The 112763-nt window shown below is 38.9% G+C and overlaps 6 protein-coding genes across 10 annotated transcripts; 4 read left to right on the top strand and 2 right to left on the bottom strand.

Moving 5' to 3' along the window:
* Positions 1-6920: 6920 nt before the first annotated feature.
* On the top strand, positions 6921-22061 carry znf318 (zinc finger protein 318). Of its 3 annotated transcripts, XR_010012450.1 has the most exons (13): positions 6921-7352; positions 8369-8487; positions 8643-9177; positions 10070-11348; positions 11438-11535; positions 12682-12781; positions 12870-13162; positions 17790-17951; positions 18048-18138; positions 18304-18422; positions 19367-21631; positions 21720-21746; positions 21842-22061. XR_010012450.1 is itself a non-coding variant. In XM_062995930.1 (12 exons), exons 1-12 carry the CDS (start codon positions 7110-7112, stop codon positions 21544-21546), a joined length of 5088 nt encoding a protein of 1695 aa, XP_062852000.1. In that variant the 5' UTR covers positions 6921-7109; the 3' UTR covers positions 21547-22061. The 3 variants fall into 3 exon arrangements, 2 of the variants coding, with proteins under 2 accessions (XP_062852000.1, XP_062851999.1); XM_062995930.1 differs by having other exon boundaries at positions 19367-21411; positions 21543-22061; XM_062995929.1 differs by having other exon boundaries at positions 19367-22061.
* A 12147-nt stretch (positions 22062-34208) lies between these two features.
* On the top strand, positions 34209-63269 carry ppp2r5d (protein phosphatase 2, regulatory subunit B', delta). Its single transcript, XM_062995926.1, has 17 exons — positions 34209-34290; positions 36529-36612; positions 40861-41035; positions 45535-45734; positions 47127-47237; positions 52223-52315; positions 53114-53244; positions 53771-53830; positions 53958-54066; positions 55805-55858; positions 56030-56200; positions 56648-56775; positions 56911-57012; positions 57683-57755; positions 58502-58549; positions 58710-58823; positions 60010-63269. The coding sequence occupies exons 1-17, from the start codon at positions 34264-34266 to the stop codon at positions 60145-60147; spliced, it is 1818 nt and encodes a 605-aa protein (XP_062851996.1). The 5' UTR covers positions 34209-34263; the 3' UTR covers positions 60148-63269.
* Positions 63270-64150: 881 nt separating this feature from the next.
* mea1 (male-enhanced antigen 1) lies at positions 64151-67778 on the bottom strand. The gene is made up of 3 exons (XM_062995021.1): positions 67232-67778; positions 65856-65964; positions 64151-65765 (listed from the first exon to the last, which is right to left on the bottom strand). Exons 1-3 carry the CDS (start codon positions 67517-67519, stop codon positions 65602-65604), a joined length of 561 nt encoding a protein of 186 aa, XP_062851091.1. The 5' UTR covers positions 67520-67778; the 3' UTR covers positions 64151-65601.
* A 5611-nt stretch (positions 67779-73389) lies between these two features.
* On the top strand, positions 73390-84017 carry LOC134314424 (5-hydroxymethyl-dUMP N-hydrolase-like). 3 transcript variants are annotated; one of them, XM_062995019.1, is made up of 4 exons: positions 73390-73640; positions 78983-79048; positions 80273-80344; positions 82858-84017. In XM_062995019.1, exons 1-4 carry the CDS (start codon positions 73514-73516, stop codon positions 82971-82973), a joined length of 381 nt encoding a protein of 126 aa, XP_062851089.1. In that variant the 5' UTR covers positions 73390-73513; the 3' UTR covers positions 82974-84017. The 3 variants fall into 3 exon arrangements, with proteins under 3 accessions (XP_062851089.1, XP_062851088.1, XP_062851090.1); XM_062995018.1 differs by having other exon boundaries at positions 80234-80344; XM_062995020.1 differs by lacking the exon at positions 78983-79048 and having other exon boundaries at positions 80234-80344.
* A 1235-nt stretch (positions 84018-85252) lies between these two features.
* dnph1 (2'-deoxynucleoside 5'-phosphate N-hydrolase 1) lies at positions 85253-89533 on the top strand. The gene is made up of 4 exons (XM_062995017.1): positions 85253-85591; positions 86105-86176; positions 87654-87764; positions 87980-89533. The coding sequence occupies exons 1-4, from the start codon at positions 85456-85458 to the stop codon at positions 88105-88107; spliced, it is 447 nt and encodes a 148-aa protein (XP_062851087.1). The 5' UTR covers positions 85253-85455; the 3' UTR covers positions 88108-89533.
* A 6605-nt stretch (positions 89534-96138) lies between these two features.
* dlk2 (delta-like 2 homolog (Drosophila)) lies at positions 96139-112388 on the bottom strand. The gene is made up of 5 exons (XM_062995015.1): positions 112316-112388; positions 103126-103204; positions 101343-101473; positions 100332-100476; positions 96139-96973 (listed from the first exon to the last, which is right to left on the bottom strand). Exons 1-5 carry the CDS (start codon positions 112386-112388, stop codon positions 96139-96141), a joined length of 1263 nt encoding a protein of 420 aa, XP_062851085.1.
* Positions 112389-112763: the final 375 nt, after the last annotated feature.

The raw sequence follows: 112763 nt of genomic DNA, 5'->3' as shown, positions 1-112763 counted from the left end.
TAGTTAAAAGTGAACATTTCTCAATGCAAGATTACATTCCGAAAAGATTCAGGGAATCTGAAGAAATCTTAGTTTGTGTAGGGCAGGAGCAAATCAATTCAAGAGAATTAACAGATCTGCGTCTGGGGGAAGGTCAGCTAGAGTTTTTCCCCCTCATTGCCAACTTTTCTGAAAAAGTGACTGGATTAAAACAAATAAATATTGACCATGCCTAAAAGTAGAAAAGAGGCACCCAGGTGGCGCAGCGGGATATTCTGCTAGCACACCAGCGCGGAGATTCTGAACTCCTCGGTTCGAAACTCGGTGTTCCCACCGGTCGGCTGGGCGGCATCTAGTGGGCATAATTGGCAGTGCCTGCAGCAGACGCGTTTCTGCTAGGGCGGAATGACCGGACTATGTGAGTGAGGTCTTCAAATGCTGTGTAAGTGTGCATGCGGGTCGGAGGAGGCGTGAGCAGCAATATACCCACCTCGACTGCAATCAGGGTTTTCCTGGTTTACTGGCAAAAGAATGCATGGAGCATCAGATTGCTTCCGTCCTTAAAAATTTCAAAAACAGCAGTTTATAAGAACAAGGTCAAGCGGCAGATTTTGGGGACAACAAAGCTAAAGAGTTTGAAAACAACTCCCATAGCGACTTGCAACTCAATATATTACTCAACTATAGGATGGCATCAAGTGACGGAAAAAAATGGGAAACAGCAGCAGGGGTAAAGTGCACAACATGGGCAGTTTAAAACAAGCTCCAAGAGCACAACTGAATTCATCCAAAGCTAGATGAATGATCAAGGCTAAACCAAGCCACATACAGGGTTATCTTGGAAAGAAAATTTGATTTCTTCAGGGTGTGGATAAAGGACCACTAGATCAAAACCCTGTCATGGCCTGCCCAATCTTCAGATCTGAACCACAATAAAATTTATGGATTGTGATCAAAAGGAAGATGGATGGGCACAAACAAAGCCCATAAAGTTTTGTGCCAGGAAGGGCATAACCCCAATATTCCACCAAGACTGTTTAAAACCAGGGTTATTCCACCAAAGGTCTAAAGACACTGCATCCTTTTGTATTTATTGAGCAGTTGTCATTTTCTGCCAAATGAATGACAATATTTTTATTTGGGTGAAATACTGTCAACTACATATATGTTTTTATTTTACTTTTACTATACATAGTAAAACTTGTGTTACAGCGAAAAGGTTCCAGGTTTGATTCCCAGGTTGAGTGTTCCAGGTTTTTTGTGTGGAGTTTGCATGTTCCCCCTACTGTATGTCTGTGTGAGTTTTCATTTGCTCTGGTTTCCTCCCACAGATGAAAGACATGTTAGTTAGGTGATTTGGAGATACAAAATTTCCCTTGATATTTTAAGGTAAATACTGTCTGAAATTGTGCTATTTTGGAGGGGCATGGTGGTGCAGTGGGTATCGCTGTCCCCTCACAGCAAGAAGATTCTGGGTTTGAGAACCAGGTGGAGTGTTCTATCTGTGTGGAGTTTTCATGTTTTCTTTGTGTGCTTAGGTTTCCTTTCACAGTCATTGCTCTCTCGCTCTCTCTCTATCTCTCTCTCTCTCTCTCTCTCTCTTCACTGTGATCGACTGGCAACTTGTCTGAAGTGTTTCCTACGTTACTCCTAGTGAATTGGATTTAATTTTATTGCTTTTGGTTTAACTTTAACATGTTTGTCCATACAGGGGTCGCCCTTACCTTTCGCAGGTGGAAACGTGACGTCATAACTTGCCAGATGTGTGTAATAGACTTGAAGGTGTGGAACAACTCATAAAGGTCTGGAACAACTGGTTGACTACACTGTGTGTAGGTAAATTGTATGAGTAGGACACTCATTTTACTTGATATTTTGTTATATAAGGAATCAAGTATTATTTAGTTTTAATGTTTATTTTTTTAATCTGGGGTATGACCACAGTTTAATTATTTCTACTGAAAAGTGATTGTAGTTGGTTAGCTAAAAAAAAAAGTTACCTTTTTTTTACTGCAGAATATTAAGCTGTGCTGGGATTTGGGGGAATAAAGTATTGGTAAAATGTCTATCAGTGTGTGTCGTATTTGTTTTGCATATTTAATGATCAATTTCCAAATCCAATTTTCAAAAAAAAGGGACATTGTGTAAAATGCAGTAAAAAAAAAAATGTATCTGTGGTTTATTAATTCTCATGAATCTTTAACTGACAGGGCGGCAAGGTGGCTCAGTGGGTAGCACTGGCGCCTCACAGCAAAAAGGTCTATCAAGCTATCAAGCATGCCCTATTGATTTGCTATCAATAGCTGTTTACATTTACATTTTCGGCATTTAGCAGACGCTTTTATCCAAAGCGACTTACAGCTGCAACCGTATACAATCTAAGCAATTGAGGGTTAAAGGCCGTGCTCAAGGACCCAACAGTGGCAACCTGGCAGTAGTGAGGCTTGAACCAGCAACCTTCTGATTACTGGTCCAGTACCTTAACCACTAGGCTACAGCTGGCCATGTTTACAACAGTGGGTGACCAGTTGCTGATATTGCCAACGGTCATGTAGGAACCCAACACCAATGTTGCTTGTGGGCTGAAACTGACCAGGAAATGCTAGTGGGCAAAATATACACAGTCTACTGCATATAATCCCTTTAAAAATATATAAAAGAAAAAAAGAAACAAGACAGTATAGTTAAAAAATAAAGTGCACCAGACACCATTAAACAGAGGAAGAAGCTAAAGCCTTAAGGGATTGACCTACTAAAGTTAGTTTTGGGTGATTCTTCAAAGCTTCAAGCTTAAATCCAAATGATTCACCACTTACTAAACACAATGTAGCATGCACTGTTTCATTAAGTTAAAAAAAGTTAAGTTGGCAGATATAAAAAGACTGTTTACTTTGGGAGAATATATACAGTGGTGAAAATAAGTATTTGATCCCCTGCTGATTTTGTAAGTTTACCCCTTTATAAAGACTTGAACAGTCTATAATTTTTATGGAAGGTTTATTTTAACAGAGAGACAGAATATCAACAAAAAATCCAGAAAAAAAAACATTAAATAAAGGTTATAAATTAATTTGTATTTAATTAAGGGAAATAAGTATTTGATCCCCTACCAACCAGCAAGAATTCTGACCCCCACAGACCGGTTATGTGCCCATGAGGCACACAAATTAGTCCTGTCCCTGTATAAAAGACTCCTGTCACAGAATCAGTTTCTTCCGTTCAAATCTCTCGACCACCATGGGCAAGACCAAAGAGCTATCAAAGGACGTCAGGGACAAGATTGTAGACCTGCACAAGGCTGGAATGGGCTACAAGACCATCAGCAAGAAGCTTGGTGAGAAAGAGACCACTGTTGGTGCGATCATTCGAAAATGTAAGAAATACAAGATCACAGTCAATCACCCTCACTCTGGAGCTCCATGCAAGATCTCACCTGGTGGGGTAAGAATGATTCTGAGAAAGGTGAGGTCAGTCCAGAATTACACGGGAGGAGCTTGTCAATGATCTCAAGGGAGCTGGGAGCACAGTCACCAAGAAAACCATTAGTAACACACTTCACCGTAATGGCTTGAGATCCTGCAGTGCCCGCAAAGTCCCTCTGCTAAAGTTTGCCAATGAACACCTGAATGATTCAGAGAAAGCTTGGGAGAATGTGATATGGTCAGATGAGACCAAAATTAAACTCTTTGGCATCAACTCCACTCGCCGTGTTTGGAGGCAGAGAAATGCCCGGTGGGGATGGTGTTCTTGGGGTCATATCCAGCATTTCTCTGCTCCCAGCTCCCTTGAGATCATTGACAAGCTCCTCCCGTGTAATTCTGGGCTGACCTCACCTTTCTCAGAATCATTCTTACCCCACCAGGTGAGATCTTGCATGGAGCTCCAGAGTGAGGGTGATTGACTGTGATCTTGTATTTCTTACATTTTCGAATGATCGTGCCAACAGTGGTCTCTTTCTCACCAAGCTTCTTGCTGATGGTCTTGTAGCCCATTCCAGCCTTGTGCAGGTCTACAATCTTGTCCCTGATGTCCTTTGATAGCTCTTTGGTCTTGCCCATGGTGGTTGAGAGATTTGATTGGAAGAAACTGATTCTGTGACAGGAGTCTTTTATACAGGGACAGGACTAATTTGTGTGCCTCATGGGCGCATAACCGGTCTGTGGGGGTCAGAATTCTTGCTGGTTGGTAGGGGATCAAATACTTATTTCCCTTAATTAAATACAAATTAATTTATAACCTTTATTTAATGTTTTTTTTTCTGGATTTTTTGTTGATATACTGTCTCTCTCTGTTAAAATAAACCTTCCATAAAAATTATAGACTGTTCAAGTCTTTGTAAGGGGGTAAACTTACAAAATCAGCAGGGGATCAAATACTTATTTTCCCCACTGTATATATTCAAAGATTCAAGTTAAAAAATACAATGTAAATTGTGTAATTTGAGGCCTGGATTCAAAATTGCACAGAAAAATTTATTAAAATCACAGGATGATCCAATTTGTGTGACCTTCGTCACAGCAACTTATAATGTGACTCACTAGTGTGTGTGGCCCCCAAGTGCCTGTATGCACTCCCAACAAAGTCTGAGCATGCGCCTGATGAAACAGCATATGGTGTCTTCCCCCAGACCTAAATCAGGGCATCAATGAGCTCCTGGACAGTCTGTGATGCTACTTGGCAGTGTTGGATACACTGATACATAACATCCCAGAGGTTCTTAGTTGAATTTAAGTCTGTGAGGGCCAGTCAATAACATCAATACCCACTGCACCAGCAACAATGGCTCTGAGTATTTCAACCTGGTACCTACCATTCCTAATTAAGAAAAGTTGAGACAGTATGGAAAATGCAAATAAAAAAAACATTTCTTACATTTACTTTGAATTTTATTTCATTGCAGACAGGAACCTGAGATATTTCATGTTTTGTCTGGTCAACTTCATTTCATTCAATACATCCATTTCTGCATTTCAGGCCTGCAACACATTCCAAAAAAGGTAGAGACAGTAAAGCATTTACCACTTTGTAATGTTGCAATTTCTTCTTACAACACTTAAAATGATGTTGACCAGACAAAACATGAAATACATTGGGTCCATAACTGTAAGAAATACTTTTTGTTCAATTTGCGTTTTCCATACTGTCCCAACTTTTTTTTTCTGATTTGGGGTTGTAACAGGAGTCTTGGTACCATTGGTTATCACATGAAGGGCATTGAGTACAGGTTCCACTAGAGGACGTCAAGCCCTTATGCCATCCTCATGAAGTCTGTTTCTAGTTTGGTTAGAAATGTGCATACCAGCAGCCTGCTGAGGGTCATTTTGTAAGGCTTTGACCTGTTCCTCACACTAAGGAGCAGATAGCGGTCCTGCTGCTGGGTTAATGTTCTTATACAGCTCTGTCCAGCTCTCTTCGTGTAACGTTTGTGTCTTGGTATAGCTTCCATGCTCTTGAAACTGTCCTGGGAGACACAGCATATCTTCTTGCAGCAGCACATATGGATGTGCCATCTTAGAAGTTGTTGGTCCTCCTGTGCAACGTGAATGGACTGCAGGTACTGCTTTATGCTACCAGTAGTGACAAGGACACTAGTACAACCAAAGAATAATCAGTCAGGAAGGATAAGGAGTGAGTAATTGTGGCCACTACCTGCAAAACATTTCCCTTTTTAGGAGTTTTCTTGCTGTTTCCTCACAAAGGCACCTGTTGTCACTTTATTTGCATCAAAGCAGGTAAAACTGATTCACAATCACATATGCTTCCTAACTGGACAAACTAATATCCCTAAAGTTTAATTGGCTTGGTTTAATACTCTTACGATGTAGTGTTTTCCTCATTTTTAAGCAGAGTATATAAAAAGGAAAAAGGGGAAATAAAAAAGGTAAACTGTGTTCACGCCACTCCACGAGCTCTACGATCTTCTAACCAGCTGCTCTTAGCCATTCCACGTTCTCAAATGAGGTTCAAGGGCGGCACGGTGGCTAAGTGGGTAGCACTGTCGCCTCACAGCAAGAAGGTCCTGGGTTCGATCCCCAGGTGGGGCGGTCCGGGTCCTTTCTGTGTGGAGTTTGCATGTTCTCCCCGTGTCTGCGTGGGTTTCCCCCGGGTGCTCCGGTTTCCTCCCACAGTCCAAAGACATGTGAAGTGAATTGGAGATACAAAATTGTCCATGACTGTGTTCGATATAACCTTGAGAAGTGATGAACCTTGTGTAACGAGTAACTACCATGTGTCTGTCATGAATGTAACCAAAGTGTAAAACATGACGTTAAAATCCAAATAAACAAACAAGGGTGACAGGGCCTTTTTTGTAGCTGCCCCAAGACTCTGGAATAGTCTTCCACTTTTCATAAAGGAGTCAATACAATAGATGCCTTTAAGTCAAATTTAAAGAGTCATTTGTTTTCTTTGGCATTTGAGTCCTCTTAATGAATGAGTTTTTAATATTTGTTGGATCATAGCCATCTTTGTTTTAGTGGTTTTATTTGATTTATATGTTGGTGTGTATGTATGTTATTTTGTATGTATGGTAATGATTTGTTAAATGTTGCATAGTTGAGTGGTATTTATACTTGATTTTAATGTACAGCACTTTGGTTGACACACGTCATCTTTTAAATGTGCTTTAGAAATGAAGGTGACTTGACTTGTGTGGTAAGCATCACGAGCTTTTTGACTCCTTTAGGAATCGATTCTTTTATTTTAGATATTAAACACGTAGAGTCGACTCTAACGAGCTGATTCATAAGATTTATGTGGCTAAAATGTGCATCCTTGCCTTTCAAAACACGGGTGCAAAGACGAACAAATGTTAAACGCGATTTTGAAATATTTAGATGTTTTTTTATATATATATATGAAAATCAAAAGCGAGTTACTAGAGACTCTTTTACTTTTTTTGATGGTGTTGGTTGATGGTACATCACTTCCTGTTTGTATGTAAATGGCAGTGCAGGATGAAACCAAAATGCGCGTTGATTAAACGTATTGCATTCTGTGTATGTTGTATTGTAGTGTTTTAATGTGCATGTTAAATGCGTCGTGTGTGAATATAATAAGCAGACTGGAGCTAGGTAACCCCAGACGCTTAGACCTGGAACGGGTTTGTAACAAAGCGGGCGACAGGCGCCATGTACCGAGGAAACAGTAGGCCGCAAAGAGGAGGCTATCCTCTTGCAGCGCCTCACGGCTTTTACCCCCGCGGTGCTCCTCCACCTTTCCCCCGAGCCCCGTACCGGCCCAGCAGCAGCAGCAGTAGTAACGGTTATCCTCCCAACTACCGCGCCAGTCCCGAGCCGCGCCGCCGCGCATCCCCAGTAAAAGGACCCGGCGAGGAGTACAGAGACTGGCCATCCCACAGAGACTACGCTCATGTATGTACCATCCTGCACTGAACACGCTGCGTTATAATGCACGATTTTTAATTCATAAACTGTATTTAAAGTGCGCATTACTTTAGTGAATAATCATGTTATACAGAATTATCACCAAGCAACACTTTCATTTATAACATAGCGGGAATCAGAATCAGATTTATTGGCCAAGTACTGTATGTGGATACACACAAGGAATTTGGTTCCAGCTGATGATATCTCTCTAGTATAAATACAGTATAAATACAGTATACAAGCAATGTACAAATGTACAGAAAAATGAAACACAAAATATACAAACTATAAGATTATATACAGGCAAATAGCAGCGTCTGGAATAATAGTAAAGTGCACAGCATGTAGGATGAGTACTACAATATTTAGTAACCTGCAGCAGGTGAATATTGTCACACAAGTCTGTGTTGTCAGTCATTTATTTATTAAGGATGGAGATGGCCTCCTAAATAAATAATAATAATGTGGAGTTTGCATGTTCTCCCCGTGTCTGCGTGGGTTTCCACCGGGAGCTCCGGTTTCCTCCCACAGTCCATGAGACATGCAAGACATGCAAGTGAGGTGAATTGGAGACACTAAATTGTCCATGAGTGTATACGATTTAACCTTGTGAACTGATGAATCTTGTGTAACTACCGCTCCTGTCATGAATGTAACAAAGTGTAAAACATGATGTTAAAATCCTAATAAAACAAACCAAAAAACAGTTGTTGCATTGTGTTCTACTGATATTTATTATATGAAGAAAAAGGTTTTGAGCAGTTGCCAAAGGTTACCAAACCAAACTGTGATGGAGCTAATAAAAATGCTTTTAGTGGTTCACCCCTACACATTTTGTAGAATTCTGGCTGGCATGCTGGTCACAAGCTGTATCAGAGAAAATTTAAATGATGTAGATTAAGTAGAAGTAGCTATTTAAGCTAAATGATACACTGTCACATGTATAGAACTAGATACAAATTGGTCTTTAGTTGTTTACGTGCTTTCTTCTCTTCCTACAGAAATATTCCCCTTCACCCTCTTATGGTGGGTTACCCTCTGACCATAGTCTTGTTATAACCGTGGGCAATGAGCTGACAAATCTCTCCCAGAGAGCAGGACCAGACATTTCTTCTGCCAGGTAAAGAATGCCTTTTATTTACCAGTCCCATGTTGCCTGTGTCATTGTATGCCATACCTAATAGTGTATCTTGGTTTAAAAAAAAAAAAAAAAAGATGCATTGTGTCTTTTAGTCATTAAAACGATCAGTTTCATTGTGTTGCCTTTACTTCTAGGGATTACTCACCACACCGGTCGAGCCACAAAGGCTATGATGATTGCAGCTTAAAATTAAGCAGTCGGAGCCACGGAAGGAGCAGGAGCCGCAGTCCAGACCGAATTCGCAGCAAAAGCCGACCTCGCAGCAGGAGCAAGAGCCGACCTCGCAGCAGGAGCAAGAGCCGTACTCGTGCTGTAAGTCGCAGCAGGGCTCTAAGTCGCGGGCGCAGCAGACCACGCAGCAGTAGCAGGAGTAGAAGTCGGAGCAGAAGCAGGGCAAGAAGTAGAGCAAGGAGCAAGGCAAGGAGCCGAAGTAGGAGCCTCAGTCGGGGAAGGTGCCGCAGCAGAAGAAGGAGCCCTAGTCGCAGTCGAAGCAGTAGCTCTAGCAGCAGCAGGGGCCGCAGAGCCGGCAGCAAACGTAAGGACGACTTTGAAGAGCTCAAAAGGGCTCGGCGACGTAAAGAACTGGAGAACATGCTGAGTATGCCCACTAAATCGATTCTTAAAAAGAGAGTTGATTCATCTGAAACTAATTCTCCCATGATAAACCAGGTAGGCACAAGCTGCTCTTAATAAAATCAATCTACTTATTTTGCAACATAAACATTGTGCTCCACTTCATGGACGTTGCAGCGACAACAGCCTATACTTTTTTGGCTAGACCTTACATAAGATTTTGTAGTGTGTGTTTGGGAATTTGAAGAGTTGTGACTTTTGACACTAGTATTAGATGATCCCAAAACTGTTAAGATCTGGACTCTAAGTCCACTAAGGTTCACACCAAACTCTTTAAGCAATATCTTTATGGACTTTTTTTGCACAAGGGCACTATCCTTCTTAAATAGGAAAGGGTGTTTCTCACTGTTTATGCCTAAAACTGATCTGCTTTAATTTCTGAGAGAAAGGAGCAGCATTTAAGCCATTAAAACAGGTGGTGTCTAAGAGTTTGTGAATAAAGTAGATAATTTATTTATTAGGATTAACGTCATGTTTTACACACCTTGGTTACATTCATGACAGAACAGGTAGTTACTGGTTACACAAGATTCATCAGTTCACAGGTTTAATGTCAAACAGTCATGTACAATTTTGTATCTCCAATTAACCTCATTTGCATGTCTTTGGACTGTGGGAGGAAACCGGAGCTCCCGGAGAAGACCCACACAGACACGGGAAGAACATGCAAACTCCACACAGAAGGACCCGGACTAATCACTACTTTAAGTGCATTGACTTGCTCAATAACAATATTTGGGCTGCAGCTCTGGGCTGCATGTGTTTAAAAGGGAAAAAGCACATATAAACACTACCCCCCTATCAGATTTGTTGTTGCTGTGTTAGACACAAGATAGGTGAAACATGGCCATTTCTAAAGTGGGTAGAAAAAAAAACAGGACACTATGGAAAAGCTTGTAACTAAACTGTTATCGTCAAACTATTTCAGGAAACCGATTCCCCACGAAGTCCTGGCCATGGTCTTTCAAAGGATGCTGAAGAGCTACTAAGTGTTGTGAGCAAAGACATAAACCCAGCTCTGTTGGCATCAGTCCTTTCTCAAAATCCCAATTCCAGTGCTCTTGAAGACCTAATAAGAAGACTCCAGCCTGCCAACGAAAGTGGACATGATTTTTCTTTCCCTTGTGGGAGAAGCAGCCAGGAGAATGCAGACCTTACTCAGCTTCTCAGTGTGATGGCAGAGACAGTAGCCCAACAACAAGACAAAAAGAAAAACTTTGTAGATATTGATGATGAAGAGAAGTTCCTTTATGGGGATGAAGAGGAGGAGGACAACATTCCAGCTAACGATGTGCCGAAATCAGGACAAAGTAGCTTGTTGAGTGTCTTGGAGAATACTGGAGCTGATGTTCTGCTTCGTGAAACAAAAGCAGATGTGACACAGACTCACAGTGCACAGCATGACGAATATGGAGTGTCTGAAAGTCGTTCAAAAAAACAGGGCAGGCGTTGTGAGACCTCGGTTGAAGAACCGCATGATTATCCACCAGGAACCGAACTTCAGGATGCTAAAGTTACCAATGAAGTGGAGGAATACGAAAAGATACAGGACCTCCTCAAGACCATTGGCCTTGACCTGGGTGTGGCTGAGATCAGCAAAATGGCTGCCAGGACACAGGAACGCCTCCATGGTAAGAATCCTGCTAAAAAGCCCCCTAAGAGGCATTGTCCTGACACAAGACATAGAAGTCGCAGCAGAAGTTGCAGCAGCAGCCGTAGCAGCAGAAGCAGCAGCAGTGGGAGCCATAATAGAAGTAGCAGTTGCAGTAGGAGCAGGAGTGGCAGTCGCAGCAGCTACAAACACACCTCAAGACGTGGCAGAAAGAAATCAGTTCCAAAAGAAAGACGGTCTTCACAGTCAATCGGTCAGAGCCAGAGAGAGGCTCTGCCTGGGACTAAAGACGAAGAAACTGCATGGACTAATGCAGCTCCTCCACCTCCTGAAGCTGTGCCTCCTGTAACCAGTCCTTTTTCTGTTCACCCTGTCCATCAAATGCCTCCCTATCCACAGGCACACACGCATGGAGTTTTGCCTCCTAGCTATCCTCCTCCTGGGTATGACGCATATGGGAACTACGTGTCATATATGCCCCAAGGTTGGCCCATGTATCCACCTCCTGGTATACCACCGCCACCACTGAGTCCCATTGAGCGACCCTACCTTAAAGTAATCAATACAGAGGCTAATGAAGCGGAAAAAGATAAAGGTGAACAACACTGTAATTTTTTTTTTACTAATTTAATGATTCTTTTGTTTTGCTTCTAAGTCAATTCATTTTTTATCATCTCCCCACAGGACCAAAGGTGGACCCAATACATAGCATGACTATTGCATGCAGTGGAAATCAGAGGAGGGTGACTGAAGAAAAGAATAATGCCAAACAAAAACAAAAGGTAGCTACAGGGGCAACAAAATTAATATGACTTTATAATAAAAAAAAACTTTGGTGACTGTTATTACTCTTAGTTTAGGCAAAGTTCATTTTAAATCTTATAAAGATAATCATTTCCAGTGACTTGACATGTACAATGCTTCATTCATTCAAAATTAATTCATTCATTACTAACTCAGCTAACTCTACCACCAACAGATTGAGTAAAAAAAAATTTATGAATTTAATTAAAACAGCTTATCTCTATGTGATGTTTATCTATATGGTAAAGACTGTCCACAAACGGAATTAAAGTGGTAAAAAAACAGTCACACAGAGCGGTGGTTCTTAATTGGGGGGCACCAGGGAGGCTCAGTAAGCCTAGAGAGGGTTCCTATTTGCATGTAATCGAAAGGCGTAAAAAAAAAAAATATCACATGGCAGGACCTGAAAATCAATAAGCTATTGGTCTAAGGTGCTCATGTGGCGCAGCGGTAAACACGCTAGCACACCAGAGCTGACATTTCGAACTAGTCGGTTCGAAACTCGGCTCTGCCATCTAGCTGGGCTGGGCACCTACATGAACAACGATTGGCTGTTGTTTATACAGGGTGGGAGCCGGATAGGGACTCCTCATAACTGATGCAATTATGGCCTCTGCTGGCTGATTGATGGCGATTGCACAGAGACGAGGGATAATGAGTTGATCAGGGTGTGGCTCTTCGTACACAAAGCTAATCCGCACATGAACTCGCTTCGTGCAGATGAAAAGAAGCTGTCAGCTGCTGCACACGTGTCGGCGGGGGCGTGTCAGTCTCTCTGTTTTCAATCAGGGCGGGGATTGGCATCAGTAGAGAGGAAGCATAATGCAATTGGGTAATTGGATATCCTAAACAGTCGGGAGAAAAAGGGGAAAAGTAGGTATAGTAGGTATACTGTGTGAGTATTTAAACCCATCAAACATATGTAGTGAAGCCTTGAAATTCCCGTAAACCACTGCTTTCCAACCAACCTGGCAAAACTAGAAGCACTTTTTGCTCATTTGTCTTTATAATGTTTGTAAATGAATGTAAGGGAAGTAAATACTGATTATTATGGTTATGATGTTACAAAAGACAGAGATAGTCGTTCTTTGTGTTGGGCCTAAAAACAGTTTTATTGTTGGTAGGTCACTGAGGAACTAATAAAGTTAAAGGAGGACAAAGAAGCCCGAATGAGAAAAAAAGAATCTCTAATAAAGGAGCTGGAGACACTGCGAAAACATCAAGGTTATTTCCCTAAACATTCTATTGCTTTTTTACCCAAATGGAATAGTTGCTTTAATGATGTAACTTTTTCTATACTTTCTTTTTTTAGGTGAGCTTCTAAGAAAAAAGAGAAGGGAGAAAGATGGACACAAGGACCCCATTCTTGTGGAACTTGGTCGACTTCAGGAGAACGTAATGGCCCAGATTTCAAATCTACGGGCTGAACATGATGAAGCAGAAAGGAAGTATGATGAGCTGGTCAAGGTGGCAAAAATCCTGGGGCTGGACCACAAAAATCTGAAGAGCCGTGAGGACCATGAGCATTCACCTCCTCATAGCAAGTCTAAAGAGCCTCGAAGCCCAGAGAAATCTAAAGCTTCCTCCAGCACATCCACCACTCAGGTAGAATTCATGCTCATGCTGATAGACTGTAGGTCCAGAGCGAAATGGCACTGTATATCATATTTCCACTTTAATTAGATTTTATTCAAAACCTTTGATAAGTTACTTTATTTTGCCACAAACAGTCTTACACTGATCAGCCATAACATTAAAACCACCTCCTTGTTTCTACTCACTGTGAATTTTATCAGCTCCACTTACCATATAGGAGCGGGCGGCACGGTGGTTAAGTGGGTAGCACTGTCACCTCACAGCAAGAAGGTCCTGGGTTTGATCCCCAGGTGGGGCGGTCCGGGTCCTTTCTGTTTGGAGTTTGCATGTTCTCCCCGTGTCTGCGTGGGTTTCCTCCGGGTGCTCCGGTTTCCTCCCACAGTCCAAAGACATGCAAGTGAGGTGAATTGGAGACACTAAAATTGTCCATGCCTGTGTTTGATATAACCTTGTGAACTGATGAACCTTGTGTAATGAGTAACTACTGTTCCTGTCATGAATGTAACGTAGTGTAAAAAAGTGTAACGAAAGTGTAAAACATGACGTTACAATCCTAATAAACAAACAAACCATACAGGAGCACTTTGTAGTTCTACAATTACTGACTGTAGTTAATCTGTTTCTCTACATACTTTGTTAGCCCCCTTTCATGCTGTTCTTCAATGGTCAGGACCCCCACAGGACCACCACAGAGCAGGTATTATTTAGGTGGTGGATCATTCTCAGCACTGCAGTGACAATGACATGGTGGTGGTGTGTTAGTGTGTGTTGTGCTGGTATGAGTGGATCAGACACAGCAGCGCTGCTGGAGTTTTTAAATAAAATGTCCACTCACTGTCCACTCTATTAGACACACCAACACCTAGTTGGTCCACCTTGTAGATGTAGTCAGAGACGATTGCTCATCTATTGCTGCTGTTTGAGTTGGTCATCTTTGAGATCTTCATGAGTGGTCACAGGACGCTGCCCATGGGGTGCTGTTGTCTGGATATTTTTGGTTGGTGGACTATTCTCAGTCCAGCAGTGACAGTGAGGTGTTTAAAAACTCCATCAGCATTGCTGTGTCTGATCCACTCATACCAGCACAACACACACTAACATACCACCACCATGTCAATGTCACTGCAGTGCTGAGAATGACCCACCACCCAAATAATACCTGCTCTGTAGTGGTCCTGGGAGAGTCCTGAACATTGAAGAACAGCATGAAAGGGGGCTAACAAAGCATGCAGAGTAACAGATGGACTACAGTCAGTAATTGTAGAACTACAAAGTGCTTCTATATGGTAAGTGGAGCTGATAAAATGGACAGTGAGTTTAGAAACAAGCAGGTGGTTTTAATGTTATAGCTGATCAGTGTATAAGCTTAAGTAGGTTTCATGTGTTGTGACTGGACATACATTCTGTACAAATATTTTATACAAATGATTACACACATGCAATTCCCAGAGGACACAAAATTAAAAAGCTATTTTTGAGGGACTGACTTAACTGTACTTCAAACATTGTTCCTATTTTAACAAATATATAAATGCCTCAAGTGAAACATTTAAGCCAGACTATAAAAGTGTCATCCAGATTTCTATCAATCCTAAAATGCTGTGGTCTGAGCAATTTATTTTTTAAGTTATTAAGCTTTTAGGAAAATATTAAGTAATGATAACAAATGACTTTGGGTTGTAAAAATAGGCTTTACAAGGTAAGTCGTGACCTAAAGGTTTTAAATATAATATACACCAAGCTGCTTGTCTTAGACCTATACTGTCTATGTAGTGTGTAGTTCCAATTTGCAGACATAAACCATTTGTCAGCCCCTTCTACCCCATGCATTAATAGAAACGAATCACAATATGTTCACCACTACAGTGACATTGGCATTGTTGTGGCATACCATGGTTGCTTATCTGTAATTAATAAGAATAGTAAGACTGCTAAATTGTACAAGGCAACATGTGGGCTTTATTTTACATAAAAGCTTATGGCAAGCATCTGCAGATTTTTGATAAAGCACTGAGTGAAGTCAAGCACTTGTCACATGACTAGAATGTAGAAGAAATGGCTAAAAAATAGTGCAGGTCATGGTAGTGAGTTTAAGAATTAAGCAGACTGAGTGATTATTCTGAAAAAATATATATTTGTGTGCTGTTTTTAAATTAATATATTATGTTTTTCAATTAAGTTGTTTCTAATTTACACCTGCCCACAAATTTCCCCAGTCACAACATAGCTACTAATCTAGTAGGTTAATTTTCACAAGGTGCTCTTCCAATATGAACCTAGCACGTATTTAACATTTCTTCTCATACAAAATGATCTTATGCTATAACTGTTTTATTAATGCTAACTGCCTTATTTTATATACAGTGGTGCACAAAAAGTCAAGGAATTTGAATACTCTGTGTTGTGGATTTGAATGAATGAATTGCCATTTTTACTCATCAGTCCATGCTAAGTTCCCCTGATGAGGTGAAAACATTTTTTTTTTTATTTAAATGAAAAACTAAAATCTCCTACCATTATTCAATACTTTATAACAAAGTACATCTCTGGATGCTGTTCCAGCTAAAATGTTTTTTTTAGCTTTGCACATCTGAATTTGGGCAGCTTATCCCATTTTTCTTGGCAGATACTCTAAAGCTTTATTGGATTGGATGGTGAATTGCTGTTTTCAGGTCTCTCCACAGATATTTGATGATGATTAACTCTGGGCTTTGGCTGGGCCATTCAAGAACATTAAGTGACTTGATGAACTTTGCCCCAGTATTGTGTGCAATACAAAAGTCAGAAAGTCCGTTGAGCTGTAGACAAATCTCATAGATAATTAAAGCAAACAGGATGCACATGAAATGCTCACAACAAAATGTCTGTAACAGATATCATCTTTTGATTTGTAATTATTTTTAGCTGGCTTTCTTTATGTTCCTTCAAAGCAGAATTTTACTGCAAAATGTGCAACAAGACATTTATTGTCAGCTGTTAAATTAGTAGGATTTTATTAATGTTAGTTGTTAATAACGTTATATAAACGTTACATAACGTGTATAAATAGTTGCATTGTATTACCAAAACTGTACCAAAATATTTTTAGGCCATGTTTTAGAAAACAAATGCTGCCGCTTAGGTGGCGCAGCAGTAAAAAAACACACTGGAACCAGAGCTGGGATTCGAATACATCGTATGGAATCTCAGCTCTGCCTCCTGGCTAGGCTAAGCGGCCACATGAACAACGATTGGCCTGTTGTTCAGAGCTGGATAAGGTCTCTCTCTCATAACTAATGCAATTACTACCTCTGCTGGCTGATTGATGGCACCTGCACAGAGATGAGAAAAGAGTGCTCTCAGGGTGTGTCTCTCCGTACACAGTGCTGATCCGCACTGCATTCATCAAAGTGTAGGTGATAAAATGCATACGGCTGCTGCCCACGTGTCAGAGGGGGCGTGGGTTAGCTTCATTCTCCTTAATCAGAGCAGGGATCGGCATTTGTGGAGAGGAAGCATGATGCAATGGGGCAATTGGACACACTAAAAGGGAGAAAAGGGGGAGAAAATGCATAAATAAAAGAAAATAAAAAAGAAAACAAATGCCAATGTGTTTGTTTTCAACATTAATGCATCTGTCTTTGCAAAACATCTTTTACTTCTGCACATTTCTGCAAGATTACAGTAACACCGAATTTTACCAATCAAGAATGTTTCAAGATTTGTCGTTCAAACCAAAAAAAGATATTTCAAAAAATTATATATGATTTTATGCAAGAGAAGTTTATCCCCCCCCCCCCCCCCCCAAAAAAAAAAAACCCGTGTTGCCACAATATACTGTTATGTGCATCTTTCTATGATGTATCTCAACAGCCACTTTCATTACATTTTATTTTTTCATTACATTACTAGTTCATAAAATAATGAAACCAGCCATGATAAGAAGAAAAACATGCTACCCTCACAACCAACAAAATCAGACCATTTATGAAGATAAACTTTATTTGTCATATATACATATAGATGTACATTACAATGAAATTCTTTCTTCGCATATCCCAGCTTGTTTGGTAGCTGGGGTCAGAGCGCAGGGTCCAGCCATCTTACGGCGCCCCTGGAGCAGACAGGGTTAAGGGTCTTGCTCAAGGACCCAACAGTGGCTGCATAGCAGAGCCTGGATTTGAACCTGGATTTTTGTGGTATTGGCCACTTGATTCTAATAGAGGTTTACTGACAGGAGATGGAACACAAACCTGTCAATCATGTAATCCTCCCTTAACAATAAAGCACATGGTAATTGACTGTCCCACTCTTAAACTTACAACACAAAAATATGAGCTAGAAGGAAACTTGAAGGGCTTATTTGAAAAGACTACACCTAAGAAAGCAAACTTAAACCTAAAGCATCTACTATAATAAATGCATCAAATATAATAAATAAATGGGTTATTTAGGCCTGGGTAACTCCATCATCAACTGGAACAGAGGCCCTAAATTACAAAGGTAAGACTTCTTTGTAAAATTTTAATAAGAAGGAATTAAGGTGTTTTTGTTTGCTAGTTTTTGTCTTTTTATTGGTTTTTGAGTTGTTGTTTTTTTAAGCTGGTCTTGACTTTATTTTATTAATTCATAATTTGTCCTTCCTTAAATAAACCAGGCTGGCAAGTCATCAACCCCAGGAAGCAGTGCAAAAAAGCCAGAGTCATCAGAGTTATTTGACTACTATGATGCAGGAAACCACTGGTGCAAAAACTGTAACACTACTAGTGGCTCTATGTTTGACTTTTTTACACATTTGCACAGCAAAACCCACAGGAAGGTAATATACCTTAAATAATTTACTGTCTGTTTTTATTAGCTTTTAATAGTATTTACTTGTTTTATGAATTACTCTGTTATGTTGTTTTTCCTGTAGACTTTAGATCTTTATGACAGGCCCTGGGCTTCAAATTCTGAAAGTGAGAAGAAGCGTCCTACTGGTCAACTTATTTCTAAGCCAGCAAAAGGTAGATCCAACTCAAATAAAATACATATGTAGTTTTGTTGTTATGTGTAGTTTAGGTATTTCAAGTAATCTAGTGATTTCAGTACATTGTCTGTGTTCACTGCAACATGACAAGGCTAAGGCAGTTTGTGTGACTGGATTCATTCTAGATTCTTTTTTCTTACAGGCTCTGAGTTTTTGATTCCTGTGAGGGGATTTTTTTGCCAGTTGTGTAGAGAATTCTTTGGTGATCCTGTTTGTGCAGAGGCCCATGTCACATGTCAAGTACACAATGAGAAATACAAGGTATTTAATAGTACATATATATTCACAGACATGCACGTAGTGGATATAAAAAGTCTACAAACACCTCTGTTTTTGTGATGTAAAAAAATCTGAGTAAGATATAATTTTTGGTTCATTTCCACCATTACTGTGACCTGTAATCTGTGCGATTCATTTGACAAATGAACTGTTTAGAGGTGAAAATAACAATGAAAAAGAATAACATGGTTGCATAAGTGTGCCCATCCTCTTATAATAGGGAATGTAATTTGTTAATCCTCTTAAACCTTTATTTAACTGGCGTAATTATAAAGAAAAGATTTCTAATATTTTCTTCAGCTTAGGTATATTTTGTACATTTAAACAGATTTTGAATGTGATGCCTGCAAAACATTCAAATGATAAGAGAGCCATTTTACAATATTATGTACACCAGGGGGTGAAAGACCTAGATTATCTTGTATTGAGAAATGTTCTTTTTGAGCTAAATAACCATTTTCTCAAGGAGTTTGGTATAAAGTGGTGAGCTACAACCAATCTTCATTTGTAGAGCCTTTGGTGGTTCCTTATCCTAATCATGATAGTATCAGCTGTTATCAATTCACCTGCTTATTGTGGAATGTGGGATAACTTAAATATTCTGTAAACTTTTTGCTTTTATTTTACCCCCAATCACAAAAAACAATTCTGTAGGTCAGCTAAAAGTCATTTCTTTGTACTTCTGTCACTTAAATAAAGCTTTACAATAAAGGATAAAGAGAATTAAAAATCTTCAGATTCTTCTTAAAGTGCTTACTGATTATCTGAATCTTATATGCAAGTCTTTGCCATATTTTTTTTTTATTTATACACTGACATGAAAACGTCCTTACTAGCTTGGACTTCATTGTTTAGCTATCCAAAAGTATCGTTTTCTTTAGATTCTGTTAGCGTACTGACCTGTATCTGTCTTATTTCCTCAATAGAAACACATATATGAGACCCCGCTTTATGAGGAGCGTAGGAAGTTGGATCGCCAGGCCGGCATGGAGAGCCAAAAAAAGCAAACTGAGCAGAAACGAAAGCATGAAGATGACGACTCCCAGAACGAGAAGAAAGAGTCTAGCAAAGAAGTGAAAAGGGCTAAAAACAAGGATAAAGAAGAGTATAGACCTACAAACAGCAAGGAACATGAACAAAAATCTAAAAATATTAAAGAGGAACTGTATGATCCTAAATTTGAGAAGGAGGAGAGGACCAGGTATGCAAAGGAAGAAATGGAGAGGAACAAGTACAGAAAGGATGAAGAGCGGTACAGGCAAAGAAAGATAGATGAAGAGAAATACAAATATGAGGAACAGAGATCTAGATACAAGGAAGAAAATCGGTACAAGCATAATGAAGACAATGATGTCTATAGATACAGGAAGGAAGATGAAAGGTCCAAGTACAGAAGAGATGATGAAAAGAAATATAAGTATGGTCGTGAGACTGAGGAAGGCAGGAAACCAAAATACAGTGAGGAAGAGGGGTCAAAGTGGCCAAAATCTAAACGGCAGGATGATGCTGAAGAGGTAGAGGAAAGGGTTAAGAGTGATATAAAGCAACACCAAAAAGACAAGCCTGCCGGTGGCAAAGACGAGAGAGAAAAGACCTCTGCCAAAGATGTCAAGGAGTCTGCAAAACCTACTGAGCCTCCAAAGGTTATGTGTGGGCCAAGTCCAGCTATGCTGGCAAAACTTCGCAAAAAGAATGAGGACGTCAGTTCACGTCCTGTCTTTGGCAAATTCACTTGGAAAAAGCCTGAAAAGACAGCTCTGGAGAAGGAAGCCGAAAGAATGGCAGCACAGTTTATAAAGGAAGAAGAGAGAGCTGCAGAGGAGGCCAACAAAGAAACTGAAGATGCATTTGCTAAGTCTGTGGCTGCTGCCAAAAGTATTGCTATAAAACTGTCAACCGGTAACCCTTCCCATGAATGGGAAGCCATAAACCAAGTTAAAATTCAGCCTAATTCATGTACTTCTAATTTTTTGAGGAAATCCAGTGTTGAGGACCAAATCAAACCAGCTGCTGCAGACAATGTCTCCTCAGTTGCTGAAGGTCTAAAAAAACAGCTGGATAACGAACCTATGCTGTCGGCCGATTTAATCTCCAAGGCTTTTGGTGGTGAGCAGGTGCAGCTGGAAACTGCAGGTGATGACATATCTAGTCCGACACCTGCTGCAGACACCACCGTGGTAACATCTACTTCAGCCACCAAAACAATTACTTCAGTTGCAGCAACGGTTATATCAGCTCCATCATCCACAGTGCAGGAAGTAAATACTGTCAGGCCAAGGGCTTCTACTGAATGTTTGATTACTTATGAGGCTGATGTGTCTGCTCCTGGTGTACAGGAGAAGGAAAAACAAAACCAAATTGTGGTCAGACCTCCACCCAAACTACAGTCCAGTGCTACTTCTTTTAAATCAGTCAAGCCTAAAACAAGTCTAGCAGCGGCGAAAGTAAAAGACTTGTTTGACATTTTCTATGGCGGTGGAGCTATGGCTAGCTCTGGAGTTTCAAGCTCTAGCAATAAGGCTAGCTTTAAACTTGAATCTAAAGCCAGTTCAGAGTGTCAGGTGACCACTCAAGAAAACAGTTCAACTAAGACTAAGGGACCAGAGACTAAAGACTCAACTCAGGTCTTTGAATCAGATGTGAAGTGTGAGGAACCATCTAAAGAAGAAGAAGAAGCAAAGTCTGATCCACCAGCTTTGAACCAAAATTCCCAGGATGAGAAACCACTTGTAGATAAAGACTTAAAAACTAAAGAGTATGGCGACAATGAGAGTATGGAGGTGACGATGCTTGATTCCAAGAATGAAGCAGGCACCCTGGACTGTTTAACTAGCTCAGACATGATGGAGAACATTGAGATGATGGAAACAAATGATAACCAGAATCCTGTGGACTCTGAGGAGGCTATTGCTCTTTCATTCTCTCCTCCACCAGGTTCTTTTACAGAGCAACTAAACCTGGACACGTTTGAGTTCAGTTTTGACTCTTTGTAAATATTCTTTATCCTGTAAAGTTAGGGACGTGCATTTAACCTCTTGATGTATCAGTGACGTTGATTTAAGGCTTCAAGTTGTTTCATATATTCTCTTCACTTCTTGGCAGGTAATGCCAGTGAAATGCTGGACTGACAAGCATTCTGAAGTGGGTTTGGACAGGAGATTCCATTAAAAGAATGAACATTTTCTCAACAAGTAATGAATCATTAATACATGTGAAATGTTACAAATTTTTTTATGTCCAGGGTTTTACACTCCCTGATTTTTCTCGCTTTATTTGCAGCTGAAACTGTTCCTTTAAAAAGGAAAGGTAATGTAAACTATTCTTTTATATTATCTGAGATCAGTTTAAGTTTAAATCCATTCCACCACATTTCTAAGTAAATGAAAGATATTTCAATACAGGATTCAGAGATCCAAGCTCAGAGGAAAAAGGAACTGGTGTGGAGTTGTCTTGACATGTGTTTTTACAGGTCCAGAAGAAGACCTCAATAGAAGCCAGATCTATGTGTTGTCATTTTAGATCCAGTTTTGCTGTTCCTTATCTAGTTTCAGTATGAAAATACACTTGATCTCTAATTCCTGGTGTACATGGTCTGGTTTAAATAAACTCCAGTGACGTCTTGTTGTGTGTTATTGATATTTTTACATATAAGATATGAGCTAGTTTGCAATTTTAGTTACATTTGATAGACCTTTTTATAATGAGCATTAGTGACCCTAGTGTATTTCAGTATAGCTAGAATGCACCTTTCTTTTTACTGCTGAAACTGTAGTTTTGTGTTTTTCGTAGTCATGTTAATGCATAAACTAATAACCATGTACTCCTTTATTTATTAAATATATTAGTAAATATCTAGATGGCAAGATTAAGGCATGGGAAGCATCAGCAGAAACCTTTGCCTGCTAGTATGTGTGAGATTAAGAAGCTTACGAGCCAGGTCAATGAGGGCTTTGTATCTAAAAACATCTAACAAGTGTTAGTGTGTGTTGCTTTTTCTAAAAAGGAAACACTTTTGTTTTGGCTGAACAACTTAATTGTGTTTTTAAATAGAAACACATTTTAAAATTGATGCCTGCAACACACTCAGAAAAATGTTGTACATGTGCAGATAAGAGTTAAACTTTTTAAAACATTTTACGGTTAGGTTAATAGCCAGTGGTATCATTATTATGTATAAAGAATGATCCACCAAAGGTTCAAAGGGTCGTGGCTCACAACCTGATGCCACACTTTGTGAGAGACGTCAGTTCAAAAACAACTGTTTAATGCATCTACTGTACATAATATTTCAAATAGAATCAGGGAATTCCAGTCCATGTAGTGCAAGGCTAGAATCCACTTTTGAATAGGTGTGACGTTCAAGCCCTCGGACAGTACTGCAGAAACAGTTGTGCCACTATGAGAAATGTAGCCACATGGGCTCAGAGGTTTTACGACCTGGTCAACATTGTCACTAAACACACCTATTCAACATCTGTTATGATATGGGGGTGCATCACTCTCATTGGTGTGGGTGACTTGAATGTGTAAAAAAAATACCACTGACGCTGAGGCGTACAACTAGATTTTAAAGAGAAGTGAGCTGCCATCCAGAAGATGATTTTTCTCTGGAAGTCCATGCTTATTTCAGCAAGCCAATGCCAGGCATCTGACTGAGTGTGTGTTCTTGACTGGCCTGTCTGCATCATAAAAAGAAAACTTCGACAACAGCTATCACAGACTACTTTTAAAACTGCACAAAAAAAATATATATATTTTTGAGTGTGTTGCAGATTCTATTTACTAAAGTTGGTCAGTGATCATTTTGGAAAAACATTGTGAAATGGTTTGTGCTGTAGTGCTCAAACTCACAAGTTTAAAGCTCAGCTCAGCTCAGGGCACCTATATGGACAACAAGGGGCTTGTACGAAGTATGTGAATGGCAGGGGTGATTATGGCCTCTGCTTGTTGATCGATGGTGCCTGCACAGAGATGGGGGATAGTGAACATTGGTGCCTGACGCTACATGCACGATATGGATCTCCAAATGAACCGGACTCATGCAGATGAAAAAGAAGCAGCCAGCTATATCACTTGTCGACGGGGATGTGTATTGGTGCAGCCCTTTTCGATCAGTAGTGGAGGTCAGAAGCAGTACAGGTAGAGAAAGGTGATCGGGAAATATTAACTATAGGAACTAGGGACTAGATTGGAAGGAAAATTGGGGAAAATACAAAGAAGTGTTCAAGTGAGTAAACAAATGACCACCTTGTTTTTGTTGCACTATAATTATAATAAAATAATATTTTTAAATAATTACAGTATAAAGTACTCCACTAGCATTTATTTAGGGAGCATCTAATGTTCAAAGATCTGTTGTTCAAATTAATGATTGATAAAAATATATCAGGTACAACATTTGTTTGACCAAAAGAGACAATTAATAATGGAAGGTATTTTTTAGTCTCAAATTACAAATAAACATGTATTAAAAAAATGAAGAAACCTACATGCAAACACCCTGATTAAAAGGACAATTAATTTTTATATTGGTGCATAAATGTTTCAGTGATCCTGTACAACTAAACCAAAGTACCTCTATTTCACAGCTGCAGGCACTTCATGTACCTGAAGAAGAAAGTACATATACTTGAACTTAAGGTAAGTGTGTGTCTGTAAAATGATAATGTCAATGAAGTTTACGTTAAAGTAGCATATCTCCAAGTTTTATGCATATTATTGAAAAACAAAAATTAATAAATTGCCCTAAGTTAAATCATGAATAACAAGACTTACATTTTTGTGTCTCATAACGTTAAAAAAAATATGGTTTTATCTTGGTCTTCACTATGCCTGTTAGATAGAGACTCCTAACAAGACCACTATAAGTTAAAGAAAATTGTCCATGCATAAATGTCCATGCTGCTAGTTTGTCGTTTTGGTTTGGTTTTCTTTCACTTATTGGACTTTTTACAATATAAGGCTTCCTTGGCCAGACAGGTTTCATCATTGTGTGGCGTTAAACAGTCTGACTACTTAGGGGACAAAAGACTTTCTCAGCCAGTCTGTTGAGTAAGACAGAGACAGCAGTCTGTCACTAAACACACTCCTCTGTCTGGTGATTATGCTGTTCAGAGGGTGGTGTGTTCCATGATAGATATATTTTAGTGGTTCTTTCCTACCTATGCCAGTGTATATGTATATATACAGTGTATCACAAAAATGAGTACACCCCTCACATTTCTGCAGATATTTAAGTATATCTTTTCATGGGACAACACTGACAAAATGACACTTTGACACAATGAAAAGTAGTCTGTGTGCAGCTTATATAACAGTGTAAATTTATTCTTCCCTCAAAATAACTCAATATACAGCCATTAATGTCTAAACCACCGGCAACAAAAGTGAGTACACCCCTTAGTGAAAGTTCCTGAAGTGTCAATATTTTGTGTGGCCATCATTATTTCCCAGAACTGCCTTAACTCTCCTGGGCATGGAGTTTACCAGAGCTTCACAGGTTGCCACTTGAATGCTTTTCCACTCCTCCATGACGACATCACGGAGCTGGCGGATATTCGAGACTTTGTGCTCCTCCACCTTCCGCTTGAGGATGCCCCAAAGATGTTCTATTGGGTTTAGGTCTAGAGACATGCTTGGCCAGTCCATCACCTTTACCCTCAGCCTCTTCAATAAAGCAGTGGTCGTCTTAGAGGTGTGTTTGGGGTCATTATCATGCTGGAACACTGCCCTGTGACCCAGTTTCCGGAGGGAGGGGATCATGCTCTGCTTCAGTATTTCACAGTACATATTGGAGTTCATGTGTCCCTCAATGAAATGTAACTCCCCAACACCTGCTGCACTCATGCAGCCCCAGACCATGGCATTCCCACCACCATGCTTGACTGTAGGCATGACACACTTATCTTTGTACTCCTCACCTGATTGCCGCCACACATGCTTGAGACCATCTGAACCAAACAAATTAATCTTGGTCTCATCAGACCATAGGACATGGTTCCAGTAATCCATGTCCTTTGTTGACATGTCTTCAGCAAACTGTTTGCGGGCTTTCTTGTGTAGAGACTTCAGAAGAGGCTTCCTTCTGGGGTGACAGCCATGCAGACCAATTTGATGTAGTGTGCGGCGTATGGTCTGAGCACTGAAAGGCTGACCCCCCACCTTTTCAATCTCTGCAGCAATGCTGACAGCACTCCTGCGCCTATCTTTCAAAGACAGCAGTTGGATGTGACGCTGAGCACGTGCACTCAGCTTCTTTGGACGACCAACGCGAGGTTTGTTCTGAGTGGACCCTGCTCTTTTAAAACGCTGGATGATCTTGGCCACTGTGCTGCAGCTCAGTTTCAGGGTGTTGGCAATCTTCTTGTAGTTTTGGCCATCTTCATGTAGCGCAACAATTCGTCTTTTAAGATCCTCAGAGAGTTCTTTGCCATGAGGTGCCATGTTGGAACTTTCAGTGACCAGTATGAGAGAGTGTGAGAGCTGTACTACTAAATTGAACACACCTGCTCCCTATGCACACCTGAGACCTAGTAACACTAACAAATCACATGATATTTTGGAGGGAAAATGACAAGCAGTGCTCAATTTGGACATTTAGGGGTGTAGTCTCTTAGGGGTGTACTCACTTTTGTTGCCGGTGGTTTAGACATTAATGGCTGTATATTGAGTTATTTTGAGGGAAGAATAAATTTACACTGTTATATAAGCTGCACACAGACTACTTTTCATTGTGTCAAAGTGTCATTTTGTCAGTGTTGTCCCATGAAAAGATATACTTAAATATCTGCAGAAATGTGAGGGGTGTACTCACTTTTGTGATACACTGTATATATATACAGTGTATCACAAAAGTGAGTACACCCCTCACATTTCTGCAAATATTTCATTATATCTTTTCATGGGACAACACTATAGACATGAAACTTGGATATAACTTAGAGTAGTCAGTGTACAACTTGTATAGCAGTATAGATTTACTGTCTTCTGAAAATAACTCAACACACAGCCATTAATGTCTAAATAGCTGGCAACATAAGTGAGTACACCCCACAGTGAACATGTCCAAATTGTGCCCAAATGTGTCGTTGTCCCTCCCTGGTGTCATGTGTCAAGGTCCCAGGTGTAAATGGGGAGCAGGGCTTTTAAATTTGGTGTTTTGGGTACAATTCTCATACTGGCCACTGGATATTCAACATGGCACCTCATGGCAAAGAACTCTCTGAGGATGTGAGAAATAGAATTGTTGCTCTCCACAAAGATGGCCTGGGCTATAAGAAGATTGCTAACACCCTGAAACTGAGCTACAGCATGGTGGCCAAGGTCATACAGCGGTTTTCCAGGACAGGTTCCACTCGGAACAGGCTTCACCAGGGTCGACCAAAGAAGTTGAGTCCACGTGTTCGGCGTCATATCCAGAGGTTGGCTTTAAAAAATAGACACATGAGTGCTGCCAGCATTGCTGCAGAGGTTGAAGACGTGGGAGGTCAGCCTGTCAGTGCTCAGACCATACGCCGCACACTGCATCAACTCGGTCTGCATGGTCGTCATCCCAGAAGGAAGCTGACGCACAAGAAAGCCCGCAAACAGTTTGCTGAAGACAAGCAGTCCAAGAACATGGATTACTGGAATGCCCTGTGGTCTGACGAGACCAAGATAAACTTGTTTGGCTCAGATGGTGTCCAGCATGTGTGGCGGCGCCCTGGTGAGAAGTACCAAGACAACTGTATCTTGCCTACAGTCAAGCATGGTGGTGGTAGCATCATGGTCTTGGGCTGCATGAGTGTTGCTGGCACTGGGGAGCTGCAGTTCATTGAGGGAAACATGAATTCCAACATGTACTGTGACATTCTGAAACAGAGCATGATGCCCTCCCTTCGAAAACTGGGCCTCATGGCAGTTTTCCAACAGGATAACGACCCCAAACACAACCTCCAAGATGACAACTGCCTTGCTGAGGAAGCTGAAGGTAAAGGTGATGGACTAAACCCAATTGAGCACCTGTGGCGCATCCTCAAGTGGAAGGTGGAGGAGTTCAAGGTGTCTAACATCCACTAGCTCCGTGATGTCATCATGGAGGAGTGGAAGAGGATTCCAGTAGCAACCTGTGCAGTTCTGGTGAATTCCATGCCCAGGAGGGTTAAGGCAGTGCTGGATAATAATGGTGGTCACACAAAATATTGACACTTTGGGCACAATTTGGACATGTTCACTGTGGGGTGTACTCACTTATGTTGCCAGCCATTTAGACATTAATGGCTGTGAGTTGAGTTATTTTCAGAAGACAGTAAATCTACACTGCTATACAAGTTGTACACTGACTACTCTAAGTTATATCCAAGTTTTATTTCTATAGTGTTGTCCCATGAAAAGATATAATAAAATATTTGCAGAAATGTGAGGGGTGTACTCACTTTTGTGATACACTGTATATATATATATATATATATATATATATATATATATATATATATATATACACTGATCACACTGATATATATATATATATATATATATATATATATATATATATACAGTGTATCACAAAAGTGAGTACACCCCTCACATTTCTGCAGATATTTAAGTATATCTTTTCATGGGACAACACTGACAAAATGACACTTTGACACAATGAAAAGTAGTCTGTGTGCAGCTTATATAACAGTGTAAATTTATTCTTCCCTCAAAATAACTCAATATACAGCCATTAATGTCTAAACCACCGGCAACAAAAGTGAGTACACCCCTTAGTGAAAGTTCCTGAAGTGTCAATATTTTGTGTGGCCACCATTATTTCCCAGAACTGCCTTAACTCTCCTGGGCATGGAGTTTACCAGAGCTTCACAGGTTGCCACTGGAATGCTTTTCCACTCCTCCATGACGACATCACGGAGCTGGCGGATATTCGAGACTTTGCGCTCCTCCACCTTTCGCTTGAGGATGCCCCAAAGATGTTCTATTGGGTTTAGGTCTGGAGACATGCTTGGCCAGTCCATCACCTTTACCCTCAGCCTCTTCAATAAAGCAGTGGTCGTCTTAGAGGTGTGTTTGGGGTCATTATCATGCTGGAACACTGCCCTGCGACCCAGTTTCCGGAGGGAGGGGATCATGCTCTGCTTCAGTATTTCACAGTACATATTGGAGTTCATGTGTCCCTCAATGAAATGTAACTCCCCAACACCTGCTGCACTCATGCAGCCCCAGACCATGGCATTCGCACCACCATGCTTGACTGTAGGCATGACACACTTATCTTTGTACTCCTCACCTGATTGCCGCCACACATGCTTGAGACCATCTGAACCAAACAAATTAATCTTGGTCTCATCAGACCATAGGACATGGTTCCAGTAATCCATGTCCTTTGTTGACATGTCTTCAGCAAACTGTTTGCGGGCTTTCTTGTGTAGAGACTTCAGAAGAGGCTTCCTTCTGGGGTGACAGCCATGCAGACCAATTTGATGTAGTGTGCGGCGTATGGTCTGAGCACTGACAGGCTGACCCCCCACCTTTTCAATCTCTGCAGCAATGCTGACAGCACTCCTGCGCCTATCTTTCAAAGACAGCAGTTGGATGTGACGCTGAGCACGTGCACTCAGCTTCTTTGGACGACCAACGCGAGGTCTGTTCTGAGTGGACCCTGCTCTTTTAAAACGCTGGATGATCTTGGCCACTGTGCTGCAGCTCAGTTTCAGGGTGTTGGCAATCTTCTTGTAGCCTTGGCCATCTTCATGTAGCGCAACAATTCGTCTTTTAAGATCCTCAGAGAGTTCTTTGCCATGAGGTGCCATGTTGGAACTTTCAGTGACCAGTATGAGAGAGTGTGAGAGCTGTACTACTAAATTGAACACACCTGCTCCCTATGCACACCTGAGACCTAGTAACACTAACAAATCACATGACATTTTGGAGGGAAAATGACAAGCAGTGCTCAATTTGGACATTTAGGGGTGTAGTCTCTTAGGGGTGTACTCACTTTTGTTGCCGGTGGTTTAGACATTAATGGCTGTATATTGAGTTATTTTGAGGGAAGAATAAATTTACACTGTTATATAAGCTGCACACAGACTACTTTTCATTGTGTCAAAGTGTCATTTTGTCAGTGTTGTCCCATGAAAAGATATACTTAAATATCTGCAGAAATGTGAGGGGTGTACTCACTTTTGTGATACACTGTATATATATATATATATATATATATATATATATATATATATATATATATATATATATCAGTGTATATATACAGTGTATCACAAAAGTGAGTACACCCCTCACATTTCTGCAAATATTTTATTATATCTTTTCATGGGACAACACTATAGACATGAAACTTGGATATAACTTAGAGTAGTCAGTGTACAGCTTGTATAGCAGTGTAGATTTACTGTCTTCTGAAAATAACTCAACACACAGCCATTAATGTCTAAATAGCTGGCAACATAAGTGAGTACACCCCACAGTGAACATGTCCAAATTGTGCCCAAATGTGTCGTTGTCCCTCCCTGGTGTCGTGTCAAGGTCCCAGGTGTCAATGGGGAGCAGGGCTGTTAAATTTGGTGTTTTGGGTACAATTCTCTCATACTGGCCACTGGATATTCAACATGGCACCTCATGGCAAAGAACTCTCTGAGGATGTGAGAAATAGAATTGTTGCTCTCCACAAAGATGGCCTGGGCTATAAGAAGATTGCTAACACCCTGAAACTGAGCTACAGCATGGTGGCCAAGGTCATACAGCGGTTTTCCAGGACAGGTTCCACTCGGAACAGGCTTCGCCAGGGTCGACCAAAGAAGTTGAGTCCACGTGTTCGGCGTCATATCCAGAGGTTGGCTTTAAAAAATAGACACATGAGTTCTGCCAGCATTGCTGCAGAGGTTGAAGACGTGGGAGGTCAGCCTGTCAGTGCTCAGACCATACGCCGCACACTGCATCAACTCGGTCTGCATGGTCGTCATCCCAGAAGGAAGCTGACGCACAAGAAAGCCCGCAAACAGTTTGCTGAAGACAAGCAGTCCAAGAACATGGATTACTGGAATGCCCTGTGGTCTGACGAGACCAAGATCAACTTGTTTGGCTCAGATGGTGTCCAGCATGTGTGGCGGCGCCCTGGTGAGAAGTACCAAGACAACTGTATCTTGCCTACAGTCAAGCATGGTGGTGGTAGCATCATGGTCTTGGGCTGCATGAGTGTTGCTGGCACTGGGGAGCTGCAGTTCATTGAGGGAAACATGAATTCCAACATGTACTGTGACATTCTGAAACAGAGCATGATCCCCTCCCTTCGAAAACTGGGCCTCATGGCAGTTTTCCAACAGGATAACGACCCCAAACACAACCTCCAAGATGACAACTGCCTTGCTGAGGAAGCTGAAGGTAAAGGTGATGGACTAAACCCAATTGAGCACCTGTGGCGCATCCTCAAGTGGAAGGTGGAGGAGTTCAAGGTGTCTAACATCCACCAGCTCCGTGATGTCATCATGGAGGAGTGGAAGAGGATTCCAGTAGCAACCTGTGCAGCTCTGGTGAACTCCATGCCCAGGAGGGTTAAGGCAGTGCTGGATAATAATGGTGGTCACACAAAATATTGACACTTTGGGCACAATTTGGACATGTTCACTGTGGGGTGTACTCACTTATGTTGCCAGCTATTTAGACATTAATGGCTGTGTGTTGAGTTATTTTCAGAAGACAGTAAATCTACACTGCTATACAAGCTGTACACTGACTACTCTAAGTTATATCCAAGTTTCATGTCTATAGTGTTGTCCCATGAAAAGATATAATGAAATATTTGCAGAAATGTGAGGGGTGTACTCACTTTTGTGATACACTGTATATATATATATATATATATATATATATATACACTGATCAGCCATAACATTAAAACCACCTCCTTATTTCTACACTCACTGTTTATAATATCAGCTCCACTTACCATATAGAAGCACTTTGTAGTTCTACAGTTACTGACTGTAGTCCATCTATTTCTCTACATACCTTTTTAGTCTACTTTTTTCACCCTGTTCTTAAATAATCAGGACCACTACAGAGCAGGTATTTTTTAGGTGGTGGATCATTCTCAGCACTGCAGTGACACTGACATGGGGGTGGTGTTTTAGTGTGTGTTGTGCTGGTATAAGTGGATCAGACACAGCAGCTCTGCTGGAGTTTTTAAACACCTCACTGTCGCTGCTGGACTGAGAATAGTCCACCAACCAAAAATATCCAGCCAACAGCGCCCTGTGGGCAGCATCCTGTGACCACTGATGAAGGTCTAGAAGATGACCAACTTAAACAGCAGCAGTAGATGAGCAATCGTCTCTGACTTAACGTCTACAAGGTGGACCAACTAGGTAGGAGTGTCTAATAGAGTGGACAGTGAGTGGACACAGTATTTAAAAACTCCAGCAGCCCTGCTGTGTCTGATCCACTCATACCAGCACCATGTCATTGTCACTGCAGTGCTGAGAATCATCCACCACCTAAATAATACCTGCTCTGTGGTGGTCCTGGCCATTGAAGAACAGGGTAAAGGCAGGCTAAACAGATATGTAGAGGAACAGATGGACTACAGTCAGAGAAGTGCTTCTATATGGTAATTGGAGCTGATAAAATGGACAGTGAGTGTAGAAACAAGGAGGTGGTTTTAATGTTATGGCTGATCAGTGTATATACAGTATACAGAATGTTGGGGATAACTGAACTTTCCAGCAAGACAATGTATATCATTGTCTTGCTGGAAAGTTCAATTATCCCCAACATTCTATTTCACCACAGAAGACAAAATTCATTTTAAAATGCATTGGTATTTTAGTGAATTAATGATTCTAGTCACATGGTCAAAATTACCAGTTCCTTAAGCAGAAAAACATTCCCACATCATTACAGACACACCTTCATGCTTGACCGTAGGGATAGGATTCTTCTGGTCATAAGCTCTGCCTTATTTTTGTGCCAGACAAACCATGTGTCACTCCTTGGAACTGTGTCCCAGAACTGCTGGCCTATCCACATTCTTACTTGTATACATCCAGTCAACCCTTTTAGTTCTCCTTGCTCGAGAGTGGTGTGCACCGTGTGAGGCCATGAAGTCCTTGAATGTTTCAGGTCTTGGAAATCTGCTATATATTCCACAGTTTATAAAGGAATATCCCACAATAGATGCTTTTAAGTCAAATTTAAAAACCCATTTGTTTTCTTTGGCATTTGAGTCCTTTTAATAAATATGTTTTCAATATTTGTTCTGTCTAGGTTGTGTCCGTTTGCTTACTTGCTGTATAAATCAACTTATAATGCCTTAATTTAAAGCCAAATTTAGTTCTGCAGAAAAGTTTCAAGTTATAAATCCTTATTTTAATTTGGGGGTAAATATTTCTGATTAACTGTGTATGTGTTCATAATACATTTCATAAAGTGTTGCATAAATGTAAATGAATTACTATAAACGAGTTAGTTTAAGCACTTTAAAGCAAACCACCAACCAAAAATATCCAGCCAACAGCACCCTGTGGGCAGCATTCGGTGACCACTGATGAAGGTCTAAAAGATGACCAACTTAAACAGCAGCAATAGATGGGTGATGTTCTTAATGGTTTAATCATGTTGTTACCCAACTTTAGGTCATAGACTAGCAGTCAGTTATAAGCTCTGCAATATTATATAGGAGTTGAATAATTAGAACATGGTAGTATTAACAAAATGTCTTTCTACTGTAAAATACTACATCATTTTTATTTTGTTCATTTGCTGTAATAGTCAACTGATAATGACTAAATTTAAAGCCAAATCTAGTTCTGCAGAAAAGTTTCAAGTTATAAATCCTTATTTATAAAGCACCAACCAAAAATATCCAGCCAACAGTGCCCTGTGTGCAGCGTCCTGTGACCACTGATGAAGGTCTAAATTTGTTTATTTGTGTATTAGGATTTTAACGTCATGTTTCACACTTTGGTTACATTCATGACAGGAACGGTTATTCATTACACAAGATTCATCAGTTCACAAGGTTATATCAAACACAGTCTTGGACAATTTAGTGTCTCCAGTTCACCTCACTTGCATGTCTTTGGACTGTGGGAGGAAACCGGAGCACCCGGAGGAAACCCACACGGGCACGGGGAGAACATGCAAACTCCACACAGAAAGGGCCAGGACCTAGCCACCGTGCCGCCCATGAAAGTCTAAAAGATGACCAACTTAAACAGCAGCAATAGATGGGCGATGTTCTTAATGGTTTAATCATGTTGTTACCCAACTTTAGGTCATAGACTAGCAGTCAGTTATAAGCTCTGCAATATTATATAGGAGTTGAATAATTAGAACATGGTAGTATTAACAAAATGTATTTCTACTGTAAAATACTTCATCATTCTTTTTTATTTTGTTCATTTGCTGTATTAATTGACTAATAAAGCCTTAATTTGAAGCCAAATCTAGTTCTGCAGAAAAGTTTCAAGTTATAAATCCTTATTTTATTTGGGGTAAATATTTCTGATTAACTGTGTGTGTGTTCACAATACATTTCATAAAGTGTTGCATAAATGTAAATGAATGACTATAAACGAGTTAGTTTAAGCACTTTAAAGCAGTTCCTCTTTGTGTAATTGAGAAAAACGGTCGAATAGTGAGGTTGTGTGTTTTTGTTTCTAGGCTGTGTAATGTCTCACCGACCAATCATCTGCAGCTCGGCCTGCAGCACTGAGAGTGCACTACACCCAGCCTGCTGCCCGCCTAGCTCACTCACTCACTCACTCAGTCTATGTGTGTGTGTAAGAGTGCGGGGAAAAGTCTGTCACTGAGGAAAAACCGCGTCCACAAAATGCCGAATAAAACCAAAAAAGAAAAGGTAAAGTTTGTTTCTTTATAGCAGCCGTACAACTGTGTTTATTTTAATGCGGGAATAATTTGAACTTGCTAGTACTGTTAGTCTTGTATGCTGTAAAACACCCTGCAGCTCGCTGTTTTCCGGTCGCGGCCTGTGTAGCTTCTGTTGCTAAAGCTAACGAGCTAAAGTAACCACCCTTAAACCTGGTAAACAGAAATAACTGAGTAAAATGTAGTGAAACTCAAACAGATAATATTACAGGTAATATAATTTCAACTAGACATTGTTTGCAAGCTATGTCGTGTTGTTTTTGTTCGAATTTAGCCTGCTAGCTGGTAGGGTTCACCTCTGGTTTAAAACTATCAGTGTTAGTGGTACATTCCGTTATTATGTTGTATTTATTGTATAATGGTTTAAGTTTAACCTAAATCAGTGAGTTACGTGGCAGCTTTGGCAACTGGTGTGGCTGCTAACGTTATGTTCCTGTTAGAGTATTCATAACGATTTTTAGACATGCAACAAGATTCAGTTTCTTGTCATTAACACTGACAGCAGCACTAATAACACCGCTACCATTAGATCAATATAACAGTGTTGCTACTTTACCGCCTGGTGCAGAAATGCAGACATTTCAACTGTCCACTTAGGATTCTGTCTAAATACTCTGACCGTTAAAATCAGGAAAAAAACTGATTAAAGACCATCAGTAAAAGTGTGTGATATACCAGAGCTTATATTATTATTCTGTAAATAAAGTTGTAAAACATTGGACCAGTGACATCATTGTGTCTCTGGGTGGATAACAATTGTAATACAACTATAATATATAAACAATATTTCCCTGACTTCCTTTTCAGTGATGAATTATAGACCTAGTTTATGACACCCTGTTGGTTGGATTTTTGGATTTTTCTGGATTTACTGCATGATACAGGTCCAGTGATTTGGTCCAGTTTACTGTTTTATATAACTAGCCCTGTGATGGATTGATGACCTTGACCAGTATAAAAGTGGACGAAAATAAATGTACATATATATGTATATGTACATATTGAACACATGGTATATCTGATTTTATATATCGTAACAGTTTATATTGCAATTCTAACAGAGTTGTAGAAAATGGTTGAAACCTGAGAACAATCTACTACTACAGCAGACTACTAATGATCTGTGTATCATGATATCAACAATATAGCAACATTTGTAATGGTAGATGTCTACATATTACCAGTTATTATATATCATAACATTGCACTGTCAGTTTCAAAAGAAGCAATAAGGGACCCAAAACATTTTCCTAGTGCACCAGTATTGGTGAAAATTTTATTTTGGTCATACAAATAATTGCATTTTATGTGGGTTTTTTTCTTTTAATTTTGGTTACTTTTACAACATCAAGTTGATAGTAGTCTGGTAGTAAATGTACACTATTAAAAGTAGCTTCTATCTCTGCTCTTTTGTGCAAAAATTACTATTTACAACAATAATATAACAGCAAAAAATAAACAGATTATTGAACTGATATTCTATATAGCTGCTTCATATAATTTCTTGTCAAAATGATACACCTGTAGTTTACTATTTCTGTAGTTTACCGTTATTATTAAACTAAAGCGTATTAGGATTAGTTGCATAATGTTTTTGGATTAGGACATCTCTATTCACATGCTTCATTATCCACTGCAAGTACCAGTTTTTGGCCCAATACTGGCATAAAAGTATGCATTTTATTGATTTGGTAATATGATCGGATCTACTGACATAGCTGCTCATGTAAATGTGTGTGTTGTCAATAAAGGAGATACAAATCATCCCCATTAATTTAGGAACAAAGCAGGGCAAGAAATAGATTTGTGTTAAGTGGTTTTTAAAAATTATATTTATTTGTGTAAAGGAATGAATTTTTTTCTGTCACGTTCTGAACACCATATTTTTGTCAGCAGTCTTGTCTGAATTTGGTGTTCAGAACATGACAAAAGTCATTTTGTTGTTTTCTGCGAAAGACTAATTAAAGCTGTGATGTTGAATTCTTAACTCAGGTCTATTTCAGTATTACTTTAACATGTACACAAAGGGCAGCTCTGAACTTTCGCCATGTTAAATGCAATCCGTTTTAACTTCAAGAGGTGCTGTAAAGTCACAATGTTGCATGTTATGACGCAGTTATGCAACCAATGCATATTTATTTTAACAGTGTGTGAATTGTATTGCTTTGCGTCAACAATATTTTTATTCTGATTTTCTTAAAAATTATAGGACTCACCAAAATCTTCCAAAACCAGCAGCAAAAACAGCAATGTCAACACTGGGAAGGATGCAACGAATGAAAATTCAGATGAGGTAAATATTGATTCCAGTTTAATATGCGGATACATCGGTCAACTTTGTGTTTGCTATCATTAATGCATGCTACATTTTAAAAGCACTTTGTTGGTTTTAGGTTGAATGACATGATCAGTCAATTATTATTAAACCTTTTGTATTTTTCATGTTTCTTACATGGATCTTTACATTTTATGTTGAAACATTTTTCCTTCTATTTTAAAAGATCTGTTCTCGTTTGAACCTAAATGAAGTATATGCTAAATCACATAACTAAAATGGGAATGAGATGTAAAAAGAAATATCCTGTCTGTAACCAGATAAGTGGTATTACATGATTACTTTTATTAATGTGGTTACATAGCAATGCTGCTGGTTTACATTTCAGTAAAATGTTGACATTAATCAAGTAGCTAGAACATAGACTATTTACCAATTAGTAGAGTATTGTTGACAGATATATACTAAATAAAGATTTTTAAGCACTGTAGGATTCTAACTCTAGATTCTCACTATATTTCTTACTGCATTTATTATGGCTGCAAGCTGTTGTTGCATCAGAATTGACCATGATCAGAATTGACCATGATCAGAATTGATGACTTTTAATTAGGGATGCATCGATACCATTTTTTCCCCAACCGAGTACGAGTACAAGTACATGTATTTTTGTACTCGCCGATACCGATACCTATTTAGAATGATGCAATCTGGAGCATTATGGAATAGTGTAGTTTTAGTGTAAAATAGTGCAGTGGAACAGTTGCTTGGGTTGCCATCACTAATTGAAAAAAAAAAAAAACACCGCACAGACATCATTGAGAAAGCTTCTGACAAGCTAACGTTAACGTTCATTAATAAACGCATGTAATTAACGTTGTGCACATCATACATGCGATGCGATTCTGCTGATTGAAATATTTACTTTAAAAGGATAATACAGTCCGATCCCATCTGAGCCGATTCTATCAGCACATACACCTCGGTAAATCGTAAACGACTCTGAGTCGGGCTCCCGATCTGTGGTAATAACCAGTATAATTAAGCCTGAGCTTTTTAAGGTAAGCGAGTCACACAAAATGTTCTGTAGTATTTGGTGTTTATTTACAACCGTAACATTCATTAAAACAGTAAACATGGCGAGATGACTGAGAAAATAAACTTACGCTGTGCTTAAAATGAGTCGACTCCTGAATCACTTGTATCGACACTGTGAACAGAGTATTAAAGACACACACATGTCCTGTAACAGCGGTCGCTGCTTTTGTAACCGGTTATCTTCACTGTTAGCTCTATTTTGAAGGGTTTTTTTTTTTTTTCAAACGGAACTAAATAACATTAAACGTGCGTGTGTGGGTGGTCAGTGAGAATAATTCAATCTGTCTCCCGTGGGTGAAAAATGAATTGCTTTAGTTTTAGAAGTAAAAAAATCTTGCAATGTCCCGCCCCCCGGTCAGGCACTCGCGCCCCCCCAGACAAGCACTGCCGCCCCACAGGTTGAAAATCCCTGCGTTAACGCAGCAACGTGCACTAGGCACAAGGTATCGGATGTTTAGTATCGGAGCCTCGTTTGCGAGTACGAGTTAATGAGCGCGGTATCGGGCTAATTCCCGATACTAGTATTGGTACTCATGCATCTCTACTTTTAATTATATTAAAATGCCTTGACAAATAATGTGAATCAGGGAAGTGTACTTGCACTGCTGTGTTGCCATTGCTGCACATACACCAGCATGTACTTTAAAAATATTTTGAATTGTGTGAAGAGTATGTCATAAGTCGCATTGTGATGTCTGCAGCATTTTAGGTGGACCGACACAAGGCTGTTAACTACCTCTTATTTAATCTAACAAATCCAGGTTTATTTCAGTCAAAAAGCTGGATCATAAAAATCATTTTGAAGCTGTTTAAAGAAATCAGTCAGAAACAAGTTGTAAAGTTTATCTTTGGTACAGCACTACTTTGAAATGTAAAGATTGCTGTTACACTTATTTAGGTAGTTATTAAGTAATTAGATAACTTTAGATATCTGAAATGTATGTGAGTTTATGTGACGTCTTCTATAATCATTTTGCCACACATTTTAGCTGCTATATTGTGGACTTTACGTAACCCAGACCACACACAACTTAATGAATTATTATTTAATAATCTGGAACAACAAAAGAAATAGATAAATGATTTTTTTCTAAATATTTGTTGCAGTGTTAGGTTAATTGGTTGAAAATATTTTAAGTCTGCCTCAGTCATGCAGCCCAGCTACAAAAGATCAGTTTAGGTTTGTTTGTATTAACTGATAAAGCAGTATCACAGTTATCATAGTTTTAACTAAGAAGAATTGGGTTTGTTTGTTTATTAGGATTTTAACATCATGACAGGAACGGTAGTTACTCATTACACAAGATTCATCCGTTCACATGTTTATATCAAACACAGTCTTGGACAATTTCGTGTCTCACATCAGTTCACATCACTTGCATGTCTTTGGACTGTGGGAGGAAACCCACGCGGACACGGGGAGAACATGCAAACTCCACACAGAAAGGACCCGGACTGCCCCACCTGGGGATCGAACCCAGGACCTTCTTGCTGTGAGGCGACAGTGCTACCCACTTAGCCACCGTGCCACCCGAAGAATTGGGTTGTTCTAAAATGTTTGACTGGTAGTGTATTATATGTAATGATGTTACAGATGTTAATAATTAATGACAAGAACTACAGATTTATAGTATATAGGTGTTGACTGACGATGAATAAAGTGTAATGATTTAATTGTAATAGTGAAGTCAAGAATGATTTATTGTGAAATCTAGTCACAGTAAATTGATTTTGTATTTTTTTGTTTGGGTATTGCTGCATATGCGCATCAAGTGTGCATGCAGTCTGAGGCTTATCAGCTAGGTTTTGTCTGCTCATATTACTTGAAACCAAAGTTAGACAATTAGTAGATAATAACAGTAATAACCATGATGTACATTAGGTGGTAACTAGGACAGTTTGCACATACCATCATGTCTGATAACTTTTTGTAACTGATGCAGTGATAATAAATGTTTCAGTTGGTACATATAGCGATTTTGGTATGTGCTGCATTTCTGACACCTCTCTTGTAGAGTCTTTACCCATTTTTATTGTGCAAAAGCATCCAGCTCATTGAGGTCTGATGGCTTTTGTGCTGCAAGTGCTTTCTTTAAATCCCACCAAATATTTTCTCCGGTATTTGAATTCAGGGACCACTCTTGGATAACCAATTTCTGAATGACTTGGATGTGTGCTTGGGTTCACTGTCTTGCTGGACAGTTCAATTATCACCATGGTTCAATTACACCACAAAAAGGCACATTATTCCTTCTTAAAATTGCTTAGTACTTCTGTGTATCCATTATGCTATTCACATGGTCAACATCATTAATGACCCACCTTCATGCTTTACCGTGGTGATAGTATTCTTCAGGTCAAAAGCCTTGCCTTTCTTGTGCCAGACAATCCGCTGATCCATGTGGCCAAACAGTTCAAGTTTTGAGTTGTCACTCTATACAGCTGTCACAAAACTCTGCAGACCTATTGAAATTCCTTCTTGTTGAAACTTTTATTGCTTTTTGGTCAAAAGTGGCATGTGTAATTGAGTCTGGCCATGAAGTCTTTGGTTGTTAGTCATCTTATGGTTGCCACAGATGCATTTGTCCCAGCCTTCATCAGGTCATCCTGTAAGTCTTACAGTAACACTGGGTTTTACTTTGTAGTGAGATTGCCAAGACCTTTTAGGCTTTTCTCTTTTGGCCAGGCAGGTTTGCTGCTGCAGCTTAAGTGTGGAACCTCTGGTAAATACTCCCAGTGGTGTCTCTAGCACGGTTGAAGGTCTTAAAAATTATCTTATACCCAATGCCCTTTTGGTTAAATAAAATTATCTCTCAGCTATTGTGACAGGTCCTTATTTTTTCTCACTGAGTTTTCATTTTTGTCAAGGTAACTTATTCTCTAGCTGTTTACATGTTTGGCAGTTCTTGTTCCTTTTTATTTGAACACTTTTTTTGGCTGAATGCAGCATTTTTAGATATTCAGTCAAGTACTCAAGTCGGCGTTGATCAAAAATCTAATTGTCTTTGGGAACAGTTTAGGCCTTGCCTCTGTTAAGCTATTGATTCAGCTCAGTAATATACAGATGTTGTGAATAAGTAATGTTTAGGGTTAAAACATGATCATTTTTGATAGTTTTGTAGGTTCGTTAAAAATAAAAACCCTACTGAAATTCATTGTGTGTTTAAGTCCCAGCAGCAGACAGCCAGCAAACGTCCCAGCAACAGCACTCCACCTCCAACTCAGCTTAACAAAATTAAGTACTCGGGCGGCCCGCAGATTGTCAAGAAAGAACGCCGGCAGAGTTCTTCTCGCTTCAACCTCGCCAAGAATCGAGAACTACAGAAGCTTCCTGCCCTTAAAGGTACAAAGTCTCTGTCTGTCCTCTCTCAGGAATTATTAAAATTGTACTAAATGCACATCAAATAAATTATTAAATAATAGCATACTTTTTATATTTGAAAAGTGAAAAATGTAATTTTTTGAGCAAACATGCGTATCTAATATCTAATAATACATATTATATTTTTATTATACATCCTGAACTGTGTGTGTTTCACTATTAGCAAGTGTACACTAATCTCTTGTCGAGTTGTCTCTGGTAGACGTGCTGTTTTTATTTATTTATTATTAGGGATGTCCCGATCCGATCTCAAAGATCGGAATCGGGGCCGATCAAGGCATTTTTTAACTGATCGGTATCGGCTTTACTAAGGCCGATCCTAAGCCTGATCCTTTGTTTTACGTCAGCATGTCCGCTGTGTGGAAATACTTTAAATTGGAAAGTGAAACAAGTCCAACAGTGAAGTGTAATGTCTGCAATGTGAGCGTTTCACGAGGCGGTAGGAGCAGAGCTGCGTTCATTACTGTAGAATTTTACTATTTATATGGTGTGTGAGTCTAGGATCACTCCAGTTTACAAAACAACGTAGTGATGCACTTGCTTAATACAGAAATAAATACACGGTATATTCACAAATTGTCGGGAGCAAAACACTTCATTAACTTCTTCTGTTACGGTACCGAATAGCGGACAGCTAGAGTCATCTCGTTAGCCCCAAAGAGTCAAAACACACTCACTTTGCATAGAAACGTCCATCATGCCATTGTCACAATACAACCACAGAAAAGTTTGTTAGAGTTACAACACGCATACAAGTACGGTGGCTCATAAGAAACAAACCAGATATCATTTAACCAAGCGATCTACAATTACTACCAATTTGATACGGCACCTAAAAAATAAACACTCAGTCGAATACAGCGAGTTCATTATTATGTGATGAGAAGAGGAACCGGCCGTCCGCTAACACAGCAGAGATGCTGATTTTGCTGAGGAAGAACCTTCACTTCATTTTGAGTTCTAGTTTTACTACTACAATGCTGCACTAAGTTTGTTTACTTTTATTTTGTAAAGATAAAAGAACATTCAGCAATAGCTTGGATGCAGGCATTTTTTTTTCCTACAGCACTGCAGAGCTATTCAGTTGTTAAACTTATACATTGGATTAATTTGAATAACTTGAATAACTGTAATGTACTTGAAGTGTGCACTGTGTGAACAGTATTATCTAGTTCTTATCTAGACAATATCTAGAAAATACAAGTATCGGTCTGAGACTCGGTATCGGATCGGGATCGAAATTAATGATCTGGATCGAGAACAAAAAAACGTGATCGGGACGTCCCTATTTATTATTGATTCATTAAATACATTTTGGACATCAACTATCTAATGCATTAGCAAATTCTGTGCATGATGCCTGGCACTCATGCTGGCTGCTGGTCACCTGAATTCTCTGATTCTTGTGAAGCTGCCAGCTGCTGTTTGTCACCAAAAAAAAACCAACAGATTTTTCACAAAGCACAATCTCTAAATTCAGTGCATATTTGTTTTCATATCCAGTAAATATTTAGTTTGGTTTGCTTTCAGTGTATTTCTGTTTCCCTGCTGAAGGTGATTTTATTTTACTCTTTTTGTGTGTATTTGGCCTAGAGGGTTAAAGTCCCAGTCTTATGACTGCCTTTCTGTGCTGTTTAGCAGTGACCTTGAAGGCTCTTCACTTATCATGGGATCGAGTGTGTTCTGATTATAAAGCAAGTGATGGTTAAAACCAGCTGCTAAAAATGTGGTTGTTTTAAACATTTTTTTAAAGAAATGTAACATCATGTTTGCTTTACAAAAGACATTGACGATGTTAGAATTTGCACAGTTTGCAATTAAAAAAAAGAAAATTATAATTTTAGCAGTGAATTGTTGTCGTGTATTTAAAAAAAATACATTGGTAATATGTGAACAGTTAGAACTTGTACAGTCGTTACAGAAAGAATGAAAACTTTTGATTTAATATACTTTTAGTGTATATTTAAAAATAAGAAAAATGTGCAAATTGTTCCTGGTTTTATTACTAAAATTGTAGGTTTTGGTTCCCATCGGTTGGGGGAAAATTGACTCAATATGTAGATATCAAGCCACTCAGGTGGCACAGCGGTAAAAACACACGCTGGAACCAGAGCTGGGATCTCGAATACATCGTATCAAATCTCAGCTCTGCCTGCTGGCTGGGCTGAGCAGCCACATGAACAACGATTGGCCTGTTGTTCAGATAGGGGTGGGATATTAAAAAGCCGGATGGGGACTCTCTCATAACTAATGCAATTGTTACTTGACAAAAGACCCACAATTAAAGTTATTCCACAACTTTATTACTGCAAACTTCTAGTACAGCGTTCTCACCTAATAAACGCCCCCTCAGTCGTCCGCGCAGGGTCAAAGAAAAAAATCCAACTCCATCAGTAGTTTCACAATAAAAGCTTCTCTTTTGTACTGAGGTGCCAGAAAACACTTACTTTAACAACTTATTCAACTCAAGTTAGTCAACCAGTGAACAAGTATATAAATATCAGTTTACTTTTCGAATATGAAACTTATCAATTACGACCTCTGCTGGCTGATTGATGGCGCCTGCACAGAGATGGGAAAAGAGTGCTGCCTGGGTGTGTCTCTCCGTACACAGTGCTGATCCGCATTGCACTCGTCAAAGTGTAGGTGACGAGATGCATACGGCTACTGCCCACGTGTCAGAGGGACGTAATCGGGCAATTGGACACGCTAGAAGGGAGAAAAAGGGGAGAAAATGCATAAATAAAATATATATAAAAAAATATGTAGAAATCACAGTGAAGGTGAAAGAGCTTTCTATAGTTCCTATGATTATTTTTAAAGAACAATTGACAAAAAATGCTACAGAGCCATAGCAAGCACCTTAAACAGCTTTATCAGTACAACTGGTTCAGTCATCTGCAAGTGGAAAATTAATAAAACCACTGCACAGGACAAATTGTACTCAAACATTTTATGAGAAAGGTAAAGAAAAATCATCATCATTTAAAAATAATTTATGATGACCTAAAATGAGTGACAAAGTGAAGTATTTACCTGTTCCTACACCAGACTTCTCTGTTTTTAAAAGAAGCACAAACACTCATGTCTGAAATGTGCACACAAGCATTCAGACAAATCAAAACACTTGGTAGGATGAGTCAATGTTGCAGCAATAGAGACATCTATCCATTCATCCTTACGGCCTTTCCTCCCTCAGACGTTACTAACCAGGCCCCCAGTAAAGTATTTTTTGCCACTGAGCATGCTTGTATTGTTTCTTGCTCCGAGGGGGAAGTCCAGTCATTTGTACCGTATGTACATATGCCACCAAGATCTTGCAGTGATTGATCCAAATCTCAGGTCCCCTACATAATCTGCCATAATCATTGCCACCTCTGGTTTACATAGTATCAAGCGAACTGGAGACAAAATGTATACAGAACAATATAAAATTACTTTCACAGCTCTTTTCAAGGGACTTGATAATGCCTATTATACAACAGTTAGTTCCGACCTTACAATCTGATTGGTTGAGAAGCGTTCTAACCGTGCTGATATTCGTGATAACAGCACGGTCTTTTCACACCACAATGGTATTACTCCGCTGACGCGTTGCCAGTAACGACAAGCTTCATGCACACAAACGCACATGCAGGCGACACAGCCTTTTTTTCCCGATTGCGTTTTAAATCCGTTATCTGATATACAATCTAGTGCACTGTGTAGGGAACATAAATCAATTGTCTAATTAACTATCTAGTGCACTATGTAGTGAACATGAATGCGTTATCCGATACACAATCTAGTGCACTATGTAGGGAACATTAATGTGTTTGTAACGCGAACAGTTAGCTTAATAGCCCAGTTAGCAGCTCCTAAGAGTTTTGTTCTCACCTATATCCTTTGGTGTGTGCAAGATGTTTTTTGTTTCTTTTTTTCCCCTTTGGAGGTTCTAGCCTTTTTCTTCTTGTTGTTCTTACCTCCCTGAAATGAGTTTTTGCAACTTGGGATGTCTGCTTTGTAGTGTTAAACTTTATATTCGTTGTGGAACTACTTTTTGGTGGAAGGTATTGTCAATATTAAAGCATATTTATTATGAAATTCAGGGCTTCTTTGATTTATTTTCTTTCTTTATTTTGTAAAAACTGTTGTATAAAAGCAATAGAACACTCGAGGTCGTGTGTTATCGCGAATAACATCACGGCTGTGATGATCTACGGCACCTGCCTTTGGCTCGTACCTGCGATCGAATCACAGCCATGATGTTATTCGCGATAACACACTCCCTCTCGTGTTCTATTGCTTAAATGTTTACTGTCATATGTAGTCTAACTGACCTTATAGTCTAACATTTACAATGTCCTTTTTGTTCAAATTAGTTTTGTGCTAGCAGAGAAAGTTGGGTAAGATTTTTAGCCAATTTAGCATGTGCACTCATCTTTATTCATTTGATGTTTTTTGTTTGTTTGTTTTTCAAGATTCCCCACCCATTGAAAGGGAGGAGTTATTTGTTCAGAAGCTACGCCAGTGCTGTGTGCTGTTTGATTTTGTGACGGATCCACTGAGTGATCTGAAATACAAAGAAGTGAAACGAGCTGGTCTCAATGAGATGGTGGAGTATATCACACATAACCGGGATGTCGTTACTGAATCTATCTATCCTGAAGCTGTCATAATGGTGAGAGCACCCACATGCATGTTCTACCATGTGTAAAACACTGCAAAGCACACATCTAAATATAAACTACCAGTGCCCACAAAGACATTACTAAATAAATTGAATCTGTTATTAAGTTTCATGTTGGGGGCCATCCACTGCAGTTAGTATTTTTTTAAAGAATCTCAAGGTTATGATCTTATATTATATTATATTATTAATCTTGATTATATCTATTTTAAAGCAGGACTTTTAAAGTCATGTGGTATCTGGGAAAAGGACATTACCAATAAAAACTGTGAATTTTGCACGTTGCAAGTTGGATTGTGCACCCTGGTGGTGCCATCTATTCCATGGGTAAACAATGCTGACATGTCTAGAAAACAAGATTTGTTAGACCAGTTGACCTTCCTCGGGTTCACTGCACTGTGTGGTGTTGACACATTCTCGTCCCCCAAATTAAAATTATCTGCAGTGTAAGCCAAAGTAGCTTCTCTGGTGGTCAGTACCAGATGTCATAGCTTTCTAGTCCTCTGACAATAAGTCTTGGCTCCTCAACTAGCTAACTGTTGGTTGTGTCTTGTCCCTTGGATCACAACTGCCTATGAGAATCCCCTGCAGATTCTGCAGAGATTCTTTAACTCAGTTGTCTGGCCATAATGACTCTTGTTAAAGTGCTAGATTACTGGTCATATAGGCTGCATTCAACATGTGAACTATGAATAAATACCATCAGCCCTACATTTATTATATCCCTGACTGTACATGCACAAGTGTTACAAAAATAGGCACTGCCATGCCCAATTTGGGAGGTTGGTCCTATTGTTTTGGCTCATTGATATACACAAGTTCATATTTGCATGTGTGTACAGTGCTGTAAAAAGTATTTGCTTATCCTTTGATTTCTGCTGTGTATGTATATTTCAAACAATTACTGGTTTTAATAATTGTTTTCAACTAGATGTAATAAAAGATACTAATGTTTGAATCATATAAGAAATTATACATGTATATGGCTTCAAAAGAAAAATAATTAAAGTGTCTCAACTTTTACTGTTACAGATGTTTACAGATGACTGTTTAGCCATCTGACTCCACTTAGACAGCCAATCATATATGTTTAGATATTTGAACCTCGATTTTTAACGCTGTGGCACTCGAACTTGCATTGCATGCATGTGCATTAGAGAAAATGTTACATATGCTTTGAAATATTTGGAGCTATATTACTATTCTATAAAATGCATTCAAATGTATTGCATTAGTGAAAAAAATTCATGTCAGTAGTTTATCAGTTGATCAACCTAGTCCAAAAATACGAATAAAGCTCACAAAACCAGTGTGTCACTGTGGTAGCCACAAATGTGTTTAATAGGAATGCTTTAATAAATATTTATTTTCTTTTTGTTATAGTTTTCAATAAATCTGTTCAGAACTTTGCCTCCTTCTTCCAATCCTACTGGGGCAGAGTTTGATCCTGAGGAGGATGAGCCTACACTGGAAGCAGCTTGGCCTCACCTGCAGGTGAGTGTGAACCTTTGAGCCACTTTGCAGAGGTTCCCTAGTGTTCCACAGAAAATTGTGTGACATGATTTGTACAGTTTTAGTTCTATCAAATGACACTGCATTATACTACTGTTAGAAATTCAGCCAAATTCAGGAGCCAGGAGACCGCCAGTCTTCAGGAGTAGAGTCGTTTATTAACACATACAGATAGATGTATGGGCACAGCTTGGAAGACCGACAAAAAATCTAACTACATATATTTTGGGAAGACTTTATATACACTAGAAATGAGGGGAGGATTAGAAAGAAAGAGGAGGAGGTCAGGGGGGCAGGAATGACCATGCAGAGGGGGACTGCAAAAGGTGACCAAAAGGTTGGGCTAGGGTAATAAAAGGGTGCTGGTTTTATTATGGGTAAAACAGGAGATAACAAAAGGGCTTTGGGCTTAATAACACAATTAGGTGTGGGTAGACAGGATTGGGTGTGTGTAGGAGACAGGGAGTGGGGTGATACAAGATGGGGGATCAAACAGGAGGGTTCATTTCAATATACAAAATGTAAGAAAAGGGGGATAATTTCTCTTAATGCTCCCTCTGATTCTCCCTAATGGAGAATCACAAAACCAAAATACAAAACATACAAACAAACATTTAAAGGGGTTATAACTATACAGAATAGGACAATGCCTGTTTCTGTAAAGTTATGCAGAGATTGTCCAAGAAGTTCATGCAGCCAAGTTCTGGAGCTGTTTATGGCTGTTACTTGGATGTATGTCGACAAAGATGTTGGGTATGTCCTTAGAGAGATGTGGTGTCTTCAGGTGTGTCCACGATGGATGCAGTCCAGGAGCTTGGATGGTTGATTGCATGGCGAAATGTCTCCATTGTTCATCCATGTGCAATCCCATGCAGTGAAACCATGTTGGAGTGTGGCAGGTAGACATGTTGTTCTAGTGGGCTTCAACAGTCAACCAGGCGGACCCAGCTCACCATCCAACTTCTGGGTATTTCTGTGGGAAACACAAAGAAACGTACGCAGTGAACTGTTCCTCATTGAGTTTAGTCTCTTTAATTAATTTAATTAATTATTTTACTTGTCATGTAAGGTTACTTGCTGCTCCTCACTATCTGTCCCTTAGGAGGGGCTGCTATGGTAATATACAGTGTGTGGAAATCTTCACCACAGAGTTTGGCCCCCGTAGTTTTAGACACATACAGTTCTTCTCTTGTGGCTCTGTATATTACCCACCCCTCCTCTTACTGACCCTAAATTAATTCAGAGGAGCAGACACAACCTTACATGTATTCTCATGTTTTCTTTCCCTCACATTTCACTGTTGAGTCAGTAATCCTGACTCAGCTTGGAGAATCAGACTTTAACTTAGAAATGGAAGATGTGTTATTACTGCTACGCTCAGTATTAGTAAGTGGCTGGTGGTAAAAACTTGTCCTTTTCGCTACTTCATCAGCAAATCTGTTGCCTTGTGCTTCAAATGAAATGCCCCCAGTGTGTGATTTGACTTTAACAATAGCTAAATCTGTAGGTAAGTTAACTGCCTCCAAAAGATTCTGTACCGAATCAGCATTTTTAACAGGGGTACCTGCAGCCGTCAGGAAACCTCTATGTTTCCGCAATGTCCAAAATCATGGACCACCCCAAATGCATTACAAGAATCTGTATAAACCATAGCCCTCTTGCCTGATGCAAGTTTACATGCTTTAGTTAGGGCCACCAACTCAGCCTGCTGTGCTGAGTAAGAAGGAGGAAGACTACCACTGGCTGAAGTTAGGTAGCTGTCAGTTACTGCCCATCCAGATCTACGCTGACCATCACTGTGGATTGAGAAACTGTCAGTAAAAAGAATCAAATCAGGGTTATCGAGAGGGGCATCTTTAAAAACAAAATGAGGATTAGATAATTCAATGCAATCATGGTCGTCTCCTTCCTCAGTGGCATCAGTCAGTGAAGACATCATAAGAGAGGAAGGATTGTTCATGGGTGCATTCTGAATTACCACATTAGGAGCTGTCAAAACTGCAAGCCAGTTACCCCACCTGGAGGTAGTTACTGACAAGACATGACCATTATTGAGTAGTGCTGACACAGAATGAGGACCTTTGACTATTATTATTTGTTCTAGCGTTCATGACGTTTTGTCCAGGGTTACCTTTAAGCAGATCGTATAGTGGTTGTGAAATTGCAGCATAAGAATTTATCCAGGGTCTCCAGTATTTGCATAGATCTAAGAAAGCTCGCAATTTGTGCACTGTTAGTGCACTGTAGTTGCCAGTGACATTGCATTAATTGCAGAGCTTCTAGCAGGCAAAATTCATCTAGAACCCTGGGTAACCCATTGTCATGAATATTGTACACCAGCACAACACAACTAACTGTGCTTTGTCACGCAAGGCCTTGTGTTCTTTGCTAGCCAAAAGATCAGGAAATGCCTTCATATCTGTGTCATGTGTTTCCTTATTCTCACTACTCAATATAACATTATCAACACCAAGGTTCCAAACACAAGAATCTGCAGAAATGAATAAAGAGCAGATAAGCTCCCTCAGAAAATCCATGCCAAAAATATTTTCAACTTTTCCTACCCAAAATTGCCATGAAATGCTTTTAGGCCCTAGATTAACAGATATGGGTGAAGATAAAGTTAAGGGAATACCAACATTACCCTTTCCCTCAGCTGTGATGTGTTTGTCTGTTAAAGATAATCCTAAGGATATGCAAACGGTTTCAGACAAAGTAGTGACTTGAGCCCCTGTGTCTACAAGAATTGAAAAATTCTGTTCTCTGATTTGAACATCAGCGCGTTTCTCAGATACTTCACTGATAGCACACAAAAGGACTGAAGCAGCTGGGCAAATTGGTCGAGTTTCCTTGATTTCACCTTCCCTATTATGTACCTCTGGTGATACATTAGTCACAGGTCGCATTTGAATGTGTCTTGAAAAAGATACTTGATCACTAGCATGGTCAGAATCCTTATCAGATAAAAAGAATTCCGATCCATCAGAGTGGTCAGTCTCATTACTCAAGGCATCCTCTGTGTAGCATGGCTGACCTGGCAGGGGGGTTACAGGTGGGGGACGGCACTGCTGTTTTGGTTTAGCTATGCAATTAGCATGTTGCTGCTCAAGATCTATTAGTGAATGCCTAAGGTTCACACATGTTCTCTGGGCATTTATAGCAGCTGTTTCATGCTTTTTACATTTACTGGTTAGTTCAACAACCTTTGCCTCAGCTTCTTTTAACCTTTCATCCATTGATTTCAACTTGTATTCCCAATATTGCTTATAAACAAACAGACATTCCTTCACTGATTCATGCTTAAGGCCGAAGCCTAAAGCTGTTTTACACTCAGCAGGAGTCCATATTTTATTATCAGTGAAACCCTTGGATGAAAAGTACTGATGTCTCTTTTGTTCATTAATGTGGTTCTTTACTACATCATTAATTAACTTTTCAAACTCTAAATCAGTCCACTCAGGCATTTCAGTCCCTCCCTTAACTAAGGTGCTGGATTTATAGTTAGGAGGCTTCCAGAAGTCTTTACCAATATCCTGGGCAATTTTACTTTTACTAAACATGGTGAGGAAGCAGAAAAAAAAAAAAAAAAAAAAAACTTTCCCTACTGACCGGGATTGCAGCAAAACAAAGGCATTACAGCAGTAACCAAGATTTCACTCTTTTTAAGGAAGGTGATAGTTACAAGCACCAGTAACCAACGGAATTCTTAAACAGCTGTAAAACAGATTACACTAACAGTAACCAACAGCAAACACAGATTACGACAAAGGTAACCAACGAATTCTTAAACAGCTGTGGACGGATTACACTGACAGTAACCAACAGAAGTGGACGGATTACACCGACAGTAACCAACAGAAGTGGACGGATTACACCGACAGTAACCAACAGCAAATATACAGATTACTACAAAAGTAACCAACGAATTCTTAAACAGCTGTAAAACAGATTACACTAACAGTAACCAACAGCAAACACAGATTACTTTCAGATGCAATAACAATCAAACTTCTTTTCTTTCAGAAAAAATATCTGTTACAATCAGTAATAATGCATTACAATTTTATCTTATTCAGCCCAAATTTCTCTTAGGTTCGAAATGGCGTTTACTTACCAAGAAGGTTTCAGTTTGCCATCCGGGTCACGGCACCAACTGTTAGAAATTCAGCCAAATTCAGGAGCCAGGAGACCGCCAGTCTTCAGGAGTAGAGTCGTTTATTAACACATACAGATAGATGTATGTGCACAGCTTGGAAGACCGACAAAAAATCTAACTACATATATTTTGGGAAGACTTTATTTATATACACTAGAAATGAGGGGAGGATTAGAAAGAAAGAGGAGGAGGTCAGGGGGGCAGGAATGACCATGCAGAGGGGGACTGCAAAAGGTGACCAAAAGGTTGGGCTAGGGTAATAAAAGGGTGCTGGTTTTATTATGGGTAATACAGGAGATAACAAAAGGGCTTTGGGCTTAATAACACAATTAGGTGTGGGTAGACAGGATTGGGTGTGTGTAGGAGACGGAGTGGGGTGATACAGGATGGGGGATCAAACAGGAGGGTTCATTTCAATATACAAAATGTAAGAAAAGGGGGATAATTTATCTTACTATGGACAGGACAAAATGCTTCTCACAGGCCATGAGCAAAGGGAGATTGTTTTGTCATCTTAGTATCTGAAAATAAACATGGCTTTAAAAGACATGTAAACTAGAATTAAGGTCTTATAAGTCACATTGGGACTAACAGTTAGCCAGTAATATGTAATGTATACCGGCTCGGGACAAGCAAATCTCTGTTACTACAAGTAGCACATTTTACATGTAACCAGGAAACCCAGGTTTGGTTTTCCTCTTAGATTAGAATGAAAGCCAGATATAGTACATATAGGTCCTCCAAAGTCAAAGCATGTATTTTTAATCTTCAAGTCCCTAAAAGGTTTTTTTTTTTCTTTCTGTCTCTGTAGTTGGTGTATGAATTCTTCCTACGGTTTTTGGAGTCACCTGACTTCCAACCAAATATTGCCAAAAAGTACATCGACCAAAAGTTTGTATTGTCTGTAAGTATATTTTTTGCTTGTAGGCTGGCTAATAAATAGTGTATCACAGCTGAAAATATCAGTTTAGTGCCTATAATAACTTGTGTCACACACACAATAGGAGATGTAAGACAAAACAACAGAAATGTAAAACTGGGGGCGCTCGGGTGGCACAGCAGTCTAACAAGCTAGCTCACCACCACTGAGATCTTGAGCTCTCGAGTTTGAATCCTAGCTGTACTATCAGATGCCTACATAGACATGAGTGGCTGTGTGTCTGTGGGGGAGGGACAATGGTTGGTCAAGGCGCCTGCACGTGGGTGACGGCCGATCCCAGATAACGTTGTGTGGCTCTGTGCACGCGATACTGCGCTCTGTAAGACCCCAGTCATGTCTACATACATGTCGGATTGGGCGAGTGACGACCACACCCTTCCTCGTTTGAAGGTGGTGGTGTTGGCAGTGACAAGAGACAGATATAAGCTCCATTTGGACACGACTGAATTGGGTAAAAAAGGGTAAAAATGAATAATTAGAAGAATTTAGTGCCAGACGATGAGAACTGAAGTCAATATTGCATATTAGCAAGCTGCATATTAGCAAATAAAAACTGTAAATAACATGCTTCTCCAAAAATGTAACCCTAAACCAGCCCTGATCTGAAGCTAATAGTTGGTGGTCTAAAACTTGTAGATGTTGCTTGGTAGAAGATTAAGTAAATACATTTACTGCACCCCCTGTTACTAATCCCCACCATGGGGATACATTTTTTTAACCATTGTGTGGTCACCATGCTTACTTTTTAAATGTCTTGTGTAGCTCTTGGAGCTGTTTGACAGTGAAGACCCTAGAGAGAGAGACTTCTTGAAAACCATCCTGCACAGGATCTATGGCAAGTTTCTTGGACTTAGAGCATACATTCGTCGGCAAATTAACAATATATTCTACAGGTAAGTTCACTAGATACCCTCTACTTAAGGTTATTTTGTAGGGTATTTAGAGAAAAACTGGCCTTGTTTGTAAATGTATTTCAATGGATGTGCACTTTAATGTGTTTATTATGTGATTAATCCATTCTTTCAAACAGCCTACTCTTGTAAATTCTAATAAAAAATGCAACAAAAGCATTAATTCTAATTAAGGAACTGTATGTACGTGTATACATCTGTGCACTGCTGAAAAAGAAACTCATTACTATTAATTAATTAAGGTAATTACATTTAATGGTAATTACTTTTAATATATGATTTGGGATTCAGCATCTGTGTTTTTAAAATTCATATCATCAATGGTTCTTCTAATGATCATGAAAAAAAAAAAAAAAAAAAATACATGTGGTATTTATCACAGCAACAATAATTGGTCTACCAAATGGCCTATTAATGTGGTCATTTAGTAAGTAATGGTGTTTCAAAGGATGACTAACCCTCAGTATTATATATACACACTTAATATTTCATATGGTTCTCATTGCAGGTTTATCTATGAAACGGAGCATCATAATGGAATTGCTGAGCTCTTAGAAATCTTAGGAAGGTGAGCGCTCTGACTACACTTGTTGCCATGACAAACCAGATTAAAAAGAAGACCTTTCTTCCATGTATTGAGGTAAATGGACTTGGTATGTCACATGCTAAAGCTCTATATTCTGTTTCACTCACAGTATTATTAATGGCTTTGCCCTGCCACTAAAAGAGGAGCATAAAGTGTTCCTGATCCGAGTGCTGCTGCCTCTGCACAAAGTCAAGTCACTCAGTGTCTATCATCCGCAGGTATATTTTCTTTCTCTTAGCTCTGCCCATGCATGGATTTTGTTAGGTACTCTTATTTTATTAAGATTAATGAATAAACTGAATGGTTCTATATTTTAAGCTACAAACAATGAATGTACTGAATCTATTTTTGAAATGTGATCTTCACTATAAAGCATTAAATATAATACCTTAATCAAAGTGCTTAACTCTTACATGCAGGAAAAGAGGCACAACACAGGTCAACATTATTTTTGTTTTATTATATAAACCCAATTCCAAAAAACTGACAGGACAAAGGATGTGATCAAAATCTGACAGCAGTGATTTGTAAATACATTTTGACCTGTATTTAACAAGACATTTATTGTTTCAAATAGTTCAATAGGTTTTGTATATAAAGACTATTTTGAATTTGATGGGTTTGAGACTGAAGCATGTTTATAGTTGTGTTACATCACCTTTTTCATGATGTCCAGTCTTAAGACTACATTTAGGAGCAGAAGGTGCCAAATGTTTGTTTGTGAGAATAGTCTGTACTACGTACTTTAAATGTTTGGATGCAACGTCTTTCACTATTTCAGTGCATAACTGCATTCTCACTATTCAGGAAATTAAATTTTATTGTGGTGGTATTTATTTATATTATATTTGTATATAATGTTTTGTATATTTAATAAATTTTTTTAATAAAAAACCTGACAACTAATTGATTAATTAAAGAAGTATTTGACAGATTAATTGAAAAATATTATTTGCAGCCCTTACTGATTTAAATGAATAAGACAGTTTTAGACAAAAGTATTTTTGTAGAATTTGAATAGTTTAAAGATTATAAATGTGGCACCATGATTTGGTATTAATACCAATTAACTGAACAACAGTATTTTACAATTCATGTTTAAATCTCAGCAGTGCTATTTGCCAGGCAGGTGTTTCCTGACGAAAGTAGTTTATGAAAATGAAATGTACATAACAGTGCTCACTTTGCTGCTCCAATGGAGTTTGGCAACAACTCTTGACTAACTCAAAGGAATGTTTTATCTTCTGTTTTTATGGGGTTTTTACCGGTAAAAATAGTGAACTGACTTGCCTGTAAGCCTTCATATAACCCATATAGGCCCTTAACTCTCAGTTGATTTTTATTGTATTTAATCACAGTTGTTAGTTGCTTTGGATAAAAGCATCTGCTAAATACCACAAACAGAAATGTAAATATAAATAAACCACAGTAATGTTTACCATCAGCCTTTATTAACTTTGGTAAACACATCAGCCCTGCAAGTTTTGCTTTCAGATATTTTACTGCAATCTCATCACTGCCACCTGCTCTTACTTTTAAATGGTCCTTCCATTGTTAAATTAAAGCATTGTTTAAAAATAGGATTAGAGTGTGTTAGGTCTAAATGGTTTTATTACCCTTTAAATATTAAAAAGAAAAATACTGCTTCTGCGACTGTTTTCCAGAAAAGCATCTCACACATTAAAGTTGTATCAGTTCAAAGAGGGTAAATTTGAGTCCAGATTATTTACTTATTGTAACGGAGAGTGTCTGGAGCTCTGCTTGGGATGGTGCTGATTGTATCTCTCCTTTTAACTAACATACTTAATCATTTAGTTGGTCATCGTGTTGGCAGCATCAATAGAAGTCATGTTTAGGCAATAATTACAACAGTCCTTAATAGATTAATTATATAATATTTAGTGTTTTTTTGATTAAATTTTGGACTGAGCTATCTATCATTTTGTTGTCCCACAGCTGGCTTACTGTGTTGTGCAGTTCTTGGAAAAAGACAGCAGTCTCACTGAACCAGTAAGTGCTGCAGAGTTTGTAGTTTCTGTGCTATTAAACATGATGTATTTTAGGGTATCTGTGTAAACATAAGTATGTAAATGTATTGTGTAGTTTTTCATACATAGAACTTTTATCTTTGGCCCTTTCCTTGTGCATCTCGCTATACGTCTTTCTTTTTTATTACCTCAGGTTATAATGGGTTTACTAAAGTTCTGGCCAAAGACCCACAGCCCTAAAGAAGTGATGTTTCTGAATGAGTTGGAGGAGATACTTGATGTCATCGAGCCTTCAGAATTTGTAAAAGTTATGGAGCCTCTATTTAGACAGCTGGCCAAATGCGTATCAAGTCCACACTTTCAGGTAGGCAACACACTAACAGCTAATAACCCTAAAATAGAAAATAATAACCCACATTTGTCACATGTAGAAAGGGACATTATACAATAGTATGTGGCAGAATATTAGACACAGTGTAATTAAATTAATTATTTGATCCAACACCACCTGAGCAAAACCACTTTCCACATGTTTCTGGTAGGTGTAAATAATCTGGGGGAAAACTCATTACAGACTTATGACTGGATTAAACTGAGGTCCCCATTAACCATGTCACTGTACAGTCCCCAGTTTACTCGCTGTACCAATGTGTTGCCCTGTTAGTATGTGTGTGAAGTGTATTTCTTCCAGTTTACTGAGTCAACAAGAGAATAGCTCTGACCATGGAGAGAAAGCATTAGGTCACTAGTTCTGACAGTTTTACCAAGCATACATGCTGCACTCTTACCAAATTTGCACATGGTGTTTCAGGTTGCTGAGAGGGCACTCTATTACTGGAACAATGAGTATATAATGAGCCTTATCAGTGACAATGCAGCCAAGATCCTTCCCATCATGTTTCCTGCTCTCTATAAGAACTCCAAGAGTCACTGGAACAAGTATGAAACTACATGAATTGCACTGTCATAGTAACAAACAGAGAAGTGACTATCACATGATGCATGAAAACAAAATAAAGTTCTTGTTTATTTCTGTGACTGACCTTCTTACAAAATGTTGTTGTCTTCTAATAGGACAATCCATGGGCTTATTTACAATGCTCTGAAGCTGTTTATGGAGATGAATCAGAAGCTGTTTGATGATTGTTCTCAGCAGTACAAGGCTGAGAAGCAAAAGTAAGGAATGAAAATGGCTGGATAACAGCAGGGTGTCTGCAGGTCCATAAATAAGTTATTTTTATGTTAGGTGATTTAATTTATTATAAGGGGTATATAATAATTAGTGAAGATACATTTTAACAAGTGACTGGAGAGTATAAGATGTTCTCTGTGACCAAATCTATCAGTGTGCACATTTTGTAGCATCAGAAGCACAAAAGCTATGCGATGGCTTGTGAAATTTTTATTGCTGAGTTTAGCACGAAAAGATAATGATACAATAATTGTTTGTATTTTTAATTTTATTAACATTGCACTGATTAGCCACTTTATTAGGACATAACCTGCAAACACCCTGAGGATACATGGAGATGCATGTATTAGAATGGGATTAAACACAAATTTAAATGAAATTAAAATTATTATTATTATTATTAATTATTATTAATATTATTATTATTATTATTATTATTATAAATGAAAGTATTTTTTTTAATTAAAAGTGAGTTAAGAGTTTGACAAAATTGCTTCCCACAGATACTGTATGTTAATCATGTTCTCCACATTTTTGCTACATCATTTGCTTATTAAGTGCTTGAGCAGTACCAACAGAAGATTTTTTCAGTGCTGCTACAAACCCCCTAGTGCTGCTACAAACCCTGCTCTTAAATGAACTGTGCCTTCCCAGGGAGAAGTACAAACTGAAGGAGCGAGAAGAGATCTGGCACAAAATTGAAGAGCTTGCAAAGCAAAATCCTCAGGTAAATCTTCTACCCCACAAGTGCACTCAGACAGCACCACACACAAGCTTATTTATGTAATCAAACATTACCCACTTTTAGATCGGCACAAGGTCTCGGGCTCTCGAGTTTAAATCCCAGACGAAACCATCGACCTGGCCGAAAGTCAAAACACACACAATTCAAGAATTTTGTTTCGTTCTCTAGTGAAGGATAATATGCATTGTGTTTCTCTCTATACACATCCTTTATCACTGGCCAGTGACTACACGCATATCAAGGGGAGGGAGGTGTTGCTCATTACCTGACCACACCTTTTTACTGCTCCAGTCATTCTTGGCAGTTCTGTGATGCTGCATTTGTTTGTATTGTATTGTAATGTGTCTTGTCCCAGTTTAAGAAAATTATTACAGATGAATTAATTATTATTGCATACATATTATTACAATTATTATTACACATTATATACACGTACCATAAACATTTTGAACAAGTGTTGAACAAGCTTAGTTACTGGGGCATTAAGCCGTAAACATCTGAAAAATTCACCTGATAACCTTAATTATACTAAGGGGTGAGAGCAGCCTTGCATTTTTTATATTTAAATACTTTAATTACTGCCGGAATCTTCATTGTTCTAGCTTATTGCAGAAGTTCTTTGCAAAGTTTCATCATTTTGAGGGAACACTGAAAATCAATTTTGCTGTATATAAAATGTGTGTTTGTAAGCATGTTGTGTAATTAAAAATGGATTTACTTTTTATTAGGTTACAAAGATCCCGCCTAGCTTACGATCTGATCTCCCAGAAGATAAGGTCAGTCAACCATTTTCTGCAACTGACAATATTTATGCATGGCACTGAGAATTGTATGTTGTAAAGTAGTTTGTTATAGATGCAAGTGAAACTGTATGAATACGTTTGCAGTGCACATTTTTGTAATGCATGTCTGTGTTTGTGACTTGTGTGTAAACAGTATATGGTGTATAATGAGAACCCAGGGATGTCGCACTACTCCATGGAGACAGAGACCCCAACTGCTGAGGACATCCAGCTTTTGAAAAAGACTGTGGAGACTGAGGCCTCACAGGTATGGTCAGCTGGATAAAATCATGTTTGTTTAAATCAGGCAGTTTCTCTTGCTCTTAAACGAACAGTATTTTAGCATGTATTGTTCATTTCTATTTGGTAATGACATTATTGTTATCACAGTAAAAAGACAACAGTGAAAAACAGTTTTTAGGCATGCTAAATTCTCTTATTTACAGAAGTATTCGTGTCTTTGCTGTGGCTCTCTAAATTTTGATCAGGTTCATCCTGTTTGCTTTAATGATCCTTGAGCCATGTCTAGGACTTGCATTTTGAATAAATTTAACATTTGGGAAGGCACTGTAAATAGAATTCATATTTGGTCTTTGGTCTGATAAGATGAAGTTAAACAGGACAGAAAAGCAAGCACTAAGTCTGATGAAAGACAGACACTTATTTTGGCTAATTCTATGCATATCGTGAAACACTGGTGGCAGCGTCATGCTATGGGGTGTCTATTAGAGACAGGGAATCTTATAAGAATTGACGGACAGATAAATGTATTTACTTTGGCTTTAAACAAGCATGACGATTTTTGGAAACATGAATGGCTCTATTATTTGCATATTTTATAACATTTAATATCAATAGCTATAGTAATGATTAAGCCACAGCCAGCCAGCTAGAAACTGTTTTGTATTTAGATGAGCGTTTTTGTTAAGAAACTTGACCCATCTTTTTATTCAGCTTTATATTTACTGATTTATGGGTATTCTGTTGTTTGTGTAATTACCTACAGTACATCAATACATTTGCATGTCAGAAAACTTGCTTAGATTAGTATGTAGTTGATTAATTACATATTTTTATTGTGAATTGACAATCACTACGATTTAAATACATTTATTATAATTATTTCAACTATTTCTTTAAAAAAATCACACAGAAATTTTAATTCATATTAGTCTTAATTCAAATATGACCTTAATCAGATTAATATTATCAAAGTAACGTGTAAGAAATAATGTCTATTTGTCTAAACAGATTAATAGTGAGTAGGAAACAAAAAGGTGGATTATACTTTCTATGAAAGTACTTTAATAATGTTGAATATTTCTAACTATCTTTATCAAAAGTAGCAGTAATGCTGGAGCTCACTGCGTTGCCCAGGGAAACTGCATCAATAAAACGACTGTGGAATGAATTGTTAGAGTTTAGTGTATTAAGCTCTGTATGTTGCTTTTCAGGGGATGAAGGACATTAAGAAGGACAAAGTGCTGATGAGACGAAAGTCAGAGTTGCCGCAAGACGTATACACTATAAAGGCTCTGGAGGCCCACAAACGGTCAGAGGAGTACCTGACAGCCAATCAAGAAGCCCTCTGACTGGGGAACGCCACAACCCTTTACCTGCACATCGCCTACACTATCCCTATTGTCTTTGTCCTAGAAGTGTCGCCTGCTGTAATCTCTCTGTCCTTTACTCTCTTTGCCTCTGTCTTTCTCCTTTACCTCCTCTCGGAGAGGCCTTTCAGCAAAACCTGGCTAACATAGAACGGTGGAGAGCTCCATTAATACCTTCCATTAAAATCATGCACACACTTGCACTAAAGCACTTACTCATTCCAATGGCACTCCAAGACACAAGTATTACACTGAACAGTATCAGAATTGTAATAGCACTTATGTTAGTTTTTTAAAACTTCTGTTTCAAACTCTCACACTGACACTGGTTTTCCCATGATGCAAACTCTTCATAATACTGTAGACAAGCTAATATGTACACAAGCTAATTTAAATTGCCCCTTATGAATGTTGTGGAAAAAGCTCTTCTAAAAATGCAGACAATTCTGGAGATCAAGGGTCTCTCAACAAAACAGTTTGATCACAGACAAATGCAATTAAGGTGGTCCATGGATCATCTGACCAAGTTCTTAGCAACATAGACCACTTCTACTCAAGCAAATGCCCAATGCCTTTTGACAATCTGCCAGTATTCTTTTCTATAACAGCTTTCCCTTCCCGTGTCCACCCCATACATTCCAGAGTTTTATTGGTGGTGAGAGTCTGTACATGACCAAAAAAAGATACATGAGGAACTCTGTCATGTACTGTCATGTCGTTTCTGTAAAGTGCTGACCATCTGGCCTTTGTTACAATCACAGGAATGTATTGTTAACCTTGCTTTGCTTAATATTGTAACAGTATTTCCCAACAATACGTATCCTTGCCTAGTACTAGGATTACTAGAAAAAGCTACCATCCCTGGCAAGAATAAATAAGGTTACTGTGGGTAAACGTTTCTTAGGAGAGCAAGTGGGTCGTGCAGTGGTCTAACTCGGACAATGTGTTTACATTCACAAGGTCAAATCTCAGCAGAGCCACCGACCTGTCTGGGCTTCCACACAGACACAGTTGACTGTTTGAGGAAGGGAAGGTTGGAATTACATGGATGTTAACATGGCTCTCCGTACACAATTTGGCTTTGTGTGGGAACCCGACGGCTGCAGATTGGACATGTTTCGTAGGGGGCGTGTGGTGGTCTGGCAGTTCTTGATCAGATCTGGGGTTGTGTAAGGGGCAGCAGATTCATAACAATCATAACAAAAAGAAGTTTCTTAGAAGAATGCATCATGCTTTCATCTTGTACCAATGTAAGGTCACTTTAAAGTTGTCATCAGCTTAATGACACGTTTAAGAGAATCAGCCAGGCATGTTAATCCAGATCATTAATGCTTGTTAGAATTTAGAGTCAGATCCTGTTAGGGTTGCTGTTCAGTCATCCTAATGGAAGACTGCTGTGATTTTTATTTTACCCTGCCAGGAACTTTCAGGTTAACACAGGATGTAAGGTTTTGTCTGTTTCCTGCCTTTCGTGTAAACACTATTTAAGTTCTCTCAAATTCGCTTTTTTAATTGCTTGATAAAAGATTTAAGATTATAGACCTCATGAAAAACATTCCTGAATGTGAGATGTCCAAGCTTTCTGACCACAGATCAATCTGACATACACAGGTTGCACTAAATAGCTATTTATTAATAAGTAGTTACAAAATTACTTGACAAATAGGGAAATTATTTTCTTAGTGTATTAGTTTTATGTTAACCATCAGTGCTATGTTTGTGCTTAAAAATAAAGACATTTCAGGTCGAATGGATCAAGGGTTATTCCCAGCCATCTTAGCAACCTTGTTTTAGTGTATTTCGTATTTTTTCCTGATTAAACTTTGTGCTACTTGACTTTTTAACAAATAAATCTGCCAATTAAAATGAATAACAAGCTGTCAGAAAAATCATGTATAGAATAAAGTTGCACTGAGGATCATTTTTAGAGCCACCAATCATAACTGCTTAATTGTGATCAATTTTGTAAGAATGCCGTTCTTCAGTCTTCTGCTCTCTAAAAAACGCCTCAAATTACCAATCGTTACTCTGTTACATACATGTAGTGTGGTAAACAGTCGAAGATCCCTTTACAGAGCTCTTTTGAATGCTGATCAATTATAATGTCTTATTCTGTTTTGTTTCTGGCATTTAAACATTCCCTTCCTAGCTTCCTTTTCCATAAATCCTTGATTGATATTATTACATTCATTTAAAGCACCTATGCGGTATTACAGTAAAAAGAAATAATAGAAGATTAAACATGCACTTAAAAGGTTGTTAAACACTATATAAATCTTCTTTAAGAAGTATAAAGTAAACAAAAAGCTTGTTTAACTATCAGAGCAGATTATATGGGACCAGAGAGTGCACCGTTACTGTTGCAGATATTTGTATATTGTAGATTTAATGTATATTGCTTAGGGTTGCAGCATTGCTCATCATAGCCACTATTGTTTCACCCTTCATCACTCTTTTTCATTCTGTTAGCTTCCATGTGCTGAAAAATATTATCTTTGTGTGTTGTAGAGTGAATTTTCACTCACTGATCATTCCAAGACAATATTTGTTCCTTATGTAGGTGGCCAGACTATGTAACACTTGTCTCATCCGTGTTTCTAAAACAACCCGTCAATCAGACAGGTTTAGTAATGGCTTTGCAGTTAAGGTTCTGAACGAATAATCAGATATTTGAAGTGTATTATTCTAGCTCTGCCAAGCAGCCACTGTTGGGCACTAAAACAAGGCCATTAACCTCCAGCTTCTCACAGCAGAAAGCTGTGCTGATAATTAACAAAATTACAGGCGATGTCTTGACTTTTGTGATGTAAAGATGTCAATTTTTACACTGAAGTTGCTGGGTTCAAGACAAAGATCACCTGTTCTGTGGATTGAACATGTGTTATTGTCTGGCAGCTACATCATTTAGAAGACAATTATGAAAGGATGGGTCTCTCCACCCTCCCAGTCCTCCTTTTCTGAATCCGACATTGTTATGCTGCTTTTCGGGTCATATGTACATATGTTGTACTTTACTTAGGTAGAACGTTAAATAGTATGAAAGTCATATTTTGTACAGATGTTCATGTATGTACAGAACAAAAATAAAGAAAAAATACAGACAACAGTGGTATTCCGGCTGCCTGTGATATTAATGCTTACAGTTTGTTGCAGTTTTCTGGCTCCATGTTGTGTAATGCTTTAATATGTATTATGTCCATGTACTATGTAACCAATGTGCTTTTTTGATTATAGCGGAGCTTTCGACTTTGTTGACCATGCAAATTAATGAATGGAATGTGCTCATTATTCTACGTAGGAATCTCTATACTGATTATCAAGCCACAGTGATGACAGAAAATAGACGGCCAGCACGGTGGCCTCACAGCAAGAAGGTCCTGGGTTCGATCCCCAGGTGGGGTGGTCCGGGTCCTTTCTGTGTGGAGTTTGCATGTTCTCCCCGTGTCTGCGTGGGTTTACTCTGGGTGCTCTGGTTTCCTCCCACAGTCAAGACATGCAAGTGAGGTGAATTGGAGATACTAAGTTGTCCATGACTGTGATCTATATAACCTTGTGAGCTGATTAACCTTGTGTAATGAGAAAATAGACAAACAGCCTTGTTAGTTACTGGCAAAGGAAGCAGACCAGGCTACATTCTGTCACCAGTCCTGTTTAACCTTTATACTAAACATGTGCGAAAAGCAGGACTGGAGGAATTACTGAGCGCAATGCAGTAAAACAACCCTCACGGAGCACCAATCTATCACAGAGCTTTGGCCACTTTCTCCAGACGTAGACATAATGTCTGTATGTAAATGCCCAACCAGCTGATAGCACCGGTAGTGGGCTAGCGTAATTTACCGCTGTGACCTGGGTGGCATTATTGAAGGCATATCAATTTAAAGATTATTTACTGCAAAGGAAAATCATTTGGAATTTAAAATGCTTGACTCTTGTGGGACAGGTTTTGAGGCGGTTTACAGGGAAATGAGGCAATAAGGCCTAATATCAGCAAAAAGACTTTATTGTCAGTTAAATATTAAACAAAAATGAAACTTTATGAACATATGAAAGTTTATGATGGTGATGTTGCCTCCATGATTGACACCTCCAGTAATACAAGCATGTAGTGTTGTGCTGCTCATTTTGTTCACTGAATATTCAAATCTGATTGCGTATTAAATTATTTAAGCAATTACAGAAACAATTGTTGGGCTATACATACAAGTTGCATGAATTCCAACCTGGCTGTTCAGACTGCTGTGGTTTGGATGCTTAGATTAAATTAAAATTACGATCTGGGCCGATTGAACCTGAGATATGAACGCAGCCAGCTGGTTGAGCCGTAGCCTAGTGGTTAAGGTACTAGACTAGTAATCAGAAGGTTGCTGGTTCAAGCCCCACCACTGCCAGGTTGCTGCTGTTGGACCCTTGAGCAAGACCCCTAACCTTCAATTGCTCAGACTAGATACTGTACCTGTAATGCAAGTCGCTGTGGATAAAGGCATCTGCTAAATGCCTAAACAGTAAATGTAATGTAAAAGTTAGATAAATCCATTTGCTCTGCACCCAAATAGAAATGACCTAAATAACATATTGGCGTGACTATACCCAAGATGCACTTTAAACTGCTTTGAATCCAGTCCCTCAGCATCATACAACCAAAGCAATGATCAATATTATACTCTAGTAATCTAAATGATTCATATATGCCAGAGTGTTTTTAAATTTAAAAATGTTGTGCAATATCATAAATGTAATGCAAGCCGTAGCCTAGTGGTTAAGGTACAGGACTAGTAATCCGAAGGTTGCTGGTTCAAGCTCACCACTGCTAGGTTGCTGCTGTTGGGCCCTTGAGCAAGGCCCTTAACCCTCAATTGCTCAGACTGTATACTCTTAACTGTAATGTAAGTCGCTTTGGATAAAGGCGTCTGCTAAATGCTGAAAATGTAAATGTAATGCACTTTGTAATTGTTCTCATTGCAAATCTAAATACAACACAGGATGATCTTATAGCTGATTTGAAATCACATGTAATATGGCAGTCAGATTAATCTAGCTAACTGTATTATAATTTTCATATCAAATGGACGTGGTGAACGTGTTAAATAGGACAGAATCAAAAATGCATAAAACAACCCAGGTGTAAACAGTGAAAATACACCCAGCTGCCTGGACAAGTGAGCAGACATTAAATGAATTAAAGGAATGTTGACAAACCTCAGTCACTATCAATATAGTGTGATTTTAAAGACTTAAAAGACGTGCATTCAAGAGAAATGCAATATTCTGTGCTACTTTGGACAGCAGGGAATAATATCTGATCAAGAAAGCAGAACAAGTGCATTTCTTTGTTTTTGCCAACTCAGTCACATGATCGAGCAGTCTCTTGAAGTTTTATGAAGGATGTCAGTGAGAGCTGAAGAAAGGACGAGATGAAGACGACCTTGAGCCGTTTCATTTGCGCTGCAGCAACAGGCCTGCTGAGCTCTGCCTTGACTGAAGAGTCTTCTGCACCATGTCCTTCCACTGGTCGTCTGAAATCTCACGAGCCCAGGCAGGAACCCCCAGAGATGGCAGATTCACCGCTGCCATGGTCCTCTTCACCAGCTCAACGTGATCTGTAAAAGGTAACAGAGCAAAGACGATTCTAGAAAGGTGTGTAAAAGGTGCAGAACTGTTTGAGTGTGGTGTACTTAAGGTGTGCTTACCAGGATCCATAGGAATGGATGCTTGACTCTGGCATGCAGTAGCTCCTTCAGGATCCTCCTCCTCATCACTGTCAGGAGGTGGAGGCTGAGGCAGGAACAACCCCATAGCCTGCATGAACACAAGCCACCAACAAAGCATAATTTAAGGTGCAGTATGTATAATTGCAAAATTCATACTCATGCTTAGGGACCTTCCTGTTGGTATAACAGGACATTTAATACAACATTTAATATAATGTTTAATTAGCAAATATCGCAAAAACTTTCTAACCCTAAGAATGTATTTAACACATTGTTTTATTAATAATTAGATAAAGTTGGGACAGTATGGAAAACACTAATAAAATAAAAATGCAGTGTTCTTTACATTTGCTTTGACTTTTATTTGATTGCAGACAGTTTGAACTCAAGATATTTTATGTTTTGTTTGCTTAACTTCATTTCATTGGTTAATATACCTCCATTCCTGCATTTCAGGCCTGCAACACATTCCAAAAAAAGTTGGGACAAGGACAATATAGGGCTAGTAATGACGTGAAAAAAACTAAATAATGATGTGATTCCAAACAGGTGATTGTAATCATGGTTTGGTACAAAAGCAGCATCAAGGAAAGGCTGAGAAGAGGGTAAGGGTACTGGACTGGCCTGCCTGCAGTCCTGACCTGTCCCCAATAGAGAATGTGTGGAGAATTTTGAAAGGAAAAATGCGACGACGACGACCAGATACTGTTGCACATCTTAAGACGTGTTTGCAGGAAGAATGAGACAAAATAAAACCAAACCTGGAACACTAAATCGCTTGGTATCCTCGGTGCCAAAACGTCTTTTAAGTGTGGTGAAAAGGAGTGGTGGTAAATGCTTTACTGTCCCAACTTTTTTTGGAATGTGTTGCAGGGCTAAAATGCAGGAATGGATGTTTATTAACAAATGAAATGAAGTTGAGCAGATAAAACATGAAATATCTCAGGTTCATCCTGTCTGCAATCAAAGTAAATGTAAGAAACTGTGTTTTCATTATTTGCATATTTGCATTTTCCATGCTGTCCCAACTTTTTCTGATTTGGGGTTGTAAAACCAAGGGCATCAACGCCAATATAATGTGCATAATTTACAAACCTTATTCTGTCTCTGCAAAAAAATGAAGTTTGTTGAGTTACATTTAAAGAACACACACACCAATAACAGTTTAAATCTGTTTTATCTACACCAAAACAGCTGCAATGATTTGTTGACAATTGAGACAATGTCTTCTCACAGCTCTAGAGTCTAATAGTGGTGTGTTTTACACTGCTGCAGCCCAACACTTGGCACCTATTTATCTAATCCTGCACTAGTTAGAGGTGGCCACATACTTTTGATTCACTAATAAATGTTACCTCTATTCTCTCTTGCACCTCATGCAGCTGATCTGCGTGTGATGGTTCATCAGGTTGTTCAGTGTGAAGACTGTTAGCTGTATCTGGCTCCTGGTTAAGCGGTTGATAATAATAACCGCCGGTACCCTGATCTTCCTCTTCTCCCGGAGCTCCGTCCTCCTCCTCTCCGTCCTCCCCGCTCCATTCATCAGCCACCACCGGCTCTGAGCTCCGCTCCTGGCTCAGATCCTCCTCCGAGTTCGGTAACACTCTCTCAGGACCCATCACACGGGTCCAGTCCACTTCCATTCACCAGTTCAGATACACCAGCAGCAGCAGTACCTTACTGCGGCCTGCAGCTCAAACACAACCAAGCCTCCAGTTACTCCTACTCAGAATACACACAGCTAGTTCTTACCAACAATACCACAACACTAGCTGCTGCCTTTCCTTCTCGCAATAGTTATCTATATAATCTTGTTCCTATCGGTGGTTTTAATTCACGGATATTTTACTGATGTTTAGAAATAAGCTCCAAAACACAGCTGAGGTTCAACATATATTTACGTTTCCTTCCTCGAAATGCTAACCTACTGCTACAGCTGTCCGGTTATAGCAAGTGACATTTCAAAATAAAAGTTCGAATCCTTCTTTAATTATGTGCTTCTCGTCCTTACATTTACAGCATTTAGCAGACGCTTTTATCCAAAGCTACTTACACAATGAGCAATTGAGGGTTAAGGGTCTTGCTCAGGGACCCAACAGTGGCAACTTGGTGGTCGTGGGGCTTGAACCGACAACCTTCTGTTTACTAGTCCAGTACCTTAACCACTGAGCTATCACTGGCCCCCATTTTGGTCCTTGACTCAAAATAATCTGTTTAACCCTTTAAAAGCATTTCCTGTTTAAACACCTCAGAAAAGTACAAACTCCATTATTATTATTATTATTATTATAATTTTTTTTTTTTTACCCCTTTTTCTCCCCTTTTTAGCGCATCCAATTGTTCAATTAGCATCGTGCTTCCTCTCTGTCTATGCCGAACCCTGCCCTGACGGAGGTGATTGAAGCTAACCCGTATCCCCTCCGAAACACGAGCAGCAGTTAGATGCATCTTTGCCACTCACACATTGACGAGTTTGAAGCGTTGCATGCGGAGAGACACACCCTAAGGGCACCCTCTCCCATCTCTGTGTAAGCGCCTCCAATCAGCCGGCAGAGAACGCAATCGCATTCTGACAGAGAGAGACCCACATCTGGTTCTTTGTCCCACCCCCCACATGAGCAACCGGCCAATCGTTGCTCATATAGCCACTCAGCTTCGAACCGGTAAAGCAACTGCTATGACAAGCGACCGTGCGTTACTGCTATGATTTTAGCACGGGGAAAGAAGTTTTAGGCGTCATCCCCGTGCTAAAATCACAGTAATGCACGGCCTCTCGTGGCTTATTGCTTTAATTAACCTCCAACTCACTATAGAACAATCCATGCTGTTCACGTAGCCAAATCCACCTCTTTGCTTATCTGCATATCTGCGCACAAACTTTGATCGCTCGCTTATTGTTGATGTGCATTTTTGGACGTGGTATCATTAAACCTCTCGTCACTTCGCATGTTTGTTTTCATGACAAAACGTAGTTTGGGACACCAGAGAAGCTCGCCTACGATTCCAGTTGGTGATAGATCGTGTAGTGTGAAACCCCCTATCGCCGATCAGTCGTGTAGTGTGAAAGCCACACCGACTTAAAAGACTCCCGATTACAAGAGATCCAGTTGTGTAGTGTGAACTTGGCATTAGGCTAAGGTTACACCTCTTATTAAGTAGGAGGGGTGTTCACATACCTCTGGCCATATTGTCTGAAAGAATTCTGGCAATTTTTATTTGTATTGAAATTGCCACTCTTAGGCACAGGACATAGTTAATGGAAATATGCAGATTATCATTTGGTATTAAACTCACTAGAGAACATTGATAGTGGGTAGTATCAGGAGGAAATAGAGGTATACATTGAAAAAGTAAAGTGTGAGGTTTTATTTATTAATATTTTTGAGCGTAAAAATATTAAACCAACGGCTTTAATTCACAGAAATAAACTCCAGTCCAATCGGTGGCGGTAATAGGCTCTATGCACGCAAGCTCTGTGACGCGTTTCCGTTTAGCGTTAGTCGGGCAGTCAAGCTTCCGGTTTGTTATAAACACCGGCAAATTTCTAATCACAACGTGTCGTATAGCGGCGAATATACGAGTTTGAGTTCTAAAATGAGTAAGAAGGTTTTGTGTTTTCAAAAACAAGATCGGGGTGGATCGGTACATTCTCAGGGTTCATGTTGAACGCTGCATCCGACGGGTTAAAAAGAATAAGTTGTTTGACACAGTGATCGCTATCTGAGAGCATAAATCAGCTGTTTACTGTATCGTGAGATTGGACCACTTGTCAAGGGATGGAGCTAAACATTCGTTTTTGACTGTAATTTTTTAAAGAACGTGCACATTTAAATATTGTAAATATATATATTATAGTTTATACTCTGTTTTTAAACAAAAGCATAAAAAGCCAACAAAAGCCTCTTCATTATGTAAACATACCTCTTATGTCTACACTCTTTGATTATTTTATTAGTTCTACAATTACAGACTGTAGTTAATTTGTTTCTTTCTATACTGTGTTAGCCTCCTTTCTGTTCTTGATGACCAGGACCCCCACTGAGCAGGTATTATTTAGGTGGTGGATGATTCTCAGCACTGCAGTGACAATGACATGCTGGTATGAGTGGATCAGACACAGCAGTGCTGCTGGAGTTTTTAAACACCGTGTCCACTCACTGTCCACTCTATTAAACACTCCTACCTTGTAGGCATAAAGTCAGAGACGATCACTCATCTATTGCTGCTGTTTCAATTGGTCATCTTCTAGACCTTCATCAGTGGTCACAGGACGCTGCCCATGGGGCGCTGTTGGCTGGATATTTTTGGTTGGTGGACGATTCTCAGTCCAGCAGTGACAGTGAGGTGTTTAAAAACTGCAGCAGCGCTGCTGTGTCTGATCCACTCATACCAGCACAACACACTAACACACCAGCACCATGTCCGTGTCACTGCAGTGCTGAGAATCATCCATCACCTAAATAATACCTGCTCTGTGGGGGTCCTGGGAGAGTCATTGAAGAACAGCATGAAAGGGGGCTAACAAAGCATGTAGAGAAACAGATGGACTACAGTCAGTAATTGTAGAACTACAAAGTGCTTCTATATTGAGTGTGTAAAACAGTTTTTGCTGTTTCTTACGTTTTGTGAATCTGGCAGTTGTTTAACATTCATTTCACAATGAATAGACCACTTGAATGGCGTTAAAAAGACTTGAAATAAAATCTTTTTACATTTAACTTCAAATGGACGTTTTTTTTTCTCTTTTGTAACGCGATACAAGGTTTTGAACTGAACAGCATATATATTTGATACCCCATTGCTGCCAGCTTGACACTGATAAATTCTGTAATGACTTTAATTCTTGATAACCTGCTGTAATAAACATAAGAATAAAAAAATCAAAGTTCCTCCTCGCATTTACAACAAATATGTTTTTGGAGAAAGACATTTTAATCAATTGACAGGAAATTTATTATGGTCTGACATATAACATTTGATAATGAATAAAATATAACTCATTCATATATTGGTGAACAAAACTTTTTACACTTAATCAAAAGATTGAGGGTAAATTGCTAATATATCCAGTCAGATATGTTTAGTTTGTTTTATGTTGTATTAGGATTTTAACATCATGTTTTACACTTTGGTTACATTCATGACAGAAATTGTAGTTACTCATTACACAAAATTCATCAGTTCAAGTTTTAATATCAAACAGTTATGGACAATTTTGTATCTCCAATTCACCTCACTTGCACGTCTATGGACTGTGGGAGGAAACAGCAGCTGCCGGAGGAAACCCACGCAGATACAGGGAGAACCCGGACCACTCCACCTGGGAATTGAACACACATACATTATATATATATTTATTGTTGTTTGAACATCATTAATACATGGGATTTGACACTCTTCCTCTACTGGTGGGTTGCCAACACATGACTGGTGGTACCAAAGAAATAGTAATAATGCCTTAATTTTATTGGCTTTTTCATTGCACCATGGTATTATATACGTATGTCCTTGACTTTCCCTCTGGGATTAATAAAGTGATCTATCTATTATAGCCTGTGATGGATGTGACAGATGGTACCACCAGTCATGTGTTGGCAACCCACCAGTAGAGGAAGACCTTCATTGTCCGGCATGTACTGAAGATTAGACCAAGGTTAACTGGGACGTTATTTCTAAAAAGTTTGCTTGTTGCTGTATTTTATTTTATGTTGCTCTTTTAGTTTATTTAAAAAGTAGATAGTAAATTAATCATTCATTTCTGTTTAGTAACTGCTTTATCCTGGTCATGGCCGTGGAGGATCCAGAACTGTTCCTGGGGAAACTGGACGTACGGCAGGAGTGCACTATGGATGTGATGCTAGTCAATCCCAGGGCACCATCCCAGATTTTATTTTATTTCGTTTAAAAAAATATATATTTCTATTAAGCTATAAATATGTATTTAAGTTTTAATTTGCATTGAGGTGGATTTCTTTATTATATATTTGCATAATTGTAATATATGCATAATTTAGTTTAACACTAATTTCTAATACAGATATTTTGTTCTTAAAATGTGTGTGTGCCTGTAGTTTGCATTAAAAAAAAAAGAAAAGAATCATCACACTGTAATATACATGTGGGGAACCATATTCCCCAGGTCTCCAGGTAAATGTGTTCCCCCCTGTGTTGTTAGTATAATGGACTGATCTATAGATTAAACTTGTTCTACATAATAACAACAGTTAAATACATCACCAGCATCACTGTAGTGTTTTATAATTACACACACTGTAATATACATGTGGGGAACCATATTCCCCAGGTAAATGTGTTCCCCAACTGTGTTTTAGTGTAATGGACTGATCTATAGATTAAACTTGTTCTACATAATAACAACAGTTAAATACATCACCAGCATCACTGTAGTGTTTTATAATTACACACACTGTAATATACATGTGGGGAACCATATTCCCCAGGTCTCCAGGTAAATGTGTTCCCCCCTGTGTTGTTAGTGTAATGGACTGATCTATAGATTAAACTTGTTCTACATAATAACAACAGTTAAATACATCACCAGCATCACTGTAGTGTTTTATAATTACACACACTGTAATATACATGTGGGGAACCATATTCTCCAGGTCTCCAGGTAAATGTGTTCCCCCCTGTGTTGTTAGTGTAATGGACTGATCTATAGATTAAACTTGTTCTACATAATAACAACAGTTAAATACATCACCAGCATCACTGTAGTGTTTTATAATTACACACACTGTAATATACATGTGGGGAACCATATTCCCCAGGTAAATGTGTTCCCCAACTGTGTTTTAGTGTAATGGACTGATCTATAGATTAAACTTGTTCTACATAATAACAACAGTTAAATACATCACCAGCATCACTGTAGAGTTTTATAATTACACACACAGTAATATACATGTGGGGAACCATATTCCCCAGGTCTCCAGGTAAATGTGTTCCCCCCTGTGTTGTTAGTGTAATGGACTGATCTATAGGTTAAACTTGTTCTACATACTGTTTGTTAATTTTAAAATCACATGGATGCAGTTTGTGAAGTTTAAATGAACAAGAGATCACCATGAATGAAACTATTCTTGAAAGTAAATGGTAGTGCAGCTGAGATGAATAACCTTAAACTAGTGTGTGAATAAGAGCATGTCCTGTATTAGGATTTATTTACAAATAAATCTGACACGTTAATTCTAGTTGATTGACAGCAAGGCTGAAGACAGCAGTGTGAAAACCTCTGACTTGCGGTGGAGCAATAAAACCTCTGACAGTAGTTCATTCAATACTTTAAAGTATGTATTTAATCACAAACTACCTAACATACAACATGAAATGTGAAAAGAACATACCGCTATAAACACATATTCCAAATAAACCGACGCTCAACGAAGCGACTGAAAAAAACGTCATGATTTTTGCACATGCGCGTTAAAGGGGAAACAGGGGGAACTGAATTCTCCGTAACACCGGAAGTTGATCTGCCAGTATACGAGAACCCGGAAGACAGTCGTGCATAGCACATATGCATATGCACCTAGCTGCTAATTCGCTAATCACCAGGAAACTACAACAACAAAAAGACTCTTTTGGGGAAAAGGGTTTTGGTACGACTTAACACAATGAACATCTATTTTTGTTACAGCATCCGCGGGGAAAGGCAGGACGTGGAGATTTATCAGAAAATTGAGAAGAAACTGCAGACCTATGGCAAAGTTTTAACCGAGCACGTAAACGGCGCTGATAAAGGTATATACAGCACAGCCAGTGTAAGACCACAGTATTCCGTGCATCTGACTGATTCCGAACTAATTTAACCACTACACACCAGTATGATGAAGCAACAGCTGGACTCATTGTCTCAATCATAGGGATAGTGTCTTATCTGCATTTTAAACCAATATGTCTGAACATTGGGAGAAGAAAGAACGTCTGGTATAGTTATTATACAGAAATCTGTCTGTTGGCTGATCTGGTTATTTGATTTAATGATGTATAATGTGACTATACTTCTTAAGAGAAACACCTCCATTCCACAAAACATGATGCTGGTACTTTCACTGTGGGTTCACTATGATGTTCTTGTGATCCTACAAGCAACCCTGCCTCCAATCTTGACCAAGTTGAAATGCCAAAAAGTTTTTATTATGAACCACTGTTCTGATCTAAATTCTGTGTGCACATTTTAGGTGATTGGTGCACAGGTATTTGCATTTTGTTCACAGCCTATCTGTTTGCTGTTGCTTTCATGTCAGATTTAAACTTTTCCAAAGTAACTGAATAATCAGATGAAAGATGTGCTTGTGAAATGGGAAGCAGGATATACTGACTCTTTAATACAGTGCCTAAGCTCCACTGTAAAGACACTAGTGAGTGAACACTCTACAAACCAGTAACATGCTCTATGAACTATTTGCACATTATATCCATGCTGCATCATTTACATTTACTGCATTTAGCAGACATTTCAATCCAAAGCAACTTATACTCGTGAACTACTACAATGCATGCACCTGAGGTTTAAGGGCCTCGCTCAGGTGCCCAACAGTGGCAACTTGGTATGCTGGGGCTTGAACCAGTGACCCTCTGATTACTTTAGTACCCTAACCAGCTACCACAGCACATATAGCAGAGGCGAGATGCTGCTTCAGCCAGCAAGCTAGAAAGGGCTGTGTCTCAAACCCTGGTGGTTTTCTTAAATAAGTTTGCTCAAAGTATGGAAACTGAGATTTACTTCACTGCTAAAATGTAAATAAAACATCAGTGTTACAATATTTGATAAAAATAGTGGAAAAAAATAAATTTTATATATACAGTGTATCACAAAAGTGAGTACACCCCTCACATTTCTGCAAATATTTCATGATATCTTTTCATGGGACAACACTATAGACATGAAACTTGGATATAACTTAGAGTAGTCAGTGTACAACTTGTATAGCAGTGTAGATTTACTGTCTTCTGAAAATAACTCAACACACAGTTATTGATCCCCAGTTAACTGCCATGAGGCCCAGTTTTCGAAGGGAGGGGATCATGCTCTGTTTCAGAATGTCACAGTACATGTTGGAATTCATGTTTCCCTCAATGAACTGCAGCTCCCCAGTGCCAGCAACACTCATGCAGCCCAAGACCATGATGCTACCACCACCATGCTTGACTGTAGGCAAGATACAGTTGTCTTGGTACTTCTCACCAGGGCGCCGCCACACATGCTGGACACCATCTGAGCCAAACAAGTTTATCTTGGTCTCGTCAGACCACAGGGCATTCCAGTAATCCATGTTCTTGGACTGCTTGTCTTCAGCAAACTGTTTGCGGGCTTTCCATGCAGACCGAGTTGATGCAGATGCAGTGTGCGGCGTATGGTCTGAGCACTGACAGGCTGACCTCCTACGTCTTCAACCTCTGCAGCAATGCTGGCAGCACTCATGTGTCTATTTTTTAAAGCCAACCTCTGGATATGACACCGAACACGTGGACTCAACTTCTTTGGTCGACCCTGGCGAAGCCTGTTCCGAGTGGAACCTGTCCTGGAAAACCGCTGTATGACCTTGGCCACCATGCTGTAGCTCAGTTTCAGGGTGTTAGCAATCTTCTTATAGCCCAGGCCATCTTTGTGGAGAGCAACAATTCTATTTCTCACATCCTCAGAGAGTTCTTTGCCATGAGGTGCCATGTTGAATATCCAGTGGCCAGTATGAGAGAATTGTACCCAAAACACCAAATTTAACAGCCCTGCTCCCCATTTACACCTGGGACCTTGACACATGACACCAGGGAGGGACAACGACACATTTGGGCACAATTTGGACAAGTTCACTGTGGGGTGTACTCACTTATGTTGCCAGCTATTTAGACATTAATGGCTGTGTGTTGAGTTATTTTCAGAAGACAGTAAATCTACACTGCTATACAAGCTGTACACTGACTACTCTAAGTTATATCCAAGTTTTATGTCTATAGTGTTGTCCCATGAAAAGATATAATGAAATATTTGCAGAAATGTGAGGGGTGTACTCACTTTTGTGATACACTGTATATATATATACATATACAGTACATATACATACATACACACACACATACTGTACAGTCATGTGAAAAAGTTAGGACACCCCATGAGAACCTTTGTTTTTTTTGAACATATTTAAACATATAGACATTTGAGCTTCACTTGAACAGTACTGAGGGATGGAGCTTATATAACTAAACAAATGAAACTTAAAAAAATTACTTTTAAACACAAGCTGTAAAATGTAATAAACAAAAATGGAAATTTTTTGTGAGGAAAAAGTTAGGACACCCTATGCCCTAATATCTAGTATTTCCCCCTTTGGCTGAAATAACCTCAATTATACATTTCCTATAACCATCTACCAGTCTCTGACATCGACTGGGAGAAAGTTTTTCCCACTCCTCCATGCAGAATTTCTTCAGCTGTGTGAGGTTTGAGGGGTTTCTTGCATGCACAGCCCGTTCCAAATCACCCTTGAACCTTTGACCTGGCCATTCCAGAGCTCTCCATTTCCTTCTTTTGAGCTATTCCTTGGTGGATTTACTGGAATGTTTTGGGTCGTTGTCATGTTGCATGGTCCACCTCTGCTTCAGCTTCAGTTTTTGGACAGGTGGTCTTACATTTTCCTCAAGCACCCTCTGATACAGTGAAGAATTCATTGTTGATTCTATAATGGAGAGCTTGCCAGGCCCTGCTGCTGCAAAGCAGCCCCAAACCATGACATTTCCACCTCTATGCTTCACAGTTGGTATGAGGTTCTTGTGCTCAACTGCTGTTTTCGTTTGCGCCAAACATGTCTTCTGTTACTGTGCCCAGATAATTCAACTTTGGATTCATCTGTCCAAAGCACATTGTTCCAGAAGTCCTGGTCTTTGTCTAGGTGTTCTCTGGTAAACTTTAGTCTTGCCCTGATGTTTTTTTTTGACAGCAAGGGTTTCCTCCTTGCTCACCTCCCATGAAAATCAAATGTGTGCAGTCTCTTTCTGATGGTAGATGCATGTACCTTGCTATCAACTGTGGCAAGAGCTAGCTGTAGGTCCCATGATGAAACTCGAATGTCCTCTAACGATGGTCTAATCATTGCAGCTGATGTGATGCACCGAATTCTAATTTTAGACATTTTAAGTAGTAATAAATATGGGGGTGTCCTAACTTTTTCCCCACAATAAATTTCTATTTTTGTTCATTATATTTTACAACTTGTGTTTAAAAGTAATTTTTAACATTTTATTTGTTTAGTTATATAAGCTCCATCTGTCAGTACTGTTCAAATGAAGCTTAAATGTCTATATGTTTAAATATGTTCAAAAAGACAAAGGTTTTCATGGGGTGTCCTAACTTTTTTACCTGACTGTATATATGTATGTATATATACAGTATATACAGTGTATCACAAAAGTGAGTACACCCCCTCACATTTCTGCAAATATTTCATTATATCTTTTCATGGGACAACACTATAGACATAAAACTTGGATATAACTTAGAGTAGTCAGTGTACAGCTTGTATAGCAGTGTAGATTTACTGTCTTCTGAAAATAACTCAACACACAGCCATTAATGTCTAAATAGCTGGCAACATAAGTGAGTACACCCCACAGTGAACATGTCCAAATTGTGCCCAAATGTGTCGTTGTCCCTCCCTGGTGTCATGTGTCAAGGTCCCAGGTGTAAATGGGGAGCAGGGCTGTTAAATTTGGTGTTTTGGGTACAATTCTCTCATACTGGCCACTGGATATTCAACATGGCACCTCATGGCAAAGAACTCTCTGAGGATGTGAGAAATAGAATTGTTGCTCTCCACAAAGATGGCCTGGGCTATAAGAAGATTGCTAACACCCTGAAACTGAGCTACAGCATGGTGGCCAAGGTCATACAGCGGTTTTCCAGGACAGGTTCCACTCGGAACAGGCCTCGCCAGGGTCGACCAAAGAAGTTGAGTCCACGTGTTCGGCGTCATATCCAGAGGTTGGCTTTAAAAAATAGACACATGAGTGCTGCCAGCATTGCTGCAGAGGTTGAAGACGTGGGAGGTCAGCCTGTCAGTGCTCAGACCATACGCCGCACACTGCATCAACTCGGTCTGCATGGTCGTCATCCCAGAAGGAAGCTGACGCACAAGAAAGCCCGCAAACAGTTTGCTGAAAACAAGCAGTCCAAGAACATGGATTACTGGAATGCCCTGTGGTCTGACGAGACCAAGATAAACTTGTTTGGCTCAGATGGTGTCCAGCATGTGTGGCGGCACCCTGGTGAGAAGTACCAAGACAACTGTATCTTGCCTACAGTCAAGCATGGTGGTGGTAGCATCATGGTCTTGGGCTGCATGAGTGTTGCTGGCACTGGGGAGCTGCAGTTCATTGAGGGAAACATGAATTCCAACATGTACTGTGACATTCTGAAACAGAGCATGATCCCCTCACTTCGAAAACTGGGCCTCATGGCAGTTTTCCAACAGGATAACGACCCCAAACACAACCTCCAAGATGACAACTGCCTTGCTGAGGAAGCTGAAGGTAAAGGTGATGGACTAAACCCAATTGAGCACCTGTGGCGCATCCTCAAGTGGAAGGTGGAGGAGTTCAAGGTGTCTAACATCCACCAGCTCCGTGATGTCATCATGGAGGAGTGGAAGAGGATTCCAGTAGCAACCTGTGCAGCTCTGGTGAATTCCATGCCCAGGAGGGTTAAGGCAGTGCTGGATAATAATGGTGGTCACACAAAATATTGACACTTTGGGCACAATTTGGACATGTTCACTGTGGGGTGTACTCACTTATGTTGCCAGCCATTTAGACATTAATGGCTGTGTGTTGAGTTATTTTCAGAAGACAGTAAATCTACACTGCTATACAAGCTGTACACTGACTACTCTAAGTTATATCCAAGTTTTATTTCTATAGTGTTGTCCCATTAAAAGATATAATAAAATATTTGCAGAAATGTGAGGGGTGTACTCACTTTTGTGATACACTATATATATACAGTATATACAGTATATATACATATATATATGCACACAAAGCTGCACAGGAAGTTTTGCTTACCTGCAAGTCTTATTTTTGTCCTGTAGCAGGTGAGAATGCAGAAGGAGATAGGGCCGTTGATCAGGATATGGAGTTAATGCTTCAGGCTAATGGTGAGAGCAGTATTTACTATAAAGTTTATATTCTGTAGTAATTGTTTAAATTTATAATGTATAGTTTCATTTCATCTTCATCAACCATTTTATCCTGGTCGGGGTCACAGTGGGACCGGTTTTAACAGGAAATATCAGCCAGGATTAACATTGACAGGGCACCAATCCTTCAAAGTGTTTTGGCCACACAAGTCCCCATCACCTTGTGAAAGCCCAAAATTAGGAGTGGTCTTTGGTTAAAACACTACTGAGCTATAGAAAGCGGCATCAGCACCGATGCTTTATGAATTGGGTCTGCTGATGTGGTATAAAGAACACCAACATTGAATTCTTAAGTAAAGTTGAAACAGGTGAGTCTAGATTTGGCATAGGGGTAAATAATGCTTTCAGACCTAATGCATAGTGCTGAGTGTAAAGTTTGGTGTAAGCAGAGTAATAATTTTTGGCTGTTTTTTATGGTTTAAGTTAGACCTCTTGGTCAGAGTAAAGAAAAGGTTTGATGTAAATGTACACAAGGACATTTTAGAAAGTTGTTCTTCTGACACTGTGGTCTATTCCTGTTTCAGCGTGACTGTACTCCTTAGTGCAAATTGAGGTCCATAAATACTGTTGTGTGAATTTACTGTGTAAGAATTTGTCTGGCATGCATGTGATTTCTGATGGCTGTTACTTAAGGCTAACAAAAAAATAAGAGGTTTCTCGTCAAATGACCTTCTTTATTGTAATCACTTCTAATATACCTTAACATGTTTCTGAACAGCTGATATTTTACTGCATGTGTAGCAGCCTTATTTAAAACCAGCACATGTGTGAACCACATAATCTATCATGAACTCATCATAGTTTATTTGCTATTTATGTGTCTGGAGCAAATATGTTTTTTTTTTTTTTTTTTGGCCTGTTCTGATCGTCATAATGCTCATAGTTTTAAATGTGAAGTTCTGGTATTGAGAACCCATTCAGGTTAGTGCAATCAGTCATGAACTGCACAGTGTTAGTTGAGATTTATTTTGGATTAAAATGCTTTGGCTAATTTCAGGAATAGCAACTGTAGTGAAAGACTGGGGAATAAATGTTAAACTGACTATTTTAATCCATTTTTTTTATTTGAATGGGAGATGATCTTTGTAATTAATGTTATTTTGTGATTCCTCTAATCTAAATATTTTTTGGTTACTTTTTCAGTTGTTGTTGCTGAGGTGACTCACCCATCTTTTTCTGTAGGATATACATTTGGTCAGGCCTTGGCATTAAAAAAGAGGGTTCTCTGCCTTTTCCGACCCTCATCAGGGAAAGGTATCTCTTTCATTCTTTTACCCCAGTTAGACTTGGCCAATCTACTAGTGATGTCACAATACACTTGTTTGTAAAATTTTATTCATTATATATTACTGAGTTCATAATTCAACATTATCACGAAGGAATTAAAATGTAGAACAAAGACTTTATTTTTGAAATGTAAACAATGCAAAACAGTATTTTCGTCTGTAAACAAAAACTAAACAGATTACACAGGTGGTGATATTTATTTTTGTTTTTCTTCTAGTAAACGTTTAAGCTATTTACCATTCACTAAAATGTGGTTAGGTGTTTGTGAGGTTATGAGCAGTATGCTAAAACAGAATTACTCTCTGATAAGGCTGGACCTTAACTATGTTAAAAAATAAGTACAATTTATGCTACGGCCTGTGTTTTGTATTTTTTGCATGGTTAGTAAATTATGGCAGTAATGAAAATAACAGTGTATAGATAATTATTGTTAAGCAATTTACAACAGATAATGTTTGATTTTAATTCTTTTAATTAGCTTTAATCTTAAATAAATAAACAAAGGGCCACTCAGGTGGTGCAGCAGTAAAAACACATGCTGGAACCAGAGCTGGGATCTCGGAATACATCGTATCGAATCTCAGCTCTGCCTGCCGGCTAAGGCTGAGCGGCCACATGAACAACGATTGGCCTGTTGTTCAGATATGGGCGGGACTAAGCCGGATGGGGTCTTTCTCCCATGACTGGTGCGACCTCTGCTGGCTGATTGATGGCACCTGCACAGAGATGAGAAAAGAGTGCTCTCAGGGTGTGTCCCTCCATACACAACGCTGAGCTGGACTGCGAGTGTAGGTGATAAGATGCATACGACATGCTGCCCACGTGTCGGAGGGGGCGTGGGTTAGCTTCGTTCTCCTCAATCAGAGCATGGATCGGCGGAGAGGAAGCATGATGCAATCGGCCAATTGAATGCGCTAAAAGGGAGAAAAAGGGGAGAAAATGCATAAAGAAAATATACAGGGGTTGGACAAAATAACTGAAACACCTGGTTTTAGACCACAATAATTTATTAGTATGGTGTAGGGCCTCCTTTTGCGGCCAATACAGTGTCAATTCGTCTTGGAAATGACATATACAAGTCCTGCACAGTGGTCAGAGGGATTTTAAGCCATTCTTCTTGCAGGATAGTGGCCAGGTCACTACGTGATGCTGGTGGAGGAAAACGTTTCCTGACTCGCTTCTCCAAAACACCCCAAAGTGGCTCAATAATATTTAGATCTGGTGACTGTGCAGGCCATGGGAGATGTTCAACTTCACTTTCATGTTCATCAAACCAATCTTTCACCAGTCTTGCTGTGTGTATTGGTGCATTGTCATCCTGATACACGGCACCGCCATTGGATGCACATGGTCCTCCAGAATGGTTCGGTAGTCCTTGGCAGTGACGTGCCCATCTAGCACAAGTATTGGGCCAAGTGAATGCCATGATATGGCAGCCCAAACCATCACTGATCCACCCCCATGCTTCACTCTGGGCATGCAACAGTCTGGGTGGTACGCTTCTTTGGGGCTTCTCCACACCGTAACTCTCCCGGATGTGGGGAAAACAGTAAAGGTGGACTCATCAGAGAACAATACATGTTTCACATTGTCCACAGCCCAAGATTTGCGCTCCTTGCACCATTGAAACCGACGTTTGGCATCGGCACGAGTGACCAAAGGTTTGGCTATAGCAGCCCGGCCGTGTATATTGACCCTGTGGAGCTCCCGACGGACAGTTCTGGTGGAAACAGGAGAGTTGAGGTGCACATTTAATTCTGCCGTGATTTGGGCAGCCGTAGTTTTATGTTTTTTGGATACAATCCGGGTTAGCACCCGAACATCCCTTTCAGACAGCTTCCTCTTGCGTCCACAGTTAATCCTGTTGGATGTGGTTTGTCCTTCTTGGTGGTATGCTGACATTACCCTGGATACCGTGGCTCTTGATACATCACAAAGACTTGCTGTCTTGGTCACAGATGCGCCAGCAAGACGTGCACCAACAATTTGTCCTCTTTTGAACTCTGGTATGTCACCCATAATGTTGTGTGCATTGCAAGATTTTGAGCAAAACTGTGCTCTTACCCTGCTAATTGAACCTTCACACTCTGCTCTTACTGGTGCAATGTGCAATTAATGAAGATTGGCCACCAGACTGGTCCAATTTAGCCATGAAACCTCCCACACTAAAATGACAGGTGTTTCAGTTATTTTGTCCAACCCCTGTATATAAAATAAATAAACAAAGCACTGTGTAAATTCAACCGATTTCATTGCTGCAAACACACAGCAGTTTGTTAATAAATCAAAGCTACAAAATTGTAACACCTAAAATAATAAAGGCAAGACTTTCAATTGCAGGAAAATAGTTTGACCTAAGAAAAGTACAGTAGCCAAATTCTGTTCCAGGGTATATATCATTTTAAATTATTATACTTTTTTTTGTAGAAAAAAGTTGGATTTTTCTGTTCTGATTAAATATTATTCTCTGTGCTTTCTAGTGTTGTCTGCTGGGATTGAAAGAGCAGATTCATCTCTCGTCCAAGTACAAAATTATGTAGAGGAAGAAATTGAAGGTGTCCTGGAAAAATATTTTGATGAACTTAACAAAAAATAATGTGAACTGTTATTATTTACTTATAGTGTAAATATTATTTTCATTATACAGGTCTTTTATGTAACACATTTTTGATATCTATTACTGTTATAGGCTAACATTTTGATCATTTGTGGTTAAGAACTGATAGTGAGTTATGATCTAAACAGCAGTCCATGTGCATGCAAGTTTGTGGTTTGAACACAATAAGCCAGTTTTGTTTCTTGTCTTTTTATGTGTCTTAAAATAACGCCTTAGAGATGTGAAAGACCAATAAAATCATTAAAGTTTAGTTGAAGTTGCTACAGGCAATGACATTTTTTTTACATTACTGGTACGTATGAGCCTTTAGGAATGAGTGTCTGAGTGTGTTTGCCCTGTGATGGACTGGCAACCTGTTCAGGGTGTTTCTTACCTATCTTAGTAAATTATACCCACCGCGACCCTCAATCGGATAAAGCGGTGTTAAAACAGACAATGAATGAATGAAAAATTAGATTGGAACTGAGTGAATTACTTCTTCACAGCACTTTCAGCAGACAGGAACCAGTTGAATTGTACTTCTTACTTGATCTCTGTCTTAACTTGGTCTTACTATTATTTAAACTTGACCTCCTGTTGAATTTATATTACTGTATTCTCGGCCATTCTTAGGCATACTGACTCATTTTTGGCCATTCGTGGTATTACACTGTCATGGTATTGCAGTGTAGCCCAACACACACATACACTATATGGACAAAAGTATTGGGGCACCCCTTCTAATTATTAAATTAATATTTTTCAGTCACTGCAATTGCTAACAGGTGTTTAGCAAGGAAATTATATTCTTTAAACGTTGCTGCAACAGTTTATAAAAAGCCCTTTCATGTTCCAGCATGACTGTGCCTCAGTTTACAAAGCAATGTCTATAAAGTCATGAAGAAAATCTTGGTTTAAAGAAACCTCAGTGAAATGCACAGATAAATATATATACACCCTGTCTGTGTACATGATCCCTGTTCAGAGTCAGTGCTTGCCCTGTGCTTAATGCTTAATTCATATTAAATGACATTTGTCTATAAATGTTTGTTTGTTTGTTTATTAGGATTTTAACGTCATGTTTTACACTTTGGTTACATTCATGACGGTAGTTACTCGTTACACAAGGTTCATCAGTTCACAAGTTTATATTGAACACAGTCATGGCAATTTAGTGTCTCCAATTCACCTCACTTACATGTCTCTGGACTGTGGAAGGAAACCAGAGCTTCCGGAGGAAACCCACGCAGACACGAGGAGAACACGCAAACTCCACACAGAAAGGACCCAGACCGCCCCACCTGGGGATCGAACCCAGGACCTTCTTGCTGTGAGGCGACAGTGCTACCCACTTAGCCACCGTGCCATCCATCTATAAGTAAAGAAAATAAAACAAACTTCTATTTTCTCTTAAAGTGGGTGCTTGCAAAGATTAAACCAGGTGCACGGTATGCAAATTTAATGAAGAATTCATCTTAGAACTTACCGACATCTCTTAGTGTCCATTACAATAAAACTCTACATAAATTGTGTTAATGGAAGGACATTGCACATCAACACAAAGTGGAAGCATCAATAGGATGCTTTGCTTTTTTGGGGTCTGCAGTTATTAATCACTAAGTGAATACATTTAAAATTGTATGGAGGATTTTTTAGTATATTTAGAAAGTATATTAAGGTAGGAGGGTGGCTTGGTGGCATAGGTGGTAGCTCTGTCACCTCACAGCAAAAAGGACTAGGTTCGACTCCTTGGCCAGGTGGCCAGCTTTCTTTCTGTGTGAAGTTTGCATGTTGTCACTGTGCCCACATGGATTTCCTCAGGGTGCTTCAGTTTCCTTTCACAAGTCCAAAGACATGAAGACAGGTTTATAAGAGGTACTAAAAATTGCCCTAATTGTAAGTCTGTGTGAAAATGTGTGTGTCCAGGTTCATAAGCAGCTTTGTGTTAACAGTTTGGGAAAGGCTCTTTTTCTGTTTTAGCATGATAGTGTCTGGAGAAACAAAGCACAGTCCATACAGACAAACTACAAGGTCAACCACACCTCCAACCAACAAGGTCTGGTAAATAGACATAAAAAGACATTTTGAATGAAATTGTCCAAAGCATTTACAGACTATCAGCCAGGCATGTTGTTATTCTCTCTCTCTCTCTCTCTCTCTCTCTCTCTCTCTCTTCGTGTGTACTGTATTGTCAAAACCCATTCCACTTGGTGGCGGCAATGTACGAGTACAATTCGTTTGCCAACCGCCAAAAATAATAAAAAAAGACGAAGAATAAGAATTGAGCTTGTATTCATTTGTAGTTTATTAGAGTTAGGTCTTATAAACCTGTTACAGTTTTGTAAAACAGCAATTAAGCAAACGTACGTGTTTGGAAGGTGATTTTAGCCGTTTACTTAGCCGGCTGCGTCACGAAGCTGAGGAACTAAGCTTGATTTTCAGAGACACCAACATACACGTGTGTTTCTAAAGGCTCAGAGCTATGAATATCTATTTTTGTGGCAGTATCCGCGGAGGAAGGCAGGATGTGATGATTTATCAGAGAATTGTGAAGAAACTGCAAACTTATGGCAAAGTTTTAACCGAGCACGTAAGCAACAGGGGTCTCACTGAGGAAGGTACATGCAGCTAACGTCAGCTCACAGTGTTCCGTACAATTGTTTGCTTTTGCACAATGAAGCAGTAGTCTCAATCACCAGTGTAAAGACATACAGCTGCAGTTAAATCCCAGCTTTGTTCAGTTTTGGGCAGTTAAATATAAAACAAATCAGGCTGGTAGTGGTGGCAGTGCAACAGTGTGGAGGTAAATGTTTTCTATGCACACTTTGGGACCCCAGTACCATTCCACCAGCATTTGAATGTCAGAGCATGTTCTGACCACCTGCATGCTTTTATAGTATTTGTACCCATCAACCTGTCATGCCAAAAAATACAAGCAATCTTAAACTGGTTCCATGAGCAGGAAGGGGGTACCTGATAGTGAAGTATACTACTATTACTACTACTACTATATTTTTTTATATGCTGCATACTAGAATTGGTGTTTGAAAATGATTTGCTTTTTATGAACAAAATACAGTTACAATCAGAGAATAATAACCTTTCTTGTAATGAATCTGTTTCTGCCTCAGGTGAGGATGCAGTGCTGGATGGGGATAAGGCTATCCATGATCGGGATATGAAGTGGATGTTTCAGGCTAATGGTAGGGATTTTTTCCTATACTGTTTGTTTTCGGTAGTTGTTTTCTTATTAATTATGCGATGCGGTCAGAATTTATTTGTGGAATGGAAGGTTAAATGTATTTTAACATACTTAACTATTCAGCATCTGTTTCAGCCACAAACAGTGCATATTAGGGATGTAACGATACACTCTACCCTCGATGCGATGCGATTCACGATACTGGGTTCATGCTATGATTTTTTCCCGATTTTTTAAAACAAAATGAAATTAAAGACAAATTATATATAATATAAGTTTCCTTTTATTATTTATCTTAGAAAATTAAATACAATCTTTTATTTATCAAAATAATGAATGCCCTTTTATTTCTGAGGTAGGTACAAACTGTGCAAAACAATGCTGCACATTTCCCTTTTTGTGTAAAAAAAAAAAAAAAAAAACTTAAATGAAATTTTAAAACAAATCCCACATTATATAAATAAATGAATAATACAAATAAAAAAAGTATCCTCATATAAATAAATTTGGCTTGAAAACTCAGAACCTGGCAACTCTGTGTAGTGACGTCAACCAGGCGAGGTGAACAGTGCCAATGCCCTCTGCTGTTTAAAGTGAATATCGTTTCATTGTACATGTCAACCGATTTGAATCGTGCCACGTTGATTTTTGAATTGATTTGATTTTTAACTGTCTTGTAGTGCATCGTTACATCCCTAGTGCATATACAGTAAGTGTCTATAAGCAAAAGAAATGCATGTACTCTACAGGCAAGTATGAGCAGAATGGGTTAAGCTCTCGACTGTCTCTGGATTTGTTTAGTTTTTTTTATTTTTAGGATTTTAACATCATGTACACTTTGTTTACATTCATGACAGGACAGTTAGTTAAAGCTTACAAATGATTCATCAGTTCAAGTGCTATGTCAAACATAATTGCAGGCAATTTTGTATCACCAATACAGCTTACATGTCTTTGGACTGTGGGAGAAAACTGGAGCCCCCAGAGGAAACCCATGTGGACACACAAAGAACCTGCAAAACCTTTTTCCCCAGACAGTGCACTTTGGTCTTTAGGACCTTTATTGCTGTGCATCACCCCTCAAACAGCTGTGCCTCCATGACACCTGTCCCATTTAGCACATCTGAGTAATTACTTGTACTGCAGACTTTGAGACTGTGTGTGGTTTGTCATGGCTGTCCACATACTTTTGTTCATGTAGTGTACGTATTCAACCTTTGCAAAGATCCTTGAACACACATTGCTATGCAGTGGTCAGTCAGATGAGCATGTCATGAACTGCACAGTATTAGTATAGATTTGTATTGGGCTAAAACACCTGCTATAAAGATCTTTGTAAATTTTAGGAATATCTTTCCTGTGTTCATAATTAAAGAAATAGACCATTTTAATAAACCATTTTAGTGGGAGATGATTTTTGTAATCAGTGTTATTTTGTGATTCCATTAATCCTAATCTTTTTTTGTTTACTTTTCCAGTCATTGTTGCTGAGGTGACCCAGCCATCTTTAGGTGTAGGATATGAACTTGGTCAGGCCATTGCATTAAAAAAGAGGGTTCTCTGCCTTTTTCGACCCTCATCAGGGAAAGGTATTTCTAATACTTTCTAAAATTATGCCATCAAACTGAGAAATGAGAATCCAGCAAGTTTTGAGCCTAGCCTAAGCTTATGACTACTCCTAATCCTGTGCTAACTTAGATAGCCTAATTATTAAACCTGATATGCCTAATGCCCCTAATGTTGCACATTTTTGCCTGTCAATTCCTAGTGTGATGTCACATTGTGTTGTTTTTGTGCTGTTTAGTGCTGTCGGCCATGATACGGGGGGCAGATGATGGGTCAGAGAGCTCCCTCTTCCAGGTACAGGATTATGTAGAAAAAGAAGTTGAAAGTATCCTGGAGAATTATTTTGACAAACTGAACAAAAAATAATGTGCACTATAATTAATGACTTATAGTGTAATTTCATTATCCAGCTCTGTTTGAAGAGAGTTCAAAGGCACTTACACATTTACTGTGTTATGTTTTAAACCCCTTTCCCCCCCAAAAAAGTTGGGACGTTGTGTAAAATGCAATCAGTATGAAAACATTTAGAATTTGATGTCTACAAAAGTTGGGACAGAGGCAAAATAAGAGCAAAAAGTTTATAGAGTACGCAAGTTACATTATTCCACAAAAAGCAGATGAATTGATAACAGGGAATCATGATTGGGTAAAAAAAGGAACATCCACCAATGGATCAGTCTGTGCAAGCAATCATGGGTCATGGCTCACCACTCTGTACCACCTACTGTTCTTAATATTGTGTAAAGGGAATCTAAAGAGAGCGCAAAGCAGGAAACCACTATGAAATGTGACCTTTGAGCTTGCATGATAAACCGTCATGCTACTGTGATAAATATATCCATAAAATATAGGTTTGGGAGTACTTAGAAAACCATTGTCACTGAAAACAGTTTGATGTTGCATAAGCAATCTGAAGCGCCGTTACACAAAAAGAAAGCCGGGCATCAATTCTATGCATAAACGGCTCCAAGTTCTCCAGGCTTGACTGGCCTGCCTGCAGTCTACAGTAGATCTGTCTCCTGTTAAAAATGTACTAGGGATCTTCAAATACAGGTATCTTCTGCCATTTTATATTTACATTGGAAATGGTGAGAGCGGTAGGAGGAGTAATTGGTCGTGTCTGACAGAGAGAGCTTATAGTCCGGATTTAGCAGCATCTGATTTCCACCTTTTTGAACCCTCAAGAAGCTTCAAGGGGAAGAATTATTTCATGTGATGATGTGAAAGCAGCGGTGCATCAGTGGCTACGTGCTCAACGAAAAATTTTTTTACTGATGGCATTAAATAGGCATGACGCAAAGGAAGGTGACTATGTACAAAAGTGATGTATTTTGTTTTTGAAATTCTTAGTAAATAAAGTTAAAAAAAAAAGTGCGGAAACTTATTGAAGAACCCTTGTTTCATGCAGCATAAAGTGGATAATCAGACAATGGCGACCACAGACTGATAAGCAGCCGAATTCTCATATCAAGCAAGAGAGGACAAAAAATCCACTTGCAAAACTGCAACAATTGGTGTTCTCAGTTCCCAAACCATATGTTGCAGGCATCACATTCTAAATGTGTTTATATAAATACAAAGAAGTTGATTGGAAATCTTTTCTTCGTACTTTTATCAGTTAAATAAAGTGTCAAAAAAATAAATCACAAGTTCTTTTTTTCTACAAAACATCCTAACTTTTCTAGAAAAGGGGTTTGTACTTTGACATGTTTCTTTTTGTTAGACTATCACAAACGTTTTACGTTTTATTAATTAAAAAATGGTTGTTTTTACTGTAATTTTTTAAATCAATAAAGGCATTTGTGAAGTCAAGTAAGGTCTTGCTTGCAGTCCACATTTCAATTAATTTAAAAGGTGTTTATTTGGGTTGAGCTCAGTTGTGTCCACATGCATTAATCAGCCATAACATTAAAACCACCTCCTTGTTTCTACACTCACTGTATATTTAATCAGCTCCACTTACCATATAGAAGCACTTTGTAGTTCTACAATTACTGACTGTAGTCCATCTATTTCATGCTGTTCTTCAATGGTCAGGACTGCTGGTATGAGTGTATCAGACACAGCAGCGCTGCTGGAGTTTTTAAACACCTCACTCTCACTGCTGGACTGAGAATAGTCCACCAACCAAAAATATCCAGCCAATAGCACCCCATGGGCAGCGTCCTGTGACCACTGATGAAGGACTAGAAGATGACCAACTCAAACAGCAGCAATAGATGAGCGATCGTCTCTGACTTTACATCTACAAGGTGGACCAACTAGGTAGGAGTGTGATAGCATGGACAGTAAGTGGACACGGTATTTAAAAACTCCAGCAGCGCTGCTGTGTCTCATACCAGCACAACACACACTAACACACCACCACCATGTCAGTGTCACTGCAGTGCTGAGAATCATCCACCACCTAAATAATACCTGCTCTGTAGTGGTCCTGTTGGGGTCCTGACCATTGAAGAACAGGGTGAAAGCAGGCTAAAAAGTATGTAGAAAAATACAGTGGTGTTCAAAAAAATAGCAGTCCAACACCATTAACCTGATAAATCACTGTTTTTAGTAGAAATGCTATTTCTACATATCAAAAAATTTACTTGAAAGTGTAGTAATGACAACAAAACAAACCCAACAATTAGGACATGCATGCCGCTCATTCTGAGTAATCGAAGCATTGATTGAAAGTGGGTTGTTCAAAATAATAGCAGTGAGGAGTTCAATTGGTGAAGTCATTCATTCTGCAGATGAACGGGTGTCAATTTTGGCCCTTATTTAAGGTAGGAGGGGGGCAAATGTTGCTCAGGTTGGTCATAGCGCATTTCCTTCTGAAATACTGGGTAAAATGGGTTGTTCCAGACATTGTTCTGATGAACAGCGTACTTTGATTAAAAAGTTGATTGTACAGGAAAAAACATACAGAGAAGTGCAGCAAATTATAGGCTGCTCAGCTAAAATGATCTCAAATGCCTTGAAGTGACAACCAAAACCTGAAAGACGCAGAAGGAAGCGTGGAACTACTGTACGAAAGGATCGAAGAATAGCCAAAATGGCAAAGGCTCAGCCAATGATCACCACCAGAAAGATCAAGGAACATCTGAAGTTACCAGTAAGTACAGAAGATGATTAAATGAAGCCAATTTACCAGCAAGAACTCCTTGCAAAGTCCCGTTGTTAAGAAAAAGACGTGTCCTGAATGGGTTCAAATCTGCCAAAGAACACATTGACTGGTCCAAAGAGAAATGGCTCAACATTTTGTGGACTGGTGAAAGCAAAATTGTTCTTTTTGGGTCTAGTGGCTGTAGACAGTATGTCAGACGACCCCCGATCACTGAATTCAAGCCACAGTACACTGTGAAGGTAGTAAAGCACGGTGGTACAAAATTATGATATGGGATGTTTCTCATACCATGGTGTTACACCTATTTATCACATACGAGGGATCATGGATCAATTTAAATATATCAGAATACTTGAGGAGATCATGTTGCCCTATGTCGAAGAAGAAATGTCCTTAAAATGGGTGTTTCAATATGACAATGACCCAAACCATCCTGGTTACTGACAAACAAGACTGAGGTAATAGAGTGACCAGCCCAATCCCCTGACTTCAATCCCAGAGAGAACTTGTGGGCTGACGTCTGAAACACGTTTTTTTGAGGCAAAACCCAAAATTGCAGAAGAACTGTGGAATGTAGTCTAATCATCCTGGACTGGAATACCTGTTCAGAGGTGCCAGAAGTTGGTTGACTCCATGCAACACAGATCTCAGAAACAATTGTTATGCCACTAAATATTAGTTATTATTAGTTAAATATTAAAGTAAAGTGAACCCTCAAACATTTTTTTTAGTTTATAGATAGATGAGTTTTTAAAGAAAAATGCTGGCACTGCTATTTTTTTGAACAGCCTAATATTCATTTTTCTTAATTTTCTGTAAAGGATTAACACAAACTGGCTAAATTTTGTTAATGTTTTGAATTAGAATTGAAAGTGTAGTATTTTCAGTGCATTTGCATTTATGGAAATAAAAGTTATAATGATTTTGTGCTTTATTCACTTTTTTTAAACCACTGCTATTTTTTTGAACACTACTGTAGATGGACTACAGTGAGTAATTGTAGAACTACAAAGTGCTTCTATATTGTAAGTGGAGCTGATAAAATGGACAGTGAGTGTAGAAACAAGGTGGTTTTAATGATATGGCTGATCAGTGTACTTTACCCATACAGTGTATAACAAGGAACACAGAGGGGGATCTTGTGGCTCGTGGTGGTCCAACAGCTTTAAAAGCTTTATGTTTTAAATTGCCCCCATCTAATTTGACTAATGTTAACCATGCAGTTATTAGCCTGCGGTTATCACTGCTGCTGCATCTTTACTTACTGCAAGTGGCAGTTTTAGCTGTCTCTAGAAGCCTCTCGGTAATGGATTTGATTTTAGATGAGTATGAGCAGATGCTGAATGTGCAGTGGATGGAATATTCTGTGATGGATCTGTAAGTGCAGTAACAGGAAGCCTCCTCACTTTGGTCTGGGTAATGCAGTTCTATCAGCAGGAAGTGTTGGCTCCAGTTTCAGTTTGTTAGTGGACTTGCTCCTTATGCCCTGAACCAGTATATGGCATCAGGGTGGGACCTAGGCATGCTGCATTCTATGCAGTGATGTGATTAAATAAAATCTGGGTTGAGAAAATGCTAATGGTAAAAGAATGCCATACAAAAGAATAGCAGATGTGCTTCATTTGGTAAGAGCTGTTTTGTGAGATTTTGCATGCAGAGGTTAAAAAATAAAAAAATTAAAGTATATTTTAAAGACTTAAGTCAAATGTTTTGGGACTAAATAGCTGATGCACTAAGGTAACATTGAAATTGTTTACTACACTGTTTATTAAGTGGAATTGTTACTGCTAATTAGTATGATAGTGTGTTGTTTAGTGCTCTGTTTTTCTTTCTGATAAGATTAACCTGATGTCAGGTTTTTGTGATAGTTGTGTGAAAATCCTTTGCAGAGTGTGCCCAAGTTGTAAGTTTACAATGTGTGTAGGAGTACAAGCAGATTACACAAAATATGAAATAGTATATTCTTTAATATGTTGGTTTGCTGCAACCATGGGTGTGGCAAAAAAATAGAGCCTGGTCATTAAGGTAAAACTTTAGAATATGAAACACACAAGTGTTTAATTTATAGTTTGTGTGCATATCCTTTTAGTGATGCTCTGCAGTTATTAACATTAGCAGCCTAGTAGTGCTATTAATAAATCTTCCTGTCTTGTAATGTAGGTATTATCCATTTCTAATTAGTAACCACTGCTTTAAAAAGCTTTATATATAAGTAATGAAACAATTGTTAAACTCTGTGTTAGAATACTTAAACTATTTCTATACAATTGTAAGGGCTATGACGTCTTTTTGGTGGTTTCTGCACCTGTTTCTTTTCAGTAACTGAATGATTAAAACTATAAATATGCTGACAAAATACATACAGCAACTTCATACAGCAATTTCCATTATTTTATTGGTGATGTAGAAGGTTCTGCCATTGGTGGAATACCTTCTTATCATCCTTATTAGTATCTGTGTACCCAAATAGATAAGGCTGGTTGCACCCATTACACTAAGCCACAAACAATACTATAGAGCAAAAACAAGAGCACTCTTTGTAAACCTCAGAAAGCAAATCATAGATTTACACGAGCCAGGAATGTCAACTGGCGCCATGTCTAGACAACACCAGGTTTCAGGATCACCTGTACAAACAACTGTTTATAAGTACAAAAAACATGGATCAGTGGTCTCTTGCTAAAAAGAAAACCCAAACGTATACCTTGTATTAAAGGGATAATTGGCTAGATGTTCAAAACAACAACAACAAAAACGTCTACCACCAAGTTACAGGATCACAGATGTTTTGTGGTCACAAGTATAACAAGTATGTTTGCAGAAGGATAGGTATGCATTCAAACTTGCAAAACAATGCTCTGAATCTGTTTTGCTCTGGTGCCTTAGATGATGAAGACTTAAATGATGTTACTTCTTCCTTATGTTACTTAAATTACAAATGTATTTTAGATTAGTGTTGATAAAAACTCTGGAGACAAATATCTGATTGCAGTAAAACAGTTTTATATTAAAATGCTTTATTTATTGTAAATTCATAATGTGGTGCTCTATTATGACTTAAATAAAGACCATGTTACTGTTGCAGAAATTGCATTTACTTTAATGTACTTTAATGTACGTTAATGTATTTCCTACATTTATCACACAAGAAACTTATGACTTAGTTTATTATTTATTAACAGTTAACCAAGTATCAAAAGTACACAATACACCAATAAATTACATAAATAAGATTTACATTTTAAAATACTGTTAATCTTGTATTGTACAGCAGTGAACATACTGTATATTATTCAAGCTTTTCTGGGGTGTGTTTCATAGCACTGGTTCACACCACAGTAACAGTAATAACAACAAATATAACCACAAGCTGCAGTTCTTAAAATCCAAGCAAGCTACTAAAATGATATTAAAAATCTTGGGTAGAATAATGGAATGGTTCAATACAGATGATAAATTCAGTGTCAAAACAGAAGTAAATTTTAAAAATAGGGAATTTCTGATTTATGTCTGATGTCACATGACTGTGATTAATTTTGGTAACTCAAATTAGGGATTATATTGGTCTGCATAAGAGTTTAATAGGCTGAAATGTGTAGCTATTGCATTGGTCAAAATGAGGTAATATATCATTATTATCACCAATAATACAATGTGTTTAAGAAACTCACAAAGGGGACTGTAATACTCTTTAACAACACTAGATGGCAGTTTGCAGCAGTCATAAATATAAATGAGTGATATACACTGATCAGCCATAACATTAAAACCACCTCTTTGTTTCTACACTCACTGTCCATTTTATCAGCTCCACTTACCATATAGAAGCACTTTGTAGTTCGTCTGGTTATCTGCATGCTTTGTTAGCCCCCTTTCATGCTGTTCTTCAATGATCAGGACCACTACAGAGTAGGGATTGTTTGGGTGGTGGATCATTCTCAGCACTGCAGTGACACTGACATGGTGGTGGTGTGTTAGTGTGTGTTGTGCTGGTATGAGTGGATAAGACACAGCAATGCTGATGGAGTTTTTAAACACCTCACTGTCCCTGCTGGACTGAGAATAGTCCACCAACCAGAAATATCCAGCCAACAGCGCCCCGTGGGCAGTGTCCTGTGTCCACTGATGAAGGTCTAGAAGATGACCAACTCAAAACAGCAGCAATAGATAAGCGATCGTCTCTGACTTTACATTTACAAGGTGGACCAACTACCAGCACAACACACACTAACACACCACCACCATGTCATTGTCAATGCAGTGCTGAGAATGATCCACCACCTAAATAATACCTGCTCTGTAGTGGTCCTGTTGGGGTCCTGACCATTGAAGAACAGGGTGAAAGCAGGCTAAAAAGATATGTAGAGAAACAGATGGACTACAGTCAGTAATTGTACAACTACAAAGTTAGCTTCTATATGGTAAGTGGAGCTGATAAAATGGACATGTGAGAGAGTGTGTAGAACCAAGAAGGCGGTTTTAATGTTATGGCTGATCAGTGTAAATCAACTGTTTAGTTTAGCATTTTATAGCTTTCTCCACTTTTACACAAAGACCATTGTAAAAGTGAACACATAATAATTGTAGAAGTATCTCCTTTTTACCTGAACTAAAAAATATATAACTAATATACATTATATATATAAATATATAACAAATTCTGTTCAAACCATATAAGGATTTTCTGTAAAGCCACCAACAGACGAATTAAGGTACCCTCACATCCCAGAATACTGCATTCTTAAGCCAAGTTTGGGGTTTAATGTGTCTAACGCTGACCGTAATTGCAAATTATTAAAGAATAAGATTCTACCACTTTTAGCTTGGACCACAAAAAAACCTCTAACATTTGGACAGAATTTACATTTTCACATACGACAGGTACTCCATTATTATTTTCATGGCAGTTGTCTTCAATTTTTTTTTCATAGATCATAGGGTAACTACAAGTTCTCTTGCTGAAATACAAACAGTACAGTTCTTTTCCTCACAGGAGTTTAATTGAACCTGTGTCAATGCTACATGCTCAACTAATGGCATCACTTGGTCCAAGAAGGTCAGTCAAGTGCTTTCCTTTAAGGAGCGCTTCTCGCTGATGCTTCATCAAACATCCTAATCCTCTCAGTTTTCCTGTTTGTGGTCTGCTCCTTCACACCTGGCTGGGCAGGTCATTTAGGGCATTAACATAACCATGACCCCTCTTCATTAAGCATGGCCTATCTTTATTAAGAACAGTCATGCAGTCGTTCTTCCCTGTATCCTGGCATTCAGGTAAGGGAGCAGCTTCATATGACCTCTGTGTTCAGTCTCTTTTTCTCAAACTCGGGTGGGTCATCAGAAGAGTGCAGAAAGCTGATCTTGCAGTCCTGCTGAGTGGAAGCTAGGGGGCGCTGCTGCGTGCAGCCTGACTGGAATGAGTCCTCCTGTCTGGAGACTGGTGTTTTACAACGGTTGCATGCACAGATGCTTTGCCAGTGTCCTCGTAGAACTAGACCAGCTGTTAGTACCACCACAGCCAGAGTCATGCCACCCAGTACCAGTAAGATGATAAAATGCTCCTCTGACAGTCCTGATTCTGCACTCTGAGTCACTACTTCCTTTACAGAAATCTTGAAATGGCCCTGATCTCTGCTGGACGTAACGTTTCCTGATGTGTAGATATTGTGTTTTTTAGGGGTTATGTGAGGTAATTCTCGAAGACCACCACCATCTACCCCACCTCCTCCTCCACCACTGCCAATTGTGTTTCTGTGTGGTGCTGGGGTTGGGAGCCCCTTTATTGCCAAAGGAACCTCACAAGTTTGTCCTGTGTATCCAGCAGGGCACAGGCAGTGGAACTTGTTAACACGGTCTATGCAGCGTCCTCCATTGAGACATGGCTGGCTGGCACAATCATCCAGGTTGACTGTACAGAAACGGCCCATGAACCCGGCTGGGCACAAGCACGAAAAGCGATTCACACCATCCACACAGGTGGCACCATTGGCACATGGACTCATTAAGCAGTCATCTATGTTGGTCTCACAGTAAGGCCCTGTGAAACCAGCCAGGCATCGACAGGACAGTTTGAGTGCAAAGCCTCCCAAATCCTCACATATGCCACCATTCTTGCATGGGGACCTAAGATACAACAAGAGAACACAGTGTAATTACTAAGCTTTGAGTCAGAAAATTTAGACCTTATATTTTAAAAGTCATTTTTTAACCAAATTTTAAACATTTTAAATTCAAGTTTGGCATACACCATAATCATGGTCTCTGTTTATTTCAGTGCACCTGGCAAACACAGCCATCAATGTACCTAAATTGGCTATGACCACTCTCTAGAATGGCTTCCTTTCTGACATGTTTTGGTATAAATTTGGTAAATCTGATGACATACTAGTCTGCAGTTGGTGTTAAGTTGACACAGTTATGAAGAACATATCATAACAGTTTAGGGAATCCAATGATTTTTGCAACTGCTATTTTTCCACCTGAACTATTGTAGATTTTATAAAAATCTGTTAACACAAAATTAGATACAGCAATTATGTGGCTTAGCCTCCTAATTTCTTTTCAGTAATTATGGCTGACAATAGCTAGTGACTTCTCTGTGCCTCAATAAAAAGGGCTATTTGACCTGCATTGTCTCAAGTAAATTCAACAGTGGTCTCTGTAGTCCCAGAGATCACAACGGCAGCAGTAAAAGACCCCGTCTGACCTTCACTCCCTCAAACACGGCCAATTGTGTGGATGCCCAGCCTGGTCGGTGGCTTTGCTAAGATTTGAACTTGCAAGTTCAACACTATGCAGCGGTGTGCTAGTAAGTAAGACCCAAATGCTCTTACTGCTACTTTGAACTTAGAGAAAGTTTGTCTGGATGATCAGATGTAATCCAAGAACCACCATGAAAACTGTAAATTAGGTGATTAGAAGCTGCTAAAACATTGACAGCAAGGAAAACCACAAGACTGCCACTGTATATATATATCTTAAGTATATTTAATCCAAACCTCTTTTGTAACAGTATAAAAGTGTTTTTGTGTTAAGCAGCCAAACGATGCCTACTGGTGCATATGTGTGATATTCAGTTACTTAAATATGCAGTTTGCATTATATTAAACTAGCAATTAGTCTGTCAGCTTCGGTGTAAATATAAAAAAAAACTAAGCATGTCTTGGCTGATTGACAAGTAACAAAAGATCTCAGTTTTCCTAATGGTGAACCCATTGCTTTAAATAATCAAATTAACAGTACATCCCGCTGTGCTAATCAAGTGAATGTGGTGTGTGATCATGCTATTTTGATGGGAAATGTGTGCAGTGTGAAATTTCTACACTAACACCATCATTTTAGCGCTACTGTAGTTTCCCTGGAAACCACTCAGCGTGTGAGTTTTAGTGCACTTAGGGAGAACAGTAGGTGTGTGGCCACAGTTTGGTACCAGTGAGCATTTACAGGGCAAGTAAATGAGCCCATTAAATTGCATGATTGCTATCTAGAGTTGGCGAATTGACCAGGTTGTAGCACTGCTCATGCCAGTTACTACAGATTTCTTTCAGGGTTGGTGCAGCAATACAGCAGAGACATTTAAACACTTCATTTACTTTAAATGTTTGTTTAACATGAGTTACAAAGGAATGGACAAAACAACGAAAACCTGTAACAATATATTAATATCAAAGAGCTAATAAAGAGTGGAGCCACACTTTGCTTCTTAAACAGCTTTCATCCTTATTTTGTTCTTGGTGTGTTGTCATGGTTTGTGGTGGGATTTGAGACGATTCTTCAGGAGGAAAACTCACTCACTCACTTTCTTAACTGCTTATCCGCTATCCCAGCTTTTCAATGGGCGCAAGGCACACAGTAACACCCTGGATGGGTCACCAGACCATCGCAGGGCAGACACACATACACACACACACACACACACATACACACATACACACACCCATTCACCTATAGGGCAATTCAGTATCTCCAATTGACCTGACTGCATGTTTTTGGACTGTGGAAAGCCCCGCCTGAGGATTGAACCCAGGACCTTCTTGCTGTGAGGTGACAGTGTTACCCACTGAGTCACCGTGCCACCGGAGGAAAACGTAAAGAATAAATAAAATGTAGAGCCAATTAGCAGTCTAGGTTTTCCCATAAAGATTTAAGGTAGTAGTGTTTATCCTACCACTTTAAACGTTAGCAGTATGTAAAGGGGCATCATCAGTAAAAAGTGTTTGCACCATAGGGTGCACCTGGTCCTGTAGAATTCCATTTTGTTATGTTAGTTTCCCTAAGATTGCTGTCTACTGCGTTATGGATTCACATCATACTTATTTATTTATTTAATAATTTATTAGTATTTTGACATCATGTTTTTTTTTTACAGTTACACAGGATTCATCAGTTCAAGTTCAATGTTAAAGTTCATCATGGGCAAATTTGTATCTCCAATTTGCCTAACTTGCATATCTTTGGACTGTGGCTGGAAGCCAGAGCTTCTGGAGAAAACCTATGCACAAATGGGGAGAACATGCAAACTCCACACAGAAAAAAACCTGGATCGTTCCATCTGGGAAACGAACCCAGGACCTTCTTGCTGTGAAGTGACAGTGCTACCTTCCAAACCACTGTGCCACCCCAGGAGACATTGTACAACCCCAAATCAGAAAACGTTTTTTGTAGGCATTTGTAGACAAACTGGAGATCCTCTGGCCATCTTTGCTCATCAAAGACTCAGCCTTTCCTGGATGCTGCTTTTGTACCAAACCATGATTACAATCACCTGTTGACATCACCTCTTTGGAATTACATAATTATTTAGTTTTTTCACTTCATTACTAGCCCTAAATTGCCCCGTCCCAACTTTTTTTGGAATGTGTTGCAGGCCTGAAATGCAGGAATGGAGGTATATTAACAGATGAAATGAAGTTGAACTGATAAAACATGAAATTTTCTGATTTGGGGTTGTAAAATAAACATAACACAATATGACTGTAATATTTTATAGCTTAGCTTTTTGAAGCTCATGATATACAGCTATTCATTTGATTTTGTAGGTATTTTTGTGGCTTTACACCTTAATAGCAGCTATCATTTAAAGTGCTGATGCTGTTTGTTCTGTCTGACATATGCTTTCTACCGTTGGAAACTTCAAGTAACTGATGCACCAGCAGGTGGGCACTGAATAATTTGTATATTTGGAACTTTGAAATATTGATTCAGCTATTTTATCAGCTATATGCTAAAATACATGCTCTAATAGCACTCACCTGTATGGCTGTGTTTGCAATTCCAATTTGGTCACTTTAATGTCAAGCTTCTTTTTGCATGTGGTGTTTTTCATTATTTTGTCCACCCTTTGTATGCCATACGTAGCCTACAGTGTCTCAGAAATGTCCATTTAGACGCCAGTTGAGTTGCCTCTAGCTGAAGAATAAATGGACAGATCTGTTAAGACAATGATGAAATTTTTTATAAAATAATAAGTAAAAATACTCACTTGATTTTGTGGCATGGCCCGGTTTTTAGTTCACAGTTTTTTCCATAAAAGCCTTCAGGACACAAACAGCTGTAATCTCCCGCTTTATTTAAAAAGCAGGTTGCCCCATTTTGACATGGCTTTGCCTTTTCGCACACATCAATATCTAAACACAGAGAAGTCAATGATTAAGCTTTGACAAGACAATGCAGGAATATACACAGATCAGCCATAACATTAAAACCACCTCCTTGTTTCTACACTCACTGTCCATTTTATCAGCTCCACTTACCATATAGGAGCACTTTGTAGTTCTACAATTACTGACTGTAGTCCATCTGTTTCTCAACATACTTTGTTAGCCCCCTTTCATGCTGTTCCTCAATGATCAGGACTCTCCACAGGACCACTACAGAGCAGGTATTATTTAGGTGGTGGATCATTCTCAGCACTGCAGTAACACTGACATGGTGGTGATGTGTTAGTGTGTGTTGTGCTGGTATGAGTGGATCAGACACAGCAGCACTGCTGGAGTTTTTTAAATACCATGTCCACTCACTGTCCACTCTATTAGACACTCCTACCTAGTTGGTCCACCTTGTAGATGTAAAGTCAGAGACGATCGCTCATCTATTGCTGCTGTTTGAGTTGGTCATCTTCTAGACCTTTATCAGTTTAAAAACTCCATCAGTGCTGCTGTGTCTGATCCACTCATACCAGCACAACACACACTAACACACCCCCACCATGTCAGTGTCACTGCAGTGCTGAGAATGATCCACCACCTAAATAATACCTGCTCTGTGGGGGTCCTGATCATTAAAGAACAGGGTAAAAGCAGGCTAACAAAGCATGTAGAGAAACAGATGGACTACAGTCAGTAATTGTACAACTACAAAGTGCTTCTATATGGTAAGTGAAGCAGGTAAAATGGACAATGAGTGTAGAAACAAGGAGGTGGTTTAAATGTTATGGCTGGTCGGTGTACATATCTTTATTATGAAGGATTTGAGGCTCGTTGGAGACGGTCACCTTTGTCACAGAAGCGGCCGGTCCAGCCATCATCACAGGTGCACTGCCATGGCTGAAGACAGGAGCCGTGAACACAGCCGGGCATCCGTACACAGTCTGAACAGGATGGCCCTCCCCATCCAGGGTCACATCTAATAACATTTTAATAAAACAAACTTAAAAGGCTTGTTTCTTACAGAAAACCTATAAATATAAAAGAACTGTACAATAAATAGTGTATTGCATAGCAACCAAGTACATTATGATAATAATCAAGGCTGTATTAAGCATACAGGTGTGGATGTGCACATGGTTATTCAGTAAGCAGACGTACAAACAGGTAGCAAAAGAAAAACAGTATTAAGAAAAAAAGTGTATTAGTGGCATAGATTCTACAAGTTTTAAGAGCTGCCCTGGGAGAATAGAAGACCAGTCTTGTAAAATGATTTTCTCCCTTGATGATTTTATTCATGGTGGGAGGCAAGTCCTAACTCATTAGTTCAAAATCGCTCATAAGTATTTAATTAGCTTTAGAAGTTGTGAGTGTGAAGGCCATAGATTATACTGTACAGTATTTTACATCACTTTCCTTATCATGTAATAAGTGTGAATCCATTTTTCTACAAGTGGAGTAAAACTATGCCAGCAGAATACTCCACAAATTATGACAGAGCCACTGGACCTAGGGGTCTAAGATTTAGGTCTGAACCTGCCCACTTATAGAGAATATTTTAAAGGATTTTGTTCTCATCTGTCCACATTTTTTCCCATGTGGTTTTAAGCCAGTGTATGGCCATATATTTACATATGGCCATAGTCTAATGTTTGAAAACCTCCAATTTTATTTTGTTGAATTTCTTGGTTGATATAAGTTAAGACATCATCTGCTGTAACAAACTTAGATAGGGCATCTAAAAAGAATTTAGCATTTCTATGTTTTTATTATTTTTATTTAAAAAAAAGTAAACAAAACTGAAAAAATTGTACGTGTCTGACACGTGTGCAGTAGCCGACTGCATCTTTTCCCCTGCACAAGGCGAGTTCATATATGGATCAGCTTTGTGTACGGAGAGCCACACCCTGATCACATTATTCCCCAACTCTGTGCAGAGACCATCAATCAGCCAGCAGAGGTCGTAACTGCATCAGTTATGTGGTCCCAGCTCCGGCTTACCCACCCTATATGAACAACAAGCCAATCGTTGTTCATATGGCCGCCCAGCCCAGCCGGATGGCAGAGCTGAGATTCTATACGATGTTCATTTTGATTAGAACTTTTCAATAATTGCCCTAACTTTAGATATGGGCATCAGGTGAGTAGCTGTTTGAATAGCCAGATCCCTGACTTAAAAAGGTCAACAAACTTTTCCTCTATTTAAATTATTTTCTCTTGCACCTCCGATGATGAAAAATGAATATGGAAAAAAAAAATTTCCAGTGAAACAGGAAGTCACTGTGAAATATGTAACTGCTTTGATCAACATATATACGTGGCACATGTAGGTTTGTTATGAATATTTCTTAAGGTAGTTTTTTTCTCTCTAAAAACACTTAAATTTAAATTTAAATTTAACGGTTGAATGTTTCTTATTTGTTCAGTGTAAGAGTAATCTAATTAACTAAACTGGTGAGTATAACCCTTTTACTCATGTTTACAATAATTGTGAAAGGAACTCTAAATGTGTTATGCAGTACATCTGTCTTGAAGCATCTGTATTCACATCTGTATCTTTGTAGTATCCCAGAACATGTAACACTTTTTAAACTGTTGCCCAGTAAAATTTATAAGGTATAAGGATATTACCTGCATTCACCATCTTCAGCACATTTTCCATGGCCAAGTTCACATGAGCAGTTCACAGGAGAGGATGATGAAATCAAGTCTGTTAAAGAAGAAAACAACAAGACAGGTTCAACTAATGATATTGACATATTTTCTGAGTGAAGTATCCTTTAGGTTACCCAATAGGTGAGTTAAAAGCATTTGTCCATGTGATAATGTAGGCTGCATCCTACCAGTGCTAATAACATACAGCTGTAAACTTTATGTAAGTCATAGCAGTTTTGGGATTTTGACAATTCGTGCAATTCTGCATGACCCTCACAAGTGAATGTAAATTTTTTACTTAAACTAGGTATTTCTGGGACAAATAAATCCATACAGAATTTAATTAGTCAACTATGTAAGGATTAGGAAATTACTGTGGGTGGCCTAGGGTGGAATCTCTGGGTTGGTGGCCAGGGTTCTTAATGTTTACATTTTTTATACTTTCTTTGTGAAGTTTGCATGTTCTCCCTGTGTCAAAATGGGATTCATCCAGGAGTTCCAGTTTCCTTCCACAGGTCCAAAGACATGCAGTCAGGCCAATTGGACCTATTAAAAATTATGAGTGTGTGACAATAAATAAATAAATAAATAAACGAACGAATGAATGAATAAATTAACATTTCATTTATGAGTGTAGCCACTGAAGAATTCTTCTGAAAGAATGGAGTAAAGATAAGGGGATGAATTCCAGTAGGATGAACTCTGACCTGTCAGCATGTGTAATTAGCAGCAGACTTGGTGTTTCTTTTCAACAGTTTGTAACACACTTCTATATTGACTCTGTATTGAGCAACAGCTGGCAAACCATGAGACAGCTGTGCTCTGCAGGGTGGTTAATATGTTTGAGAAGCTGACAGGGAATAATAAATTTAGAAGGGCTAATTGAGGACAAAATAGTCTATACTTTTAATGTGTAATTTGTGAACATTAGTAGAGGTGTTATACAAGAAATAGCATAGTAGTGGAGGATAGTTATGCTAGGATATCAGGAATGGGTAAATACTTTTTCACAGCATTGTAAGTATGACTGTAATATTTAAACAGGTTGGTTTTGAGATTGGTGTACTGGTTAAATACGAACTGGAAAAAATGCAAAACTGTGCAGTGGTAGCTCAGTGGTTAAGGTCATGGACTAGGTTCAAGCCCTTTTACCACCAAGCTACCAGTGTTGTGCCCCTCAGCGAGGCCATTAATCCTTAACTGTGTGCTCTGTATTCAGTCAAAATTGTAATTTGCTTTGGATAACAGTGTCTGCTAAACTGTAAGTGTAAATGAAAATGTAAATGTGTTCGATATGAAACTGGTGCATGAGCATAAAGTGCAGTTAACAGCCTGCATATTCTTGGCAAGGCGCAAAGTGCATCTCTTTTTTTTTTTATTATATAAATATGGAAAGATTTTGCTAAAAGAATGTAAGAAAAAACAATGTAAGAGACTGCTAATGTTCTACAAAAGCTAAAAGTGGTGCTTCATGTAACTAAATTATAATGTGTAATTATCTTTCCCAGTGTACTTATTTTTCCCAGTGTATGCGTATATGACAGTAAGTGCACTGTGTAGTATACCTGTACATGGAAGTAAGGGCATTGTATTGTATACCTATATATTACAGTAAGGGCATTGGCAGTAAGGGCACTGGCAGTAATGACATTGATGGCAGTAAGGGCATTGATTGCAGTGAGGGCATTGATGGCAGTGGGGGCATTGATGGCAGTAAGGGCATAGTATTTTGTATACTTAAATATAGCACTAAGGGTACTGATGGCAGTAAGGGCATTGTATTGTATACTTACATGTGGCACTAAGGGTACTGATGGCAGTAAGGGCATTGTATTGTATACTTATATATGGCACTAGTGGTAGTGATGGCAGTAAGGGCATTGTATTGTATACTTACATGTGGCACTAAGAGTACTGATGGCAGTAAAGGCATTTTATTGTATACATATATATGGCACTAAGGGTAGTGATGGCAGTAAGGGCATTGTATTGTATACTTATATATGGCACTAAGGGTACTGATGGCAGTAAAGGCATTTTATTGTATACATATATATGGCACTAAGGGTAGTGATGGCAGTAAGGGCATTGTATTGTATACTTACATGTGGCACTAAGAGTACTGATGGCAGTAAAGGCATTTTATTGTATACATATATATGGCACTAAGGGTAGTGATGGCAGTAAGGGCATTGTATTGTATACTTATATATGGCACTAAGGGTACTGATGGCAGTAAAGGCATTTTATTGTATACTTATATATGGCACTAAGGGTAGTGATGGCAGTAAGGGCATTGTATTGTATACTTATATATGGCACTAAGGGTACTGATGGCAGTAAAGGCATTGTATTGTATACTTATATATGGCACTAAGGGTACTGACGGCAGTAAAGGCATTTTATTGTATACTTATATATGGCACTAAGGGTACTGATGGCAGTAAGGGCATTGTATTTTATACTTATATATGGCACTAAGGGTAGTGATGGCAGTGAGGGCATTGTATTGTATACTTATATATGGCACTAAGGGTAGTGATGGCAGTGAGGGCATTGTATTGTATACTTATATATGGCACTAAGGGTAGTGATGGCAGTGAGGGCATTGTATTGTATACTTATATATGGCACTAAGGGTAGTGATGGCAGTAAGGGCATTGTATTGTATACTTACTGTATATATGGCACTAAGGGTAGTGATGGCAGTAAGGGCATTGTATTGTATACTTATATATGGCACTAAGGGTACTGATGGCAGTAAGGGCATTGTATTGTATACTTATATATGGCACTAAGGGTAGTGATGGCAGTAAGGGCATTGTATTGTATACTTATATATGGCACTAAGGGTACTGATGGCAGTAAGGGCATTGTATTGTATACTTATATATGGCACTAAGGGTACTGATGGCAGTAAGGGCATTGTATTTTATACTTATATATGGCACTAAGGGTACTGATGGCAGTAAGGGCATTGTATTGTATACTTATATATGGCACTAAGGGCACTGATGGCAGTAAGGGCATTGTATTGTATACTTATATATGGCACTAAGGGTAGTGATGGCAGTAAGGGCATTGTATTGTATACTTATATATGGCACTAAGGGTAGTGATGGCAGTAAGGGCATTGTATTGTATTCTTATATATGGCACTAAGGGTAGTGATGGCAGTAAGGGCATTGTATTGTATACTTACTGTATATATGGCACTAAGGGTACTGATGGCAGTAAGGGCATTGTATTGTATACTTATATATGGCACTAAGGGTAGTGATGGCAGTAAGGGCATTGTATTGTATACTTATATATGGCACTAAGGGTAGTGATGGCAGTAAGGGCATTGTATTGTATACTTATATATGGCACTAAGGGTAGTGATGGCAGTAAGGGCATTGTATTGTATACTTACTGTATATATGGCACTAAGGGTACTGATGGCAGTAAGGGCATTGTATTGTATACTTATATATGGCACTAAGGGTACTGATGGCAGTAAAGGCATTTTATTGTATACTTATATATGGCACTAAGGGTAGTGATGGCAGTAAGGGCATTGTATTGTATACTTATATATGGCACTAAGGGTACTGATGGCAGTAAAGGCATTGTATTGTATACTTATATATGGCACTAAGGGTACTGATGGCAGTAAAGGCATTTTATTGTATACTTATATATGGCACTAAGGGTACTGATGGCAGTAAGGGCATTGTATTTTATACTTATATATGGCACTAAGGGTAGTGATGGCAGTGAGGGCATTGTATTGTATACTTATATATGGCACTAAGGGTAGTGATGGCAGTAAGGGCATTGTATTGTATACTTACTGTATATATGGCACTAAGGGTAGTGATGGCAGTAAGGGCATTGTATTGTATACTTATATATGGCACTAAGGGTACTGATGGCAGTAAGGGCATTGTATTGTATACTTATATATGGCACTAAGGGTAGTGATGGCAGTAAGGGCATTGTATTGTATACTTATATATGGCACTAAGGGTACTGATGGCAGTAAGGGCATTGTATTGTATACTTATATATGGCACTAAGGGTACTGATGGCAGTAAGGGCATTGTATTTTATACTTATATATGGCACTAAGGGTACTGATGGCAGTAAGGGCATTGTATTGTATACTTATATATGGCACTAAGGGCACTGATGGCAGTAAGGGCATTGTATTGTATACTTATATATGGCACTAAGGGTAGTGATGGCAGTAAGGGCATTGTATTGTATACTTATATATGGCACTAAGGGTAGTGATGGCAGTAAGGGCATTGTATTGTATTCTTATATATGGCACTAAGGGTAGTGATGGCAGTAAGGGCATTGTATTGTATACTTACTGTATATATGGCACTAAGGGTACTGATGGCAGTAAGGGCATTGTATTGTATACTTATATATGGCACTAAGGGTAGTGATGGCAGTAAGGGCATTGTATTGTATACTTATATATGGCACTAAGGGTAGTGATGGCAGTAAGGGCATTGTATTGTATACTTATATATGGCACTAAGGGTAGTGATGGCAGTAAGGGCATTGTATTGTATACTTACTGTATATATGGCACTAAGGGTACTGATGGCAGTAAGGGCATTGTATTGTATACTTATATATGGCACTAAGGGTAGTGATGGCAGTAAGGGCATTGTATTGTATACTTATATATGGCACTAAGGGTAGTGATGGCAGTAAGGGCATTGTATTGTATACTTACTGTATATATGGCACTAAGGGTACTGATGGCAGTAAGGGCATTGTATTGTATACTTACTGTATATATGGCACTAAGGGTAGTGATGGCAGTAAGGGCATTGTATTGTATACTTATATATGGCACTAAGGGTACTGATGGCAGTAAGGGCATTGTATTGTATACTTATATATGGCACTAAGGGTACTGATGGCAGTAAGGGCATTGTATTGTATACTTATATATGGCACTAAGGGTAGTGATGGCAGTAAAGGCATTTTATTGTATACTTATATATGGCACTAAGGGTACTGATGGCAGTAAGGGCATTGTATTGTATACTTATATATGGCACTAAGGGTACTGATGGCAGTAAGGGCATTGTATTGTATACTTATATATGGCACTAAGGGTACTGATGGCAGTAAGGGCATTGTATTGTATACTTATATATGGCACTAAGGGCACTGATGGCAGTGAGGGCATTGCATTGTATATTGGCAGTAAGTAATACTTTCTAAACCTATAATCTTAAACACACTTATATATTCAGTATGTGAGTAGTATTATACTACTTGTAGTACTTATTTAAGGTGAATCTGAACTAGAACTGATCTGGCTTGTCAATCTAGGAAATTATTATCACAGGCAGCTGGTACTTGTTTTGCTGTATTTTTTTCCTTTTGACTATTCAGTAGGCGTGAGCTGTGTATTTGAATTGACTGAAGTGTGCATGTTTGCGGTGATGGGCACGAGAGGAGCATGTGCTGCGGTAGGACAGGAATGTGTTCATGCTACCGCCTGTACCAGCTCTGTCTCAACACCACTGGAATTCACTATTGCTTAGGTCTCAACCCCACAGAGTACCTCCTGACACTCCCAAACAACATGTGTGCTCAGAGTGTTACGTAAATATCCTACATCCCTGTCCAGCAAGAAAATCATTATATATTGTACTGTATGATGTACATTAATGGGTAACACTTGTGCATCTTACTTCAAGTGCACTGCATAACAGCGGCATTTAATCACCTTTGTTTTTGGAAGATTCGTTTTACTGTTTGTCTGGTAAAATATCATTTCATTCCTAACCAGCCTCCTGGATATTGTGACTATTTCTGTAAGAATTGGTATGAGGCATAATGCCATACCACTGGCATGTGGGCTCTCACTAATTCACTCAAGCTGGTATGGGATACATTTTCCATTTGAACAGGCTCTCTGTAAAACCTGTATTCGTGGGAGCACAGTGAACCTTGAACAATGCACACCTGGCTATTTTGCACCATCAGTGCAACAGCTGATAAGTACTAACAGTTATGTGAGATTGTTTGGAGCAATCCACAGCAACAATAGAAAGAGTAATCTCTTTAACAGAGACAGCTGGGAAAGCCATGGATTACTTCCAAATGAAGATATGGCAATGTTAAGGAGTAAACAGACTGCTCTGACGTTTAGGCTATTATATGACTTAAGCATTGTGTTTACATATACCCTTAAAATGTTATTATATATAGTCAGTTTTCTGCAGTCTTTAATTATTCAAATGATAATATAGATGGAATTTGATTTGTCTAATTAGCTTGATTAGCAATCCATGTAAGCCACATTGAATGTAGTCCAGTAATCAGTTGTAGTGCATGTAAGTCTGTAATCACATTTTTGTTGTATTACTGCAATTAGGCATCACTACTTGGCTTAGGGTGTTATTTAGGGTGTTATTAGTTTGTGATTTAGAACACTTCATAAGTCGAAACTTGTGGCTTCAGACCCACTGCAGTCTTAAATAGGTTAAATTATGGACTGATTTTTATCTAAATAAACAAATAAACTTAGGATTGATTGCAGATTTAAAGTCATAGCAGTTGTAAAACATATAATGTGTCCCAGAGTGCCTGCCATTTATTCCAGTAGAACTCTGCATAAGCCAGATGAGACTGGAAACCTTTCTGGCCCGGTCCCATACTGGGCCTTGATACAAGTTGCCATATAGAGTGTGTGCACTGCGGCCAACTAAACCAACAAGTTGCCAGCTGACACAGGGCCTAGACAAAGAAACACTTGGCATCTAGTGCTTTCTAATTTTGATTCCTTCCATTTCATCCAAAGACTAAGGGCTTTGTTCTGAGGGACAATGATGAGAGTAAAAGAAAAAATATATACAATACAAATATATACAGTCTAACAATGCTTTAGACAAAGTCTTCTGTGAATACACTGAAATATGCAATATATGCATAATATACTACTATATTACATACAAAAATGTAAGAAAATTTGTAATCACAGACAAGTCTATATATTTTTTATTTTTGTTCCATATATAGTGACTTACAACAGTTACCATTAATGATACTTTTTGTTCTGTATCAAGAGCTTCAGAAATATAATAGAAATTGGCCTCCACTTTGTGACTAACAATCTTTGCTCTTCTGGGAGAGCTTTCTGTCTGTATGGGAATTTGTGCTCATTCAGTCAGAATAACATTAGTGAGGTCAGGCACTAGTGTTGGATGAGAAGGTCTGGCTCATGATTAACATTTCAATCCTTTTTTTGGTTCTTGCATTTTCACGTCCTATTAGGATGGAATAAGCTGGAATTAACCCTAAACACAACACTCTCTCACATTTATGGGGCAATTTAGAATTCCTAGTTCACATGGATGTTTTGAGAGGTGGAAGGAAACCTAGAATACCTTAAAATAGCCCATGCAGACATGAGGAGAACATGCAAAAACTGAACCATGTGCTATGCAGTGCCACTTCACCAACTGCACCAGTGTGCTGGCCAACAGGCAAAACTAACTCACTTTTATTCATTAAGACAATTAGGGCATGTAATGTGATAAAGTATGTCTGTGGATAATTATGTATTAGGTAATTTTATGTATTTATTTATAATGTTAAGGCTGATTTTTACTCCACAGTTTTCTTTAGTAATTTCGGCCAGGTGGGTATAGCAGAGGTATTGCATATATGTGTAAAAAAAGAACCACTTAGCCAATCACATACTGTATTTGTATCTCTAGCCATCAACCATTCCACACCTATTCCACACCTAATAGCATCATACTGCTTTAAAATCCATTCAACTACCAACAGACAACTAACAACTAACTATTGTTTCCTTACATTAGGCCAAACACATTCACATATGTGATTTTTTACAGTAATTTATTTTATATTTTTAATAGACTACTTTTAGAAATCAAAATGAGGATATATGCTGAGGATACTTCTCTATTGTGCCTATTGTAAATTACACCTACTACTCTTAGCCATTGTAAGAATGGAAATGGTTTGATCTATGGTGATTCAAATCTGACCTTTCATGAAGCTTGTGTGCGGCCATAAAAACCATCAATTATTTAAATTGTTAACAATGTTTCAGGGGGATCAAGTTGTTGGAACAGTGCTCTGGGAGTGCTTAGAATAACAGAGAAACAGGTGCTGTAACTCTCCTGCTCCCTCTGCCTGTCTTCCTCTCTCTTCCTCCTAATGGATTCAGTCCAGCTCAACTCTGGAGGGACGTCATTCAGCAGATCTAGTCAGTAGGCTTCGTGTTCAAACCACAGGGAGCTAAATTTACTCTGGCCATGAAATTCTATCCCAGATCTTCAGCCCCCCCACAGTCATTGCCAGCACCCTGGTGCCAGTAAAACATGCAGGTTTGGTTTCCTCCATTTGAACCTTCAGACAGCCTGTGTGCCTGCCGCCTGTCCACGCGCCTTAAAGTGTGTGTGCATGCGTGCTTAAGCTTAGGCAGCAGGTTGGTGGGAAGGAAGGCGCAGTAAGCTTAACGTTTGAAGGGTCTAAGGGAGTAATTAGATCCCTATGAAACAAGCATCATTCATTTCTAGTATCTACTCAGCTGTTTCTGTTCCTTGAAGAAAAAACATTAAGGCAGGGCTAAACCTCTTATCCACTGGCTCCATCTCATTTAAAAGGGTTAGCCTGGGAGATGCAAGTAATGCTGATATTATGATTGAGATTTGTTCCTGAGGAAGTGTACTAGGCATGCCGCAGCTTGACCTTTGTTCTTGTTCGTGTTGCACTGTAATTTCATACACATTATTAATAACCAATAAACATTTTTTCTCTTTATCTGTAGGTCAGTGCAACAGATGAATCTGTATTTTCAACTTAGATATTATATAAGATATTGTTTTACAATGTTCTTCTGATAAAATTTGTACATCATTACTAATTCTCCGTGGCATTGGAATAAGAACCAGAGCAATAAATACACACAGTAAGCACATCTTTAGAGCTCACTGAGATTTAAATGACAGATATACTGGAAACCATTTCGCTGTTAATATGGAACTGCAATAATTCAGGCAATTTAATGTCACAGCTGTAACTGTCAACAAAGAATCTGCGAAATTGTTTTAGGATATGTTTGATGCACATGTAGCTTGCTCATGTGTTTTTGTAGTAAAACAGAAATCTGTACCTTGGCCTTTGCAGTTTGGAATGAGCCAGGCACAGCTACCCCAGAAAAGTAAAGTCAGAGTAAGTCTATGCATCCTTGGGGAGTGTAATCTGAAAATAAATAAATAACAAATTAAAAGAGTGTTAGAATTTAAGAAAATACAGAATAACTTCTATAATGCAAACATATTACATACAACAGAGTTTAACAGACAAACATAAAGAATGTAATTACCAGTGTTAAGTAGCAAGTATTAAAAGTTAAGTTACCATATGTAGTGGCTTAATAAGGTGACATGGCTTTCTTGGTTTGCTAATGTCATTCAAACTACTGTAGTTGGTATGATACTGACCATTCATTTAAGCTTCATTTACTGTGCACTAATTATCCCTTCACCACATGTGTGTAAGATAACGTAAAACATATAATACATTAACTTTGTGTGATAATGTGATACGTTACAAATAAT

The sequence above is a fragment of the Trichomycterus rosablanca genome, chromosome 5 (assembly GCF_030014385.1).
Source record: "Trichomycterus rosablanca isolate fTriRos1 chromosome 5, fTriRos1.hap1, whole genome shotgun sequence".
NCBI lineage: Eukaryota > Metazoa > Chordata > Actinopteri > Siluriformes > Trichomycteridae > Trichomycterus > Trichomycterus rosablanca.
Note: the sequence above shows the minus strand (reverse complement) of the source record. Positions and strands in the feature narration are given on the sequence as shown.

Coding starts and splice junctions, on each gene's coding strand:
- znf318 (XM_062995929.1), top strand. CDS start 7,110: ATGTACCGAGGAAACAGTAGGCCGCAAAGAGGAGGCTATCCTCTTGCA. Junction 8,488..8,642: donor CCAGACATTTCTTCTGCCAG/GTAAAGAATGCC, acceptor CTTTACTTCTAG/GGATTACTCACCACACCGGT. Junction 11,349..11,437: donor TGAAGCGGAAAAAGATAAAG/GTGAACAACACT, acceptor ATCTCCCCACAG/GACCAAAGGTGGACCCAATA.
- ppp2r5d (XM_062995926.1), top strand. CDS start 34,264: ATGCCGAATAAAACCAAAAAAGAAAAG. Junction 53,245..53,770: donor ATTAACAATATATTCTACAG/GTAAGTTCACTA, acceptor TTCTCATTGCAG/GTTTATCTATGAAACGGAGC. Junction 54,067..55,804: donor TCAGTGTCTATCATCCGCAG/GTATATTTTCTT, acceptor GTTGTCCCACAG/CTGGCTTACTGTGTTGTGCA.
- mea1 (XM_062995021.1), bottom strand. CDS start 67,519: ATGGAAGTGGACTGGACCCGTGTGATGGGTCCTGAGAGAGTGTTACCG. Junction 65,965..67,231: donor AGGTGCAAGAGAGAATAGAG/GTAACATTTATT, acceptor GTGTTCATGCAG/GCTATGGGGTTGTTCCTGCC. Junction 65,766..65,855: donor ATCCATTCCTATGGATCCTG/GTAAGCACACCT, acceptor TACCTTTTACAG/ATCACGTTGAGCTGGTGAAG.
- LOC134314424 (XM_062995018.1), top strand. CDS start 73,514: ATGAACATCTATTTTTGTTACAGCATCCGCGGGGAAAGGCAGGACGTG. Junction 79,049..80,233: donor GTTAATGCTTCAGGCTAATG/GTGAGAGCAGTA, acceptor TTACTTTTTCAG/TTGTTGTTGCTGAGGTGACT. Junction 80,345..82,857: donor CCGACCCTCATCAGGGAAAG/GTATCTCTTTCA, acceptor TGTGCTTTCTAG/TGTTGTCTGCTGGGATTGAA.
- dnph1 (XM_062995017.1), top strand. CDS start 85,456: ATGAATATCTATTTTTGTGGCAGTATCCGCGGAGGAAGGCAGGATGTG. Junction 85,592..86,104: donor CAGGGGTCTCACTGAGGAAG/GTACATGCAGCT, acceptor TTTCTGCCTCAG/GTGAGGATGCAGTGCTGGAT. Junction 86,177..87,653: donor GTGGATGTTTCAGGCTAATG/GTAGGGATTTTT, acceptor TTACTTTTCCAG/TCATTGTTGCTGAGGTGACC.
- dlk2 (XM_062995015.1), bottom strand. CDS start 112,388: ATGCATAGACTTACTCTGACTTTACTTTTCTGGGGTAGCTGTGCCTGG. Junction 100,477..101,342: donor CGGCCGCTTCTGTGACAAAG/GTGACCGTCTCC, acceptor CTCTGTGTTTAG/ATATTGATGTGTGCGAAAAG. Junction 96,974..100,331: donor GGGCCATGCCACAAAATCAA/GTGAGTATTTTT, acceptor GTTGTATCTTAG/GTCCCCATGCAAGAATGGTG.